General features: G+C 41.1%; 1 protein-coding gene across 1 annotated transcript; it reads left to right on the top strand.

Annotated features, from left to right (window-relative positions):
* The first annotated feature begins 1,707 nt into the window (after positions 1 to 1,707).
* DCHS2 (dachsous cadherin-related 2) lies at positions 1,708 to 81,203 on the top strand. The gene is given in 23 exon segments (XM_072863398.1): positions 1,708 to 1,916; positions 4,205 to 4,235; positions 8,255 to 8,446; positions 10,818 to 10,833; positions 15,400 to 15,419; positions 20,137 to 20,368; positions 35,080 to 35,316; positions 36,722 to 37,810; positions 39,109 to 39,353; positions 39,850 to 39,949; positions 46,666 to 46,823; positions 48,007 to 48,847; positions 49,807 to 50,046; positions 55,174 to 55,308; positions 55,553 to 55,762; positions 57,022 to 57,879; positions 63,829 to 63,939; positions 67,447 to 67,658; positions 69,128 to 69,279; positions 72,164 to 72,294; positions 73,819 to 74,105; positions 76,956 to 77,094; positions 78,574 to 81,203. Coding segments are annotated over 23 exon segments (8,475 nt in total).
* The last annotated feature ends 62,976 nt before the right edge of the window (positions 81,204 to 144,179 follow it).

Raw genomic sequence — 144,179 nt, forward strand, 5'->3', positions numbered from 1 at the left:
GCTGTAATTGAGCCTTTGTATTGTAACTGAGCACACTGTATGGTATTTTGCACCTTCTAGCTGGGGAAGAGGAGTTGAATTTTCACTTGTTTGATTCTCACTCCAGTGGATTGTAGGGAACTCAGCTGAGGAAAAGCGAGTCGTTTAGGGACACGGTGTAGTGGTGGACTTGGTAGTGTTAGGTTTACGGTTGGACTTGCTGATCTTAAAGGTCTTTTCCAACCTTTTCCAACCAACTATACAATTCTGTGATTCTGTTTTCCCGGCATTTATGTTAGAGGGGTGGGGGTTTTTTGTTTGGTTTTTTCTTAATGCCGAAGGTGGTGAGTACAGAAGGAGCAAGCAGGGTGGGAGCAGGGATGAGCGGCTCTTCCTCTCCAAATGGAGTGGCATGGCTACAAGGTTCCTCTTGTTTTCTAGGCATTGTTTTTCCGGGACTAACCTACCCATGTACTTTTAAGTAGCCTGAACACCATCCCTGATTATATGGTTGACATCTCCAGTGTGGGAATTGCAATGAGTCTCTTGACACCCGTGTACATCTGTGTCCAGCCCTCGCTCTGCTTGTGTTTAGATTTCTGTACTTTTAATTTAAAGGTTGTTGAGATTTAATTAATCAATGTTTCTGATGGAACTTGAATGAAGCAGTTACCATGAGCACCTTTGGAAAACTGACGACGGTTCTGGGAATGACCTGGGGGAATCAGCAACTGCTGCAGGAGAGGTTAGCAAGGTCATGTCTGTGTAGCGCTTGCTGTCAGTTGTTCAGCTGTGGTAATCTCTGTGCTATAGGACGTGAAAGGAAAGCAGAAAGATTGACATTAGTCAAGTCCATTGACCCGACTAGCACAGTGAAGATATTTTGCATCAATGAATGAGAACTAAGGATTTTGCTGTTCTTTGTTTTTTGGAGTACGTGGTAACTGTGGTGGTTGGCAAAGTGAGTGTCAATGCCAGTTGAATGTTCAGCTTAAATTCCAGATGTTATTTTGGTTTGTGGTTTTCCAGATAGGGCCCAGTTTGAGGATGAAGAGTGGGACTTTTTCTGTTGTCACTGCAAGTTGCTGTTCAAGGACAGGCTAAGTCCTAAGGCAAACAGTTCCTGTTCTTGAAGTAAAGGCTCATTTAGGACTTAAGCAAGGAGATCTGAAGCTTTATTCCTGTTTCTGTGCATTAAACCTGCAGTACAAGGGAGATGGACAGTGATCAAGCATGTTGAGACAGAGAGATAAATATCCAGAGAAGTAATGTATTAAAACTCTTTTCAGGTTTGGCATCAGCATTATTGTCTGCACTGCCTCAGGCAGCTGTGAGCTGAAAATCATTGGTTTGTATTTTATATACCATTTTCTTGCCAAACAGGTTTACAAGTGAGGGCACCGAATTAAAGACATTGGATGATGTGTGTTCCTGGCAGCTCATGTGCTAATCTCACAGGCACAGTTACACTCAAACAACTCTTGAAGGATATCAACTACTGGTAATTCCCCTACCAGTATTTCTACAACCTCATTTTACTGACAGCATGCCACCAACACAGGCTGCTCCTCTCCTTCCCTGTGGCCAGGGACGTGGCACGAAGGTCTGGTGTAGCAGATATTTCCAAAATATTGGTGGTCAGCCATTCTGGTGGTGTTTGGGTTGCCTGCATGTGGAATTGCAGCACTCATCTGGTAAGGGTCGGCCACTGGGCATTGCCGTACCGCCATGAACAGGCCTGGTGTCCTTCAGTCCTTTCACTGGACGTTGGATTTTGGGTTGGTGATGTCTGCAGGAGAGGGCTATTCTTATACCATTCATCAGCAGTGTAACTCTATCGTTGAACCATTTCCTTTCAGTTTCCTGGTAGTCTCCCTATGTCTGTATCCATCTATTGTGTCCTTACATTTTGATGATGAGGATTTTGGAGTAGTGGAGTATGTTTTTATTTACATTACGTTCTGATTTTCTTTAAAACTGACTGCTGGCAATTAACTTGCTTTTCACAATATCAGTACAACTGAAAGAATTAAACACACTTTTTTATGCACAAAATAAAAATCTGCCTTAAGCTCTGACATTAAGGGTCCCCCAAACAGATTTTATGAGCTGTGAAAGCTGTATCTTGGTTAGCTGAAATCAAATGGAGTAAACTTGACAAAATATGTGCTACAGGAGCAATTCTTAAGCCATAAAAAATTATTTAATATTTTTTAGTCTCATTTAATTGCTATCAGAGGTGACCACTGTCATGAGTTATTTGGCCAAACTGCTTGCTATTTCCCATTGTAGTCTACTTTTATTCTGTCAATCTGAAGGCTATAAAATTAATTCTGGTCACTCACATGTGAAATTCAGCATTGCAAAGCAGTCAGCTTTAAGGCTGCATACTCTCTAAATCCTAGAAATGGTCTTTACATAGAATGCAAAGTGCATGGCCCTGAATTTTTGATCTGCACGGCTAATAAGATTGTATTTTCTGAGGTGGTTTTGTGTGCACAGGTCATTTCTCCCATTTTGCATGTAATTTAAAATATTTGCTCTGCTCTTTGAAATATATTCAGTTGTTATAAACCAGGAAATAATGCCTAGGAAAGAGAGTGAAGAAATCTAAATCAATAGACAGGATCTTTATTTTAATCTGTTGAAACAGTAGGGTGACACAGTTAAATATATGCTTGAGGATTTTGAAGCAGTGGAAACAAACAAAAAATCAAAATGGGGACTTTTCTCTTAAAACGAATCAGTGTTTAAAACAGTCTGGGCTTTAGGAGCTGATATAATTCTCTATAATCTTGTTTGTTATTTATTGATAATATTGTTTCATGCCTGTAAAATATGGGGACAGATTGCCCATGGCTGTGAGTTGTCATAGTTCCACTGAAGTGAATGGAACCAGCTTAGGACCTGCCAAATGTTTGCTTTCTATTAGCTTTAAAGTCTCTCCATACTTTTAGCATAACACTGGACAAGATATTTCTGTTCCCTCCTATTTAAGTGTATTGCCAGCATTTTCTTCTTCATTCAAACCAGCACATGTGTTATAGGATTAAAGTGTACAGAGGTTAATAATCCTTAATTACATAGTGGTTCCCTTTATTTTCTTTTCTCTGAGATTAGCCCCTCTTTCCATATGCAAATAAAGGTCATTTCTGCACTTCCAACACTGTCTTAATCTGTCTCTTTAAATGACTATTTTTCTTTCCTTCTTTATCTTCTTACACCCTTTGGTGTCTACCAGTTTCCACCATTTATTACCCTCATGCATTAATCTGTCTGTTTAAGCATCACATTGATGGATCAGCTTTTTTTTTTTAATTGTTCTCCATAACATTTCTCTAGGTCCCTCTTTTTCCTTCTCCTGAGAGGATGTCTGCATTCTGACCATTTATTACTTTATTGGTAGTGTCAACCGGACAGAAGAAACTTTATTTTTCTCTGATGGATTTGCAGTCTAGACAGTGTACAAACAGACTAAAGGATGTAGGCCACAGAAAGCATGACTGACGGGAGAAGTTCAGCCAGTAGCTGTCCATACCATGACTTTTGGCTTTTAAAAATGTTTCTTGGGGAAATACTTTGTCCTGTCTTTCCTTATTCCCAAGTTTACACTCCTTAATAACATGCATCTTCAACTTAGTGTATTGAAAACATATTTAGTGAAAGAATGAGAGAGGCCCTGTGAGCATAACTCTTCTTTTTCCCCCCTTTTTCTTTTCTCCTAGATCCCAATCTCATATTCAGCCTAACTTTCAGAACAGAGGTGTTACAGCTTGGTACTCTTGCCTCCCGCATCTCCAAGGCATATAAATCCTTTCAGCTCTGTCACCTCTGTGATATTGCCGACATACAACACTCTTGATCAATCCACTGTGAAAATTCTTGCTGCTGCCTTCATTTCCTCCTGTTTGGACTTCTGTAGTTCACAGCTCTCGAGCACTTAACTGCTGTAATACTCCATAGAATTGGTACTAGCGCAGTATGCTATCATAACCCAACGTGTTTTGGACCATGACTACCGTGTGCTTTAATTTCTAAGATCTGCGGTAACTTGCTCCCTTCGTCTGCATCTGAAAACTTGAATTTGTTAGCATGTTTTCACTGGGTTCCCCCTTCTAAATCAGATTGCATCAGTAATAGTTAATTGCTCCCCTGACCTCAGGTGTAGTGCCATTCAGCCTCAGCTGTCTGCTACAGTAAATTTTTCATTCACTTTTAATTCCAGATTCTTCCCTGTTCAGGCCAAAGGTTCCATGGTGAGTGATTAAAAAAAGGACTGTTAAGTGGGTGGAAATTGAAGGGATGTGAAGGACTTGAACAGGGAGAAAGATCATATTTTTATAAATGCAAAAATTGATGCCACTTAGTTCTGCTCCCTGAGAGATGATTAAAGTAACTGAAGTTGATCACAGTTAGACCTTCAAATTTGTATTGCTTTGAACTGAAGCATTTTTATTTAAATTAATCATTCATTATTCCTTTTCATATACTGTTCAAAGTCTGAGGACTGCATAATTTACAAGAAAGAAAACAAGTCGCTGAACATAATGGGCTAAACTTCTAACAATACCCTCGAATTTCACACCTGTAATTAATCACCCACGCTCAATTGCAGACATAAATGTTAGCATTTACACATGTAACTGCATGCAGGCATAGGGAGACAGAACCTTTCAGTATTGTCACCCACATTAGATTTCAGGCACAAGAAATAAATTGAAATACTTTTCTTATAAGGGCCAAGTGAATTACTGTTCCATAGCATCAGGGTGGCAGAGTACCGAGAGCACACGAGGCTTATGTGTTACTATTTTTTATGACAGAAATAATGAAGTACAAGGCTGGTGAAATATGTGTGTTGTAGACTTGATTTATATACAGCTGTAAAGCATTTTTAGGGCCGGATCTTTGTTCTGCTGAAGCTGAGTGTGAGTTTTGCCTTTAGCTTACCCTGAACAAGTGGTTGGACTGGGGTCAGGAGTGGCCGCACATTGCACCCTGTGCTGCAGCCGTGGGATGCAAACTGCAAGGGCGTGAAAGAAGCGTGACGGGCTCTGTGACCACAGGGCTCCCATGGAGGAGCTTTCGATTTGCAGCACCAGAAACTCTGGTATAATGGCCTTCAGTGCTCTGAGAAACCATTTGGAAAAAAAGGGATGCATTGGAGTATGTGGCACAATCACTGTCACAGCGATAATTCTTCTGAAATACAGCAAATCTCAAGCATCCCATGCAGAAGTGGAGAGTCCACAGGGTGCTTAAAAACAAACAAATGAACAAACAAAAAAAACCCAACAAAGAAAAAAACCCCAGCTAATTGAAGTAACACGTGTATCTTTTGGGCTGTCTGTGATTTTAAAATTCTGATGGAAGTAACTGGTCTAGAATAAGTTTTAGCTTTATAATTTGCTTTGGCGTTTTTTACATGGTTTCCCTTTCCCCACTTCTATGCTTTCCAGCCTTCCCAAGCCATGTTTTTGTTCATTTGGTTTTAATTCAGTCCCAGTTCAGTATCTTAATGCCAAAACAATTCCTCTATAGGCAAAGAAGTGAGCGTGTGATGAAGGCACTGACTGGTCTTTAAGGCCATGTTTGTACTAGTAGGAGAAGCAGCCAAGGGCTGTTCTGGGGCTCTAAGGCCAAATGACCTGGCACAGCTTGTGTCCATGCAGCTAAATTCATTTATGTCCCCAAAACAGGATGACCTCATCCAAACTTATTGCTAGCAATAGTCCCTGGCCTGGCCTGCTTGGTCTTTTTTGAAACCATGCCTAAAACCCTGACAGATGTTTATCTGTAGGGGCAGTCATGTGCAGACCCCCGCCTTTGCCCTGCCTGTGGTTGATGGCTGTGGGTCTCGCCTTGCCAGCCTGGGTCAGGTGCAGGTGATGGCTGGCACAGGTCTCCTCTGTGAACACCCGCCAGTTTTAACTCTCAGGCTTTGCAATAATAAGGTTTCCGGAGCTCCATTAAGGTCTTCAGGCATTGTACTTGCACAGGTAGGCTGATGGAAAAAACACAGGATTGATTGTCTTCGAATAATAAGTAGAAAATGAAACCAGCTGAGGAGGAGAAATCCTTTAAGTATCTCCAATAATGACAAAAAGAGAACTAAAAATACTGGCTCTTTTAATGTATACTTATTTTTGTAAATTATTTTCTGCTGAGATCTTTGTAAATTTAAGTGAAAACTTTCACAATGGAACATGCCAGAGAAGAGCCAAACTCAGCGCAAAATATTTTGTTATCAGAGAGCTGTGAAATTGAAGGTGCAATGTAGAAAACTTTTCTGTTTATCAAATACTTATTTAACCAATCCACCCCTTGTCCAAAGAGCAAGAGTTTCACACTCGAGCATCCTGTTGACTTGACTTTTGGTGGCTGGTGAAGCAGCAGAGTTGTGTCGCGGTGCTAACGCAGCCAGGCAGCATTTATTCCTTGGCCCCACTGGGGATGGAGGGGGCGGTGGGAGATCTCTGGTGCAGCCCCGGCTGCTCAGGCTTTGTCCAGTTGGGTCTCAAAACTTGAGGATGGAGACCCCAGCCCCTCTGGGCAGGGAGCCTCTTCTAGTGCTGAATCATCTTCATAGCGAAAATATCGCCTTAGGTCCAGCCAGTACCTCTCCAGCTTCAGCTTGTGACCACTGTTTCCCCATCTCCTGCCCTGCACCTGAGGACAGAGCCTGGTGCTGTCTTTCCAGTAACCTCCTCTTGGGCACTGGGGTGCTCCTGTTAAATCCCCTCAAAACCTTCTCTTCTCTGGGCTAAACAAGCCAGTTCCCTCAGCGTCTCCTCACTCGGGTCATATGCATGTGGTATTGGCAAAACCTATTGCTACAGTAAATATTTATTAAAATATTTTAAGGGGTGTGTTGATTTCTGTCTCTCCCCCATGTGTGTAAAAAGAAAAATTTTAGTGTTAGAAAAAAACTTTCAGCTATGTTCTGTATTAAAATTTAAAATCACCTGATGGTTTAAATTATTGGGGTTTTATGCTTTCTAGACTAGTCGGTGCCTTAATTATACGTTCAGCTAAACAGTATTGTCTCCCTACGGTTTATGTAATGCTTGTGAGTCCTTTAAAGCCTGGCTGAGGGAAGGTGATGCAGCATGTTGAAAGTCACCCCAGGTTTTCACAGGGTTCTGAAAGCATCTTGTGTACATCCAGCATGCTGGTCCAGTCTGATCCATTGGTAACACAAGAAGACTGAGAATAGCTGGAAAGAAGGGGAGGAGCTCATGTGTTTCTGTTTGGAAATAGCCATTTTGTGCCTGGGATCAGGCTTCCCCGCCCCATGGCTACCATTGCCCTGCTACAGCCCCTAACCATCTCCCATTTAGGTTTTCTCTTGCCACCCATTTTCCTTGCCAGCAGGACTTAGTTTATATATATATATATCTTTTCCCACTTGATGCCATGTGGTTGCAGCGGAATCTCCCTCTGAAGGAAGTCTTTCTTTAAAGTAGTTATTTACGACATTTGTTTGGGATTTACAGCAGAATTCACGCTGCCTTTTAGATGTACTTAATATAGCTGAAAAGAAATTATCTTGGGCTTCCTTGTCATTCAGCAGTTACAGCTACATGCAAGACTCCACTGACAAGGTAATTAAGTCTCTCACAGGGACTTACTGCAGTCTGTGCATCTCTTGCTTTGTGCTGCGCGTGCACATGACGGTCACGTTTAGCTGTGTTGGTAGAGCTCTGGCTCCTTGGAGAGAGGACTGGAGATTAAAACCCCCTCTAGTCCTTAACTTGTATGGATCACTGTGCCACCAAGCCATCTTTCAAATGAAATACTAAATTAAGCTCTGGGGAGTCTTTTAGAAAATACATTGGGTAAGAGTGTTCTGCGGCACTTTTCTCATCTATGTGTGACATGGTTTTCATAAGACCTACCTCCACTGGTAAAAATAACATGAAGGGAAAGTAGCTTAAGGTATGGCCTAGTAACATGACTTAATGTGCATGGCTTTTCCAGTCACAGGAAGTCCACTTGATTGAGATAATTATTGACAGATAAACAAGTAATGTTAGACAGGTCTAATCGATCTTATATGTTTGTTGCAATAATTACACTGTCAGTAGCTGACTCATTATTTTACAAATTGCAGACAGGCAGCTTAGGTAGCAGAGTGTGTTTGTATTTATTGTGTGTATACACAATACATTTTTTACAACACAAACAGGTAACTTTAAAAAAGCATCTGTGATTTTTGAATGAATGAGTAATAGTTTCGCTGGCTTCATTTTTTATCTCTGTTGTTTCCCTACAGGTCAAGGCAACAGATGCAGATGCTGACGAGTTTGGTGAAATTGAGTATTTTCTTTACGATGGATTTCATTATTACGAAAAATCCAAAGCCTTCCAGATTGACCCACGTACTGGGCAGATCTGTGTGTCTCAAGACATTGACAGAGAAGGAGATCCAACCACTTATGATCTCTTAGTAAAAGCTACGGATGGGGTAAGTTTCGCCTTTCCATACTGCCAGATTTGTGAATGCATTTGCAAATTTGGATGTGCTGTATACTTTTAAATGAGAATGTCATGAGTATATAAAAATCGCATGAATTTGAATAAAATTTCTTACCCCTACAGAGGGCAGAAAGTGATACTTCATGAACCATCAATTTTGACCCAAATAGATGAAATTGGCTGTGAAATCCCCAATTACTCCTAAACAAGTTGTTCAAAACCGCTTCTAGGATATGTTAGTCCCTGCTGATTTTCCTCCTCATCTTGGAACCAGGACTCCAGGTTACCGCTGCTCCCTGCTTTCAAGATGACTGCAGCAGTAATAAATCAGGAACTTGTGCTAGAGCTGCTGTGGCTATTGTGAGTGTCAGTGATTTTCCTGCATAAATTTTCCTTGTCCCTTCCAGCTAGCTGATGCCATTGCTGCTGCTGTGGCTGGGTACAGCTTCCCTGCAGCAGCATGTCTGAAAGTTTTCCCACTTTACAAGATCTGGTGCTTGGAAGTGGGTATTCATGGTACAGCGTGGGCAGGGTAGTTGTATGTGCCTGAAACAGACCTTTTCAGATCTCTGTTTGGCAAGGAGGGTGAGGAGATGGTCGTTGTGGTGGGAACACATTAGGATGTCTGGGTGTGGAGACTTGGTCTACCTGGTGCCACGTAACAGAAAATTTTGGTAGCGTGACTCCTGAAAAAGACTGTAAGAAAATAATTGCTGGGTGTTATGAAAGTATCCAAAGACGATTTGCAATGAGAGGCTCAGAAAGAGACCAGCCAGTACTTTTCTTAACTTTCTTCAGCTTTAGTAGTGAACTGTGAAGAGGCTGAAGAAAAAGGTTACTGGCTGGCTTCAAATTTTAAAATTAGCATAAGGACACTTTAAAAAATGTTATTCAGGTCACATTTTGCAGCACAATTTGAGCTGAAAAACATTGAGATTAAATTGTTTCAGGCTATACAGTCTTTATTTCATACTATGAATATTAACCTTGCTTTTAAGATATTGTCCTAAGCGTATCTAATACAAATTTTAAAAAATACAGTTGTGCTAGAAATACCATATTTTTCATTGAAATGTCTGTGCTTTTTGTTACAGTACACTAAAGAAACTTGGTGAACTATGATTTCCATATTCATGAGTAGATGAACTTAAATAGCTGCAGTTGATGCTTGGTATTAATTGTTGCATTTTCAGAATGTAGTAGTTGAGGGTATATTTGTATGCTGTTGAATCTGGATATATGTGTAATTTCAGTGTTTATTTCAGAGGCTACAGAAGCATTCTCTTGTATTAATAGTGCCTTTAGCAGTGTGCCTTTTCTTCCCCATAGATTTCTTTTGAGGAGAAACAATCATGTAAGAATATGTTTTGTTTGTTTGTTTGTATATTTTTTTTTCCTGACTCTATCTTATTTGAACGTCTGATAATTTAAGAACGTATGTATTTTAGTTACGATAGTATCTGTAATCTTTCCAGCAGAAGTAAGTCTATGTGCCCATTTTGGAATTTCTCTGATTTGTGATTTCTGTCTTCAAAATTCCTTTCCAGGCAAAATTTTGTAGCCTACACCTGAGTACAGATTTCCAAGCCTTGAAGAATAAAGCAGTCAGTATTACAACATATAACAGCAGAAAATTATGTATTCTGCTGTAGTTTGTAACTTCATTGTTTTTTCTCTTATATACATGGTTGAAGCTGTATAAATGTAAAGAACACATACACGTATCTGGAATATCAAGATTAATCTTATTAATAAAGGCTAAGTGAGAGCTGGACAATAGCAGTGAAATTCTGACAACTTTCTTAGATACCCAGTCTGGTCCAGAAGATTATTTTGAAAATGTGAAAGAAAATGGGTTTACATGAAAAAAAGCTTGATGCATTTTTTGGTTAAATTATTTCTCTAGTGATAAATCTTATGTCAAAAGTTAAAGGAAAACAGCCAATGCATTGAAACTATAGATTATTTCATTTTAAAATCGATCTGTCAGTTATCTTCATTTAGGGACCTTGTGTTTTCAGAAGTTCAGTAATGAGGAGGGGGGTTCAGTTTTTGATTGCCTTGCCTGTGACAGGCAGGACTTGATCTTCTTAGTGGAACTCAGCACTATGTAGATCTCATTGATTTCTCTTCTAAAAATTAGTTTATCTGACACCTAAATACTAAAGCACCTAAATTCAATATTAGCTTTTCAAAATTTTCAGTATACCTGAACTTATGTTGAGCCACTCTCCACCTTTACAGCAGAATTGTAGTAGGATATTTTATCTCCTGGCATTCTGCTGCTGATTTTGATGGATTAAAGATGTTAGGTGTGGGGTCCAAAGTGGAGGCTGTGATCAGGGGACAAATGTGTGCAGAAAAGACAGAGGATGAGTGAAGGGTCACTGTTGACAAAGGGGAGGGAGAGAGATGAAAAGGAAAGAAAATAACAAAGTTAATTAGAAGTGAGGAGGAAAAGAAAGCATTTTCCAGGTGGTGCTCAGTTAGTCTTACAGCAATACTCTCAGTTTCCTCCACCTGTTCATGCCTACTCCATTACATGGTTTTGGAGCTTGTTGGTCATGTCTTTTATGCACTGTGTAGAAAGTGTAACGGGAGAACTGAAATTGCACATGAGAGACAAGTGGAAAACAGATTCTGTTAAACTGTTGTTAAATAAACATCCTGTGAGAGCTTGTGGGAGCACTCTCACTGATTAAGCGGGGACAGGACTGATCATAATGTTAGTATTAGCCTTTTCAGCTGACAGCACTGATTTTGGTCCCAAAGTCACTTACTTCACATACATATTTGGTGGTACTCCTTGAAATGCTTTTATATTGAAAAGAAATCATGTAGCTAGGTTTATAGAAAGGTGTTTGCACTGAATCCCACAGCATCTTCATTTAGCCCTCTCCTTGGGTCTCCATCTAGACTGTGGCATTCCGAGAGCTGCTCCAGTAGTGAAGGTGACCCTCCTGTGATTCACGTGCCAGCTCTGCCTGGGATACCCCGAGTTCAAACCGCACCCTTAGTCACAATAGCTGTATTTCTGCACTTGTGACAGATCAGAGTTTCAGTAGGCATTTGGGGCATCTTTGAATTTACAGTCAGCTGAAAATTTCTTATGATGATGTTAAAATTGTCATTTTTTTTTTCTTTCTGGGAAAAAAAAGAAGACAATCAGATGAAGGTATGTTGGTTGGGGAACCTTCACAAACACTTGAGAGAGATATAGATGAGGCATACTGTGAAATCATCTTGCAAAGAGGAAAATATGGAAAAACAGGAATTCTAATAAAAGTATTTGCATGTTCTCAAAAGCAGTATAGGGCACAAAATTACTACATTTTTGGTTTTGAATATGTGTAAATTGGGTCTGATATGTTTTAATTCTTCTATTTGGATTTTTTTTGTTTGCTTTCACAACGTGACTGAAATGGACACTCCATTGTGTGGGGTTGGGGTTTTTTTTCCCTATTTGCTTGAGGGTCTCCAAACTACTACTTATGTAAATTTATGCTTTACATATGCTTGTTTTGTGTAATTCTGCCTTAAAAAGTCTTAACATTAATTCATTTTCATACAGGAAACCTTTTTTTAACAGCTCGTATTTTTGCTGCTGTACAGTGGCAAATTGTATTGCTATGTATCATGCATAATTCAATCTTTTTGTTCGTTCATTTGCATTTTTTATGATGCCCATCACTTCTCTTTCTCTTTCAACCAAATAAACAGGAATGCCTGCAGCTGTTAAAAAAAAAACCCCAAACCTGTCACAATCCAGAGAAGTTTAATTAGAATAATGCTAATTTAAATTCTGTCTAGTGGCATCTGTACTATCTGCTTACAGACAACAGTTGTCTGGCCTTCAAAGCCAAAATCTGAGTTGCACAATCTTGAGGTTGGTGCATAATGAGGAGTGTTCAGGAGTGTCCAGCCTTGACTCTGGGAGGAGCTGGCCCACACAGTTTTCTTCAAAAGCTGGGGAAGACTGGATGACCTACACTTGTGAGAGCTGCTACCAGGCATAGACCAATTCCAGCAGCAAACATCTCTGTAGGTAACAGAGTGCATGTACCAGCATACCATCTCTCTTCATCAGTGTGGCAAGCAGTTTCAAAAACTGCAGAGCACAGGCAGGGTGTTCTACCACTCCTTGTCCCCCACCACTGTAAAGAGTGCAACGCCACATCTGTATACCCTACTGAGAGTCCAGAGGTTTGGGTTTGTGGGGTTTTTGTCTTTTCCCTTTGTGGAGTGGACTGCCTTGGTTTTGTTTTCTCCAAGTGAGGTTCTTGAGTGCTGTGATAGGACTGCCCTTAATGATGATTTGAAGGCTGCCATTGAATGGTGGTGGGAGGCTTTTGGTGGGTTTGTTTGAAAATCTGTGCCCCAGTGCCTTTTTGTCATTTTGCCTGTTTTTCCCCAGTCTGGCTCTGTTAGGCTCTGGTTTCGGCATATGCTGGGATTCACTAGCATGTAGTGCTTCAGGTAACTTCTAAATGTGTCTGTGCTCCACAGCTTTTTTTTTTTTTCTTTTTTCCTTGGACACATTGTGAGTGAGAAGGGAAGGATGGAGTTTTTTGTTTGAGTTTCCTTTTTATTCTGGTCTACAGTCACAGCTTCGAGATGTTGTCAGGGTTGAAGACACTTCAGGGCATGTGTCTTTCATCCTGACTTGTTGGCCTGAGGAAGCCATGCCCACTGTAGTGGTAGAATAGAATAGACTAGTTCAGTTGGAAGGGACCTACAACAATCATCTAGTCCAACTGCCTGACCAATTCAGGGCTGACCAAGTTAAAGCATGTTAAGGGCATTGTCCAAATGCCTCTTAAACACTGACAGGCTTGGGGCATTGACCACCTCTCTAGGAAGCCTGTTCCAGTATTTGACCACCCTCTTGGTAAAGAAATGCTTCCTAATGTCCAGTCTAAACCTTCCCTGGCACAGCTTTGCACCATTCCCACGCGTCCTATTGCTGGATACCAGGGAGAAGAGTTTAGCACAAAGACTGAGGCAAAAAACGCATTGAATGCCTCTGCTTTTTCTTCGTACCTATTAGTCAGATGACCATCTTCAACAAGTATCGGTCCAATATTTTCTTTAGACCTCCTCTTGCTATTAACATACTTTAAAAAGCCCTTCTTGTTATCTGAAACAACGCTGGCCAGTTTCAACTCTAATTGAGCTTTGGTCTTTTGTGTCTTCTCCCTGCATATATGAACCACAGCTATGTAATCTTCCCGTGAAGCCTGACCTTGCTTCCAGAGATCATACAATTTCTTTTTCCTCTTGAGCTCCACGAGGAGTTACCTGTTAAGCCAAGCTGGTCTTCTGCCCTGCTTGCTTGACTTACGACACAGGATTGCCTGCTCCTGTGCTTCTAAAAGGTGGTTCTTAAAGACTGACCAGCACTTGTGGACTCCTGAGCCTTCAAAAACAGATTCCCAGGGTACTCTGCTAAATAGCTCTCTGAATAGCTTGAAGTTTGCTCTCCTAAAGTCCAGGGTAGCAACTCTGCTGTCCTTTTTTCTCATTACACTGAAAATTTTAAACTCAACTATTTCATGGCCACTGTGGCCAAGAGAGCCACCTACCATCACCTCTGCTGTGGGTCCTTCTCTATTCAAAAATAGCAAGTCTAGGAAGGAATCTTTCCTGGTTGGCTCACTGAGTACCTGTGACAAGAAGTTATGTCCTACAAACTTCAAGAATTTCCAAGACCTGCTTGTCACAGCAGCATGATATTCCCAGTTGATGTCTGGGAAGTTGAAATCTCCCATAAGGAGATTTCAAATCTAGAAATTTCTCCTAATTGCCTCTAGAATAACTGATCCGTGCTTACATCCTGGCTGGGTGATCGGTCGTAGACACCCAGTACAACATCTCCTTTGTTTTCCAACCCCCTAATCCTCACCCAGAGGCTCTCAACCACTTCATCACTAACTGTAAGGGCTGTGCAATCAAACCACTTCCTTACATATAGTGCGACAGCTCCACCTTGCCTGCCCTGCCTATCCCTCCTGAAGGGCTGGCTACAGCCCTCCATCCCAGTGCTCCAGCCATGGGACTCGTTCCACCAGTGCTTCTCTCTTCCCCCCACCCATCTGTTAGCCTTTGCCTGGACTAAGATCTGATGATTTTGGGCCATATTTTCTCCAAGGGAAAGGGTGTCCATGTCATAGGACAAAACCCATGGAAATAATTTCTGCCAGGGAAATGATGGAGAGAAGCAGAAGAGCATGCAGCCTGCCTTGGCTCTGGAGCGTGGGGGTAGAGCCCTGCAGCCCTTTGGCAGACCTGACTGTCTGACCTGGGGATGCAGTGTGGAGGGATACTATCCCATATGTTCATCTGCTAATCTGGGCTGCTCCTTCCCTGTCCTCTTGTTAGAAGCTGCTGTTAGCAACACAGTGGCACAGAGCTACTTTTGCATGTGCAGGCTACAGGGCATGTCCAGTACTCGGGTTCAGAGAGAGTGCTCTGAAGATCTTGTGAGTGCTGCAAGGACTTACAGGGTATCTGTTGTGGCCGAGGTAGCTTTGTGTAGCACAGTATGAAGGTGCTTTTGACAGCAGTGAGGTGGTCTGCAGACCTGCAATGCAATGCCAATGGTGTATTGAATTACTGAACCTTTTGCAATGATTATGTAGCAGCTGAAAAACTGAAGACCTAGCATTCCCTATAAAAGAAATAAGGATGCTTCTTTTCATCGCCAGTTGATTAGTATTAAGATAATAAGACTTTTAATTGCCATATTTTCTAGATTTCTATCTTTGTGAGTCTTAAGTCTTTTTATCCTTTTCTGGATTTTTCTTTTTTAAAAGCTCAGGTTTTTTGTGTGCTGAAAACTACTTCAAAATCAGATGCATCTGTAGAAACTAAAATAAAAAACTAAGAATTTTAAATATGGTGCTTTAAAGTAGATCATAAGTCTCATCTAATTGCATATACAAGTGCATCTGCTAAATATGAAGGTACAGTTATATAGAGGATTATGATCACATCTGTACTGTATTCTCAAGTTTATCACTTACTGAGTTTACTCAGGATTATGTTCTTCCTTACACAGATGGGTGTTACCACTTCTTGTAGAAAGCAGTCTTTCAAAATTCAACTTCAATGCTTTGAGAATGTTTGTATAGGCAATTAAAGTGCACATACATGAAAAATTAAAAAAGGAGAGGAAAGACTGAGCTTTAGCTTTAAGTATTGTGCATAAGCCAACCTCGCTGTCACAGGACACTTGGCTAAAGCTGCCTCATAGCATTGACTCCAATACTACGCCTGGATTCCTTCACAACCACGTATTTTGTATGCAATTGGATGTAATGACTTTCAAGGTCTGTTGCTCAGAGTAGGAGCTTTGACATACTGAGGGACAAGTAGGTAAGCAGTTCACCTGAATAGTAAGAGTATTTTTTCTTTCATGGAGTGTTTCCTTTTAAAAAAAGAACAAAAAAATAAACGGGCATAACTACCAATTTGACATGATGAGATTGTAAGTGGAAGTTTTATATGGAAAGAAGAGACCAGGCTTGGGCTTCAAGGCTGAAGTGCAATGATACATTTTGGGTGGAATTTATAGTGTATTCTGAACTCTTTCAATTTACATCACTTGCAGCAGATTATGGAATTGTCTGTCAATGTAGAGTGTGGCATTACCACCTTTGATGTTACTGCTCATCTTTAAACGGGTACCAGAACAATCATTCATTAAACTTGTAAACTCTGCCAGTTACATAGGTTGGTGTTTATTTAGACTCTGAAGAACTTCTAATAATACTGAAACCTTAGTGACTCTTACTGCCTTTCTGCATAGAAAAATACTTTGTTCTTCATCTCTTGCTTTTTGGTAAACCACATTGCTTGTCCAATTTTCTTTGTCTTTTACACTGAAGCTATTGAAACATAGAGATAAAGGCTGAACACTCACAAGCAAAGCTTCTGAAGAAGTTAAGGCTTTTGAAATAATTGGCGGTGTCTCTCCATTTTGACAGCATTGCAACTTCAAGGTGACATATCTTTTAGGTTTAACACACAAAAAAAGAAAATATGTCTTCATGTCAGAGATGCTGTATATCACAGTTCAGTTTGGAACAAAAATTTGACAGCACAATTTACTGACAAAAATGTTGGAGGCTGTCATGGAAATCTTGATGGATTCTTAAGCATTTTACAGCATCAAGACGAAGAAATACAGCTATTCAAAGTAGCACCATTCCTACTTATTAAGCTAAAGAGTCTCTCCTGCCAAGGGCAGGATAATTATTTTTCTTGAGACATGATAAAGAGGTGTACTAATAGCTTTATATTTTCACACAAATTTGGTCCTCCCAAAGGAAAGAAAATATTACTTGTGGTTATTTTGACTTGGTGGTAGTTTCTTATGTCCCCTTTTTGTTCCATGGGGGACACAACTCTCAGGATTCTGATGAAGAAGCTGTTATAATTGGGACTTTTTGTCGCATCAGACAGCACAACAGTAGTTAAAAATACTTGAACATATGAGAAAAGGGATTTCAAAACAAACAACTGTGGCTTTCTGTTGCTAGTAACATATTTTGACAAGTGTAATTTTCTGTCAGCAACAAACTTGTTTAAATCAACGTTGATATTTTGGAAGATCTACTACGTTGTGCTTGCTTCTGAGTAGATTAAGTATATCCATGTGATTAGAAATAGAAACAGTTTGTTCCTTCTCACCTGGGATCATACATGAAAGTTTTCATAGCCAGAGCAAGAACTGGGCCATAACCATTTAGTATCCTAAATTAATAAGTTAATGTTGTACTTGACTCACGTGTGAGGGTATACACTGCTTCTTCAGGAAAAGAAGGATCTGTCTCCATCATAAAATTTGGTCGGTCTTCTGAGAAATTAGGTAGTTAGTAGGTCTCCAACTTGCTTCCCCCATATACTTAAAATTAATCGGTTTCCGAAGACTTTGCAGTCTTTACGTAACTCCCTAGGATAAATACAAATTGGCTGGAGAGTGGGTTTTTTGGTTTTTCTTTTTTATGTCTGTTTAGCAATAATGAAACTTGGAAGAAGCAGTTTAATACAAGTTCTCCTGAGTTTTTGCAGCTTGGTTTCATGCTGTTCCAAGCTTTGCCTCTTTGTAGATGCTTTTTATTCTTGACCTCGCTTCTTTCTTGGCCCTCTTCCCTTAAAAATATTGTTTCTGATTCCTGTCCTAAAGTACCTGAAAGCTGTGGAGCCACAGAGCATCTTCTGACAGTGGTCTTGAACAGAGCACATAGGGCTCCCTTTTTAGCTCCTGTGCAGGCATTCCCTTCCTGTGGAAATCAAGGTGTTGGGGAAGGGGCTCACCCTGAAGTGGGGTTGGGGTGTTGGCAGTGAGCCCACTAGATCTGCACATCTCCACTTCCCCATACCAGCACAGGGTTTCATGGCTGTCTCAGTAGTTTGAGGCTGGTGCTAGCCCAGTACCCTTCACAGTCCTGGTCCCCAGGCACGTGTCCTGGCTGCTGGCTGCCTCTGCGGCAGCGTGAGCCCTGGAAGCATGCCATGCCTTATTTTCTTTGGAAGAAAACCCAAGCGTGCCAGGAGAATGTGGGCCAGATCTCCTAGTCTGCGGGTGAAAGATAGACACGTGATGCACGAGATCATCTTAATTTGCCACATACTTGAGCTTTCATGGGAACGTCACTGCCACCCAACAGAGGTAATATTACTACATGCAAGAAAAAACAAAAACAGAACAAAGCAAAAATTACTATAGAAACGTGGGGGAGAATACAGATAGTATTTTTGCCCAAAAGTAAGTCAGACCCTGGGGACATGATAAGCAAACCTTCAAAAATAGTTTTGGGGGAGATTGTTATGCTGCAGGGCAAGTCTAAAGGAGTAGCATCCAGCCTGAATCATTGGATAGTTTCATGAAGGTCAGGTTTAAAAATAATTGACATGAACAATTAGGTTGCAGAAATATGCAACCTAGTTATTTTTTTTATATCATAGCTACTGTGACTGCAAAATTAAGTTTGGACTTGCTCAGCATAGGTTGTCATGTGTATGCACCAACATCCGATCTATGTCAGCGGTTTTGGTAAGTGACTAATTGGTACAAGCGCAGTGCTCGCAGCGTGACTTTGAAGAGTGCAGGATTCTTCCTCAGTCTGTATCTTAATGTACTGCATACAGCATGTGCAGGCTATACATACATGTGCTGCTTTGTGCCTCCCTTGTACATGTCGGTGCCCCAGCATTCACTGTTAGCTGTGCCACAAGTGGAGCTGCTTTCTCTTAAAAATGTCTCTAGTTGTTACGGCTGTAAAATAACCTTGGAAATATGAACCCCTCCAAACTGATGGAGGGAGTATGAGGTAGTGCCTCTGAGAAGTAAACTACCATTTTTTTCACTGAGGGCCCTGTGGGGTCTATGCTTCAGCACCCACAAAATTGTCTTTTTTCCAGATTGTCACAAAATTCAGTGCTTTGCCATGGCAAATCGTGATTTTGCTGTAGCATGGTTTGATAAGCCAGCTGGCAGTTGCTCCTTGCTTCTCCGGTTTCACTGCAAAGCAAGGCTAAACGTGGTCCCATGGCTGCCCGCATGGTATTTCAGTGGGCTTTTGGTGGGCACCTGTAGCAGGAGCTTCAGCCGTGTGGAGAGCAGCTCAGCGGCTGGGCTGGGCTTGCAAAGAGGTATGGTTCTGAAGCTGCGACCAAGGCCTGGCTCTTTTCCCAGCTCTTTGTGTAGGGAAAAGAAACAAGAGCAGAGAAGTTGAGCCAAGCCCCCTAGAAAGCATGGTGAGACCTCTTTCCCTGCAAAATCACAAACGCGCTAGAAATAATTTTATGTAATCAGTTGTGAATTTTACATCAATGAATCATTTCAGGTATGTGCTTCAGTCGAATTTGGTATTGTTCTGTCTCTGTGTACACAAAGTGAAGGTGTGGGTATGTAGACAAGAACACGCACATACATATAGAGAGAGATATATACACATACATGCTTATATATGCGCAAATATATATATATATGTATAGACAACACACACACACTGCATGAGCAGAACCGCTTAAACCTGCCAGGGTGGTAAACTGAGGATAGGTCTTGCTGGCAGCAGCCTGACAGGTCAGCTTTTGGCTGTCCTGCACTGGTCTGCTCTCAGTCTGTGTTTGTAATCAATAGTTTAAAAAGCCTCATATTTGCTGTTATGACGGTCATGGTTTTAAATCTGAAAGACTCATAGAGAGAAAGAAGTTATTCCCGCTTTACTGGAGCACCACAGTCACCTGAGGGGCATGTGTTTCTGGGGCAGAAAGCCCTGACTTTTTTCTGTGAAGGAATAAGTGGTGTGTAGGTGATTACAGTAAAGACAAGTGAGGTTAAACTAGCAAGGACATGCTGTGCATGTGTAGTGCTTGTTAGTATTAACAAAAATAACTTTGTGGTCAGGCTTCACCGTCATAAGAAGTTGAACTTCTTTGTGTACTCAGTCAGCCCACTGGAGTTGTTCTGAGCATGTAGCTTGCCTAAATGCAGTATTTTGGGGTATTACAGATACCATAAGTTGTTTTTAACAGACATTTTAATTGGTCAATATTGTTGCAGCATGTTCTGTTTCCTAATGATGGGCTGAAGCCAGATGTGCATCATTCTCTTGTGTACGGTTTTAAAATTGATCTTATTTTTTGTTTTTATCTTTCTGATTTATCCAACAGGGTGGGCTGAGTGCCCAAGCTTTTGTTCACATCGAGATAGAAGATATTAACGATAATCAACCTGTTTTTGAACAAGCCATCTATGTGACAAGCATCAGCAGTCACACACAGCCAGGAACAGAGATCATCAATGTTGTTGCCACAGACAGAGATTCAGGAATATATGGCGTTGTCACATACGAACTGGTCCCGGGAGAATTTTCTTCTTTTTTCACTGTGGATACATCCACAGGTACTGTATGAGTCTATGATTTCAGAAAGGCTATAATTATACAACATGTATCTTTTCCTTGATGATGCTTTTTTTATTTGGAGTCATGTCATACAGTTGAAACTTAAATTCTGCTGGAAAATAATTCTAGAGCAAGATGGAGGATGTAGGTTTAACATGAAGCCTTTGCATTCACTGGAATAAACAGGAGAATGGGAAACACAGTACTTGCCAGTACAATACAGGACAAGCAGTATGCCACTTGTCCGCTATTTTCAGCCGTAAATCCATTCATCATTGTAAGAACTAATCAAAACATTATTTTTTACAATAATATCTGAATTCCTGAAATGTTTAGGTCTTACTCTTGAGGAGCAATAAAAGACCCTTCAAGATGCTTGTCCTTTCATTTCATCTCTCTGTTTCTGTCCTAATCTTTCCCCACACTGTGCTAGAATAAGTCCCCATTCTGCTCACAGTCTTATAATATCCAGCTGCCTCCTGGTCTAACTCAATGTTTAGCTTTGTAAATGTCTTTTTCTGCCTTTTACTTCCTGCTGTGATTCTTCGTCCTTCTGGTTTCTGGAGAGAGGTTCAATGAAGGAGTGACGATGAGAGCAATTATGGCAAAAGCAAATCTGGGTGAATTTTTTTGAAGACAAGTTGAATCTCACAGATTGAATTACTTTTCCCATGGCCACAAAGCAGCCCCTATAGTCTGCTTTCCAACCTTAAAATAGTTATCAACGTCAGCTGGAAAGCACATGAGCAGTGTATCTACAAATGTCCACGGTGTCTTTCAGGGAGTGGTTAACTAAACTGCAGCTACTATTTTACCTGAGAGCCAGCCCTTGCATATGAATATATCCTGATCAATGGTTTTGCTTCGTAATGGTCATGGCACGGGGGGTTATTTTGTGTGTTTTAAGAATTTTTTGGGCTGTTGTACATGTGTATATATTAGCTGTTTGGCATACGAAATGTTGCAAGGCTCTATTCTTTCCAAATGGTGCCTATTTTCACTTTCTTATATGGTCCTCCAAATATTCTGATGAACAGAAGAAACTAATCTTCTTAGGAAGTCGGTCTGCTTGTCTTGGCTATTTCAGAATTTATTTAACTGTGGGCTTTTAACTGCCTGTCAAATCAGATTCTCTGGGGCATAACTGATGCCAAAAATATATAGGTCAATCAATAATTAGGGAGCTGGATCTCCACAGGCATTTAAATGGTCATTTTAAAACTGTCCCAGCAGGCTTGTCAGAGAGAGGCCCTGTGGATCATGCTAGCAGCACTGGCTTTGCAGCGGTCCTCTCTTTTGAAAGGCTTCTTCCTTGGATTGTGACCTTTTGGCCTTTTTTCCCAGTTTTGGCACTTTGTATAGGAAAAATGTCATGCTTAATCATGAAGACCATATGAGTTCATAAGTTACTATTATCTGGCAGATCTATGATGGTCTTTTGTCAAAGGCAGACCAAATTCAGGGTGAAGTTGCTTGAGGTCATTATTGCTGACACTTCATGATGAGAAGAGCATTTAGGTCAGAGACACTATTCCCAACATTATAGTGCTTGGAATCTGATTGCTCTTAATCAGGTCTCCTGGGTAATACACCAGGTCAGGCTCTGTCTAAATTTAACTGATTAATATTAATGGTGTGTGTGGTTTTGGTTTTTTTCTGAAGAATACACTTTTTCCTTTTATATTCTTCCACGTCTACCAACAATAGTGCTTACGCTCAGTCACTGGCAAGCAGAATGATTTTTAAACTCTTGGCAAAAATAAACATTGTAAACAAAACAAACATTAAAATTGCCAATTTGTCACACAGAAGTTTTGCAATCTTTGCGGGTTAAATAGCTGTGAAAGCTGTTCTGTATTCAGAGGGAGATGAAACAAGAGGCTCACTGTTAGGGCACAGAGATTTTGAGCTCTTCCTCCTTACTTCTTGTTAGGACAGTGCATTTTCCCGTTTTCGTCGTGCTAAAGCTATCTTCATATGCTCTGATATATGGCCTAATTTAGATGTGTCCCTTTGAAGGTTATGTAAGGGACTTTAGTTATGTGGGCTGCATTTTGTGAACAGAGGGCAATGGACAAGTATGACAAGAAATAGGAATTATTCAGGAGGTGGATCCCCAAGCCCATAAGCCAAACAAGATCATATAACAGTTTTGGTCTTTGGTTTTCTGATCTTGTGGACATGCAGTCTGTTACTGATGTGTTCTGCAGTTTTTCCAATTTGCAGTATGGCATATTCTGTTTTATCTGCTCTTTTCATTATTAGAGGACCTAAAGGAGGCACAGCAATGGTGTTGGAATCTTCCATGAGTTTGCCTTCCTGATAAGTTTTATTTTTTAAATGATTAATTTTTCTCACTGATAGAGCATTTAGAAATGAGGAATGAAAATTAGTGCATTAGTCTTTTTGACTTATTATATTCATTATAGCCCTTAGCATTATACACAGAAGTGGACAGAGATATTTGCAGTATTACGAGATTTAAATTAATTAGTAGCCAACAGTTTGTCACCTTACATTACGGTACATTAAAACCATCTGCAAGATGAAGTTCTACTCCGTGGCATGTGCAATTTCTATTTTATGGCATCTAGATTGCGAATTTGAAAATTTATCTCACCAGTTTTCTTTGGGGGTGGTTTTTGAGTGCTGCACTTAGAATACTCACTGAAGATTCACTTTTTTCCCCCTCACTCCCTTTTTCATTTTTAAAAGAGAAATGGATAAAATAATAAAATAAAAACTGTAACCCAAATTCTTCTTTGCTATGGCTTGCTTCTGGCTGTTACTTTGTTAAAGCAATTGTATGGATATATCAGGAAAGCTTTTAGCTTGGCATAGTGAGCTGTGTTCACAATACAGGATATCATACCAGCTGGTCAACCACTGACTGTATAGATATCTGTATGGATATACTATAGATGACTGTATAGTTATACTGTATTAATATCTCAATGGTGCTTTTGATACATAGATGTTATGAGGTCAAGCCACATCCAAGCTCGTTGAAGGGGCTCCATCTTTTGTTTCAAGCACTGTGACATGTGGATATAGATAAATTCAATGGGAGTGGGAAGGAAGAGCCTTTCATTGAGCAGATAGGTATTCCATTAAAAAGTTTTTTGAATTCTAAACAAGTATTTATTAGTGGTATTTGTTATTTTAGCTTTTAGATACTGCATTTATTGTTTGTGATATGCTCGTATACGCGTAAATAACATTTATTGCATTTCCCTTTGAGAAAAAATTGAAATGAAGTATTTTTCATTTGATTGATGATAGACTGTCCACAAGAAAAAACACTTTAAGAACTGTGTAACTAGAAAAATGTATGGATAGGGAACTGTAAACCAGTTCCTCTGCTAGTTCGTGACTCTTGCTATCGTTTGTTTCTAGTGTTGGTGTAAACAACATCTTGGCTTCATTATATTTCCTTTTGTAGATATCTGATCCATGCATGATCTGTGAACAGCACTTGTGAATTGATTAGAACAGAACAAGTTGAAGAGCTCTTCTGGCTAAGAAACTGTTTGAGCTATGTTTGTTTATTTTCCCATCGTTACCTAACAAGCTATCTGAAAGACAATGTATTTATAGTTATGGCTGAGCAGGTAATTAAAAATGTAAGTCACAGGATACAATCACAAGTGTGGCAGAAAACCTATGCAGTACTTAACTTTAAGACTTTGGGATTAACAATTGAATTTATAAACTTTCATTATGGTACAAGCATTAATATTTTCCTTCACCCAAGGGCATATAATTGATTTTTCCATTGATCTTAGTGATACCCTTCTTGAGAGCTGGATAAAAAGATGGTTATCATCTTACTGTAGCCCTGGTTATGGAAGCTGTTTCAAATCAACAAAATTAATAATAGTCTTTGAAAATTATTTTGGGCCAGTGTGACTTTGTGTGTCAGTCTTCAGGTAAATGGTCTGTTCATATTCTTAGAACAAGTCCCCTAGCTAGTCACTGTGTGCAGAGAAAACTCTCATGAAGGCTAAGTAAAAGGCAGCAGCCATTGATTTATGTGTATTTGAAGGTATTAGTGATTTAAACCTAGTATGAAAAGGATGTAGAGAAAGTAGCATTAACACAGCATACATGACAGCAGTATAAGCATTTAACTTAGTTTCTCTGTTTCTTTCTTTAGACTATATAAGATGTTTAGGCTTGTGTTTCTGTGAATCCTACCTAAATTAGATGCCTAAAACAGAGGCTATGACTATTCTCCTTTGTATTTTACTGAGAATGTTTTTGTGAGGAATTTGGAGATCTTTCCATTGACTTGAAGATACTTGGATCAACATTTTGTCATAATGCCATCTGTTACTTATTTACACCAAAAAATACATATTGAGTACAATAGACAGGCCTTGTTACAAGAGCTGGTCAGTAGTTTAGCATTAAAAATTTTTTTTCAGCACAAAGTACAGCTTTTGCAAAATGAGCATTCTTTTGAGGAAATTTTGCCTTGGTAAAAATTAATTAATTTCTTTAAGAGGCATTCTGATTTCTTTTTATCTGAAGAGCATAGGGCATCATGCAACTAAAATGTCCTGGAAGAGGTGTAGAAAAGTCTAGGAGCTTAGTCCATTAGAGAAGAATAAAAGAAGGAATACATCTGAAGGACATGCAAATTTAAGAATATAAGAATTATTAACTTAACCAGCCAAAAGGCAGATTTAGGTCCAATATCTTTAACAGTGCCTGATGACAGATGCAAAAGGAAGGGTTAAGAGTAGACCTTGTGCAGAATGGTCCCTCCACTGGTATATTTTTCTTGTCTCGGCAGTGTGCAATTTAGTGCTGTACTACTTCCATTACTGTACTGTGGCACCATATGTAAATGCAATTTAATGTCAAACTGACTTAAAATAAACTTTTTGATTTGGTTCAGAACACCAGAATAGATTCATTCCAGTTAAGGATGTTGACAAGTTTTGTTTTATTGAAAAAAATGGAAATGTTGTTGTTTAACAGTCACATCTTAGGAGATTTTAATTGCATGAAAAAGTTTTGCTTTATTTTTATTACAATACAGGTTGAAAACAAAAGTTGAAATACCAAAATTTCTTTTTTGGGGAAAAAAAAATCCAAACTTTGCTTAACTCCATGTATTATACAATATTTAATATATAGCAGATTGTAATATGCATCAAAGTAAAATGGGGATGCATCCTTTCTAAAGAAAACAAGGCCATTTTTATGATGATTAATGATGTTTTCATATAGCATTGTAGGAAAAAATAGTTTATTTTTAAACTACTTTTGGCATTTTCATACAGTATGTACTACATTTGCTAAACATATGAAGAGGTTCACATAAATAACATTTTAAATTAGGAGTGTTTTATTTTGGAACATTTTGAGGCCACTTTTGTTTTAAACTGCAGTTTCTTCAATTACTGTTTTTCTGATCTTTCATATGAAATTGATGGCATATTCAGAATACCGCAAATCAGAGGAATATGTCTGAGACACTGGTTTAGCTCACTAAGTTTTCACCTTTGAAGAATTTTGTTTAAGTCACAAAGGAAAAATTAGTGGTCTCAGCTGAGTAATTTGTGGATGTTTACCTTCACTGAGATCTCATCTAATAAGAAATCTAACATAAAGAATACAGGAAACAGTACATTCTCCTTGAAGCACACAAAATTTGCTGTAGTAAGTGTGAGAGTGCAGATTTTGGCCCTGAAAGAAAGCTGTGTAGCAGAACAGCATGAAAAAATATCTGTAGTGCCAGCTGTTAATGTAAGTGTCTCTTTTTTCTTTTATGAATAAAATCCAATAGAATCAACCATCTACAAAGAGAAAAATTCCTACAAGCTACGTGTCAAAAACTTAACCATGCAATAGTGGGGTGATATGTACTTGGCAGTCATTGTGCATGATACAATGCAACGTATTTACAAAAATACTCTAGCCCATCCCTGTTTCTTGGAGTTAAGTCAATGTCAGATCTCAGAAACAGAAGAACCCACCCGATGAGACAAAGAACGAAATCCCATGGTGTTGCACAGATGATGTGGGCTGATAACAAGAAAAATGGAGAAAAGGAAAAAATTATGCCCAAACCTCCAATTTTGGAGGGGAGGAATAACGTGAAATTTGTACAGTAAAGTTCAGACAATCAACACTTTTCTTTGACAGAGACTGTATGGGTCTTAAGTACAGATGTACTCAATGTACTTCATGTTCTCAGTTAACCTAAAGAAAAGAAGAAAGCTGTAGGTCGCACAAAGAGAGCAGGTAGTGTTGGCAAAATGCCTTCACGCTGTTGGACTGTTAAAATGAACATAGTAGGGGAAAGTATGTAGTAGAAAATCAGTTTGTTGGGATTAAGATGAGCATCTGGAATGTTTCGTGATGCTTTTAATATACGAACAGCAAATATATCTTACTTGGCTTATATTAGGCTTCATTCTGTATCTGTGCTGGAAATGTGCATCATTTGGTACAGTGCTTTCAAAGAAATATCATCTCTGGTTACCATGGCAGTCAAATTTTGTTACCAGGTTGTGCATTGAGCTATTTTTGGATCTGCAGGCTGGCAGCTTGATTGAAAAGGTCCTTGATTAAAAAGATGGTTTTGGAAAACTTCAATAAACTAAGCAGGCAAAGGTGACCTGGTGGGATGGTGTGGCAGTGCTGGAGCTGTGTAGATTGCGTGGGGAAGGCTCTGCCTTTGTCTTTGAAAATGCAGCAGTTCAGCAGGCCAGAGTCCTGCCCGATTATTGGTGTGTGCTTTGATTTTTGGTGGGGGTTTTTTTAAAACTCGTGTTTTATGTGGAAGTGTTCTCTTTGTATCCAGCCAGACAACAAACATACTCTGAATTACTGTTATGTCAGATTAAAGGAAACAAAACAAGGCAGAACCAAAGGAAATCTCCCTGCAACAGCAAATTATGTCTCTTTGGTTAACTGGTGCTTTACTGACAAATTAGCATGGGTTGTGGGGTTTTTTTCCTGTTAGGGAAGAATTATTTAAACATGTGATAGTACAATATAGAGAAAGCTACATCAAAGTAATACTTGTTTTTTCTGTATTAAGTTTAGTTTCCATGTCCTATGGTGTGTCACAAAACCTTTGTTGTACTAACACTAGCATTGTACTCTGCAAACCAAAAACCCTAGTCCTGTCCTGTGAGATTTATAGTTGGTTGAAATAGTGAGACAGCAATGGATTAACATGACAATCAGTCAGTTCAGTATCTCTGGGTTTCTTTAAATATGTACTGTAGAAAATGAGAGTTTTTAGGCGCTGAATGTTAGATTTGAGAGTATTCTGAAGAATATATTGCAAATATAAATTTGTTGACAATATGAGGGGTTTTTATGTTGAAAATTAAAATGGGAGGAAAAGGATCAAGCAAAATGTTTAATTTGACTTGAACGTTAAAAATAGAGGAAATGAAGCAATAGGTTCATAAAGTAAGCAAGGAACTGAAATCCCTAACAGTTTAGTGATTGCTGTGGTCACTAGAAAGATCCTGTTGAGTTCTTCCTTTGCTTTGAGCAACATTGGATTGATTTGCCTTCTGGTGGGTGTTGTAATCACCTGATTAAAGTTGGAGTTGTAGGATTATTTTTTTTTACCCTATTAATACTTCTTTAATCATTTTGGGCAAAGTGGAGCAGCTTCCCTGCTCAGAATAACCACATGCATTGGGAACTTCACAGCTAAAGCACTGTCGTTTCTTGCTAAATGGGGAGCGTGGGGCCATTCTGCTGCCGGCAGCTTGTTCAGAGTGCTACTGCCTGGCTTGTAGCTGGCAGGGGCACGTTCAGCTTGCTTTGCTCACTTCGTTGAGAGCTTGTTCAATGAAACACTTGTTTTAGAACCAATGTAGGGGTTTGGAAAGCTCTGAATGTGTCTGATCCAGCTTCTGTTTGAGACCTTTCTTTGACGGGCTCTTACTGTTGCATACATTTTCCTTAGGGATTTATCATCCCTCATGAAATCAATAGGCAACCAAACTTTTTAGATACAATAGTATTAATTGGTAGAACCGTTGCTCTAAAAAATTTGCCTTCTTTAAACTCTCAGCTTCTCAAAATCATTGGAAAAAGCATTACGAATTTTGTTTATCTGTCTGCAATTTTTCATGGGATTCATAAGCATTGTTTAAGGGTTGTCCAGCACCTGAGGACACTTACAGAGGATGCTTTATAAATAAGTTTTTCCCTACAAAATAAACAACCATCATGCTAACCTGTTTTGTAGTAAACTTTGAACCTTTGAAACTTTGCATGGAAAGCACTACTGAAATATTAATATTGCCTGTAATTAAAATTGTAAAAAAAAAATTTGAATAGAGAATTTCAAATTTTGGTGGTGTTCAGATAGCAAATAGGCTAAACACTTCATCCGAAAAGCTGGTAATGCAAATATAGGTACCACTTTATATTTTTAAGTCCAGTCCGCTAGCTCACTTCAAGTTGCAGAATTGTGTTTAAGCTTTTCTCGGTTAGATGGCAGATGGGAAGGCTGAAAGAGGCCAGCTTTACATGTTCCTTCACCTGCCCCTGAGCACTAGGAGGCATGTGACCTCCTAAACTAGCAGACTGTAGTCCCTAGAGACAAAAAAATTTGCAACCCAAATAGTGCATTGCAAGACTTTGTCTGAAAGCACTTGTGTAACAGAAAACTGAGCCTAGATGACACAAAAACATTCTAATACTAGACTCATTCCCTCTCTTGCCTGACATTAGAGGCAAGCATTAGAGGCTCAGGTGGATATTCTGCTTGTGAATAATGGAACTGCTTTAATTAGAAATTCATATTTTGGGTGTTGATGAATACTTCTTAGCTCACTAAAATTGATTTGGATGAAGTGCTCTGGAATAGACTTTCATATGCTAAGCAAAGTCTTGTGATTAAACACAGTGTGTTTAAATAGTAGTGGTTGTAGACACTAAGCTATTTTATTTATATTTCCTTTTTTAAGAGGAAAACTATGAGTTTAGCACAAGAATCTCCTAGAGAGAGGCCACTGCTGAAAGCATTCCCAGTGCAGGGCTATGAGGCTTCTGTAAAGTACAGATGTAGATAGGAGATTGATACAAGTTGAATCAGTTATTTACTATGAAAACAGTAAAATACTGAATACTTTCAAAATAGTCCTCTTATTCACTGGAACTCAAAACAGTGTTTGTGCCATCAAGATTAAGCTTTTTAAAGCCTTTTCCTGTAAGCTGAAGCTGTGGGTATTACACTGGGTGGACTGTAAATAACAATGTAATTCCTCATTAATTCTTTCCTTTCCCCTGACAGTTATTAAACCAGCTCTTCAAATAGTGCATTTTGCAGAGTGTTGTTATGGTTACCATCAAGCATTCAGCTTCACTAAAAAAGGTGCATTTTAAATACAGGTAAATTGCTAAAACTGGAACCTAAATGTGATGCTAAGATTAGAGAATGGGCAATCAGTCAGATGAAGTTAAGTAGAAATGTCAAGCAGAAGCACTATCATTCCTCCCTAGAACAATGCTGGTTTTAATGTTAATGCAAAGTCTACACCCCCTAACTGCATCCACCTCTTGGAGGATCACCCTGTCTATGCTCATCCTGAATATTTTTCCGACACATAAAAAGCAAAGCTGTACGTGCATCTCCGCACTGAGAAGCTGGCGTGCTAGGTTGGGCGAGACATGCTCTGAGCAGGTCAGTGGGTCAGCCCTGCCCTACGCAGTATTAAACAGCAGGTCCAGCGGCCAGCTTTGAAGGTGAATTGGGGTGATGAACTATACATACCTTTTTGCCATCTGCTTACTGTCTGAGCTGCGTGTCAGGTCCTGCCAGCTGATCCATCCTAGGATATTTGCTGAAGAAATACTGCTATCATTTAAAGTTGTTAGGGCGTTCAGTTTTGTGATCTTAGGGAACACTATTGATAGTCGTTGATTTTATTCCTCCTGCCATGTTCTAAAGTTGCTTTTTTATTTCATGAACAATGAGAAAATATTGGAAGCTATTTAAATGAGTACACATTTCAATGCAATCCAGACTTTGTTATTGAAGTTAGTGCGTCCTGATTTTTGTCTTTGCCTCTGCAGTGCTTGACTAGTGGAAAATGTTTTGTTTACCTACAAATGGCTATAAATGTAGGGCTGGTTTTTGCTTTGCTTACATGAGGACCCTGTGGAAAAACAGATAGGTTTTCAAAGTGGTCGGCTAGAGGTATATGTGGAAATCCTATTGCGATAACCAGTATTATTTCTGCCATACAAAATGTGCTTTTGGTGAGTGAACCTACTTTGGTGATGTATGCTGTTGTAATGTTAGGACTGAACACAGGATCATGAAGATGATCAGAAATATATTTTAAAAGAATAATTATATGCAGGCCCCTGTCTACTGCCTTTAACTCTAAGAAACAGCACTTAGCAGCTAACCCACCTGTGGAGTAGGGTGCATCTCCACAAAAATAACAACAACAAAATCCCACAAGAAATTTTGTCATTGCCAGAGGATGGCCGGTGCCACAAAGTCCTGTCTTTCACCAATGTGTTTGCGTGTTCTGGGCGAACATTGGCTTCATTTATCTTTCGTTGCTGATAGGCACAAAGTGGAGAGCAAGTGCTTCTTGGACATTAGTGCCCTAGCACGTACAGTGAGTGAGGAAGCATGAAGCAGGTCTAAGAGTTGACAGTCATTATTTTGCCCTTCATTAGTACTAGCTCTCACTGGACATTGAATCCCCGAAACCGTTGTAACAATTTGTGCTAGCCAGTAAGCACAGATTGTTCTGCAACAAAACATCTGTAAATTCCAACGTGGCTGTGCTGAGCTAACCTGCCTTGGAGCAGAGCTGTTCCCAAACTAGAGCCTGCAGCATTGCAGATTCTGTCTAAAATGTGTATGCAAATCATGATAGGCAGTCTTTGGGTCATGTTTTTGATTTATAAAGGTTGGAATCTGCAGACCAGATGCAGATCTAGTCAAGAAAATGAGATTGCCAAGGTGTAAGTGAGGCTGGATGTTAATGCTTCATCTGGTATGTAATTATGTGATTGTTCACCTATGAAGCAGAATTGATTCCAGCTCGCTCTTGTGCAGAATGAGGAATTACGAGAGGTAAAATCTTCAAGGCACTGCAGTAATATAAACAATAAATTTTAAAAATGGGAATTAAATGTTATTAAAGGCAGCAGATATTCCATTTATATGGACTGTCCATTTATATGGGCAGCCAAGCTGTAAGAAAGAAGGTGGCATTTTTCACACAGTGACTTCTTAAAGTAGAACCACAATTGTGACTGCGTGGCTCCCGTTGGGAGCTTTGGTCTCGGTAAAATGTTCCTCAAAGAGGAGCCATCTCGTTATTCCCTTTCCATCGTCAGCGTTTCTAGAAAGTTTTTCATAATGGAAGAATATATTCTGTACCACAGCAACCTAACTTGTCTTTTAAGTTCTCTGAAGCCACAAATTGCAGGCTCCAAATGACTATGGTAATAACAATAATAAGCCACTGTCTTTTCTTAATTACAGAACAGGAAAGAAAGGAAAACTGTGACTCATCTTCAGCTTGTTATTTAGCGAGGCATACCTCTGCTGAGTTTCGCACATGAATGTGTGATTTACATGGCTAGTACCTGCCATGTGCTTCTTGGCAGTTAGCCCCATGTTTCTGCCTTTGCGATGTAGTACTAGGGGATCTCCTGCATCATACTTCAGTAGATCAAATACACCTAGCCAGGCTGCTCTGAGGTATGCTGGCAGCTACTTTTGACCCAAGCGGTCATGACTGTCCGTTTTAGTCACAGTCTGGTGTTTTTACCTAACCATATAGAAAGTAGGATCCCAGATGCTGCTTACTTCTGCAGCTTCTTTCCCATCATATGGTGCCATAATAGATCCTAATGTGGCATGTTCCCCAACATATGGTAGAGCTGTCTCAAATGTCTCTATAGATTATATATCACCAGATGCAAATCTAATGCCCAGTCCTACAAATGCTGAAAGAAACAGAATGTATGTAATTAAACGTCAAACTGGGTTATAAAATTTCCTGCATACTACAGTTTTGAGGCTGGAAGGAACCATGTGGAAGACATAACACTTTTTACTTGGAACCTGCCACTGTTCTTAGGGCGTCCCTGGTCCTGCAAGAGAGGACTGAGCTGGCAAGATGTACTTGCCTATTCCCTTCCCTCCCTAGGACACAGCAAAGAATGAAGAGAGCAAGCAAAATCTTTTATCCATTTTCTTTTCTGTCTGATTTCTGTAGCTGAACTGGCATGAACTGTGCTGTAAGCTGTCTAGGTCAGCAGAGAAGGAATTTTGGTTCCGAAATATTTCTGTTCCACCAGGTCTTCAGAGTTCCTGGAGTGGAGCACTGTTTGCTCCACCCTTTGCTAAGGGATGTTTTGAAGTCATTAGTTATTGCTTTGAGAGTAAGAATTTCAACATGATGCTTTTCTGTAGAAGGTTTCCCAGTCTTCACATACATCTTGAAGTATCCAAAATGGGAATGAGACATTTTTGGCTTTGTCAATAGAAGAATACCCAATTGGTCAAGTTAGTAAAATACAACCCATTTGATTGGTTTCATTTAATTTGACAACGACAGTGTTTGAAATCCATGTTTATATGTTTAACCTTTGGAAAAAAAAAGGTTAAAACCCTTTTTCCTTCAAGCTACAGTTGCTCAGATTACCTCAGGAAATGCCAGAAGTTTATGTCCTTGGAAGACTGCTTTGTTGAGCTGTCTAATCAATTGTAAAACCCAGTCATCGGAATACAAAAAAGAAAAAAAAGGCCAAAATAAGGTCGATTCTTGGAATTGCATCAGTTATTGGCATAGGAGCTGGATCAGCAATGAATTCTGAATCCATCTATATCTCTGTTGATTTTTTACTGTGATTTGTCACACTGGAATAAATGTCCTTTGTTGGTGGTAGAAAGCATTCTTCCTTGATCCTGAAGACCCTTTGAATGTATTTTAAGCATGTCAAGACACAGTTTGTTATTATAATGTCTGGGCAGTATAATTGGAAAGTATACCGCATGCACATTTGAATATTTATAAGGATTTTATGTATTTTCCATTATTCTGCTTAAAAATGCATTGTAGCAAATTAGCGTTGTGGCTTCACGCTAAATTTTGAGAAGATATATTGTAGTTGAATCATGCACTGATTCTCTTAAGGCACTTTGAGTTAAATATAATTTTTACCCTGTGTGACAAATAGGACCACTAAATGTCCGACTTGAATGCCAAGCATTATCCCTACTAAACCTGTCTTGAGAGCTAGGAAATTACAAAGGTAGCTCAAAGTTTAAAGGTTTGGTTTTATTGAGCTGCTAGAGGTTTTGTGTCTTCACCAGCTTCTACAAACAGCATAGGTGCTTTCTTAAAAATACCTGTTGGTACATAGAGGATTGTTCCTATTAGTTGAATCACTTGAGTTTACTGCAACCTTACTACTTAGCTCACTGCAATTTTAGCATTTAGTGTATATTTAGTTAAACTCAGTCATTGCTAAGAAGAATTTTCTTGCAGTTTGTCACCTCTTGTCTTCATTTTCATGTTGAAAACCTTACTTTACAAATAGCTCTCCGTGTGTTGCAAAATCTGTGACCACCAAAGGGTCTTAGAATATCGAGGGATTTCTGTCACCTCAGAATAAGTGAAAGTGTTCTCCCTCCTGCTCAATGATAGAGAAGGTGCTGGAAAGGATAAGACAAAACAGTATTGATGCTCTCTAGGTTTATATTTAAGTTCTTCAGAGAACTTAAATAACTATGTTTCCTTATTCCATCTTTTACCTGGCTGAAAGCACCTAGTCTTTGACTGTGTGCCTCAGGTTATAATTTAGTTATACAATTTATGAACTAACAAACATACTGTGATCTGCTATATTGCTCTATGATTTAGTGTGCTCCCCTAAGTTTTTAAGTATTCATATTCACTTCATCTAGATGAGATATTTCAGAGTGCTCTAAAGGCTAATGATTTATTTGTGGGTTTATATCTTAATTTATAAATCCTTAATTTGCTTGCAAAGGACAGTGAATGACTAACTGTCATGGAACAATTAACAAGTATCAGGTTTGGATAATTGTTGCGGACTGTTATGAACATCCTGTAGAGAGCTGTGGTTTGGATGTAATTCTCATCGCTGAGACTGAAGTCTTCACTAAAACAAAGCTTTCTTTGAAGTTCATACAAGCTTTTACTGTAGAAGAAGATGGGACAGGATTCCTGCCGTGTTCATTCTTTCTATCCATACTACCATCTTAGGTAATAATAGTTAGATGTGGGTGTCTGTAGTAAAATACAGAGTATTTGAAAATTGGGCATAATTATCTGGTATTACTAACAACTTATTTTAGTAGTCAGAAGAGAATGTGTATGGAGACAGCTAGTCCCATTCATCAGAGTTAAAGGATGAAAATGTATTTATCTTGAGGAAGGCACATCCAAAGTGCTGTATTTCTGGACAGAGCATTGCATTTTCTTTTCAAAGAATTACTTATTTCATATAGTTTCTATAAAATGTAATTATTAGCAGCTTGCAAATTCAACAGGCCTTGGAATTTACTATCAAAGGGTATTTTACCAGAAACTTGTGATCAGGCACCAGGTGATTGCTTCCCAGATACTTTCCACAGAGCCCACTGCTCCAAAGATTTGTATTTTGGGGCTTCAACCCTGTTCGTGTGGATGTTTTATCTGGGGGCTTTTCTATATACTTTCAGGAATTATTTACCTGATCTCAGCTCTTGGCCACCTGGCGCGTTCTGCGCTCTTCCTGACTGTTTCTGCGCGGGATGGGGGTGGCCTTCCCTCTGCCACCAATGCAGCCGTCACAGTAAACATCCTTCAGACTGCTTCAGCCCCTGCCATATTTGAGAGATCCCGGTATACTTTTTCTGTTCCTGAAGATGCACCTGAAGACAGCCTGATCGGCAGCGTAAAGGCCAGAGAGCCTCCAAGTAAGTTACATGCTCAGTCAGAGATTACATTGCATTTTTGTTGTGACCATTAACTGGATATAGCTGCAGATAATTTTTTTTTTTAAAAACTTCCATATTGTTATTATTTCAGTCTGACAAGCATTAAATAGTTATTTACTGTTGGTATTTACAGCAACTGGTGTAATTGCTGCTGTATCAGGATACTCTTCAGAACAGATAGAAATTCGTGGTACTCTCCTTGGTAGTCCACGGGGATTGGCAACTGCCTCCATTTTCTTCCAGATGGATTTCTATAATTGTAAATGGGGAGATGGGAAGCATGTTGTGAAAGTGTAAGGAAGGGTCTGTGTGACGGTGTGGCTTGTGTTGAAGCATTAGCCATGCAAGACAAATCTCAGAGCAATACTCATGATCAGAGAGTATTCAGAAGTTTCAGAGAATCTATATGAAGTGCTGCTGCAAAAAAACCCCACAACATCCCCCCCCCCAAAAAAAAAAAAACCCAACCCAAACAAACAAACAAAACCAACCCACCCTCCCCACCCCCCCATTTTCTGGACTTAAGTTGTAAAGTCCAGGTGAATGTTTATGGGACCTTTTGAAAATGTATTTAATCCATTTGGTTTCGTTATCATTTTTAGAGGGAAATGGGTTAGCTCCTGCCAGGCCATAATCATAAGAGACCCTGTCCTGAGAGCCATATATATTTGGTTCCTGTGCAGAGCAGTGGGAGCCGAGTCCACATACCAGCTTAATGATGGATCTGTACATGTAAGGTGGTAGAGGCAGAGGTTTTATATAAGTTTGATTAGTCAGGTCCTCACATTTTTTTCTTCTTGGAAGGACAGTGCATTGACCACTGTCCTCAGGGTGAGGTAGCACCTGCGGAGCAGCCTTGGTAAGAAGCCTGAACCTTTAGATAGTTTTGCTTTAGGAAGCATCTGATGTATAAGGATTATAGCAATGGTCATCCGTGAACAGTAAGTTCAGTAAAATGCAGTTCTTTCAGAGAACTGCCACCTGTTTTATTCCTTGCTATAGTGAATGCCTGTGTGTAGTGAAATTACTCCCATAAGACTAATTTATAGGAGTGTTTTTTCTATGTTTTAGATCAGGGAAAAACTGTTTTTTCTATATTTTAGATCAGGCTATTATACTATTTTCTCTATAGAGTTTTATCATACCAGTGAGATGAAAATCAAATGGTGCACAAGTGGACAAACTATATACAGTCATATTTTACTGAAGGACTCCAGGGACAGGAAGAAGGAAGCATAAAAAGCCCAAGAAAGTCAAACATCTGTGTAGCTTACATTTATTCCGCTGAATTTAACAGCATGCATTCTTCACAGATGTTCTTACAAACCTTCGTGTTATCACTTCCATATTTTTTTACATTTTTTGTTGTTATTTCAATTTCTAGATTCTTTAGAAGTTGTTTCTTACAGAATTTCCTCCGGTGATCCACATGGAAAATTCTCTATTGACCCCCAGTTTGGTATCATCCGCTCCAAAAAACAGCTTGACCATGAAACTCAGTCTGTTGTGGTGCTCACCGTTCAGTCACAGCTGGGTAACTCCTCTGTCTACAGTAGCACCCAGGTCAACATATCTGTGATAGATATTAATGACAACCCTCCGGTATTTCTTACCAAATCTGATAAGGTAACTATTTCACATACCCAGCCTCCTGGCACTGCTGTCTACATTGCTCATGCAGAAGACAAAGACAGTGGCCTAAATGGGGCAATCAAATATAGTATTGCAAGCAAGCAGTCAAATGCATTTAGCATTGATCCAAGCCTTGGAGTAGTAAACCTCACCAGGACAGTGTTTGCGGATAGGCAGCAGGAATATACTCTGCACATAGCAGCTGAAGACTGTGGAAGTCCTCCTCTGACTTCTTTGCTGATGTTGACGGTGATTATTGAAGAGCAGAAGATGGGCCCTACTTTGGTTTTTCAAAACTTGGTGTATCAAGTAGAAATCAGTGAAGCTACCTCTCCAGGTGCCCAAATCCTTCAGGTTCAAGCCCACTCACTTGATCCACCCAGCGTCACTTCGAAGCTGACGTATTCCTTAGAGCCTAACACAGATTCTGTTGCATTTGGAATCAGCTCCGATACTGGCTGGATTTATCTTCGGAAACATTTGGACTACGAATGTGCGCAGATACTAAGTTTTAGAGCCCTGGTCAGCACCTCTGAGGATGAAAACCTGAGGCAAAATACAAGTACATCAGTAATAGTTAATGTCCTGGATGAAAATGATAATTCTCCCATGTTTATGCGTGAGAGCTACTTCTTTGAAGTGGAGGAAAATCCAGTTCCCAGCGGTGTGGCCGGCACCATTACAGCTATTGACAAAGACTCGGGAAGAAATGGACAACTTTCCTATTTCCTCTTGTCTGATGGAAAGTATTTCAAGATGAATTCCAACACAGGTAGCATTTTATGATTTGTAATCTGCCTAATATTGCTTTTGGAAAGCAGCCTTCCCTAAGGGAATGGAAGTAAAGTGTAAAGCTTTCAGGAACTGCTGTGAATCTCTTGGGTTGATATGTGAATGTTGTAACTCAGAGCTTCACAATTTGGGGAATGAAATAAATCTAATACATGTTCATGAAGAATGAGCTAATCCTTAGGATTTGATTCTTTCATGACTTCATTCTGGTCACTTGGTCATAAGTTTCAGTGTTTGACTGTAACAAATTAAAAGAAGGAGTTTTAAGTTATAGCTTCAATAGCTCGTATGAGGAACTTAATTGCCTGTGAACAAGTACAGTTGAAAAGTACAGATCAGCCATAAATAACTGTAAAGGTAACTATGACATTTGACAGTTACAGTGATTTACAATATTTGTGAAAACTTCTGTAAGTTACATCAAAACTGAGTTCATGTTGTACATGGCACCACAGAAATCAGAGTGGCTGAGAGAAATTTTTCATGGCACAGGGTGTACTCTGCAGTGAATCCCAAATGCCTTGAGTAATAGGTACTATGTCCACACAGTATAACACCACAGACCACAGCGTGGAGAGCCCAGAGGAAGGGAATCCTGTAAGGAGCACTGTAAATAATCTGGTTTAGCAAAATGATACGTAGCGAGCAAAGATCTGCTGTTTAAAGTTCCTGTTCGCAGATGTCCTGTCCTCATGGGGAGTGAATAAGCTCTCCTAGAATTTCTGTGTATGAATCTCAAAATAAAATTGTCATTTCAAAGCAGGTTCCTGTTGACTACGTTTATGGACGTTTAAAGGCAAACAGAGTACTAGGGAAACCAAGAAGATCTTAAAATAATATGTGGTTATCCTTGTGAAGGACTTTGGTCAACCACAAATCTACAGCTATAATGAATATGATTGAGCAGATGGAGAGAAGATTGGGTCAGACTTATTCGCTGGGTTTACCAGAGTGTATAGGAGACATAAAGGTTCCTGATTAATGTACAGATGTTATGTTGAGAATTTCCTAACCTAGGGGCATAATAAAGGCCATTTGTCAGCAGTTAAAACCCTGTGCTCATATATTATCTGTCCTGAAGTGTGGTGAAGAAAAGGCTGGATGGATTTCTTTGGAAGGTCATCACGTTGGTTCATACTGTTTTACACCTTTGCTGCGGGGCATCTGCTGTACAGTAAAGGATGTAACATGGTACTAAAGTACAAGTGCAAACTGTGATTGACAGCACGTTTCTGTGGAATGGAGCTTGGAAAGCTGAGGTTTTAATGTCAGCAGTAAGGGGTATGAGAAGACATGTATCATTATTTCACTTTAAATTAAATGTATAATTGCATGCAGTAAGATGAGCGCTAGCATATAGTAAATATCTAACTCCCTTTCTCCTTCGTTTTCTTTGTCCGTCAGGTGAAATCATAAACTGGGTCGCACTAGACCGTGAAAAACAAGCTCACCACCGGCTGACCGTGCTAGTGACCGATCACGGGTCACCGCGGCTGAACGCCACAACCGCTGTGTACATCGCGGTGAGGGACCTCAACGACAACGGGCCCCTCTTCCCCCAGGCGGCCCCCGGGCGGGAGCTGCGCCTCAAGGTGGGTGCTGCCGGCGGGCGCGCTGCCTTGCTCCGAGCACCACCCCGTGGCCGGAGCCCCAGTCCCCCGCTGTGACACAGCGACAGCGCGGCACCAAAGTAGAAGCGTGACCCGTTCTTAATTGAGACTCGGGTATATTCGGGAATTTCAAAATTTAGCAGATGGTTGCACTTCTCCACCTTGTGTACTGTTAGATGTGAAGGATATACGTGTATAGTCTTATTTATGTACGCGGTAGAATCTCTTTTAATTTCTGACTCTTGAGTCCGCTGTACTAAAGATTGTTGAATTGGCAACACATACAGACTGTAACAGAGGATTGCTAGAACTGTATTATTTAACCATTTCCTGAAATGCTCTTTGCACTGACGGTAAATATTACTGAAATGGAAAATAGAGCAACAGCTAAACTCTTGTGTTATGGCAAGGAATTTATTTTAAGATGCGCTGTTATCCATGTATATTTGCAAATTATTTATGAACTGCTTGATGACAGGTTTTGGAAGGGCAGCCGTCAGGGACACTTATTACCACTGTCTTTGCAAAAGACTTTGATTCTGGAAACAACGGTGTTGTATTATATTCAATAGAATCAGGTAAGAATTTAAAGTGTTATTCATAAGAAAAGATAAGAATTTAAAGTGTTATTCATAAGAAAAGATGCATTGAAATAACTAGAGATTTAGAGGTGCCATGTACACATACAGGATTTTATGTCTATTTTGTGTCTGTTAGAATAAAGGTGCCTGTGTAAATAGCAATCAGGGCCATCACATGTCTTATGAAGTACCTAAGGAGGTGGAAGCAGCTACCTTTCCTCCCTTCCCCCTCTGCCCCATCTTCCCAGGGGTTTGGTTGCTTGTGTGGCCAGCCAGAGAGCATTGAAACAGCACTCAGAAAAGATTGGGACCGTGATCTTGTACTGTACAGTTTAGTCTTTCAGTCAGTTGTTTAACATCTTAAAGGAAAGATGATCTCCCTTTTCCCATGACCAATTGAAAATTTTCCTGCTAAAGGAACGCTTCATGACAGTCAGAGACAGGGTTCAGAAGGATCAGCAGATAATCTGGGCAAACAATGAGGCTTGTGGTTTTTAGTTCATGTTTCACCCTTTGTTTAGCAGTGTATTAGCCTGACATAGCGTGGCTGCTTAAAAACACTTCTCTTTAGTTTTCCTGTAATTCCTACATGTAGTAGTTCACTTCTGGGGTAAGCTATAGGATCCAGTTTTGTTTGCAGTGAAGTCAGTAACAGAACAGTCCTAAACACTGCTAAAGAGAGACATAGATGTGATCTCTGTTTTTGCCACATACCACTTGCTCTGCTTCTATGCAAGAGAGAACTCCGTCTGTAACCAGAGAGGAAAATGTGTCTGTTCCTCCTGCTTTGCTTCACTATTGGTTCAAAACAGCAAGAGATGCCAAGAACAGAACTATTTCTTTTATTTTGGTATCTGCTCTATTCTACCAGCTTGATGTAATCAATACTTTTAAAGCTTGGTTTTTGTAGTGTATGGTAATTTGCACATAGAGCATACTGTTTCATCAGAGCAAGAAAACATTTCCAGTATTTCCATCCACTCAGTGCATTTCCTCACGTGTTCCTTTCTGTGTAGGCAGGGCTCAAATGTAGGCTCAGTTGGTTTAAACTCATTACAATTATTTGTCACTGCAGAGTAAGGAACAAAATACTGCAAAGCTACATTACTCCTTACTCTTAAAGAGCAAGGGGATCTGTAGCCTCTTCTTGCCAAGGCTGAAATTACCAAAAGATTCCCGTGGATTATGTTATACCGTGTCTTTATGTACCCTTTTGACTTCTGTGGAGTAATGGAAGGACTTTAAGATCCAAATCCACAAGGGCCAGAGAACTAACTCTGCACTCTTCCACCAAGAGATGCTTAAAAAAATGAGACATTTAACAACTCTGTTGAAAATTTTGCAGTTGAAATATATGTAGATAATAAAAGACTGTCGGGTCAGTTTATGGCCATGCTATTATTCCCTTAATTTGTATACAAGTGACTGCCTCTTCCAGAGGGAATTGAAGAGAATTGTAGACTCCTGCATTGTGAATAATAGTATTTTGCATGAAATGATCCCCCTTAAGAAAAAGGGAATGAGTAGTACCCAGCCCTTTGTTTGAAGGGTGATGGCCAGGCAACACGGGAAGTGTTCTTCAGGGGTCTCTGTCTGTCTGTATATCTAACTATGTCCCTTTCCTTCAAACAGCACATTGGATTTTCTTACTGGCTTCACTTTAGAGCCCCAGAGGGGAGTAAGTAAGAGTTCAAATTATAAAAATGACTAGCAACACAAAATATGACTGGTCTTGCAAATGCTGTCTCTAGAAGGAACAAAAGGATAAAAACAGCAGCAAAAAAAACACTAAAAGAGCCCTCCCAGCCTTGGAACTAGATATTTTCCCGATAAACAAATCCAGAAACAGCTGAGCTTCTCTGATACTAATTTTTGTTTTTGTTGTTAGTTGGCTCACAGCCTTTAACATCTGGTCTTCTGTTTCATGGTGAAGTTCTTGCCTGGTTTATATTTAAAATAGTATTTTCTAGTTCTGGGACATTGTTCCGTACTAAAATATGAAGAAGAAATATAATCTGATTTACAGCCATATTTGTTAAACACAAAGACATCAGGTTAATTGGAGGACTGCATGCAGGCCAGTGCTCTTTTCAACAGCTGAGGGACTGCCACAAGATTACAAACTATGAGTGTCAGTGTCAGCTGTTAAGCTTGTAAGAGTCACTGGGTAATTTTTAATGTTCTTGAGACCTTAAAGAAATGCCAAGATAGCAGCAATAGATTAAGCTATGCAGGAGGGCTAATGACAAATGTCAACAAATTACATAAGGAAAAATCTGTAAAAGAACTATGAGGTTTACACAACAGATGAATTTTAGCCTTCAGAGGAGAAGTGTGTCCTCCAAAATGCCCTCCCTCTTCCCAGAAAATCAAAACAAATCATCCTTAAACACTCATGTGTATGGAAATGCATGATCGTATGGCCATACCTCCACTTTTGTGTTATCACTGAAAGAGTAACCCAATTCAGAGGGAAGTGAATCCCGGCTATGTGTACCGTTCCTTAGTGATGCAATTGCAAAGTGATTGCCTGGCCTTCTTTACGACTGTCAATAGGTTATAGTATAGCATTTATAACAAAAATTAGTCTGTATTTGTAGTGCATCATAAAATATTGCTTTGCGTGTTAAGACTACCACTGGCAAAGTAGAGGCTTTTACAGTTATATTTGGACCAATTCTGTGGATGCATTAGCACTTGACCACCAGAGTGCTAGGAGAAGCCCAATTTACACTGCTAATGCACAGGAATTGGCAAGTGTTGTACGTATGTCTGTGGACAAGTACTTGTTCTTTAGGGTGATTTGCAAGCAGCATGCAGGGAACATTCCTAGACTTGCAGAGGACTGCGTTTCTGTAGCAGCCCCACAGTGTTCAAGCTCTTTAGGAGCCATGGCTTCCTCTTTTCTGTTAAGAGAAACAACTTTTCTTTCATCTCAAAGGAGAATGAGCTGGCCAAGGCACTAAGTATTTTTAAACCTAGGAAACGTATAGTTCTTCAGGAAATTAGGTAAAAATATGTAGCTAACTATCACTGCATACTGAGGTCACGAATATCTGAGAAAACTCTAGTGTTACTTTCTGTCTGCTTCCTGGGCCATTTTGCCTGAATGCCAGTCCCCGGAAGGCTTGAATGTTCTGCCGAAGTTCACAGCCACACATTGCCTGGGGTTTCTCAGGCCACCATTTTTGTCCAGAACTGCAGTTTCTGTGATTATGTTTGAGAGCACAGAGTTGAGAAAGTGCCTGGGCTTTGGAGAACCTCATGTAAATGAAAGCCTGGCTGACAGGTTGGACAATGCAGAGGTGGAAAATTTAAGTGAAAAAGAGTATCCGTTTATCGGCAGGTTAGGGTAGAGTTGCAAGCACAAGAAGAGACTGGGGCCATTAAAGTCTAGTTATAGAGAGATTTAATTTTTTTTCTGTTCCATGCTTCATCTGCTCTTTTCCGTTTCCTTCTTTCTTATCCATTTCTCCTATACTTTCTTCCTTTTCCCTTCATACAAAAGGGGACATCTTTAGGGTGTATGATATAAGCAGCAGTTGCCTAATTCGGGTGACTTACGGAGACGAAAGCTGAGCAAATATTTCTGGAAGTGCAGGGAGCATAAGCTTTTAGAGCAATGACTGACATGCTCTTTGAGTGTAAAATTTAAAACGGCCTTTTCCCTTATTCCTCACTTTGAACTTGCAAAAGAGTGAGGAGGAAGATTTGGAGTGTATTTAGAAAGTGAGCAAGCTACCACTCGCATGCACTCGCCCTTGGTGATCTTGGGCAAAAGTATTCAAAAGTGGTCTTATCTCTTCTCTTAGTACATGTCATCTATTAAATCAATTGAAAAGCAAGATCTGTCTTTAAGTAGGCTTTTGAAATTCTGAAATTAAATAAATCGCTTTAGCTACAAAATGTAGCATAAAAGTTTGATTAGTCTGTCTGTAGATGAAGGGAAATCCATTTCATAAGGGTTTTTTTCTTGAAGTTTTTTCTGATTTGGAATCGAATGGCTACACTTTGAGATTGTCGATGAATAAATTAAAAAGTAGACTGGTAAAAATACCAGAAAAATAGAAATAAGATGTTTCAGTTTTGACTGTCTTTATAGTGCAGTACCAGATAAAAAAGATGAAAATGAGAAACACTTCCAAAATGGAAGTCCCAAGGGGTTCTGGTTTTATACAGTATCTCTTTCCAACATTACCAGACTTTTCTGTACTTTTATCGCCACCAAAATACATGCAAAACTGACTGTTTCATGCAATATTTGGATTTTAGTGGACTTGTAGTCTCTAGTGAATAATGCCATTGGTAATTTCTTTTCTGACCAGCTCCCTTTTATTTTATTCAAAAATGTAGATTCTGACCATTCCTTTCCTTTCTCCTATCAAACAAGCTTCAACCCTTCAGAAGCTCTGTGGCTGACACCTATTTCAGTTGAGCTTAGCTATCTATGTTCTGCTACTTGAAACAGAAAAATAAGTATTGGTCTTTACGCTGTTGGTCTTTATGCTACTTGCTCTTGGTCTTTATGTACTGACTATCCTCATCACTGCTGAAGCAAGGGTGAATCCTCAGAGCCTCATGCTCAGATTGCAATTATGTACTTGAAATGTTTTTGTTCTCTGATTATTTTTTTTTTTAAACTATTTTTTATTTTTGATTCAGTTTGGTAACTGTAGCTCCGTTTTGGTAGAAAAACGAAGGGAATAGTTTTTGTGCGCTTCTGTTTACTGTTTTCTTTTTCTTGTTAGCTCTCCCTATCCATTATTTTAAACATCAGTTTTAGCAAAATGTTAAAAATATATGCATGCAATTCACATTATGTGTTCTGTTTTTCATATCTTCTCTGCCTTTTGCTTAGCTGGGATTTGTGTCATGAAACATTATATGGAACAAAATAGCATATCTGTGAATGTAGACATGCTATTGGGACCTAAACCAGGAAAGTAACCAAAAGCTATTTATGAAAATAGTAATATAGTAGCATTAATATTTTGAAACTATCATGAAAAATGCAGAATGCAGGACTGTCTCATTCAATATAATTGTCTCTACATATTGTTTCCTTTTGTTGGCAATTTCCTCGTTACGTTCCAGACTGCAAGAGTCAACCCAGAAGGGACTCATGGAGTATTAGAAACCTATAGTCAGTCAAAAATAACAGAACAATATTGGAAAAAACTCCTATTTGTTGATTGTGAAAACCCTGTTTTCTAACTAGTCTGCTCAGTGTTTTTTCAAATTCTACAGGTGCAAGTATTTTACAGTTGCAGGTGAGGTGATTGGATACAAAAATGAACGTCTATATGTACAGCTAACTAATTTGCATGTGCAGATTTGGAGAACATAAACAGCTTCATGCTCACTTAGGTGCCTATGGAAATATAGTTCTTGATGGGTGTTTTGTGTACTACATCTGCAATGAATTTATTTTTACTACAGTTGCTTATTAAAATAGCAGCTGTTATGCTGCATGACTTCGTTTAACCCACTAGCCCACCTTATTAGAAATTCACATAGCAAAAAGTTGTTTGCATAGTATTGTGAGAGAGAAGTAGTTATGACAAATTTGATTTTCTCAGTTTCTGGTAAGGTATATCCAGTAATAGATACTTTCCCATTTTACTAAAAATTGGAGAGTAATTTGTATTGCATTCCTTGAAAATGGGGGAGGTGGGTGTTGGTCTCTTTTCCCAAGTAACAAGTAGTAGGACAAGAGGAAATGGCCTCAGGTTGTGCCAAGGGAGGTTTAAACTGGATATTAGGAAAAATTTCTTCACTGAAAGGGTTATCAAGCATTGGAACAGGCTGTCCAGGGAAGTGGTTGAGTCGCCATCCCTGGAGGTATTTAAAAGACGTGTAGATGTGGTGCTCAGGGACATGGTTTAGTGGTGGACTTGGCAGTGCTAGGTTTACGGTTGGACTCTATGATCTTAAGGGTCTTTTCCAACCTAAATGATTCTGTGATTCTAAGTCACAAATTGCTATTTACTCTTCTATGGTAGAATTTTTCTTTGCAACTCTAGAACAAATGTAATATGATGTAGCTGCAAGTAGTAATTTTAATTGGAAGTTGCTTGTTATTAGCATGCGACCAGTCCTTGATGAAGGATGTAAGCATAATTTCCAATATTCACATGTCACTGCAACAATTTACTGTAAGATTTTAGGTATCGCCAGTTAGCTCCTGGTTCAGAGCACAGGCAGGGCAGGCAGCATCACCGCCATTACGGTGTCTTAGGGGTAGATAGGGCTCTTTGCTGACCCATAGTCTGCAAGGCACATGAGCCAGCTGTGTATCCAGCATCACCTACTTGACCCTTCATGCCAGTTCAGAGACTAAGACTTAATTCTTTCTCCGGCCCAGCCTGCCAACTTATGTTGGAAGTAGGAGTACCAGTCCTGGGGTGTCTGCTGCTCTCCTGATGCACACACCATTGGTGTGAATAACATTGGTATGAAATTGAGCAGTTGCTTTAGTACTCCATAGCATTTGTCTCTGTAGCTTTCTAAATCCAGAGCAAGTGGTTTATAATAACTATGTACTCGATGAAGGAAGAAGAGGTGAACCACATGAGCCAGAGAGATCCAAATGAGTGCAGCAGGTTCCCTTTCCTCTGGGTCCTGCTCTTTCTTACTGTTAACTGCAATGTTCAGTACTATGGAGGCAAGCTGAAGAGATCTGCAATAACTCATATCCATTTTTTTCCTTATAGAAGAGGATATAGGATACTTCCAGATTGATGCTGTCAGTGGGGAGTTAAGAACAACTCGGTCTCTGTCACATGCTGAGAGATCAGACTACAGAATGATGGTCACAGCCAGGGACCAGGGGATGCCTTCACTTCAAGGACATGCTGCTGTTTACATCCAGGTACTTGTTTATGTTGTATGGATAGAACAGTTACGTTAGATACTTAGTTTCTTTGAAAAAACAATTTTGGGAGAAGCTAGGGAAATAAGCTGAAGAAAGGAAGAAGATCAAAATTATAAGCACCTTGTCTAATGGTAATTTTCTTTAGCTGTTTTCCTGTTGAGGGAGGCAATGAGAAGGCAGACTCATTTTGATTTGTTAAGAATACATGACAGCATTCTGGGTTGTCTTGCAAATAGATGATGTTTGTGCTTTAGTAGGGAGTCATTATGAACACTAGAAAAGAGAAGGAAAATATCCAGGTAGGCAGAATGAAAAGCAAGTATCAGGAGGGACTGAAAGTGGGGGAGAGAGTAGATATTTTTTTTCTCCACTATATTACTCTCTTTTCTGTCTCTGTAACCCAGTATAAGGATAGCTCATTCCTTTGTGCTGGTTTATACAGGGCTGCTCTGCACGGGAGTGTGAAATCCAGCGTGTGCTCTTTCCACAGCCAGCCACCTGCTGTTCATTGAGCCGCAGTGGGGCTGCTTTGTCCAGGCCGCCTGTGCGCTCCATTATCAGAGGTTGAATGTCACTGAGGCTGCTATTTTCATGTCACCCAAAAGATGGTTAATTTTGGATAGCTTGGAAAAAAAATGCTTCAGTCAAGACAAGGCAAATGCAGCTCCCACAGTTAAAGAGATTCTTTCATTTTAAAGCATTAACTTGAAACACTGCAGCAATCCGTAATGAATGAAACCCTAAAATGACATACACAACCCTCAAAAAAACCCAGCTGTTTGTGTTTGGCAAACTGCATAACGTACCGTGCTTTCTTTGTCACATCTGTCCCTGTGATGCTGTCCTATGTAGAAAGACAGTTGAAGTGTTTCAGAGTAGGGGCAGAGATAGCAGTATTCAAGTCATCTGTCTTTGGACCTGTGTGATTCAGAGAGTGAGAGACAGTCTTGTCCCTTTTTTTAACGTGGGAATGAAAGGTAGAGTTACAGAAGGACTGGCCAAGGACTATTTGAACTCTTACGGAGCATGTTGAGTTTTGTTCTCTGGCTTTGAGGCTTACTTAGGATAAATATAGTCACAAATAATAAATGATTAAACTCTCAATTAAGGAGAACAATTTTCATTACACTATTCATAATAACAATGGGAAAATATTGCAGTCTTCGTGCTTTTTTTGCAGGTAATCCCACTTCCCAACGGGAGATCTGTCTTCTCACAGGATTTCAAGCACTTTGTCGTACCTGAAAATTTTAAACCTGCACAAGTGTTGAATTCTCTGAAATGGCCTGATAATCATCTAGCAACTAACAGGAAACTGCATTTCAGTATTGCTAAAGATGAAGATGATGTTCATTTTGAAATAGATAGCTTGACAGGAGACCTTTTTCTTTCCAAGGAACTTGACTATGAAACAGCTTCGCACTTCCTTTTGCAAGTTATTATAAAGGATTATAATCATAATCCTCCACAGAATAACACTATCTTCCTAAGTATCGATGTAGAAGATCAGAATGATCATTCTCCATATTTTCAAGATGACTTTGTAGTGATTGGCGTAGAGGAAAATGTACCTGTTGGCACTCTGGTTTACACATTCAATGCAAAAGATGGAGATGGCAGTTTTCTGAACAGCAAAATACAGTATTCCCTAGAAATGAGTAACATGGGTGAAAATCCATTTCTTATTCACCCTTCATATGGCACGTTGACCACAGCTTTTCCACTAGACAGGGAGATTACTCGCTCTGTGATCCTTACAGTGTCTGCGGCAGACCAGGCAATAAATCTGACTGATCGCAGGCTTGATTCCCTGGCTGTGAAAATTGTTATTTTAGATATCAATGACAACAGTCCCAGTTTTACGTCTTCGCCTCTTTCCTATGTCTTGGAGGATGTGGAGGTGGGCTTCCTTGTGCACCGCATAATTGCAAAGGATCCTGATGAGGGAAGAAATGGACAAGTTACATATCACATTCTTTCAGGCAATGAAAACAAAGCATTTGTATTGGATAAAATCACAGGTACTGTAACTTCTGTTCTCTGGAGTTTCTTGTATTGTGTTTCTCACAGTAATAGTTGGGAGTGCATACAATGCAATACTGAAATACCACATTACTATGGTGCTCTACCCAGGTGACTTATTGTCCTCGGGGGTGAGTACCCTGGGCAGAGCACCACACGAGCATGGCAGTACTATGTCCAGTAGGCAAGCTCAGCGAGACTCAGCTCAAAAATTTCTGCATGACACTATTACTGTGTTGTGTAGATGTACCGGGGTGCCTTCCAATAGAGCATTAAGGAATGCGGGAAGAAAGTGTGTGCAGTGAAATACTTCATCCTGATTTTGGTATGATGCACACTTAAAGCATGTGCACACACATAAGTTGCTATGCGTACACATGAGGAAAGGCAAAGTTAAGATCAAGGAATGTGCAGTATGCTGTGGGTGGAACATGTTCAGTGGAGGCTCAAAGTGCTGATGAATTTCATTCTTCAGCCCTCTGAAATTCTCTGGTTCCTGAATGGGTGCTGTAACTACTATACCATCTGCACACAAATGCAAATCTCACCCTAATAGTTGCAATATTTTCTGGTTCTTATTCTGATTTTGAATCCATTATGTGATACAGCTGACACTGATTTGTAGAGCTCCTAATTGCATAACTTATGGGCAAAAGGAGACAAATACTTAAGTTAAATGAAGTTAAAAAGTTAAGCCCAAAGTTAAATAAAAAGGAACCTCTGAACTTCACTTGAATATTCCATGAATCACAGTTTCCCTTGATGTCAAAATGAGTATTTCTGGGCCAACTAGCACTCTAAAGGGAATCACAGGTAATGATTGACTCCAAAGTCTGGAAGCCTTGCAGCAGTGGCACAGCATGCACGGTGATGCTACACTGAAGCTGTGAGTGCTGGAACAACTAGGATCCTAACCTGGACCAGCATACTTTTTTAATACCTTCTTTCTTTGTAATAGGACTCTTAACTACAGCCCAGCTTCTGGACCGTGAGATTCAGGAGCGTTACAGTTTGACAATCATGGCTCTTGATGACGGCAGCCCAGCTCTCTCCGCCACGCAGGTTCTAACTGTCATTGTTCTTGATGTGAATGATGAGACCCCGATATTTCTGAAGCAACTTTACAAGACTGCAGTTCGTGAAAACCAAGATCCAGGGGAGTTTGTCGTAAAGGTGGAAGCTGTGGACAGAGATGCAGGTAATTTCTGTCCTTTTGCTATTAATTTCATTGTGGACCATAGTAGGCTGATCAAATCTTGCTGCCTGCTGTGCTTGCGTGTACAGCTGTTGTGCTTTTCCTGAGGTAATGTATGAGTTTTGAGTTTCAAAACATGGCTTTTGGTTCAGACCCTTAACCTTTATTCAGGGCTTGGAGGTATTCTGACTTGCATACTGGGGTAGCTTCAGCTCTGACTGGTGCTTAAATGTAAAATGTGTGCTTGCATGATGCAAAGTAGCTCAGCATACTGTAGCTTTCATGTGAAGATAGCCAGCGTGCCCTAGTTATAAACCAGAAAACAATGTTCAGCTCAGTTAAAGGTAATATTTGAACGTTTTGTTGCTCTCAATCAGAGCGTTTTGAATAGTTTTAAAACAGTTCACTAGAGAAGGGTCCTGGTTTTGTAACAGAAGCGGCAAATATGCACTAATCTTTTCTGACCAGAGAGGGGCACTGTCATCCAAGATTTTCCAGCTAGTTGAGCTGTGAAGGGATGGTGGAAGCCGCTCTGGATTTCAAATAGGGTTTTACATACATAAGAATGTTAATGCATTGCTTTTCAAACATACGCAGAATGGATCAGTAAGAAGGGGTGGTTCATATGCTCTTTGAATCACAGGTGAGGACTAAATGTGAGAGAGTCTTTGCTAAGCAACAAAAAATTCCCTCCAGTTCTTCAACTACCTGCTCTTTTGAAATATCTAAAATGCATATGATGTTACAGGTAGCCTGTGTGCTGGAGAGAATCTTATCTTAAGTAATACCACGCACAGTGCATACAGTTGGTGTAACATGAAGCAGTTACACAGAGTCTGTGGTCTGCAGTAAAGATAAAATCTGGAAAGAGAATTAAATATGATGATACTGCTGCAATTGGCTCAAAGGTTGTCTCAACTCCGTGAGTGACTTTCTTTTTACTGTGGGTTCACCTTCTGCACATCTTTAGAATTGTTTAAGGTTGTGCTATCCAAAAACATAGATAAAACAATAGATCTTGTTAGCAAAATAATTTTCTCTATTCAGTAAGATTTGTCATTTTAATGTAGAGCACGTATTGATTACAAACGGCTGATGTGAGCTCAGTAGTGGTGCTATATAGAAAAGACATTTCCCCACAAGTATGTAAAGTATTTAGAAGTTAGGAATGGGTGGGTAGCCCTGTCCATGAAAATCTTCATGACAGCTGTGCAGCATTACAGTCTACCTCTGTACCTTGCTCTTCCAAGTATTTTCTTTCTTTTGTGAATCCCACTATAAAAAAAAGGCAGTATTGGAAGTAAAAAATTGCAAGATAATAGAGAAAAGAAGTGGGAATTTACTTGAATTCCTCTCCCTCCTTTCTCCATCCCTTATATTTATTTATTGCACATCTTGTGGGAAATACAGCAGAAGGGAAATTTTGGGAGCCGTTAGGAGGAGGGAGCAGGGGTGGCTTGGCAGGGTGGAGAGGAAGGGCATTCCAAGTGTACTGGGTGGCACAGTGTGCGCCTGCCTGCGCAGACGCTTTGGGCTGGAGCACTGTTGTGGCTAATGGTTCCTTCCTGCCCTTTTTTTTTTTTTTTTTAAAGTACATTTTCCAGTAACCACAGTCCTTCTGTTGGGTCTTTTTCTCACATTTGCCTGATTTGGCCCCATGTCATGTGCGTGTAACAGTATCATTCCAAACAAATACTGAAGTGATGCTCATAAGGTAAGAAAATAGGTTTTATATAGGAGTCATATAAATATAATGCCACTCACTTTCCTTATGTTTTTGGAACAGAATTTTTGAATAAGACAACTCCTCTCATCGTCTCCTTTATTTTTTACATCACATTTTTTACTTTATTTTTATTTGCTCTTCAAATTGCAGTTCACATCCCAGTAATATTTGCGTAGGCTCAGTGGAGGACTTTCCTCCCATCACAGATTTTTTTTTTCTTCACTTCATATGTTCCCTGACTGACCACAGGGAGGAATCATTTTTACTGACAATATCAGCCATCATCAACCTTTTGTTTTATTTGTCTTTCTCCTTCATTCCCTGTGAAGGGAAGAGGGAAAGCAAGCAGCTGTCACCTTCTTTGTGTTTGACCTAAGCTTTAAGCTTTTTTTTTTTTTTTGAAATCACTACTAAAATTTTTGCTTGTAATGATTTTGTTTCACGTGGATATGCATGAAACATATTCTTCGGCCAACTCCCTCCTGCACATTACAAGAGCTGTACTTACCACAACTCTATGCCTTACTTTCTCTAAGTCCTCTTACACTGAGGGAGCTCTCCACCCGCCCCAAGGCCGACATCTAACAGTGCAACACAAGTAAATGCAAGTGTAAAGACATGTGTGATACAGGCAAATGCTGGAAACAAATCCATGGGAAAGCAAAGATACCCGCAGCGTATTTAAGATAGGTCAGGGATTTGTCTTGAGAGATGTCTTTGCAGAAGCTCTGAATGAACTGAACTAGCGTTTGTCAAGGTCTGCTTTTAAGCTGGTATGCATCTCTGTGGTTCAGTAGTTATGTCTGGAGCCTTAGGAGAAAAATCTCAGAAGGTTAATAGGGACCGCTGACTTAAGAGTTATGAGACAGGGCTTACTGCCATTCACTAGACATTGTGTCTTGCTCATATTCATGGATTATCACGGTCTTAACAAGACTACTATGATAAAGATGAGACTTGAGCCTAGATTTGGGGCAGGGAGGATATTTGTTCCCATTGCTGCTTCAGCGGTGTTGGCACTAGACATATCCACAGTGTAATGCCACAGCTGCTGCTTCCAAGAAGCTGTGGGAGCACAGGGGCTGCTCGTGCTGTGGTGAGGGAATGGGAAAAGGGGCTGAAGCTTTTCCCTGGCTGCAGCTCAGGCACCATGCATCCACCCTGCCATTTGGCCTGCAGGGAAAGGGGTCCTTGCCCCTGGCAGGTGGCAAGGATGGGGCTTAGCTCCTCTTCCAGTGTGTAATGCGCAGGAAGAAAATAGTTTGTTTCTCATTTCAGTTTGTAATTTCATCCCCCAAAATGTCACTAGCGCTACTGAGTAATTAACCAACAGGTTGGATCAAATGCAAATGTGTCAGCTGCTGTGCCATGGTATGTGAATGTGTAGAGTCATCACGCTCCGCTCTTGGGCAGGGTGTGCAGCTTTCTCCTACTGCTAGGAGTACACTCCTAGCAGCTGGATATGAGAAAGGAGGCAGTAAGTGCTTGGTAAATAAATGTAATTACACTGTCACTTATCTGTGTCCTTTAGGGGTCAAAAGATTTAATTTCAACAGTGTGTGAATAGTCAACTTGGATGGCACCTGTATGTTTTTTCGGCACTGTCTGTATCTAATGTCCATTGTGAAATCTGCCAGTGAAGGCACTGCGTTGAAGCAGTTCAGTTGGAGGAGACCAAAGGCTAATAGTTAATATCAGCCCTGCAGTGTCATGTGTCTTTTTTTCCATCTGTAGCATATTGGTGATTAAGGATAGAAAAATGCAGGCAGAGCTGTGAGTATCTTTTTAAATGTAGTTGAATGGTATCTTAATATGGGCAGATCAGATAGTGTGTGTTGGTAACCTTAAATTTTCAAGACATTCTCCTTGATTGTCCTTACCACTGTGATTTTTCTCCTTTCTTCTGGAAAGCTGGAAGGATTTCTGTAACTCATTTTTCCTTCTGCTGGGTATTGTATGAATACAATACCTCCCTTGACTTAGTTTAGGTACAAGTGCATTTACAGTAATAATTCTCTTAATCAAATTTCAGTAGCATTGTCAACTATTTAGCAAAGCTATTCAAAGGCAAACAAAGGAAGTCCTGGATGTTAAAACCTGTAGGCTGTGTTTCTTCTCTCACACTGGTTTTTCTCTGTTGACTCCAGTGCAGATTGTCCTGTTTTCAACTGCAGCAGATGAGAACAGGCAGGCAGTGTTTGACTCTGAATAGCAGTTTTCGTATGGCTGGGAGTGTGTAGTTTTCCAGGTGCACCAACTGTCCCTACCCTACTAAAAGACTGATTGTTGGTTGGAAAAACACAGAATGATTGAATGAAACTTAGAAAAATTTTTGGGGAAAAAAAAGAACGCACAATAGTACAAGCCCTTCAAGTTTAATGTAGGATTAAACTCATTAAAGTTAACAATGTAAGTGTGATGGAGATGACATTATACTTTCCTCAGAAGGGTGTTGAAACTAGAAGAAATCAGAAAGAAATTATTTTATAACCGTAATAGGTAAGAATGTGGAGTCACGTTTCTTGTTCAACTCAGGCGGAAGAGTTTGGAAGAAAGGTTTTTAAAAGCCTGTACAGTTTTAGCCTATTTCCTAGAGAAAGACAGGAAGGCTAATATCCCTGTACTGTATACAAATGGTAGGTCTGATTAGGAACTGAATGGAATTGGCATTCAGAAGAACTTGGAGGGAAGGAAACTCTTTAACCTTCCCTTCTGGAAATCCTGCATGACTTCATAAAATCAAGCAGTATCATTTCAGAGACTGGCTACAAGTGGCAGCAGTCTAAAAGGCCTGAGATGTGCTGTGGGAATGTCCACCAAATTGGCTTTTCTGTTGAAGACAACTAGGAGATGGCTACCCTGTGATGGGACTTCGGCACCTGCCTGCTCAGTGTTACGAATATTTAGAACTGGTGGGCATGCCAAGAAGTGGATGTTTTCTCTGAATGTTTATACTATTCAGTGTCGTACTGCATAGAGATACTTGCATTGGCTCTGAGTGAAGTTAAGTGGAGAACCACAGCTGCCAGAGCAGCCCAGTACTCTGCCTGACATCCTGTTGAGAAATCAACTAACTGCTTCGGGGAGAGCAGAAGACAGATGCATGGATTCCACAGTCTAAGTTAATGCTCTCTTGCACCATGTTATGTCAGCTTCTTTGGAGACATGCCCTGAATGCCTAGAAATGTTGCTGGGGTCACTTTGAGTGGCTGGAAAACTTGGGCACAAAGGAGCATCTGGACAAGGATTTTGTGCTAATGAAGAAACAGTTACTCACTGCATTAAAAATAATAATTTCATCCATAACCCATTTCCCAGGGAGGGGGAGAAGAAAGATAAAATCTATAGACCTGAATGTGAGGAGAGTGGCTGTGTTTTACTAAGACTTCCATTTTGCTTTTAAGGACTGAATTCATTGCTTCGGTATGAAATCTTACCAGGAACTGGTTATGAGAAATTTAAGATGAACTCGGACAGTGGAGAACTCGTAACAACTGCATCACTGGACAGGGAAGCCCAGGAGGTTTTTAGTATTAAAGGTAACAGTGTGAAATATTTATGAGTGCCTGTAAAATGGGAAGTGAGAATGGGTGTGGTATTACTATCAGCATTACCTTTTTTCATGCCGTCTGAATTAGATGGAAGTGGTAAGATATGCAGGTACAGAAGAGCACATGCTTTTTGCATAGCACAAATAACTTTCCTATTCTGCTGTTATTAAGGAACATCTATTGTTGCACCCACAACCATTGTATAACACTGCTTTCTTTTTGTTAATCTTAGTTTTGGTTCGAGATAGTGGAACCCCGTCACTGTCGAGCACGGTGACAGTTATCTGCGCAGTGCTGGACGAAAACGATCACTCTCCCACGTTTCTTCTTCCCACCTCTGAGATCCGTATTCCGGAGAACGAACAGCCTTCTGTCATTTACATTACCCAGGCTGTAGATATGGATGCTGGCAATAATGGAGCTCTAAGGTATAAAATAATTGGTAAGTTACACTCCATCATTTTTGTTAGTATAAATCGGGAAGTATATAAACAGCAGTATCCAAGTTTTAGACTAGTCTTGATTTTACCAGGCCTCCCATCTTGTCCACATGCTTCTTTCATGTGGGGAAAAAAAAAGATCTTTCACCCCTTTGTCAGCATTAATAAGCACTTTCCAGGCATAATTTCAGTCTGCTTTCTGGATTTGAAATAGTACAGAAAAGAAACACAAAAAACTACCAAATGCTGGAAGAAGGCATTAATCATGAAGGCATAATTTTGTCCTTTTTGTTACAGTTGTGGGAGTTCTGAATGTAAATATACCTTTGCAAATAAGTACAAGAATTAATCTAATTTTATTTATTTACTTTTATTTATTTAATTTTATTTCATGAGAGCTTTATTTCTTTGCTTCTTTCACCCAGCAATTAGTAATGTCATACTTGGTTTTCCTATTGCCAAACTCTCCCTGTGTCCACTATGCCAATGTAAGCTCCACAGCTGTTCAAAGCCTCCTGTAATATCTTTGCGCAAATACAGGTTTGCTGTGCTTGCTTTGGTTTGTGGCTCTCAGCAATAGCTCAAATGTAGGCAGATAGCTACTGTGGTAACAGCCAACACATTTTTCTTTGAAGAAACAGTTATGAATTCCTTTATGTTTTCTTGGTTTTAATTGCACGATCTTTTATGATCTTTAAATTAATTACCTTTGGTCTTTCTATATGTTATAAAGTATGTATGCCATTTGCTGTTACTAAAAACGCTGACTTTTCTGTCAACTGCTTCATATTTACCTCCCCCTCCCCATGCCCCCCAAATCAAGACCTTAGACAACTATTCACTTCCAAAAGACAGGTTTGTAGAAGAGAACAAGGAGCAAGTAATTACAATTGTCAGCAATGCTTTATAGGTTTCTGGAATTTGCAGCTAAGGTTGGGAAGAGGTCACTTTATGCAGCAGCATAGTTGTAGGAGATTTTATAAGGTGTGCTGCTTTGGGGAAAAAAGACATGCATCTGGCAAAATAGCCACTCTGTAAATTGATATGACATTCTGTATTTAGTGTCATTGCCACCCACTGATTTAAATGAAATGCAGGTTTTAATTCGTATGAGAGGAGTAAAATACGTGAAAGGCACATGAGCGCACCAGCTGTACGAGCAATTGGATCATGTTACTGCAATTAACAGAGCGGTATTCACAAGGGGTTCTTTTTTCAAAAGTGATTGTTTGTGATCTTTTTTTTTTAATGTGTTTGAAAGGTGGAAATGTTGGAGAATATTTCACACTGAATAACACTTCAGGAAAACTGCTGGTCACTCGTAGCTTAGACAGAGAAGATGTCAGCAATTTCACTCTTGTAATTGAGTGCCGTGACCTAGGCAGTCCCTCGAGAAGCTCCACTGCACAGCTCCGTCTAACGGTCTTGGATGAAAATGACCACAACCCCTTGTTTGCAAAGACCCAGTATCAAATCTCCGTTAGAGAAGACCTAGAGGAAGGCTCAGCCATCCTGGACCTTTTTGCTTCTGATGAAGATGATGGCCCGAATGGCAAAGTTATGTACTCCCTCATTGACGACACCTTTGGAGCATTTGCTATCGACAGTGCAACGGGGTCTATAGTTACTACAAAGGCACTGGACCGGGAGACCAAATCCCAGTACACGTTTAGGGCTGTGGCAAGTGACTGTAGCACCCATTTGCCAAGAAGCACCACTGTCAGTGTTGTGGTGCATGTTGATGATGTCAATGACAACGATCCCGTTTTTTTGCAGAATCCTATCAGGGCCTTTGTGCTTGCTGAAACCCCTGTGAATGAGACAGTAGCCACTGTGAGAGCGGAGGACGTGGATCTGGGATCAAATGGAGCTGTTGTTTTTAGTTTGATGATAGCGGAAACTGTATTTCAGATCGATGTGAAGACAGGTGACATCATTCTTCAGGAGCCCTTGGCTTCCAAGGACTTCAGTACCCAGCTGCTAGTGATGGCTTCAGATCAAGGTATCTCACCTCGAACAGCCACAGCTATGGTCATTATCTTTACAGAAGAACAGGAGGAGGAGATTTCATTCAGCCATAGCCTGTATGAAGCAAGCGTGCCTGAGAACAGTGCAGCAGGTGGGCATCAAATCCCAGTTTGTGTTCTTGTGGTTGCCAATCTCCCCTCCTTTTGGGATAGTAATTGTAATGAATAGTATAGGGAAACCTTTTTCCTGTGCAGCAGCAGGGAAAAGTTAATTTGGATGTAGCAAATACCTGTCTGCCCTTTCCCAGTGCACCAGCATGAAAAAGAAGCGTGGTCTGTTAGTTGGAGGCAATGTCTGGCTCTTGAGTTTGCTGCCCATGTACAACAGTGATGTGCACATTAAACAGAAAGCTCCCTTGTCAAAGGTGGTGTGTTTCCATCCCTCAGCCTGGAAGCCCTGAGCATCAGTGGGTTCACTCTTTTAGCAAAATGACTTTAATGGTGGGTGGACAGCATTTACTCGTCATTTCACTTGTCAACACACACAAGCTCAGATGAGATGAGTGGTGCATACCAGTTGCAACATGACATTTCTAGTTTTTGCAAAACTCTTCATGAGCTGTAGTAGCTTTCAGAGATACTCTAAAAACTTACTGAAGTTTTGGATTTTCCAGAAGAAGGAGAAAGGAGGTGGGGTGGGGTGAAGGGGAGAGAAGTTCCGAGGCTGTGGTACATTGTCACTTGGACAGACTTCTACAGTGTATCTCTAGGTAGAGCCTGCACTACTGAATGCTACCTATAGACAAACCAGCTTCAATCACAAGGTGCTTATAGATTTATTTACTTTTGTTCCATATTATGATGAGAATTACTGCTCTACTCTTTATCATTCAGAGAATATTAGTAGTTATGCCTCCTGCCAATTAGATATGGTAAGTACCTTTTCCTGCTTCAGGGGATGGGTTCATCCTAACGAGGGGCAGAAAGGAGTGCCTTTCACATTTTTGTGCCCACAAATCCCGCTGTACAATTGACCAGATGTATTTAGAGATCTGACCTGCACTATATTCTTGATTCAAACACTGCCTCATGAGGTTCACCTTGAATAAGTCATTTATCCTCTTTATAGTTCCAATTGCCCTCAGTAAAATGAAAGCAATATTCCTTTATATCCTAAGGGTACTGTGAGACTGGTGAATTCTTAGATCTTGAGTAACAGCCTATATATTTGATTAGGAATCGGTAAAAAAGAAATGTGTTAATAATTTTGGAAAACCAATCAATATTCTTGGTTAATTACAAACAGAATAGAGAATGAAGGGTGAAGATGGCTGTTGCAGTAATTACTGCAGTGGTTACTCAGCCATTCCTTCCTCTGTGCCTGTTTGGGACTACAAGCCAAATTTTCAGCAATGTATTTTAAGATAAAGATAATGCTGTGAGTATTTCTGATGTTTCAATTAAGCGATTGAAAAAAGGCAATAAGGTGAACTTTTTTTTTTTTAATTGACTTTTTTTTTTTAACCATAGATGAAATATTTTGGTTTCAGGCTATTTTTAAAAAGTTGTGATGAGTGATCAAACCACCAAGCTAGAGCATCCTTCTAGCTCTCTCGTTGTCTGTCAAAAAACCTGTGGGATTTTGGAAAAACTGGAAGGCTTCCAACAGGAAAGGGTGGAGCATGCAGTAGCCTGGTGGTTAAAACACTCTCCTGAAATATGAAAGGTGTAGATTCAGGTCTCCTCAGGCAAAGGAGCATTTCCCTTCCACTCCATACTGAGCACTCTAAGTACGGAACCTATGGGATAAGAAGTTCTTTAAATTTTTTTAAACCAGTGCTTCATTTATTGCTTCTATTACAAATGCAAAAAAAAAAATAAATCCCTAAACACATTTGTCCTGACATTTAAAAAATGCTTTTTATTCCATGAATTTGACCAGGGTTTACAAGTAGTTTTGGACACCCTAAAATTGAATTTTTCTGTGAATGTGAGTCACAGATACCCCAAGGCCTCCAAACCCAGTTTTACTAGCATCAGCACTGTACCGTAATTAATCGTGTGTCACTTTGCAAAGGAGAGTCTGCCCTGGGGAAATTGCTGCTTCCAGAAGATACAGTTCGGATGCCACAGCAATGTGTGTTATCTCTTGTTTTCTGTCTTTTAATTGATCTACCCATTGAGAGTCAACTGTGGTGATGTACAGGAGCCCTCGATCCTAGGTGTCCGGAAAGCGGAGAGACTAGGGTGTTTCCAGAGGCGAGCCTTGGGCTCTCAATTTTGTTTCTCCCTTGCTGCAGCAGGCTTGTAGTTTCAGAAAGTGTCATGAGAACCTGTTTGTCAGGTTTCCCAGGGGAGTAAGATCAAGGCCCTTGGGTTTCAGTCTTTTCAGGAGAGATGGGCTTAATCTGGATTAATCCTGCATTTAAGAAAATGTTAAGAATCCTGCAGTTAAGAAAAAACAATAGGAGGGAAGATAGGTTTTGTTAGGAAACAAGTATCGGTTTAAAGAAAAAAAAAATTCATAGCTTTATGGCAATAGATAAGCTAATCTGATGCTAAATTTTCCTAAGTGTAGATACATTCATGGGTCAGGCTAGACAATCCAGCCTGAAATTATGGAAATGCCCCAAGGAACTGAGGTAACAGAATGCCATAGTCAGACTGTTCTCCCATTCAATCTATAGAAAATATAAATAAGATTCCATTTAAGTTGTTTTGATTAAAGGAAATTTAGCAAAGCTTCAGGGGAAACAGGAGGGTTTCATCCCAAAATTTTAGTTTGTATATTTAATAAAAGTCTATCTGCTAACTAGATCAAATTCTTTTAAGAGTATGAAAGATTTTACCAAATAGTAATACTGTTTTGGCTCTGTTTGTAGTATTTTCTTATTTATGTAAGCATAAGTAAATATCAAATATTGTACATTTCAGTGGGAAAAAAGCACAATTGTAATTAAAACTCTCATAGAAGTTAACTTACAGGATATATGTGATCTTGGGACCCCTACAAGTATGAATGGTACCAGTGTATTCAGTCCAGGGGAGATTTACATTACATACTGATTATTTGTAGAACTGGTATTAATAAATGTGGCTTTTCCTCCTAATTTTATTTCTACCTTAACTAATAGAGTGGGAAAACTCTAAGTTTATTTTAAAAAGAAAAAAAAAATTGAATAGTATAAATGATGAAAGCCAAAGCCAAGGGCCCTTAGTTTTAATTTAGTCTAAACTTGTCAATTGGGTGAGTGCCTCAGAAATCGGTCCTTGTGGTCAGATTTTCTTTAAGTGTTTGACCTCCAAGTTTAATGACCTTCAGAAAACCCCATTCTTCTACGTTTTGTTTAATATTAAATATTTAATGTCTTTAAATATTATAAACTGCATTACAGCAGGCACTTAGAAGCCAGTCAATAAATAATCAAGTCACTGTGGTCTCCAGAGGGTAAGAAACCTTTATTATTCACCAGGATTCCACTTGAATGGTTGTTTGCATAGCATTTCACTGGAGACAGATTCACCAGTAAAACTTGTTGACTACTCTTTTTTTTTTCCTAATAGATATAAAATATGTTGCCTCTTATTCTGTAAGTCATCTCTTATTCTTTCTGCTCAGTTAGCTTTTTCTTTCATTAGCAATTAAGAGGTCTCAAGAAATAATGGCAAGGATGAACCAGGGTTAGATGACAAAGGAGGGAAAAAGAGACTACTATAATGAGTACAGAAGAGAGAAGAAGAACAATGATATAGATTATACAGTAGCTCATTTCTGGTGTATGTGTTATGTCCAAACACAGAGTACAACAAAAGTTTTTGAGTCTATTTGCCCAGGTAGGCAAATACTGTCCATGCTGTCATACTTCAGTTTCAAGTCACTAGGCATAATGTAAAGGTTGATATGTCGGCTATTTAAAGTGCTTGAGATACTTCCAAATGCAATCAGGTTGTCTGATTGAACTGAAAAAACCCTAAATATAAACATTTAAAATCACTCTTCACTTCCTTTAATATTCTTGACTAATGCATAAGTTGATTGCATGGCATTTCAAGCCAATCTGACTGCTTTCTGCCATGATCCTGTTCTCCCTCCTTCCCTGCACTAGCCTCAGTGCTGATCTCATCCTCGTTGTGCCATTTCAGGGTGCTCTGCAGCCAGAAAGCTACCTTTCTCTTATTTTCTCCAGTTTAAGTCTTACATGTTATGACCTCTGCTTGAAGCAGTATTTGAATCACGTAAACTTGAAATTGCAAGCTCTGGTGGATGGGTACTGTCTTTTGCTATTTACCTATACAGGGCCTGTTTGTGTCACAACAGACCTCAGAGTTTGGTCATATTTTTTTTAACGATGAACTATAAAAATTCACTGTTTGAAGGAGTCGTTTTCTCTGAAAGGTATCAGAAACAGAAGAAATTTGTTCTCTGCCAAAGAGAAGTTGTAAACAATTTTGAAAACAATTCATGAAAATATTAAAAATATGAAACTTAAAGGATTAGGATTTGAGGACCCAGAGCAACAATTTATTAACCTAACCCCTGAAAAACAGGGGTTCAAGTAGAAATGCTGCTGCTTCCTTTATTTCGGGTAGTTTTTCTTCTTAAACACAGAAGCAAACAAACAAAAAGACTGCTGACACCTTTAGAAGATAAATAGTGACATTCTTCGGACCTTGAATTTTTTTTCTTATCTTTAACTCTGCTCTGAGGATGCTATGGATGATTGCCCTTGCAGGCTTCTGTAGTAAATCAAAGTTGCTCAGCAATGAAAATTCAGCCTGCAACCCCGTTTTAGTTCCTAAAAAAACCCAGTGCAGTGTTCATATCAGTCTTCACCTATTGGATGGTTGGATCTTACTTCCAGAACTTTTCTAGTAAATATCTTATAAATATATTGACTAGTACAGAAAATTATATCTGTCAAAATTGGCATATTTTTGCTTTTGACAGTCAGACTTTAGGAGCAAATGACAAACCACATAAAACAAAATTTTCTGTTTTTAAAAATTAATAAATAACAATGCTAAAATAAAAAAGGTAGCAGATAGTTTTAAGAGCAACGTTTCCTCTCATTTTTGCCTAAAGATAAAGTCCTTTCCTCCGACATCCAGGACACTGAGTGTGAACAGCATGCCCTTTGTAATGCAATAAAATAGCTAGTTGTCTCTAATGCTGTTTGGAAGAGTTCAGGTTGCACAGTACCCTCATTCCATCACAGTTGCATGGAATCAATTACAATTAAATAATTAAAATTCATTAAAATTAATTGCCATATGTACTAAACAATTTCATAACTCACTTGAAAAGAATAATTATTTGGAAATCTCGATAATGCTTTTTAAACTTGCTACATTTTTGTTAAATGTGATGATTCTGAGCAGGATAATGTATTCAGTTCCACATTTTTCCTCTAATCCTATTTCAAACAGGATTTTTATTTCATGTCTCTTGTATTCTATATTAAATCATTGCTCTTCTCATTGAATTTGGATTCTACTTGAATCGTCACATAGCTATGCATGTAGTTTCATCTTTTCATTCTCTCTGTCAGAAGATGGCTAATTAAAATTTTTAAGAATATTTAATTTAAAATATTGTTCAAAAATCCAAATTGAATTAAGATAAATGAAGGAAAAATAAACTCTTTATGGTGATGGTAACATGCATTCCTATGATGCACAAAAAAAGGACTATTTTCCTTAAAAGAATTCATTAAAAGGTGAGATTTAAATGACCAAAGACAGCATAACCTGAATAAAAGGAATACCTACGACTTCAGGTAAGAGGTGATTCCAGTGGTATATGGGAGTTTGCAGTTAGGAAAAGTTAAAACTCATCATTTTATTTAGGCAGGTGATGAGGTTGTGTTCAGATGAGTAATTTACTGGGCAAGGAGAGATAGACAGAGCCTTGCCTATGAAGTTGTAATGCAGTGAAAGTCATGGAGGAGGAGTGTTTATTGTCTACTATTTTAGTTCATGAATAAGCACCTAGCCTAGTACATAGGTGTTTGGCTGTGCATTTGCTATTAATCACAGTAATATAAAATTAGAATAAAGCCTTCTAAAGTGAACATGATGAAAATGTCTCATTACTTCCATAGGTACATCACTTCTAACTGTAGAAGCTTATGAACGCAAATTTACAGGAGAAAACATAGAATACAGTATCTTCAGTGACAAGGAAAGCATATTCTCCATACATCCCATTACAGGTACATTTTCCTAAGTATATATTTATTTCAAGTGTCCGTGTGTAGCTTAAAGAGCATGGTCTCTAAAATATAGCAAGTTCCTGCCACAAGAACAAGGGGTAGGTATCTTAGAGTATTACTCTGCTGTTACCATGAATAAATCATTAGTAAAACCAGGTATGTGGAGAGACCTGCACTATTGTAAACTTGATGTGGAAAGAAATTGAACACCAGTATACCTGTTTAAAATGCTCAGTTCTGATTAACTAATGATCGCCAGGTGTTGGGAGTTGATAAACTACTGCTTTGTGATCCAAGCTGAGACTCCATCTTGTTTCTCATCATAAAGTTGCCCAAAAACTCAATAAACATAATCCTTCAAAACACTCCTAATGTAGGAAGCATTAGACCCTTGTTGAGTTTAACGCTCTTTGTTTCAGGCAAACCTTGACAAGTCTGAGAGTTACGTTTGTTTATTTTTTTGGCAATTGGATTTGCGTTCTGCAGCAGGTCTGCTTTCACCTGCTCTTCAGTCAGGAACTTCTGATGGCAGGAGAGCGGCGCGTTCCCCATGTGCATTTACATGTTCTTGTCTAAGGCGCGTAAGAGAGCATAGCTACTCTGGTTGCCTCTTGGCTCCTAAATGTCTGCAACAAAAGGGTTTGCTTTCTGAATAGCTGGAGTCTTTCTGGGATGGCACAGACAGTGTAAGCCATTTTCCTCAGAAATAGTGTGAATAGGTTATACTCTTAACAAATGGCTTTCTCCCTGAGTTCCTGGAGGCTTTAATCACTGATTATTCTGATGTCTCCAGGCATCAAGTGCTGTACTCCTGTAAAGCTATCATGTTTGATGCTGATGGACAGTTAAAATTATTTTGTTTTGTTTAGGTGAGGGGCACTTAAAGTGCATAGACTTGGTTTTCAAGTCCTTCTTATTCCATTGAAATTAATCTAGAAAGATTTTTCTTAAAGAACATCTTAGAGCCAGACAAGTTTATCCCCAAGAAAGTGAATCTTCTCCGATATCACCTACAAAAAAAAAAAAAATCAAATGGGATTTTCCTTTTTTTTATCAAGCCAGTCTGAAAAACGGTTGCATGACGTTTTTAAGAGTCCCAAAAGCACTGTCTTCACAAACAGTAGTGGAATTTCTATAGCAGTGGATGTCACAAGTCTTCTTTTGAGATACTTGAACCATTGTGGTTTCTTTTGTTTCCTTTCTTCTGAAACCTTTCTTCTGTTTCTTAGGAAACGTTAATCGAAGTGCAGCCTTTCAGGACTTTTAAAAAGCAGTTCTTACCTCAGCATTAATTTTGATATCAGTAACTCTCTACCCATTGTTTCTACAGCAGAAGTATTTTGAGCTATATCGATGCCCTTTCTATCTTAGGTATTCTAAACAGCCAAAGGTCTGCTCTACTTGTCTTTTCAAGCACTGATGTTAATTAACCCCATTTTGCAGAAGACTTTCTCCCATTCTAGGGGGATTTATTATATTGTATAATTATATAAAGTATAGTAGGAAGTGACCCAAAGACATGAACCAGTCTGTCCTCTGACACAGAAAGGGAATCAGCTGTGCCTAAATCTGACAGAAGTTTTTCTGTCATGTTCTTAAAAACCTGCAGTGGTAGCGGTTCTGCAAACCCTCTCAATAGTCTGTACAAGTCTTGAGTGTTGGAAAGTTTTTATTCATATTTATCTGAATGTGTGTTGAAACAATTTAAACTTATTACTTCTTAACCTAGTAACAATAGACATAAGACAAAGGCAAAAAAGCTATTCTTTACATATTTGAAGACATATTTGTATTCTTTGCATATGCTTCTCTAGAATGAGCAACTCTGGTTCTTTCAATTGTTCCTTCTAGGTGGTGTACTTCAAATTGATTATTTGCTCCACTCTACACTAGAGTCTTTCAGTTACTTTCTGTCACCTTGAAGTCTATTCCTTCTGCCACTGTCTATTTTGCTTTTTCTATATACAGAATGTGATAATTTTTAAGTGTTGTGCTGAAGAGAGACCACCTGACAGCTATGAAATCTTTATATTCAAGACGCAATTCTTGAACACTGTACAGATCCATAAGCAATAGCCAGTCATTGCTGCTTATCTTGGAAAATAAAAACTAAAAAGTACTAGCTTGGATAGCCACAGTATATGGGTTCTTATGCTATCACAGGTTTGGGATATAGATATTCATGGCATCATTACTGAAAAAAACCATGCAAAACTGAATTTGAATTCTAATGAAATTAACATACAAATGAACTATGTTTGATGTTTAAATGTAATGAAGAGTTTTGAGTATATTACTGTATTACCTTTTCGTGGTTTAACCCCAGCCAGCAACTAAGCCCCACCCAGCCTCTCGCTCAGTCCCCTCTGGTGGGATGGGGGAGAGAATCGGAACAATAAAAGTGAGAAAACGCATGGGTTGAGATAAAGACAGTTTAATAGGTAAAGCAAAAGCCGCGCACCCAAGCACAGCAAAGCAAGGAATTCATTCACTCCTTCCCATGGGCAGGCAGGTGTTCAGCCATCCCCAGGAAAGCAGGGCTCCATCACGCGTAACGGGTACTTGGGAAGACAAACGCCATCACTCTGAACGTCCCCCTCTTCCTTCTTCTCCCCCCAGCTCTGTATGCTGAGCATGACACCATATGGTGCGGGATATCCCTTTGGTCAGTCGGGGTCAGCTGTCCCAGCCGTGTCCCCTCCCAGCTTCTTGTGCCCCCCCAGCCTCCTCGCTGGTGGGGTGGGGTGAGAAGCAGAAGAGGCCTTGACTCTGTGTCAGCCCTGCTCAGCAGGAACTAAAACATCCCTGAACTATCAACACTGTTTCCAGCACAAATCCAAAACATAGCCCCATACTAGCTACTGTGAAGAAAATTAACTCCATCCCAGCCAAAACCAGTACATACCTAGAACATTGAAACAATGGCCACAGATTTCCAAGGACATTTTAGGTTTAATGTGGAGATGTCTAGTTGTGGTTGTAGTCTCAATAATTTTCACTGATTATTTTTGATAGAATAACAGTTGAGGGCGGGCTCACTGCATCAGAAGGAGTCAGTGTTTTACCTGTATATTAGTCAGATACAGAAATTGATACAGCTATTGCCTGATTTGGATATAGATGGAGGGCTAGATGTAGCCACTGTCAGATGAGGGCCAAGAGTCTCTTCAGGCGCAGCTGGCTCACTCTCATATGTCAAGGAGCACATGTCATGCAGCCGCTTTCTTCCTCTCTATCCCTCTACAAGTAAATCAGCTTTGTTTTAGGAAATTGCCAATGTGGTGGTTGACCGGTGAAAACTTAGCTGTCCAAGATTTGTACAGTAACTAGCATGTGGGGGGTGATAGGTAGAGGAAGGACATGGTGGGGAGCTTGCTGAATTCTGTCATGTTCAATGAAGGAGACCATATATGTTAGGGACTTCATAACTGGCATTTGTGGGTGTTTTTTCCTGAATACATATGTTGCAACTCGATATTTTTTTTAATTTTTATTTTAATAAACCAGGTGCAATCACAGTAAAAGAGCCAAAGTTTCTTGATTATGAAGTTAAGAATAAAATACATCTTTCAGTTTTGGCTGAAAATGGCTTGAATTCAGCACTCTGTGGAGTGACAGTTTTGATACAAGATGTGAATGACAATGTACCTAAATTTGAGCAAAGCTGTTACAAAGCATCCGTATGGGAAGGCCAAAGTCCTAAAACAGACATCATACAGGTAAGTGGAAATATATCTTTCCAAGCCCAGTGCTGTAGTTAAAAAGAAGTTTGGTTGATCTGTTCGTGACTACAATCCTGCTAGGTCTCTTCTGGACCACTGTCTCTTAAAAACTGAGAGTGGGGTTCTTGGTGTTGCTACTACTTTGCTTGAATATCTAAAATATTCAATGACTTTTTTCTAGACTATATTTCAGATCTTTCATTCAGGTTTGTTAAGTTGAAAGAGAATTCTTTATCTTCTTAATAGTTGTGCAGCTGGACTTTAAATTCTTTTTTTTTTTTTTAAAAATTTCTGTTTCTCTCTTCAAGTAGTTGAAAAATACCATTCAAAGCTGTGGTTCTGGTTACAATATAGGCTGGGTCTTGCATTAATGCATCTACTGAAAGGGCTATAGCAATAAAAAGAATACTTTCAACTCATCAGACTAGTAGAGTCAAACCCAAGTGTTCAATTTAAAATCTGATGCCTAAAGAGCAGCTTGTCTCAATTTAAATGTGCAAACACTTCTTCCTCTGAATGGATCCATTCTCCGAAAGTGTTTCCAGCTGGCCACATTAGAGCAAAAGAAGACATTAGTTGGACTAGAAGAACGCATAATTTCCTCAGTACATGTTCTTGCATTGCAAGTCAGGTCACAGTGAGGGTCATGTTAGGTACTAAAGATATTCCTCCTCTAGAGAATAAATAAATGGAAAGCTACAAATGCCTCCAGGGCAAAGTGATTAGAAACTGATGGACATTGTATTTAGAGAAACATATGTCCAGGAACGAAGAAAAATCAAAAGGCAGTCAACCCAGATGTGTAGTCAAAATTTTATGACAGAATACATTCTATTATGTTTCCTTTATTCAATCTGACTGGTTGCCTCTGCTATGGGTTGGATCCCGTACTCATTATAATGCTTGTTCAGCAACCAGAAAAATACAAAGATGACCCTTTGAAGAGTCAGAGGAGTCTTTGAGAAACCTGTTCACTGCTGTTGAATGTTATTTATTCTTGCCTCTGCCCTTTTGACATTTTCTTGTTCGTATTTTAAAAAGTAATTAATGAACTATTCTATGAAAGTTCTGAAAACCTAAGAATTTAATTATTTTATCCTTTGTCTGTTTGTATAGCAGTAAGACTTTAAGGGCCAGTCCTGGACCCCTGAGAAAGTGCATTTTTATGCACTAAACAGAGACAGCATTCTAACAGCAACCTTATAGTAATATAAGCAGTGTAAAATGATTACATTCAGCCCTAGTGCTTTATGTAGCTGAATTTCAGATTACTCAGGGAAAGAATTCATGTGCATCCTATTGCAATTCATGAGCAGATTTTGTGACCTCACATGACACTCCTGTTGGGGACCAATATGATTATTCACTTAAATCTGTGCAGTCGAAAGGAAAGTAACCAGAAATAGGTGACTGTAGTATAAGGTTTTTCTTTCTGAAATCGCATTCTGCCATTTGCTCCCAAACAGATATTTGCAACTGACCTTGACAGTGGGCTGAATGGAGAAACTGAATACTCAATTTTATCTGGTAATGAAAATGCAACATTTCTAATTGATTCAGCACGAGGGATTTTAGCAACTAATACAGTCCTAGATCATGAAAGCACTTCATCTTACAGGTTTGTATGCAAGGTTCTTATAAAAATGTATTCTTTTTCTTGTTCACTTTAACTTGAGATTGCTTATGTTACATATTTTATAGTTTTCTGTTGATATCCATTACCCACAGAGCCTGGGTGCAAGCCAGATAGCATTGAGAACAGCACTAAAGCTGCCCATTTGTACCATGGATTCTTGCGTACTTCTCAAATTTAGGGGAAGAAGTATAGTCTTGTTTAATCAGTGGCACCACTTACTGATATAAGCAAGCATGATGATTCGCTATAGGAATGATGACAGTTCCTAGATTTTAGTTTATTAAGAACTGTACAGCCATTCCCTCTCTGGAACCATTTTTTATAAATACATAAAGACACGGAGAAAGCACTCAAACCAAATCCAAGAAATAGGGACATGTTCTGTTCTTTAATTAGAATATAGTTCAAATTTTCTTCTCCATAATCTGATAAAGATGCTTCTGTAAGCTGTTTCAATCTATAAACTGTCTTGTACTACGTATTAGTTTTTTCCTGTTTTCTAAGAAACTGTGAGTAAATACGGTCACGTGGACATGACAATTTTTCTTTTCAGGTCATGCCATAATTGGAATTAGAAAGCAAATAAATCATGCCTTGAAGAGAAAATAAGACTATGTGGATTCATTAATACATCCTTTTTATGTACTGCAGTCTCTACAAAAAGTAGATTTCTGTGTATGTGTCAGTAGAAATTACCTGGGTTTTTTTCCCATATGGTTGTGGCATCAGTTAAAGTATTTGTAAGTTTTCCTATCCTTTGGGGCTTCAAAGTTTTAAATATCCAATCAGAATTCTTATGAACCAAAATAACTTCTAGAAAACCACATCAAAAAGATCAACAGAATATGATTTTTTTTTAAAATATCAGTGTAATTTGATAATAGTGTCCTAAAGGAAATACTTTGTTTTAACTTAATATACAGAACACTTCATTTGGAGTTTGTTTTTCACTGAATCAAAAACATCAGTTCTGATTTTTAGTCATTTAAATAGCATAATACATTTTATTTGTAACTAGCACTGTAAAAGAATGCCTGGAATAAATCCTTCAAAGGAAGGATGTTTACTGTTGATGAAGCATTGAACATGTAAGCATAATAATTCTCATATCTGTCTTTAACTGGTAGCCTGATTTATTTCAGTATTTATGTTGGAATTTAGCATTTTGAATTGACAGTTTGTTTGAGGAATCTGAAGCTTCATATTCCTTCTCTTTATTAATATGTTATTAATCTGTACATTGTTAGGTGAAAAGCAAATAGCAAAAGAAGCTTTCAAAACTGTTTTCCTGTTTAATTTCAAATTGTTACCATTGGTTCTTTCAAATTTGCAAGGAATTGTTTATTTTATCTAAATTGAACATTTTAAGCCCCAGAAGTTCTAAGTCCTTTATAATAGGAGTTATAATGAAAGTGTTGACAGAACCTTAATTTTAATGCCTTGGCTGAGATGTTTTTATGAGAGTTTTTTCCTGAAACTTTAGAAAGTGATTATTTTTAGTAAAATATTTCCATATGTATACCTTACCAATATTCATTCTAGAAAAAATACACTTTCTATATGGAATTATACATGGTCACCGATTGAATAGTAGCCTGCAATTCAAGTTATGTGTTCTATCGTCATCAGAAACCACAAGAACACCCAGACCAGAGCTGGTGTGGTTCAGGAATGGAAGTGCTGCAATCCACAGCTTGAGTTACAGCCTTGGTATTCCTTATTGTCGTGTGAACATTTAGGAAGTAATATCTATTTGACACTTTAAACAGAAACTGTGACTTAGAAGAAAGAGGGAGAAATAAAGCATTCAGAAGATCTGCAGGGAGACCCAGAAAATATGATGCAACATGCAAACAATTGTTAATACACAAAACATTTAATTGGGATGCCAGGCTCTGACTTTTATATCCTTTCACATAGCTCGATGTTTTCTTTTATTTGTCTGTTCCTTGTTTTAGAGCACCTGTTGAATTAGATTTAATTTTGAATTCCTTTCTCGATAATTTTTAATACTGGGGAGGGGTGAAGTCTTCCAAATAATCTTTGCTTACAATAAACATTTGCTCTTTATTGTTCAGAAGCTAGTTCCCACAGAGAGTAAACATCCTTTTATTCATGTTTGTCAGGTCATTGCTTACCATTTTGTTTGCTACATTGTTTCTGGAAATCAAAAGGTTGTTAACAGAATCTACCACCTATCCTTATGCAGGTGTAAAATGGAAGCATACAGGCAAACTCTCTTAATCTGACAGTGAGATTCAGGTCCCACTAAAATCAGTGGGAGCTTTGCCACTGTCAAATGGTGCATGTATTCAGGTTTTTCACTTTATCACTTACATCTATAATATAATAGGGGGCCTATTCTGTATCTCTGCAGACATTTTGGATGAATATTACTTTGGATGTTTTCATATTACCCAATTTTCACATTCCTGTTGTCCCTTTATAAACAATGAGGAGAGTCAAGTTCCTCCAAAGGATTATTTAGTACTTAAGTTTTGATTCTTGCTCTGAATTACCAGCTGGAGAAGTGTGTCTTATTTGAAAGAGTCTTGCTAGCGTGTTTAACCACCTACATTTGGTATGAAATTGGGTGAAATGAATACAGATGAATACTTCCTTTTCTTTGTATGATTTTGTTACGTTTTTGCCACCTAGAATCTCCTGGACATTGTGTCCTACAAGACACAAAAAACAGAACTCCAGACAGTCAACCTTACAGAAAGAAAGGTGGAATTTAAGAGTTGCAATGAGGAGCAGAAAGGGCTAATCTTTTCATTTGTAATTTTTCCCCTGCTTATAATATTGGTGGATAACTCTGTGATTTCTGACCAATAATGGCAATTACTTCTTCCCTTAATTGTAGGTTGGTTGTACAAGCTGCTGATAAAGGAAATCCCAGGCTTTCTGCTACAAGTATTGTGAGGATACAAGTGTTAGATGTTAATGACAACACTCCAGTTGTCCAACCACTAGGTGAAGTGGAGGTCCCAGAAAGTAAGTGTGATAGTACAACTAAGTTTTATTAAGACTGGGTTCGTCAAACAACAATAGTGCTTTTGTAACCAAAGCCACTCTAGTAAAAAGGATAATGGATCGTATTAATACTGAAATATAAAAGTAAATTGTGATCTACTTTTGTTCTCAGAGGCATTATTCTTAATCTTGAGACATTTAGAGACATTCAGAGACATTTATTCATATTCTTAAGTCTTTAAGAATAATTTGGAGCAAAACCATAGGCAATTCAGAAAGAGGAAAACAAACTCTACAGACAGACATCTGTAATCTGTTCATTTGGACTGCAGTGTCATATTCTTCAGATGTCTTCAATTTCTGCTTTTCTCCAATAAAAATACTTGGTGTTAAAACCAGCATTTCTAGAAATGGGACTTTATTAACTTAATTGTGATGAAAGAAATAATTTCTGTAAATTTGAATGAAGCTTTAAAATGCTCTATAACTTGATCCAGTTCATGATCATGAAGAGGAGGACCCAGGACCTCCTGAGTTCTCATCCCACCACACGTCTGGTATATTGTGTGACATAAGCTCAACATTTGCAGACCTTGAATCTTAAGCCCAGCATTTTCAAATATGGGCATCATATATGTGATGCATTAAGATATACAGCCGAACATTTATAAAAATTTAGGTGCTGAAATTCCAGTACTCCTGTTAACAAAAGATATCAAGGCTGTGTTTCTAGTGATATTTTTTTAGCGTTTCCTAAATTTAGCTCCCACTGGTAATGACAAGTACGGGAGTCATGGATGCACAGCAGTTGTAAACTACTGGCTACTTATTTAGGTTTTTGCATTCTATTTAAGAACATTTGCTTTAGGACATCACATTAAGCTTGAGGCTTAATGCCCCAGGCATGCAAATGGGGAATGGTTTAGTTTGTTAGCTCCAGGCTTTGTTAGATGATCACTGATAGGTTCAGTTTGCAATGCCTGGTACTGTCAATTTGGCACATGACAAAACCTATCTGTATCCAGTTCCTCAATCACATAGTAATATACCTTGAGCTCTTAAGATTTTTGTGCCACGTAGGTCTGGCTGGATGTCTCATGTCTCTGTGTCTCTCTAGTGGCCTTCTCCTCCTCTCAAAAAGCTTCAGAATTGCAGTCACTGGCTCTACAAAGACCAGGGGACTCTGATGCCTCAGTTAAATATTCTTGTGGAAGTTTGACACTGTTCAATAAATTCATGTCACCTAAATGCATGTAGAAAACCATGGAAGTTCCTGTTGCTGGTGAAGAAACAGTTATGGCTACACTGAATCTGGGAAAGTCTAAAGAAAACCCAAATTAAAATTGGAATAAAGCAGATGCATTTGAAGAAATCCATAGCCTTTCTGGACATTGCTCTTATTCTAAAACACAAAGTCAAAATACACCAAAAGCTAAACCAGAAAGATTACATATATCTAAGATTCAATATTACAAAATTGGCAAAATCTTCAGAAATTGTAAATCATCTTTTAGCTATGACTTATTCTGAAAATTATTGTTTCAGATGCCCTGCCTGGTTTTATAGTGACTCAGGTGTCAGCAAGTGATGCGGACTCCAGGCCAGCACTTCAGTTTGATTTTATTTATGATAATAGTCCTGGAATGAAATTTGCCATCGATCAACACACTGGTGTAGTCACCGTGGTGGAACCATTAGATTTTGAAGAAACTGCTGTGTATAAGCTGAGAATCGTAGTTTCAGATTCTGTACATCAAACAGAAGCAGAACTCACCATCCTTGTTTTGGACATCAACGATAACCCACCAGTGTTTACTCAGGATTCGTATCAGGTGGGAACGTGACAAATGGACAACAAACATGTGATGTCTTTCCGTATACGATGATAAATAGTAGGAGTGCTTGTTTATATTTGTCTTAAAAATGCATTTGAGCACTGAGAAGGAAGGTCTTTGCAAACTATTGAGCAGAAACAGAGCAGAGCTCTTCTGGGAAACCCCAGCCCCTTCCTAGGAATTCTGCTAAAAGGACTGAGGGAATTGTTCAGTTTTCATGTTCGTGCAGAAGGAAGGTGGTGTGAATGCTACCTGTACTCTGTACACCATGCATTCATCGCTAGGAGTTACTGGATATAATCCAAACCAGTCTGGGGAGCAGGGTCCAGTGTTCAGAACTTACTTCTTATGAGAGAATGGTAAACAAGTTGGTACATTTATTCTGGGCCCGTTACTATGGCATGAATTTCCTCATTTTCAGTTACACCACTCAACAGAGGTGTAGCAAATGCCCCTGTGGTAGGTTATGCACATATAGTTTGTAATGTGTAACCCTGTCTTATAGCAATGGCACTCATCTAGGGAGTGAGGGATATGAGTTTAGGCCTCCCCAACATCCCCTACTAGACTAAGGAGGGTACAGAGCTCAGCTTTTGGACTTCTGGACAAGCATTTGAACTGCTAGACTATTGTAGAAGTCAAGTTGTCCAACAATGTTTTGAAACAAAGCTGTTTTAGTGACTATGGACAACTATGGGCCACTAAGATGATTAAAGGAGTTGGAGGGAGCTTACCCAACCTCTCAAGGGTAGGCTGCTAAAAGGGTTTTGCCCTGACTTCATCAGCCCTGAGGCTGTGGGGCTTGGGCTAAGGCTCAGCACCTGTAATGGCTTGGAGTTATAGTTAGGGATGGGAGAGAGAGAAAGTCTGGAGCTCCAGGTGAAGTTAGGCTGCAGTAAGGCTGCAATAAGGCTGCCATGGGACAGGTGAGGCTGCCAGAGGAGTTGTTTCCTTAGGACTTGTTTGTGTGGGGCTAGGCTGTGGGGCTTCGGCTGAGGCCCAAGAGAGCCTAGAGCATGGATCATTCAGCCTGGAGAAGAGAAGGCTCAGGGAGGATCTTACCAATGTGTGTAAATACTGGTGGGAGGAGTAAAGAAGACAGAGCCAGACTCTCCTCTGTGGTGTCCAGTGACAGGGCAAGAGGCAGTGGGCACAAACAGAAATACAGGAAATTCTGTTTAAACACCAGGAAAAACTTTTTTTTTAAACTCTAACAGTGACTGAGTACTGGCACAGGTTGCTCAGAGAGGTTGTAGAGTCTCCATCCCTGGAGATATTCAAAACTCAGCTATACACAGTCATGGGCACCCTGCTCTAGGTGACCCTGCTCTGAGCAAGGGTTGGACAAGATGACCTCCAGAGGTGCCTGCCAGCCTCAGCCATTCTGCAGTCCTGTGAGCTGAGCTGTTTGCTTGCCTTGGTGCTTTTTGTGTGTGGTGGATGTGCTCAGAGCCAAAAATACGAGGCATCACAGAAGACTTGGATTTAATAATGCTTCATTTAGAAATCTCAGACAGATTTAGTCAAGAAATAAGTCTAAACATTCGGCTTAGTAAAGAAATTTCAACCTCTAAGCATGTGCAGGCACAACAGCTTAGTCACTTAGATAACCATGGGACAGACTGTAGGCACCTGTGAAACTTTCAGGTGCCTGAGTTGTCAGGATTTGTCTAAATTGCTCACTTAAACACATAAGTTTAAATTCTGAAAAAAAAATATGCACTATTAATGCTCAAGTGAGTTTTAGACCTTGCCTTAAGTTTTCCTCAACACTCATACATGTCTGATTTTGGAGAACAGTTTAGGCAAGTATTTGCTTATGCAAGGGCTAGGAATTTTTTTGTAGATCGGAGCAGACATTACAGGCAGGGTTATTAACTGATGCAAAACAGTGTAGCTCTATTGACTATGCTAACGTAAACAGCTGAGCTTCTTTCTCCACAATCCTGATGTTTTGATGGGTTGCTTGTACAGTAAGATACATTGCTTCTTTCTGTTCAATGATATGTGTAATTCCCTATTCATCATTGTGTAACTTTTACCCTTTTATTGTCCTTTCAAGTGTTTTCATATTTATACTTTTCATACATAGTTTCATATATATATATGGCTATTATATACATATAATCCCTCTGTTAAAATGATTTCAACTAACACTTGAAGTTATGACAAAGCTGCTGTATCATACTGTTCAGTTGAAATTGGATTTATAAGGTGGAAGGAAACTTTGGTCACAAAAATACTGTATCTGGACTTCAAATAATGGAAGCTCTTAAGAAGGGAAAGGACTTTCTTGATTTCCTAGATTATATGAAGAAAAAAGGGAGCATTTTAAAAAACTAAATTCTAGGAATAATCCAGTGATGATTAAGTGCTCTGGTGCTGGCATTTTCAGGGTACATGTGTTGTTTTTTTTAATGGTCAATCATGTACTCCAGACAGGGACTGCAGACTGTATTCCATGTACGAAAATCAAGGTGTTTCTGAAAGCAGGGAGAAAAGCCAATTTTAGTTGCAGTCTGTTGTAGGTATTCCTTCCATTAGTGTACTACTGAAAAAAGAGATTCAGTGATTCACTGAATTCATTGTCATAATGAACTAGAACTAGATGGATTTTACTACTGTTTAAAGTTTAGTACAAATTTGGGCTGTATTGTATGCATCATTTTCAATATCTCAACTCTTTATAATTTTGTCCCAGAAGAAAATGGGTAAGTGAAACTTTTTCCAAAGCTGGGAACTGTGTTTGTGTTTTTCTAATAAGATCAAATGAAGGAAAACATATTTTTAATGTTCAAAATCTTTTATTAAGCTCTATCAAAACTGTAATTTTGCTTTATATGTCAGGTGAGCTTGCCAGAGCTCATTTCTATGGATGCCAGTGTTCTGACAGTCTCTGCTGTGGACAGGGATTCGGAGCATAATGGAATGATTTCCTACAAAATGCTCTCTTCCTCTGAGGGATTTGCCATTGATCATAAGAATGGTGAGTCTGTAAGCATGGTTTATTATTTCAGCTTTTTCAGTGTAAATTGAAGAGTCATATTGCACTTCCTCACCTGTTGCTAGTGATCACTTGAGTTCTGGAAATCTTTGGTGACTAAAGTCCACTGTATGTTTTGGCTAAATCTGCCATTATTGCTGAAGAACTGATAGCATCAAAGACCGGAGTTCTCAGTTTGTCCCTGAACCATGCACGAGGCAGCTAGTCACAACATCCTATAGGTGCTCTTCCTCTGACGTGATTTAATAGAAAAGTTGCTGCATGTTTTGCATTGTTTCATAACATTTCAGCTCATGTATTAAGTTTTATTCAATTTAGGTTCATACTTACTATTTTTCAGTATAAGTTGAACCTATCATAACGGAGCTTCTCTACAGCTTGGGCAGTATGTTTTTAAGATTGCTTCTTTAGAGAGCTTATGTTATCCTATAATCCTAAATGGAATTTAAAGGTTTTCTAAATTGAGAACGTTCTCTCCACAGTACATAATTTTCCTCAATAGTTAAGAGATTTACCTTTTTAAATTTTCTGGCCTAATGTTGTAACACTCTGGGAGGTAGAAAACTGTGTGTGTGTGTCTGTATGCATGTGTACATATGATTTTTGGTAATATCAGCTTCAGAGATTACTAGATACTGCAAAAGTGATATGCAACTATTGTTCAGTGTGCAAGTTCTTATCACGTATTTGCTGTTCCCAGGTGTTTACATGAGGTGAATTTTTGAATGCAGTGTTTGTTGGGTGATGGTAATACAAACACTGAAAATACGAATGTCTCAGCCAGTTAAAGCTGTTTTCTGTTTTACCCATTTGTTACTCTGTATTCACCAACCTGTCTTTATCTTTGTCTAATGGTTGTTTTTAACTGTGGTCAGAAAATTGTCACAGTGTTGTCTCTGTGGTGCTTAGCTATACACCGTGAAAAGTGAAGTAGAAGTAGATGGCTTATGAACATAGAGCCAGAATGGTTTGGGTTGGAAGGGACCTTTAAAGATCATCTAGTCCAACCCTCATGTTTAGATAAGCAATTTGAATGAAACATGTTTATATAACTTACTGGCAAACCTATCTAAATAACAAACATGCCTATAATGGTGTTATTGGATTGCAAGCAAAACAGAACTAACGACCTTCAGTAATGAACTTGCACAGCATAGCCACCTCTAATAAGGAGCCTATATTTCCTTAGCTTTATTTTGTCTCTTATTTTCTGCAGTTGGCATGTTCAGCCTGTTATGAGGAAGATAAATTTTTGCTAGTCTAAATGCAGTATGTGTATTTGATACTGCATCATTGTGGGTAGGCTTTGCAGCATTAGCTGTGATTTCTTAGAGTTGCTTCGGGGTGTGCAGCCATTACATTTGAGTAATTTTCAAATATGACCGATTAGATTCAGCTTTTGGAATCACATTTACTTGCCTTAGTGAGTGGGGGTTTTTATTAATTCTGTTTTATTTTCAGGTTCAGTGTTTGCTACAGGACCAGTGACACAGCTGGAAAAGATTCCCATTATCCAGCTCCTGATAGAAGCCACGGACAGTGGCAGTCCCGCTCTGAGTGCAGTTACCTCTGTAGAGGTGCACATAGAAGATGTAAATACCTACGCCCCTCAGTTCACAAGGGTGCTGTACAATCTCAGCGTGAGCGAGGATGCTTCAGTTGGAGAAAGTATCCTCACGTTTTCAGCCATCGACTATGATTGGACACATGAAAACACATATGTTGAATACTCTATTATTGATGGGAATTCTGACAATTTATTCTCTGTGGAAACAAGTGTCGTGGAGTCAGAAACATCGTACAAGCTTGTTGGCAATCTTGTGTTGAGCAATATTCTCGACAGGGAGACGGCTTCTTCTCACTGTTTGGTCCTCCTTGCCTCTGATCGTGGAACGCCCTCCTTGAATTCAACTGCTACTGTGCTAATAACTGTACTGGATGTTAATGATAATCCTCCAGTATTCAGCAGCCCGGAGTACCATATTCATGTCAAAGAAAGCATCCCTGTAGGTAGTCACATCACTGAAGTTTCAGCAAATGACTGCGATACAGGCACTAACGCAGAGATCACTTATGCTATGATCTCTGGAAATGACAGGGGACATTTTCGCTTGGATGGGAAAACGGGATCAGTGGATTTGATGAAAAAGCTGGATTATGAGGATACCATGAAATTCACTTTGATCATCCAAGCCACAGATGGAGGAGCTGATGTAAAAAATGTGGCTTTTTCTGTTGTTCTTGTTAGCGTCCTAGATGACAATGATTATGCCCCACTGTTTTTGTTTCCCAGCCTGAGCTGCATTGTTGGTGAAAATCTGCCTACCTTTTCTTTTGTGTGCACTGTTAATGCACTGGATTTTGATAAAGGCTCCTATGGCCACCTGACGTACTCCATCCAGTCTTCGTGTTTGGCTCATCGTGAAGCTCCTAGAGACCACGACATGTTCTTCATTGATCCTCTGACAGGAGATATTCATACAAAGCAAATGTTTGACTACGAAAGTCAGAATAGGTACTGTCTCATAATCCAAGCAAAAGACAAAGGTGACTCACTGGCCACCGTTACAGTTCAGGTAGATATTGAGGGGAGAGATGAATTTGACCCAGTGTTTACACAAGATCAGTATTTCTTTAACCTCCCTGAGAAGAACGAAGCAGGCCAGTTGCTTGGCAGAGTGACAGCATCAGACAGCGATGGTGGACTGGACGGAGTTGTTCATTACTCCCTGCTAAAAACTTCTCCATTCTTTTCTGTGAATCAAACCAGTGGTGGTATTTATTTGTCTCAGACTGTTCACAGAAAGAAAAATGGCAGCAAAAGGAATGATGACACCCTGGAATTGTTGGTAAGAGCTCATAGCCCCAAAATTGAATCAAAGTTCACAGTATGCACTGTTTTGGTAAATGTTTCCAATTCTCCTGAGAGTTATCCCACGGTGTCAGCATACAGCCTGACCATTAGCATTTCGGTCTCCTCGATAGTGTTCCTACTGCTTGCGGTCAGTCTTATTGTGCTTATTCTGAGACATAAGCGGAAAGATCTGATGAACTCTTGCGTGAAAAAAGAAGCAGTATTCTCCTCAGCTACTGATGCGAATTCAGCCAGCGAAGATAAGGACTGCCAGAAAGTCCAAAGTACTGAGAGCAGTATGCTTCCCATGGGTGCCATAGCAGAGTGGCTGAGCTTAGCAGGTATCAGAGAAGGGAAGGATGGTGGTGTCCCCTGCAGGCATTCAGACTCCAGTGGCCGCGGTTCTGCCATAGGAGAAACTGCAGAGGACGAGGAAATCAAAAGGATCAATGAACATCCTTGCAGAAAGAGTGCCGGCTCAGCGCTGAGCGAGCGTGGCTCACGGGTGCCAGATTCGGGGATCCCAAGAGAGTCTGATCAGCTCTCCTGCCAGTCTGGAGAAATGGATGTCATGGCTACCATGCAAAGCATGGAGAGCATGCAGGCCCTTAAAGGAGAAAGCGGAGAAGAAGCCTGTGACACAGCCTATGCACATAACAAAATGTTGTCTCAAACACTTAAGAAAATTGGAATAAAAGAGAAAGATGTAATGACAGACCTCACAAGAGAATATGTCTTGATGTCAGATAGGCAGGACGCTGGGTATGATTCGCTTGCAACTCTTGGCACCTCTGATGAGGATCTCAGAGGTGGTTATAACTGGGATTATGTGCTCAGCTGGGAACCCAGGTTTCAACCTCTTGCCTCAGTGTTTAATGATATTGCAAAACTGAAAGATGAAAGCGTACACATTCATAGCTTCCCTAAGGAGAAGAAATCTCTTGTTTTCCCTCCTCCCTTGATAACATCAGTAGCTCAGCCTGGCATAAGGACAGTGCCACCACGAATGCCAAATATAATATCAGGGCAAGCATTTAAAAAATACCCTCGTTCTCCACTTATCCATGACCTTGGGTACCCTCCACCAACCATGACCCCCAGTTTTTCTCCTTCTCTCTCTTTACTTACCTTGCAAACGCCTACTGCTTCTCCAGTAATGTCTGATGGGAGAATGATAGGAACATGTCTTATTGATCCAAGCCATGAACTTGCAACAGAGGAAGAAATTCAGGTCTAGGTTATTAACTGACAGTAGTTTATGGTAAAAAATATGGCTTAAAATGTATTTTATTATTGTTTAACAAGCAAAATATGCCTGTCAGAGCTGTATCACTACTATTCTTTCTGTTTTCATGAGCTGGAAAAGTTGAAATAGCCACAGACCTGGTAACTATCCATTTTGTTCTTCCCAGGATACACTGTAAGGCCATGAGGCTTCTCCTCTTACAGCTCCCGACAACTGTGGTTTCCTATGTAAATCACACAGCCAGGTGCCTGATAACCAACTTGACCGATTTTACTGTTTTTCTCATAAAATATGTCAATAACAAATAAATGGTAGTAATTCTTTACTGTGGAAAAGCTTTATTATAATACTGGTGGGTTCTGACCGCTTCTGTGGCAGTATTAGAAGAGGGTACTAGTGGAATGTGTAAGTATGGCAGGTTTGGGCGTGGGCAAAGAATAAAGCAAGGGTTCCTGTTGAGCTCTTTCTCGAGTGTTTGCCCAGACTTCCCACATCTCAGCCCCTTGGTCCCAACAACCTGTTGGGCCTGGTGCAGTTTCATTATCTGCCATGGCTCCCCGGCAGGCTTTATTAGCTATCTGTGTGCTGTGGAAGCCCACTTAGCAGTTTCTGTGCACCTTTCGTTTGTCTCCTGGTGTAAAGCCAACGAGTCATGATTATCTGAATAATAACGGATCACCCTTGGAAAACAGAATAACCAGTGGTAAGATAAAAGCAACCATCTTCTCTGTTACTAGATCTAAAATAGATACCTATTGTCTTTCTGTCCTATTACAGAAGCTGTCCTGGTCCCCAGGCAGCTGTAGGGATGGACAGTGTTACAGTTCTGAAGGGCTTGTATGCCTCCACCCTCGACTTTGGTCCTTACTGGGCATATCTCTGCAAGACCAGGTAATCTGGCCTTGTTCGTTGTATGTATCATACATATGGCATTTTGTGTATGTATGTATATCCAGACACATACACATGCCTATACTGCTGTGTATGCTTGTATATTGTATCGGATCAATAAAATACACAGAAAATACATCTAGAGTAACTCTGGTTTCTCTTCACTGTATATTTAAAAGTCTTTTGCATCATGTGTATTAAAACTGGGCTATAGGGAAGGGTCTAATTGGTGCTCGGGCATCTGTTACAAGTTGTATGTGTACAGAGGTATATATTGTACAGGTCATAACAGGTAGAGGAAAAGCATACGGTGTGGTTAGATTGAGTGATCTTGTGGGATCAGCATCATGCGTGGAGTGGCTTTTGTCATTTCCTTGGTCACGCATATCAAGATTTGCAGCCTGTGGGCTCATAACCTGTCTTTGAATAAGATCCTGTTTCTAAGGCTACACCTCACTGTGCTATCATGCAAGAGGATCCATGCTGCTATGCAAGAGTGCTTCTTTTAAAGCTGGCATTTGTTCTTTGTACTGCCGTGGAGTATGAAACAAGACGTAGCTTAGGAATTTATCTTTGTACTGCTGTGGAGTATGAAACGAGACATAGCTTAGGAATTCATTGGGATAGACAAATGTTACTAAGAAAGGAGACAGGATGATAAGTTTTATAGTCAGACAAAAACCTGTGCCAGGAAGAGGAAAGCAAAGAGGAGGAGTCATTCCCAGTTCATACCTGAATGTGGAGCATCAGTTTAAGGCCATTATTTCAGAATGAGTATTATTCTCCACCTGTTAACATTATGCTATCTACAGCCTGTTCGGTTTTGACTTACATGTCTTAACTTGTAAAGTAATTTCTAATAGAATGAGAGGTGTTCTTTGTGGTGTTCAGTTCTGTGCAGTTATAGTTTCAGGAGGCACACAGAACTACTTTTTCTATATAGTCAACAATATAGCTAATCCGATTTCAGTTTCAGGTGGTCATGGTCAAGTGGCAGCTACTGCTCTGAGGAGTAATGAGCACATGCTGTCCTGATAGGCGTCATCTTTCCAATGGGTGATCGGTGGAAGAATAAAAGCTTTACACAGCAAAACTGTGATTATCTTTCACATGGATGGATATAAAGTGGTAGCTAGAGCCTCGTTTCATGTATAGAGTCTAGGCTAATGGATAAGTAGCTTTTTCTTCACTGATACTGCTGTTGCAGATGGAATACTATTAGCATTAGAAATCATTAGAAAGCATTCAGTCGTATTTAGCACAAGATTTGGACCTCACCATGCTAATGTGTGCCCCCTTCCTATAGTTCTGCTTGAAAAGTGAGAAAACCCTGTTTCTGTTTGTGCCCTTTTTGCTCCTTCAAATGCAGCTTGGTTTTGATGCCTTTCTGAAAAGATACGACTTGCATCCTATTTATCAAGTGCACGAGATGAGATAACCAATGCATACTTTGTTCTCTTAAGTGTTACAGCAATCTTTTCCTTGTCTTTTATGTATTTGCTCATTCTGTATCAAACGGGAAACAACACTTAGCTGTTATTTCATATATAGTAAGGCTTAAAAATGTGACCATTGAAACAAGTGTCTGCAATAAATCATGTGTAGTTCTTTTAACCTTACTGTTTTTTTCCCTAAGTAAACAGTATAACTTCTATAATTTACCATGAGTTTAATATTAGCTTGCCTCGAAGAGGCTGTGTTACTTTGCAATTCTGCACACCAGTTTTAGCACTCTGGAGAAGGTACAGAACTTGTTAGTGGAAAATCATATTAAGCTCAAAATGCATAAGCTATAAAATAAAAGACAGTTGTCTCTTCTGGAATTTTGGCTGCCTGCCTTCTGGATTTGCTTGTTGGCAGCCTTGAAAACACTGGTGTAAATCACTACCAAATGGATATCAAAATTCCATCTACCAGTAGTAATCATTAAATTGACGTTCAAGCAGATTCCTGTGCAAAGAAGAAAAACCATCATATTTTTAGGGAATCCATCACTTACAGATTATAAATATATATATACCTCTTTTCTAAAATGATACTAAAAACACTAGTTACCTACACAAGTCCATATTTAGTTTGTATTTTATCTTCGGCTGAAGACAGGAATTGTTCCTAAAGCAGTTTTAGATAAAAATAGTTCCAATAAAAATGAACCGTTGTTGCTAAGTCTGTTGCACTGCGGATTCCTACTATCATTTCTATTTGGTTGCCATCAGTTCTCTGTGCTGTATGTCACTTGTTTTCGTCAACTGACATGTAGTGTCCTGAAGAACTATGTTTAGCTCTTTTCTTTAGGAGACCTGTAAGCCAAAAAATGCTGCCCTGACAAAACATGCTACTAAAACATCAGCTAGCACCAGACTGATGATTGTGCCCGTATGGTTTTATACTTCTGCAGCTCATGAAGTCAAAGGCTAATTGGCAATCCAGTTGACCATCGTAGGCATGCAGGGCCATCAAGATTAGACCTCCTCCCAATGCGTGCTGACTACATCTCTCCTTGAAAACCGGCCCCTGGGAGTGAAGGGCAATGGGGAATCCTTGCAGAGAGGAAACTGGCACCAGTTTGCTGAGCATGGAGGGTGGTGTTCCCTAAAATCCTGTAAAAATGCTAATTGGAAAGGAGGCAGTTGCAACTTTGTAATTGAATATACTGTGGTGGGAGGTTTATATTTAGAATTTGGCTTACTTTGCAAGTGAAATGGATTTGCAGCTTCTTGCTTTTAGCATCTGGCACAACAGAACCAGCTCACTATCGCAATATGTGGCTTAGTTCACTGTAGATGATCTGGTTGGAATAACTAAGGTGTTGCAGAATCAAATTGAGTATACTTTTGGGTGTTGCATAGCTGCTAGCTCTGCTCGGTGTTCCCTAGCACGTTTACAAAGTCTAATGTATATTCAATCTGTCTATGGACTTGGATGTTCAGATGTCATTAAAAAGAGCTGCAGTCTGGCATCCAAATCCTCTTGGTGGCTTTGAAAATTCCACCGTAAATACATACAACATTTTTAAAACGTTGGAAAAAATGTGGATGCCTAAGCAAAAGAAAAGGAGACTTACAGAAAGGAAAACTGAGGATCTAAAACTTTCTGGTTTAGACTTGCACTTTACATTGCTGCTAGGGCTATTCCTCATAAAATGTCAGATGCTTTTCTTCTAAAATGTCTAAAACATAATAGAAGAGCATCTGTAAGGAATAGAGAGAGGCATCAGGGTAGGCTAGAATTGTGAAATGGTTCTGTTTCTTGACACGTATGAGTTATTTGAGCAATGTAGAAAATACCAAATTCTTTAGCTGATGATAGTCACAAAAATAAAAATTGGTGCCCCGTTACTGTATAGATGTTTGACTGATCCAAACAAGTCCTGTGCTGGATGAAGCATTAGATGCCAAACCACATGCCTGAAAATGCAGATATCATGGTAAAGGACTGAAGTGATCCATGGTGGTATTCAAAACGTCAGTTAAAAATCTCATTAGAATTAGAAAACTCAAATTTCTTGAATATTACATTCAGAGAAAAGGATTGCCACACTGCAAACTACATTAACTGTCAGCCATGTCCATGTTACATTATCCACTTGAAAATAATCTTACGTTTAACACTTTTTTTTTAAAGCTTAGAGTATTTAACACAATCCTGGTCACCTTCCCTAAAGCTGCATGTTAATTGCCTATGAAAAGCCCTCAGAAAACTCAGAAAATGGAAGTTGAGCTGTTGATTGTGAGAGCTGGTCAGCCAACAGTAGCTGTTACATAAAGGTGACATTTGAGAATGGATGGTGCTAGATGATGCCAACTCGCTATACCAGCCTGGAGGAATACCTTGCTGTTATTTATATATGCCTACAGCATTTTGTTGAAAACTTTCAAATGGGAAATTCAAAAGAGTTTCTAAAATGGTGTTACTGGTGTCCTAACCTAAAGAAATGAGTAGCAAGTCAAGCCTGCTTGCACTGACCTCAGAAATTCCTGTCTCAACCCCCGTCTAGCTGGCTGTAGACTCGTTTCCAGCATCTCCCTTTTAACAAACTGTAGGGTTCATTTAATTTCAAAAGGTTTGAAAATACTGGGTTCTGATCCAACACCCCAAGACTTCTTCCACTGGTTTCAGTGGGGCTTGAATAAAAAAAATGCACCTGGAAGAAATGGACAACATGTGTGCCTCCCTGGTACTGTAACAAGAGTCACTGGCAGCAGAGAACTGGCTCCCCGGTGCGCGGGGCTGTAAACCAGCAGGAAGGAGCATTAAAAGAAGGGAAATCAAGAGCCTGGAAAAGAGAGTAGAACCAGCATGGGGCAGGGGGGGGCAGGATTTGGAGGGGAGGTTCCTCTATGCTTCACGGTGATTGTTGCAAGCCTTGCTTTATATGCTTATTTTGGCGTGACTTTTAGAGAAGTCTGAGAAGGTCTGTAAGGGAAAGGTCACTTACTGTTTCCTCGTTCTACTTTTATGTAAACTACAGTCTGCTGCCTGATTTGCTACTGCTTTTACTGAATGCACAGAATAATCATGCCTTCAGATAGGGATTTCTCTACTTGTATTTGTCTTGTAAGCACTTCACCTGAGGTCAGGTGCTGGGTAGAATTAGTCTTCAAATGATCCTTATAACTGTTAACATTAAGGTAGCCAGGAAGGGTTTGGGGTTTGTTGAGTGGGTTGTTGAGTGGTTGTTGGGTTTTTAGGGTTTGTTTGGGCTTGGGGGGGTTTTGTGGGTTTTTTTGAGAGGTGCATGCCTTTTTTCAATTTTAAGCTGAACTCTGCGGCTTTTGCACTTTGAATTTTGGCTTCTGTCACACTAATGGAGCATCTTGTGCCATTAGCTGATCACACATTCACTGGGTAGAGATTTATAAGTTTCAGCAGCCTACTCTGTTCTCTGGCAGCAGAATTGCAGAAAACTACATATAATTGATCAATGATACGTTTGAACTCACCCACTGTTCCTCCAGATTTTTTCCATATCTAGCTAAAATGTTCCTGTGTCCACCATTTTCATTCTTCATATGTTTCTTGTAACTTAGTTTTAATAACTGAAAATTGGGGATTCTGATCCCTAATCAGTTAAGGTGTGAAGCCAAGATGTGAATGTTTCCTATTAAAAGAATGTGGTATGTTCCATCATCATAATTAGATATAAATGAGGGTTTAGTAACACAAGCTTCCTCTTACCAACAGTTTCTGGATGGGGTTTAATGAGGTATTTTGTGACTTAAATTGAGTTAAGTAGTGATGTTTATACCATAGAAACAAAAAGCAACAAGGAAATTTGATTACTGCAAGTAGTGTAAAGATGAAATGAGGAAGCAAGGAGGACATCTTGATAATTGAATTTTAGAACATGAAACTGAGTAAAAGGCACGTCCAGTTCGTCCGCGTGCTTGAGACATTAACTGCTTAGGAAGATCTTGTGATAGTCAAGACTGCTAGCTACTGCCTTGGGGAGCATAGAGCTGCTAGTCCTTTGTTAACAGCTCTTTTGTTTTGTAGCAATGATAACGCTCACATGTACAAACAAAAGTGCCTGGTATTGTATCCGATGGCAGAACCAGCGATGCTTTGTGACAATAGTGGGGACTGGTAGAACACCATCAAACCCATCACACGCTGAGCTGCTTAATTTACCAAGAGACTGCCTCAAATAAATAATAAAGAGGACAGATTTTGGGGTATTCTTCCGAAGAGAGAAATTCATTATAAATAATCTGAGCAAAACCCTTCCAGTGACTGCTGATTACATACTTCTGAAATGTGTCTACATTTCTCTGCTGCGTCTATCTCCTAGGCAGAGATGTTGTAAGTCTCAGCAATGAACAAAGAGGGTGGTATGTGGAAGTCCATGACAGAGAAGAGAAGATGGGTTAAACTGCCGTTGAAAGGAAGAGCAAAGATACATAGACATGGAGCAGATCTCTGTTAGTGAGGACTCCCCATTAAGAAGAACTGAGTGCCTGCCAGCTCAGCTGGTCCACAAGACAGCGTCGTGCTGCCTGCCAGAGACAGAATTACATGTTAAAGACCTGGCACTGAGAAATAACCTCTGAGGAACAAAAAAGCTGTCTTTGCTCACCTGCGGTCTCACAACAAAATAAACTGTCTGCTGGAGTCCATGAAGGATAGTGATGAGAGGGTGAGGCTTCAAGGCCTTGCAGCCTAGATGACCTTCAGCGGAGTTCTGCTGGCCTGTCAAGAAGGAGAAAAGGGTAAGGAAAGACAGTGTGGAGAAGGTCAGGGAGGACACACATAATTTCTCAAGACTGGTTGTATTAAATGGAAGAGAAAAGTCAGGTGAGTGGGGAGGGGATAAGGAAGAAAGGAGTCACAGAGGCAAGGGGAATGTACAAGAGATTTGGAGGTTTGCAAAACTGAACCGGGCCCTGATCAAATTAATGTAACTTTGAAGCTCGCACTGCTTTGAACAGGAGGTTGAATTATAGACTTCAAGAGGTCCTTTCTGACCTAAATTATTCTGTAACTCTGTTATGGTAAGAAAGAAGTGTTACCACCAAGAATAGTGATCAGGTAGATGATGCAGTGGGTGATGAAAGGTCAGGTATGGTATTGAATGAGGTTAGACAGGCACAACTGAGGTTCCTGTATGTTTCTCAAAAAGATACTTTGCAGCATGGTGAAGCTTCAACTGCTCATGCAGGATGTGAAATCAAGTATAATAATTACAACTGGAACATGAGTATCAAAAAAATGTGTGCTGTCCAGGGAGAGCAGAACTAAAGGCAAAAGGTGACATGGTAGCACCGTTGTCATGGTTTAACCCCAGCCGGCAGCTCAGCCCCACCCAGCCGCTCGCTCACTCCCCCCCCCGGTGGGGTGGGGGAGAGAATCAGAAGAGCAAAAGTAAGAAAACTTGTGGGTTGAGATAAAGACAGTTTAATAGGGAAAGCAAAAGCCGCGCACCCAAGCAAAGCAAAACAAGGAATTCATTCACTCCTTCCCATGGGCAGGCAGGTGTTCAGCCATCTCCAGGAAAGCAGGGCTCCATCACGCGTAACGGTTACTTGGGAAGGCAAACGCCATCACTCCAAATGTCCCCCCTTCCTTCTTCTTCCCCAGCTTTATATACTGAGCATGACGTCATGTGGTATGGCATAGCCCTTTGGCCAGTTGGGGTCAGCTGTCCTGGCTGTGTCCCCTCCCAGCTTCTTCTGCACCTGGCAGAGCATGGGAAGCTGAAAAGTCCTTGAGTAGTGCAGCAACAACTAAAACATCTCTGTGTTATCAACACTGTTTTCAGCACAAATCCAAAACATAGCCCCATACCAGCCACTATAAAGAAAATTATCTCAGCTGAAACCAGGACAACCGTGCATTACTAATGTGGTAGGCTGTAAAGAAATGGGAAGGGACAGCAAAAATAAAGCTGTTCTGGATTACTGTCACTTTGGGAGAAGTAGCCAAAGAGCTCCTTTTGGTTGGTTACAGAGCCTCCTGGAGTCTCTAAGGTTGGCTTAGACACAGGTGTATATGTACACACAGGATTTTCTGTAATTGTACTGCTGGGATGTTTCTCTGTAACAATATATGCATGGCTGGTGAACAGATATTACTAATCATGCTAGGACCATATAGAGCTAACACATTTATTCACACAGTTAATGACAAAAGGTGATCTATATTAATTTTTATTTTGGTAAGTAATTAACATGCTATGGAATACTTGCCTGTAGAAAAGAAGCTTGTATGTGTAATCAAAAGTTAGTTTTGTTTAAATAAAAAACCTATCTGTTCAGATAAAAGGAAGAAATAGGTCTGTAACTAAGAATTATGTCTCCACAACAGTATCTAGCCAGCAAAGAGAACCAAATTAGTTCTGAATGGGCTGATTTGAATATCTGAAGCTGTACTGCCACATGCTTTGCTCCGGCTAACAGATTCAAAGTATATTAGCTCACGTGGAACATCACACTGACATAGCTACACTACCCGAAAAAATAGCTTTGATCATATTCCCTACTGTGTCATGTAAGCTAAATTCTAGGATTACTGACTTCAAAGAGCAAACTTTCATAGATATAGAGGTGAAGACATTGGGACCCAGCAGTCTGAATGCTGAGGAAGTTTAGAATTGTATCGAGCCAAAGATGTGAACAGTAGCTGGAACTGTCTGGATAGCAAAGATTATCCAGGGTAAAGAAAACAGGGCATGGACTGTCCAGTAAGAAGTGTTTATGTTTTAAAGGGGACAAAGTGTAAGGATTGCAAAAAGTCAATGAATAGACTTAAGAAAATTACAACAAACTGCAAAAGGTTCTTTGCTCATAAAAAGGAAGAAAAGAAGTGGGACTCCTGAAAAATGAGGTAGAGTTTAAAAATAATCTCTCCTGGCTCAAGTGAAAGCATTTTTAACCTTAGTTTGCAGTAAAGCTAGTTGACCATGGGATGAATGACAGGACAGAGCTAATAGTCAGGGCAGGGAAGGAAAAGAGACCACACGAAAGGTGAAAACATACCTTAAAGATATTAATGTGCTCCAATAGAGGGGAAAGAATAGTCCTTGTCGTAAGATTGTGAAAGAGTATGTGTGTGTGGAGTTAACATGCCCAATAGCATGGTATGGCATGACATTTAAATAATTTCATCAAGGAAGGGATGAGAGCAGGCCACTAGAAAATCATGATGGAGTCCTCCTAGCAAAGAAGGGGAAAATAAAGTGATTCACACAACCCTCGAATGGTTACCTCCATTGGATTAGAATCAGCTTTAGCGAAAAATCATGGCATGCAGATGCAGTAGTATTGTGCATGGGTTTCAGGGTAGGTCATGTGCCCAAACCCTGCGATCTTTGAGGAGATAACTCAATACATAAATTCAATGGAATTCATGTATTTCAGTTTCAGAAAAGCATTTGACACAGTGCCAAGTAAGAGTTAATTCTAGAATTAAAACATTATACATTTATTGAGGAGTATATTGTCAGTTAGATGAATAGTGTGGTGGGGAGAGCACTGCTAGAGAGGGAGCAAAGGGTGACCTTTAAAAAGGGAAGAACAGAGTTGGAGCGAGGTCATTGGTAGAGACAGATAGATTTTTCTAGATTATTTTTCACATATAGGTTTTTCTGGATTGTTTAAAATTTTCCAGTAGAGCCAGTAACAGAAACAAGCCTGACTGGAACAGAGCTTGGTCAGTTTATAAGAGGGAATTTGGATTAATTTCATATACGAATTTGTCAAACTTCATCTTCCAGCTATTGGTTCTTATAATACCTTGTTCTGCTCTAGATTAAGGAGCACCTGAATTTCTGATATGATTGCTCACTGTAACCAGATCTATTATAATCTCTTTTTTTACCTACTAAAAATATTGACCAATGACTGTCACACCTTGAGTAATTTTCTCTAGTCCTTGAGTAATTTTTGTGGCTCTCATCAGAATCTACTTTTTGAGCATCTTGAAATAAATCGAATTCAGTTGTTATTCCAATATTCTTATAATATCAAAAATTATTGCCACTTAACATTTGTAGACCTGAAGCACTTGCAGCCAGTTCTTACTTGATTCTTGAATGCAATATACCCCAGCTGTTAATTCAGCCGTATTCATCCTTGTATGTGTTCTCTGACCTCGGTAACATTACCATTCCCTTCACTTACTAATGAACTGGGTAATGCTTATTGTCCCTAAATAATGTTGGAGGTTCTTCATGTTTCTTCAGTAGTACAAACCAGAAAGAGGTATTGAACACTTTTGAATTAGTAGTGCTTCACACAGTTGTATTTGAAGAAAGAATTTACCTTGATTTGCACAAAGAAAATACTATTGCTTGAAAAAGTTGCATAAAACTTGAATGCAAATAGATAAGAGAATGTACTGAGATGGTGGTGTCCAGAATCATGAGTATTGGCACAGACTTCAGTACTCTTAAAGGCACCATAACTCACAGAGCTCTGTTTAATCCATTAGGCTATCTAGAACTGCCATTTCTTGATGTGAATTTTGGATCAATAGAGTTGTTTCTAAATTTGCCCAGGGATTCAAATATTTAAAAATATTTTGTTTGAATATTCATCAAGGTATTTTGAAATGTAATAGAGATGATCACATTTAATAAATAATGCATGAAAATTCAAAGGCAGGCACATTTTATTTAAGCTTCCAATTTCACGAGTCTACCTCTTTTTCCTCTTCTGTTTCCCTGCCTCTGTTACCGCCTCCCCCCAATATCTCTTCCTGCCAAAAACTGGTTTGGGAATTGAACTTAAATTGGGGAGCTGTAGTCAGATGACTGAAAGCACATTTTTCTATTAAATGTTGCATTATTGAATCATCTCACTCCATTTTAGAGATGTGAAAGTAAGAAAGATATGTATATGCGCTATTTATAAAGATTGTAATATTTTCGGAATGTGGTCTGAAAAAGTTTCGCAGCCTGTATTTGGAAAGATGCACTGTTTCTGAGTGAAGATGCTGTGAGTTTTGTAGGTCACCTCCAAGAAGCAACAGTAAGGCCTTGAGAGTATTTCACACCACAGTGTGCTCTGTAGATGCCTGATATTTTACAGCAGCTTATTCGTAAAATATTTTAGTAAGTTTTAAAGTTTTATTGTTTCTATTTCTGTCTCTGCCTGTATAGCCAAGCTCCATTAATGCTACAATTCCAACTATAAAGAATTCTGGGAGAGGAAAGGAACTTATAAATAATGCATTTAGAAACCTCTAAAAATGATTTGCAGAACTTTTGACACACTTCTTAAAGGGGAATATCTCATGATCAGCCACAGACAGATTTTTTTTAACCATAGACAGTTAGGTAGGAAGAGCTTCCTGGCTTTTTAATGGAATTAAATCTCTTGTTTGCAGCCTAGGAGGGTCAGTAAGCTTATCGGTAGCTTTTATGCAGAGCAGGCTAATTCCAAGGGGGAGATTCATAGTTTATTTTGGGGGAGAGGGGTTGACTTGGGGAAAGTGGCACTCTGCTCACAGGGATTGGGGTCTGAGTCCTCTGTGCAAATGAAGGTACCACAGCTGGATCCCAAGTTGCTGGCTGCTGAAAGTCTGCAAAGTGTCATTGGTGGCTCAAGGGCTGAACCAGTCACCGGATGTTATGTAGTAGAGCCTAGAATCCAGATGGTTTTCTGTGGAAATTTTGGAGGAGACGCCCCAAATACAACAGTGGTATCTCCTCCCCAGGAACTTTCCTAACAGGCTTTGTTGTTGTTTTAAATGGATTGTTGGTGGTTTAATTAACTGTTTTTTCCTATGGATGTTCCTCCTGGTCAGAGTGCTGCAATACAAACACAATACAAACAGTTCCCTTCCCCAAATGGCTTTCAAGCCAGGGGCCCATTTCTGTGATGGGACGCAGGAGAGAGAAGTCCCACTCTTTTTCTTCTCTCTAACATCTTTTCTGCCTCTTGGCATCATCCACAAGGTTTCCCTCTTTTCAATATCTGTAAGTATAAAACTGTAACTTAGCCATCTGGGAATAATTCAGTTGAATCCAATTCTCCCCCAGGGCTTCAGTGGGAATTCTCACACAGGGCAGTTCTCTTAGATACATGGAAGAGTCCTCACAACATGAAAATTACATCATTTTATGCTTCCCTCCGCAACAAATCTATCACTTTATGATTTTCACAAAACTCACTACTCAGAAACCAAAGTTGCCAGTTAGAAACAACTTAATGAAGACACTGGAGAAGATGCAGAGGAATGAGAAGAAAAGAGGTAGCCTTCCTGTGGGAGCAGAAATTGCCAATGGTCGAAATGCCTTTGGAAGCATGTGCTTAAATCCTGTGCAGTTTCACATTTAGATCTACAAGATGTAGCTCAATGTAGCTTGAAGAATTTCAAGAATTCCCTGCTGGCTTTCACCAAAGGAAAAATAAATCTTTGACTTCTTTTATTTCCTTCTCTTTCTTTTATTGTAGACATTTTGAATGCTTTTCTGACTTTTTCATCTTCCGATTCCTCAGTTTTGAAGTATTTCAACACTGTAAAAGCATCCTGAGTATTTAACCTGCCCAAAGGAACAGAGGGCCAGATTCTTTTCTCTGTTACATTCCTGTAAATGTTAGATGGTTCCTGTCACTTGCACAAGGTATAGGCAAAACAGAATACGATTCAAGGAATAACTCTTTCTTTGACAGTGGCTGCTGAAGAACAAACCTGGTGATCTTGAAGGGGAAAGCTGGAGGCTGGACAAACAGATAAAAAAGGAACTGAGCTGAATGCTCTCCCAAATTCTGTGGTTGTCAGAAGGCTTGGCACAAGTGTCAGGTTTCTTTTTTTGGTGAAGTCCCTGAATTGCAGCTCAGAGTTTTAAGCCAGGTCCTACAATTTCTGTCTTTGGAATGTGCTTTGTTCTCTGGTCGGTTCCTGAGGTGATCCACCCACTGCTAGGATGGACTTTAAAGTTGTAATCCGGTCTTTGTGGGATCAAAGGCAACCCATCAAAACGAGAGAGACTCTTGAGGATAAATTCCTTATTCTGTATCTTGCTACTTGCAGTCCTACCCACTTACTGTAAAACCATTTAGCACATGATCAAAGTCTTTCTATGGCAAGTGACAAAAATTAAGAACTCAACTAGTGGGATTGGGAGCCCATAAAAGAAAAGGTAATTTAGGGTTTCTAACAGAAACAACTATATTATGTTGCCAAAGGATTTCAAAGCTGACTCTTTTCTTGGATCTGACTTGGTTCTTGCTTGCCTATGCTGAGATGTTTCAGAGTATTCTAGTCCTTTCTACACCGGTAATTAGAGGTTGATTAACCAAATGTTAAATTATTTTTTGGATGTTTGGGAAAGAAAGCGTAAGTTGCTTATTTTGTACCAGATGCTTATTATACTTCAATCTGCAATACTGCTAAAATTAATATTGAAAGTAATTCTGCATTTTGAAAGAAATAGGAATTGTCATGGATTGTTTATCTTTGGATTTATGTTAACAGGTTTTATTCAGTTATAGCTGCATCTTTGCAAAAGGGTTGAAACTCATAAAGCAATCAAAACCTAAGAATTTACAGAATTTAAGACATTTTCTATTCTTCATACCTAACCCTGCCCCAGGTCATCCATTATGGTGTTTTTAACATTAAAAGTGATTCTAGCATCATGTTCTTGCATAATCTTCTATGTAATATTACCTGGCCAACCTTTTTTGTGCACTTCATTCTCTCAAAGGGCTCAGAACACGGCATTGTGTGCTTTGATGAATGACAAAATAGATAAATATATTAAACTAGAAGAACAGATGAGTTCTTGAGAAAAAACAAAGTACAATAAGTGTAAATCATATAAATAACTTCTAGAGTTCTGTGTTTCAGTATTACCTGCTGGATAACAGCGTTTCCTGGTGGTGCATAAATTCAAGGTAGTAATCTGTCATGCATCGTCCAAATGCTATAAAGACTTTAAAAATAGGAAAAAAGCACAACAGCAATTTTCAGATGAGTCAGAATGGTGTTATCTTTCTTTATCCTCGCATTTATAAATTCTGTCAAAAAAGGGTTGCTCTTGTAATTAGTTGTCCAAGGAAATGATTCCCAGAAGAGGAATCTTATTTTAAAGAGCTATAAATTGACATGCTGGAAATTGCTTCATAAGAATTTCTTTGAAGATTAATGCCAGAAGTGAAACCTTTCAGACGTTGTGGGAACTACTTATTCATGTAAAGTAAAGATGTGCAAATGAGTGGTACCTAGGCATAATGAGAGCTTTCAGGAGAACTCTCAGAAAATGTCATTGGGTGAAGCTGGGGCTGTTTTTTTGTTTATTGCTTTGCTGGACATTGTCTTACACGCTTTCTTATATTGTTTCAAGCACAACCAAGCTTTAAAAAGAATCCCACCATTAAAGGAAATATTCACTCCCAAAATCAGAGGGAGAGTTCAAGTAGCCTAACTTGGTCACTGGCCTATCAATTTTCTAAGCATTTGCCCCCTACCGAGGTTCTTGCCTAGTCTGAATTATTTACTCAGTCAGTGAATTCCTTACAGAGGCAACAGATGCCTCTGGATCTGTGCAGATAAGCAATCAGCTGTTTAACTTTGTTGATTCCCTAAAGAAACTGGTCACACTCCGAAGATGACCACTGTCAGTGTCCCACAGAGTGCACAGAGAACAGCAGGAAACCCCAGTTGCCTCTGTTTACCCAGGACTCATCCTGTTCCCTGTCTGCAAAGGAGTTAACGCGCTCATCCAAAAAATAAGAGTTATGAGGTAATACCTATCTTAAGGGGTCCTAATCACCACCATTTGTATCCCAGGGCAGTCCCTGACCACCAAGGGACCACTAGGTTTTCTGAGGGAGGACTCTCCCTTCCCTCTCAAAACTGAGCTGCTGCAAGGATTTCCTTCCCAGAAGGAAAGAGTGAGAAACCATTTTTTTTCAGACTCGGTAGTAAGATTGTTGGTTTATTGATTCCTTCCCTTTTACCTCTGCTACCCTATTCCCACAGTCTGAGTGTGCACTGGGACCTCTCACACCTGATGGATGTTGGAGGAGGTTCAAGGGCTGGGGAACTTGCTTGTGAAAGCAAACCCTGGATGATATTTCTTTAACATTATACCCATAAAAGAGAATTATTCTATGTGTTGACTTCAGAGAATGGCAGATTCTGCAGGAACATAGGGATCTCTTTGAAATCAGTGCATGCGCTCATTGACCCCTGTAGTATGTCTACCTGTAGACAACATCTTAGCCATGAGTATACAGCACACTGTTTTTGAAAAGCCACAACTTTGCTAAATTAAAGCCAATTCCTTTCAAAGCATGCAAGAGCACTAATTTTCATTGATTACTCAGTCATGGCCAAGTTTCAAACTTCATCTGTTTTTACTGTAGTTCTTCTGGAAAAAGTTTGGTTAGAATCACTCTCCCATAACCTAAAAATGGTTGCAGGGATTTTGCTTTGACTTTAAGGGGATAAGAAAAAAACCTCTCTTAGGCATGGAAAACTTCATCCTGAACAATGAATGATTCAGAAGACTGTGGTTGTGAGAAAAATGGGGTTTTAATTGGATTCATTTTGCTTATGTAACCATTTGGCCCCTATCAAGCAGCTGCTCTAATAATAAGTTTGCTTATCAATGATACTCGGTCGCCTCTAAACTAATGTATCTATAGCAACAAAAATGCACCATACATATATATGCCTGTGTTTGTATGTAAGGTTTAAACGGTCCTTGCAAAAGTTTATGGAAGAAAAGTCTGCCCAGGGGTCTTAATAGAAAGACCTTGCTTCTGGCTCAAGAAATCCTTCAGCCACAACTGGCTGGAGCTCGGGAATGTATTCTGGAAAAACTAGATTTGCTGGTTTAGATGAACCTTTGGTCCAGTACACTCAAACTTGGGTGAACAAAACAACAGCAGTGGGAAGAGAAACTTCCTGTGAGCAGACTGAACGTTGACTGCTTTGTCCTGAGTTTCATGGAAGAAGCACAGGCTTAGCCCTCCTGCTGTGGCTGCTGTCACTGCAAATATCCTGAGTGCTTTTAGCATCCTGCTCCAGAGTTAGATGGACATGCTGAGTTTGTTCTCGGTGAGCTCCTGCACAGGATAGATGGTGAAGGGTCTTGCCTTCTTGTGGCTGTGTGAAGATGAGGAGCTGGGGGTTGGTTCTTGGGTTTGTGGCTGACTTCGCTCTTGAATGACTCAAACTGTTAATCCCGCTGGGTCAGCCACACTGGATGAAGCTAAGCAGAAAGACTTAGTGCTGAAGTTCATGTCAGGCAAATACTGGAACTGACAGATAGAAGAGGCAAGCAGGGATGCTTTTATGCCGGGTGATGGTGAAATACCTTCCACTAACACAGTAGTCAAGTAGGTTAAGCCACAGGTCTCAATAATTAGATCGTAAGAGTTTTGAAAGAACTACCTGAGAAGGGGCTGGTCTTTAAATGTTGTGGTCCCCCACACCCTGGGGGACTCATATAAATGTAAATACTAAGTCAATGTTTAAATGGCGACAACTGGAGTCATCACTGTGGACTTGGCGGCTTGGCTGAACAAAGCACTGGAAAGGCTGAGGTGTGACTCAAGAGGGAATTAAACAGCAGTAAAATACATAATGCCAGTTCACAAAGGCTGAAACAGAGACTCAAGGTGAGGGAAAAGAGAATTTACCAATTTAATTTGATAGAGCTTTGACGAGGCTGTGAATTTACTTGCTAATGATTGCTGTACTGATGTGAGGTTCCTGGTATTTTACTTGTTTTTCCCTGCTGTATTTTAGTTTCAGCACAAGAAGAGTGCAAAATCTGTATGACCTAGTCAAAGAAGTGACCAGGATCAGATCTTTGACCAATGCAATTTCCTACTTTTTATCAATGGCCTGAAAATGTAAGTTGCAGTTAACCCAGAGACTGGTGAATGAAAAGCAGTCAAGGGAAGTGTTATGGCAAAAGGGGCTCAGTCAGATACTTTCTGCTCTGGTATGGCACTCTGTCTTGGCACAATGTTGACTGCATTTGTCGTAGTACTCAGTGATGCAAGGAAAAAGCTGGGAATCATGGTGGCTAATGACTCAGGCTCCCTGTACAATCCTCTGGCTAAAACAGATGAGCTGAGCCTTCAGCCTTGCATCTATACTCAAGGAGACGTTCCATGGTGTGTGGACTTTTTCATGTTTGTATTGGGCACAGTGACTGCTGTGCAAATTCTGTCCTTCTCTGGCTCTCGTTATTCAATAATATGTTGAATATCAGTTGGGTTTAGAGGTGAGCCACGAGAGTAATAACAGCATTGTTAAGTGACACTCATTTCCCTCTGCTGAAGTTGTACCACTGAGCACCAAATAAATTCAGATTTGTTCAGATGAGAAGGCCTTATGAGAGTGAGCCTGACCCTCTAAGCTACTGATTAGGGCCGTTACCTCCAAGGTAGCTGCTGAATTTAAAACACTGAAGCACCGGTAGGAGGCAATAGCATGACCCCATTTCACAACTGAGAGGTTGCCTCTGCTGGCATGAGAAGTAGGGCCAAGAGGGCATTAAGAAGTTCCTGTGTGAGCTATTTAATGAAATAAAATAAGCTCTAGACACACAAATGGTCTCATGTAGGTAAAGCCAGACCCAACTCTAAGAAAACCTATGAAACTGTGCACCGAGGTTTGGAGCATAGTGCCCGCACAGTGATGATGATAAGTTCCCTGAACATTGTTTTGAGCACTGCCACTTCGCCTCTCCTCTTGTGGATCAGCTGGATTAGGGAGTGTTAATGCTTTGCAGCAAGTCTCACTAGGAAGGCATTTCTAAATTGCAGTAAGCAGGAGAAATAATTATCCCTGCCTGCCTGAATGGCAGAGATGCTAAGACAATAAGCTTTTGGTTTTTGGTAGACAACCTCCAAAACTGGAGGAAGGGGTGAAGAAGGTTCAATGAATTGAGTCATTGTAAAATCATCACCACCACCAAAAATTGATTTAATTGAGAGCTGAATAAAAGCATTTTTATTTTTTAAAAGTCTGTAGTAAAACAGGAAACAAACCAGTTCAAGTTAATGACAAATCAAAACATTTAAACTTCTGAAAAGTTTGAAAGTTTAATTATTTGGCAAAAAAATATCAGCCAAATCACAAAGAATTTTGGTTGGCTTAAATAAACATTTTTCAGAGGAAAAGCATTTCTTCCAAAAAAATGTCACCCTTCTCTAGTCAACAGAACATTACAAACAAGCCAAGTAAAATCATTAATCTGTTACGCAAAACTACGTAAAGACCCCACCAGAGAATGATATTTCCTCTTGAATATATCTGCTCCATCTGATAAAAAAAATGTGAGCAAGAGCTTAGATATGATAATAAACTAAAGAGTTTAAGACTAAAGTTCTCTCCCTGCCCCACCAAAATGATTAAGCTAGGCAGTTTAATCCAAGTGGTCTAGTTTTCAAAAGCTCAGAGCACATCGACTGATCTGCAAGATTTCTACATTTTCATTCTGGTTTTGTTTGTTGCCATGGAGTCTAATAGGATATTTAAATATGTGACTGTTGAACAGGATGGTTAGGATTACAGTATGCGGCTGCTTGCCTTCTCCATGTGGCGAGCACGTTGGACCTGCGTTCAAGTCCTTCAGCTGGCTCTTAGCTTTAGATTATGGGTTAGGGCTTAGGCCCCAGTCTTCCACCATGTTGGTCAGTCAAATCCCAGCTATTTATCGAACACATAGACACTATGTATGTTCCTTTTCCAGGTTAAGTAAAGGTTGCCCGCCCACCTAGGTAAAGACCGGTGAATCATGTCTTTAGGCAGGGCTGGTGACGCATCATGACCCCAAGTCCCAGATTTCCCTACGTACTATTGCCACCCTATCACCAGCTTTTGTCGCCCTCGATAGCATGATGGCAGCGGCAGAGGTGTTAATGGCACCTCTTGAGGGGGTCAGGCTCCCGCCTCAGATACATCAGTTTATTAACAAGTCATAATAGTACAATTACACGTGGACCCGTTACAATTAATGCTCAATCGATAGGCACCGTGCGAAGAAGAGAGTCCAAGTTCGGTTTTCCCCTCTCTGGCCTACTGGAACAGGATCTCTCTCTTCAGTGTCGATGGCAATGGTGAAGACGTGGTCTTGGCCCCTTGAGATGAGACATCCTCCTCTCAACGCTCTTGGCACCTCGTGGGCTGCAATGGTTTTAACAACCACGTTCTTAGACAAGTCCATGTGAGGGTGAGTAAGGCCAGGCAGCACCACCCTTGAATGCTGTTGAGCAGGCCCAACTAATACCCGTGGGCGCAGGTTTTGGGCACTGATACGAACTCGATGCCATAAATTTGTATCACCTTAAATACTATCAATTGATCAGTGAAGCCAATCGATAGGGAGGAAGTAACCAAAACTCCCACTGGGGCAGAGGTCAACTTAGTTATCCTGAAGGGTATCCAGCAGGACCACAAGGAGGTGTGAGCTCTGCCCAGTTAGTAACTATGATCCCATCTTAAGAGAGTCATAGTTATTCCCACCCATTAAAAGGGTGAGTTTCAGTCTGTGAGCCACTAGCATAGGTGCGACATTGCAGACCGGCACACCCAACTGCATTGTGTGATGGCTCAGTCCCAAGGGCCTGGAAGAGATCAAGCGAGCGTAGAGAGTGGCTCTCTTGAGGAAACACAGCAAAACCTCCATCTTTCCTGCCTTCAGAATTGCCGTTCACAAAACTTGTCTCCAAACCTCCCATCAACCACTGCGTCCTTCCAGTTGCTCCCTCCCTCCAGCTCTTCTCAACCAGGTTTTCCTCGAAAAAGAAACAAGTCAGAGATTGTAGAAAGGTCCTGGTGGATTTTAGTAATATTTAAATAATGTGTGCTCAGATTTTTTTTTTTTTTAAATGATGGGGCAGCATTGGAAAACTCAAAGTTAGTTTGGGTAGACTGTGAAGAGTTTGGGAAAACAGAGGAAATTAAAACAGTATTTTAAAAAGCAACAGGTTATTTCACAATAAAAATGTCATCTTTGGAAATACATTTCCTATTTTATTATACATAGAGAGATAAAGGAGATGGTAGAGTCCAGTATTTGGCATTTCGGGCTGAAGGTATTTAGATTAAGGAGGAAGAGCAAAAAGAAATATTGCATCTCCAGCCTGCTGTTTCTTCAGATGTGGCTGCAGTTTGAGCACAGAGGCATCTCTTAAGGAACTGCCAGATACATCAATGTCTCTGTAAAAATGAACAAAATGGAACTGTCAATTATTTAAAAGTGTAGATGCAGCAAGTAGTGAGCAGTTTGCTGTGTCTGGCATTCCTCATGAAGTGGGGTGCCAGAAATTTACTGGCAAAACACTTCAGCTAAGTGATCTCAGATGAAAAAATGACAGCTTCTGCTAATGAACAGTCAGTGCTGTGAGCATAAACATTCATCAATAGTCCCAGAGTGGAGGGACCGTGGTAGTATCTGGCTTTGCAAAGACTCTCCTTTTCTTTGCACCCATGTGCACATCTAGCCCAATCTTACTCTGTGATGGTACTGGAGCTGGAACGCATACCACCAGAAGAAAGAGCAAAGGGCATCTGCTCCCAAGGACGCAGCTTAAACGCCTTGATGGTCTCTTCCCAGAGTATCATAACTTTGCTCCAGAGGCAACTGCAGGAAGGCTTGCTGTACCCACAGCTCCCAAGGAAGGCAGCAAAGATCATAGGAACCGTCCCATGACCTGTCCCACCCGTGGCCAACAGTGTATGTCGGGGAGAAGAGTACCAAAACCAGCACAGTATGGTCCATCGGGGGTCTGGCATCTGCTGTGACACATGGTAAGCTGCAAGCTGTACGGGGAAAATTGTTCAGAGCCACTGCACTAACCTGTTTTCTGTTAACTACCCTAATCTCTTTTTGAATCCCCTTAAACTTCTGGTTTCCATAAGGTAATGGCAGTGCATTTTACCATTTAATTATGTGCTGTGTGGGAAAAGGCCTTCCTTTCTCTTCGTGGCGTTCAGAATGAATTGTTTTGGGTGATGTGTATGTTTGGGAATATTTCTGTGCAACCGCAAATGAATTACTAAGACTGATATAAGTGTCAACTTGATTTAAAACCTAAAGCATTAGATCAGCAGTTTATGCACTGCAGACACTAACAAACACTTAAAAGTGTTTTACAGTCAAAAACTTTAAAGAAAGGAGGCAGCTGTGGCTATGGTGCTAAAGGTTTAGTGTCTTTATTTGTGGGAAGCCCGTGTTAACCAGCACAAATAACATCCTGACATTGCCAAAAGGGGCCTTTGCAATGCCTTCCCCTCACCTCCAGATGACAAACACACAGATGTGTACAGCATTTGCAAATTGAATGCAAGCCTGGAAGGAATTTGGTATTTGCAGAATGATCTTCTACAGCATTTGAGGAAAAGAACTAGGAATTTTACACATCAACTTGATGTAAGAAACCTGGCAAAAATGTCTGGCCTCTGAGGAAGTACAGTCTGTGGTGGCCGGTCATGGCACGGGGTTGAGAAGCTTTAGAAAGTTGCTGAGGCTGTTAGCAAGGCTAACCGGGACTGCACCTCCCACCTGCCCCATGCAGGACTTCCTTAGGATGCCCGATGGGTGATTCCTTGGGCATGGAGGAAAGCATATTCAAAATCATACCTTTGGGTCAATTGAAAAGTGTGAAATCAAGGAAAGACATTTCATTCTTTCCTTAAAAGAACAGATGAAACCAATAAAGCTGATCACACATGCCAAGAATATGTACCCAGGCAAATGAAAGGGTTAATGTCGGTGGCCAAGAAAAATCCCTGCCCCCTCAGAGGGGGCAGAGGTGAATGAAGTTCCTCTCTGTTAGTTTACATTTACTGCAAAAACTATGTTCTCATTTTAAACAGGTATTGTCGGTCCCCTGTGATAGTCCCCTAGGATGGTCCCCCTGCCAGAGGGCACTACAGCTGAACAGAAAGAGGATGCATCTGATTTAGTCGGACATGACTCGACAACTCATCTTTTATCATTAAATATTATGCACTTCATATTTAGCCTTTGGGGTTTTATTGTAGTCATAAAATGCTTTACATGTCATTTTTCAGGCAGGAGGCGTGATTTTAGCCAGTTTGCCACAAAGTGCAGTTTTGGATAGGTAACTATTAACCTCTGCTGTGCTCAATCCACTGCACAGGGGAAAATGTTAGTAAATAATGTAATGGCTCCTGAATAAAACTGTACAGCCATCTGTCTATCTGTACACACCTAATCCATATAGAAATGTCAGGACAGCAATAATAAAATCTTGCTTCTCATGTATATTTTTTAAACAAAAAACTGAGAGCTAGAATTCCTGTAGCTTTGGCAGCTGAGGCCAGAGAAACTGGAGCAAGGCAACAGTATGAGCTGATAAAGGTTAAACCCAACAACAACAAACCACTGTTATTTGTTATCTCAGGACACAACAGATTCATAAGGGGTTTCTGCAGTGATCTCAAGCAAGAGGGGTACCACAGAAAGACGCCCATAACAACGTAACACCCAAATAGCACAAGATAACCACAGCATGTAAAACACAACCAAGCACAATTGCCAACAGCAGTAGACTGACTGTTTTTTGACAGCTGCTCTAGTATTTCAAGGGGAACGGTAGATCCAAGCAACAACAAAAAGCACTGCAGGGGTTGGTCATGCCATCACTAGTAAGTTTAATTAGTTAGTAAGAGGTAATAAATAGCCTTTGTAGGATCCAATGCAGTCAGTAAACATAATTCGTGGGCTAGCTCTCTCGGTCGGACTCACCAGTTGTAATTTCTCATTCACCCCTGCCTTCAAACTGGCCCCAGGGTCAGCCACACCAAATAAACTGATTCAGCCTCACCCTCTGCCCATGGCCTAACACAGAGCTTGTACTGCAGGGTAAGTGTCTGTCTCAATGCCCCTGTATGGAGGCACCAGGATGTATCATCCTTCCATGTGTCTCACTTTTGTTGCTTCAGTAAAAATAACACATTTTTGCAGTTTCATAAATAACAGCTATTAGATGAGGTAGTTACTAGCACATCTTCTCTCTTGTAGAGATATTTGGCACACCAAGGATGGACTGTTTCCTCTGGTTTTATCCAGACCAAGAATATTTTCCAATTTCAGAGAGCTCAAGCTTTTCCCAAACGTTTGTTTTCTCCAGGCAATTCAGTCCTCTAACTTGAATGTCCCATGTGTGACATCCACAGTCATCCTCCCTGAAGAACTGGGAAAACACCCTTTTTTTACAGAGGCTTGGGAGAGAGTCCCCTGGTCCTAGCTGCAAATTGAATGGTCTTTGGCAGTTCCTTTCCCTGGAGCATTTGGGTGGCTTTTGAGCAAAATCACAGCCTGTGGATGCAGGCAAAAATCCACATTCAAACAACTACAAAGCACCTCCCTCCAGACGCAGCAGTGCACTTGAAGAGTGAGTTTTCTCTGCAGGAACTGGGATAATACACATGCCAATGAGGTGGGCACCATAAAATGTACAGGCTGTGAGTTAATAAATAATATTTTACCAGTCTTATGGGCTTTTTCCTCTCCTGATGTTTATATAAAAATGTTTTATAATCCTTGCTAGGTTTCTGGCTTTATTTACTCACCCATCGTCTGTTCTTTGTCTTTTTTCTCTTTTTCCAGGGTTTGCTTCCCATCCTGCTTGTTTACCTTTCGGGGCAGCCCTTCCTTGCTGCTCCCGTGCTTTTCCCAGTGCGCTTTTCTCCCCTTGCTTTACTGAGCTGTGGTTTTCTTTCCCATGCACATTGTACATCTGTGGGGGTACTTACGCTGCATCCTTTTCTTTCTTATTCTAAGAATGCGGTTTTTACTTTGTGGGCTTGGGCTGATTTGGCTCATCTCGGTGCATTTTGCATCTTTTTTTGCGCTCTCTTGCAATCTGCTGGTGTAACTGCTTTAGTGCTGGGAACAGAGGGGCCAAGTGAGGCTCCTTGGGCTGGTGCAAGGCAGTCATCAAGAAAGGAGCATGGTGGTGCTCCTTGCTCTATCCTGCAGGAGAGGCAAGGACAGGGAGACAAGGAGAAGTGGCTTGAAGTCACTCAGCGGTCAGATGTGACAGCAGGAATAGAAGTGGGGCTTCCACCTACTTCTTTCTTACCTCTGAAAATACCATGAACTGTCACTCTCATTGCAGTGTCCTTTAAGCACCTTCAGATATGGGCTGGGACAGGTACATAGGAGAAACACACCTAAGGAAGCCACCGAACGTTGAAATTAGTCTGTTAGGTGTTAAATATAGACATTTCTAGCCAATATGGCAGAAAAGAGACTGTAGCCAATTTTCCTCCTCGCAAATCACTTGCAAAGTTGTGTTTTCAAAACAAATGTTAAACACAAAAAGATTGATCTGAGCTGTCTGAGGTGATCCATTGCATCTTTTCTGTAGCTATCAATTAATAGCAAGAAAGTTATTATTTGCTGTCTCACAGCCAACTAAGTAACAAAATTAATTGGTCATATTTAAGACAGCTAATCCCTACTTGTGAAAATTATGGGAAATTCACTAGGAGGAAGAAAAATGGGGTTTGAGTGTTATTGAAAATAAATCTAGTTTTTAGACAATGAAAACATTTATTCGCTAAGTTAAAACAGAATGTATATAGCCTGTTTCTAATTCACATTGTCCGTGAAATTGAAGCAATGTATTCATTTTGACTTTCATGCTTGTTGTCGCTAGTAAAAAATGCTCTACATCAATGGCTCATTATTTGCTGAGATTGTTTACTGTTAACTTTGTGTATGATTGCAAATTAAACAAGCGCATTGAATCTCCATCATCTAACACATGGCCGCTATTCATATCTGGCAAGGCCTGGTTTTCTCATTAAGCACTGAGAAACCACCTCAGATACAGTATTTTCCTTGATATTGAAAAAGTGCTGTGTTTCAAATCTTCTGCTGGACAGAAAGTACAGGAGATAAGCAGGGCTTCTGAATATAAAAACAAGCTATTTTAAACCTAAAGTAATAATTAAACCTGTTTTATGCAAGCTATTGAATATTAACATTAGCTTAATAAGAGGTAGGAAAGTAATGATCTCGTCAATGACTATATGTACAAATATCCAGCAGAATTTGATTGATTAATTATTGCTACGTCAAAATTATAGTTGAATGATTCCCAGGTTACAGAAACATTTAAAAAAATAAATTATTATTTCAGGGGTCAAATTTCTTGGATGCCTATACAGAATAGCTTTAGAAAGGATTCATTTTCAGAAGGTTACTGCTTGATGCTTTCTGAAGCCCTGACACTGTCAGAGCCTCTCATGTTGAACAGCTAAGGTGTGATATATTCAGTGCTATTATTTTTTAAATTTGCCCACTTTCGTTTATAAAAATAATGAAAAAAAATTGTTAGAAAATCAGCAGATCTATCAAAGGGGAAAAAAAATCTTTTCTTCACCACTGCTTTTCCTTGCTGATGGATGACTGCTTTCTAAGCTTCCAGCCATGCAAGTAGATGAAAACCAGTGCGATCTCTTCAAGGCTGTATTTTCAGAAGCTTGTGAGTCGGCCAGGAGACGCTTGTGAGCTTGCCCTCACTACAGGGGTGGCGGAGGGCAGGGTGAGACCCGCTCCTGGCACCGTGCTTGGCTGGTGGTGAACATAGGCTCTGCTGGCCATGGGTGCTTCACGCACCTGGAAACACCTCCGGAAGGGGAACTACAGCTGCTTCGCATTGACAATTGCTGCGTGCTGTAGGAGAGCTTGCTGGCTGTTTTTCTTTCCTTCACCTCCAACTGCTACAACCCATCTATAATGGTAAACGCTCTCCCTCACTTAAAGACCTTCATCTGGTCTCTCCTTTTCGGAGCCTGATCTTACAGGACTCTGGGAAGCTGCAGTCTTCAGACATCTGTGACAGATAATGCAGTAAAAATGAAGGATGAGGCACTGCCACCCTGGAGCAAAGCCCTCCGCCTGTCACACTGTTCTCTCCAATGTCTTTGTATTTCCTTTCCCCTGCTGCCGCTCTTGGAAAGGTGACGCCCTGCGGTGTTGGAGCCCAGCTGGTACGAGGGCATGAAGTTTTCACATTGTTACTGGCTAAGGACATGAGAAGCTGCAGCCTCAAGTTTGAAAATTACAGGACAGCATCGCAACATCAGTGCTGCTGCTCACCGTAAGCGCTGGATCTTCCTATTCCCAGTGGCCCGCCAGTGGGCTTTGCACAGGGCAATTGTCAGCTGCATCAGCAGGGTGAATGGCGTTGAGTCTTCCCCATGACCTACAGCTGTGAGCATGTGAAATCACGGCAGACGGGCGTCCACCGCTGGGTAGATGAAAGGCCGTGTAATCTGTGAATGGCATGTGACAAGCTGCTGGGGGAGAAAGGGCTGACAGCAAAACGGGGAGAGTAGCGAGTTTTATCTTCCACGTGGCAGCACTCGGTGATAAAATAGCATTGGGATTTATGTCCCAGGATCTGACTTGTCACTGGCCAAGGAGAAACACTTCGTGGGACAAACAGCATTCTCAACAAAGCATGCATGTGCAACTTGCTTACATTTCTGAGTGACCCAAGAATGCCAGCACAAGGTAACGGCTGACATCAGACCATGACTTCTTGAGGCCTCCATTGGTTTATCTTGACCTCATACCCTACACAATTTAGCCCTTGTGTCTCCATCTGTAAATTCATCTTTTGTAAGACAATGTAACTGCACCAAAGGCATCGGGAGAATGAGGTGACCCAGCTGACTTACGTGGAAATTGAGGTTGCCAAATAGCCCTGGAGGTGAGGCTGTGAGTGATATATAATTGCTCATAAATTATACAGAATTTTGCAATGTCACATTTGATACAGGGGTGAGGTTTCTTAAATTCTGCTATTAAGGAAGAAAATGATGCATTTTTCACTCCATAAGGAGAAGTTGTATTTGGCAGCAGAGCCAGATTTGCAGGAGCATGTAGGTGTCTAAAGCTGGTGGCAGGCTCCCTGTGAAACTGGAGGATAAATGGAGGGAGCAGCTGTCCTGGTTTTCCAGTGGGAGCCCTGGCACTGCCGGCTCTTCCCCAGGGGCTCCAGCTGCAGCAAGGAGGCACCAGCCTGCAGGTGGGTCGGCAACACTTGGGCACAGTCCGGCACATTAAATTAAATCACCAGTGGAGGCAAGAGGGAAACTTTTCAATTCATCCTAAAGAGGACCTGCCCTCCATTAATTTAAAATGCAAATTACAGATTATTTTAGTCATCAGCTTATTTCCTACTATGGTGTGTTGGGGAGGAGGTGGATATTGTGTGCTACCATGTCAGGGATGAATATGAAATCTCACTTCTGAGAAAGCTCAAGAGGTATTTCTTGTTATCCTGATGCACTCAGTCCTACGAAAAAAAAAATTGTTTGCTACTTTCTACAAAAAAATGATCGCTTGCTATGGTTTTTTTCACTGGCACAGAGCAAAATGTGTTTTAATGCTTCACCTCCATTCCCCAGCTCGGGGTAAGGCTGTGGTTTGGGATGGGAAGGAGAAAGGCTCCAGGCACAGGAACGAGACAAAATGTTCTTGTGGTCATTTGTGTGGCTTGTCACCAGCTCCAGGGGAGGCAGGCACGGCTCTTGTGAAGGCTCTGACGACACTGAAACCAGCTGGGCTTGCAGAAAAAAAGCACAGGAGGAAAAGTCCCGGCATGAAGAACCTGTTTCTCATAAGGAGAAAGCCTTCACAGAGCGTAAAGCCGAGCCAGCGGTGCAGGGGCAGGTAGGAGGCCTCCTGTTTGCTCGGAGAAGTGCACAGGCAGTGAAAAGAGCAGTGCTTCCCATCACGGGTGGTGGGCAGAGCCGCCCGCTGCCCCACGGCTATCCACCTGCCCCGAAGCATGTGCCCCGCAGCCAAGAGAGGCTTTGTCCTCCGGAGTACGCGCTCCGCAGACGACGCTTTTCCTGATGCAAAAGCAAATTATCCACGCTTCAGCTCCATGGGGGGACTTTCCCAAAAGGAGGGAGCGCCAGCGGGAAAAAATGAAAATGACATCCTTCCCCTTCCAAAGAAAACAGTCCTCCTTCTGAACCCCTAATTAAAATGCGAAGGTTTAATATACAAACCAGCAGAAGGCTTAATCATCATGACTCAGCTCACGGGAAAGACATCCAGCGTTTCAGCTGAACAGCAGCACATCATTGGCTTCCTGCAAGGACAGACGACCGTTCATCGTTCCCTGGAAAGCGCCTGATGTTTTGATTGTAGGGGATGTAAGCAATGGCCTGTCGTCTCTCACTTGCAAGGGAGGCAAGCTCCGGTGAAAGAAAGAGGTGAGGCCAGCCAGGAGAGCAAGCCTGGAGTCCCAGGCTTGCAGAGCTGGGGGTGGAGTGTGGGCTCATGGGCCACGCAGATGCTCTTCCCTGCCGTCCTGCAACATCAGCCATACCCAAACCGTTTCCAGCAGGCACTTCTCGGGTCTGATCTTGAGTATGTCCATCCTCCCCAGGCAGGCTTGGACAGCGTTTAGCTAGCTATGTTGCAAGAACTGTTTTCTTGGTACCTAACCTAAGCATCCCTAGGTACAGGTCAGTCCCGTTCACCTAGTGCCATGTGGGCACCAAGAGCCTTGATTCTCCTTGCAGCCTCACCCTTTTCCTGACGGAACTGCCCTCTACTTGCCTTTACTGAGATCCAATTTCATGTCAGTCAGCTTAGGCATTATATATTTTCAAGTAAACTATGGATGTTGGGTACCTAATAGCATACATATATGTGTGTTTACATATATATATGAAGTTAGCACCAATCTTCTATTTTTATATCAGCTTTATGTTATAATATGAAGTTAATGACCTGTTTTAGATAAAAAATGAAGCTTCAAGGCAAGTAAATTTGCTTGTAAATTCATATAAAATTTGATGAATGCTTCTAGTCAGAAAAAAAAAGAAAAACAAACAAAAAGAACACATTTTTCAACATTTGCTAAGCAAATTTTTTAAAAAATAGGTTGTTAATAGTTTTTCACCTGGAAATTAGTGTATTCTAAAAGTTTTGAATCATGCAGAACACTTTAGTCAACAGGAAATAACACTGAGAAGGGAAGTATTCTGCTGACGAAACAAACAAATGCAATTTGGAGTTGGGATCAGTCTGAAACCATTTCCCCTCCATCTCCGTCAGTTTGGCTGGTGAATTGAGGAGAATTAATTGCACAGCGTCCACTGCCCTTCAACCCAGGGGTGCAGGAACCCTTGTACCCTGGATTTGTGACCACAGGAGCCTGTGAATCGCAAAAGAACATTTAAGCACAGGACTCTGACTACAAATGAAAATACATCTTTGTGGAAATCTAATGAGAAAATAATTCACAGGCATGTTTATTAGCAGGAAGCCGTTGCATAAAATGTATGGGTAAGGCAAAACATTGATTAAAATACCACCCAGGTAAATCAGTTTCCCAGGCAATATATGGAGAGCACTGCCTTTTAACCGCTGTGAGGCAGCCAGCAAAAATGCTAGAGCAGCCTGCCAAATAGCTAGATGTTGCTGATGGAAAAAATTAGCCTCAGTACATTGGCATCTGGAGTCTGTGACTACCATCCAAAAAGAAAAGGGGCTGGTGCTGTGGAATTGGGTAATTGCACTCCAGCAGCCTACCACAAGTCTGCTGTGGCTTTGTCATTTAAGAAAAAAAATATTAAGTGTTTTTAATTAAAAAATAAGGCTTTGAAAGTACGGAAAGTAAGATGTTAGGGAAAGACATACAATTAACTGGATAAAAGGAATCACAGTTTCTGTGTGTGTCTGACTAAAACACAGACACAGACATATGCGTATGTGTGCATGTGCCGTTTTGTGTTTCCGAGTGTTTCTGTGTTAACTCTATGTCCATTTCACAAAGAATTATACACTCCATTTGCTTGAGATTCCAATGTATATTACTTGGGGGAAAAAAAGCGATTTCTGAGTACAGCCCATGTTTTAGCAATTATATTCCTTTCTCTCCCCCCCCCCCCCTTTTCTGTTTTTGGTTTGGGTTTTTTTAATTATTATTTTGGGGGGAGCTGTCAGATGCAGGCGATCACCCCCTGTTGTGATCCCCAGGGTGGGGGTGTGTAGCTGAAGCAACAACATTGGAGCAGCCAGTAGAGATAAATTACCAGTCCTTAATCTGAAAACATGCTTATTCCTAGGATAAATTTACAGGAGTCATGATACATTAATGCAAACCTTTCAGTTACCTGAATGTTCACAGTTTGCTTTACTGCTGATGCCCAGGGAAATGACACTGAAACCACTCTGCTTATGTTTCTGCATGGCTCTTTCTTCTGAAGACTTTAGTTGCAGGTGCTTAGAAGTCCGTCCTTCCAAAAGAGCAATGACACATACTTCTCATATGTGAAACTTTAAGGAAAATCCACTTAGGCATTTTCCCATTATATTAAAAATCGCTGTATTTCTTGTACAAGACTGACTGAAGGATCGTGTAGGTTTAAAACCTCAGGCCTAGCAAGCATCTAGTTCTCAGAGAGGAATATGGTCATTGCCAAGTTACCTGTTTCTAAGAATTCAAGACTTCATCAATGACAGAAAACTGCACAACATGTGGGTGTAAGATACTGCTTTACCTATTATTCCAAATATACATGGATGTGGTAAAATCTGATCTCTCCTCTCCCCTATCCACCGCAGAGGCAGCGAGAGGAAGCACATTATTTGTCATGACATTGATGGGACTAATCATATGCTTAAAGTTAGGGGAATGCTTAAGTGCTTTGCTGGATGATGGCCTAAAGGCCCATGTGTGCTGCACCAGGTACTCATGAGAAGGATCAGTGAGGGATGCAATGCAATTGCATTGTAGCTGAGACTTTTTTGGATTTTGATTTTGGCCCTCAGTGCTATTTGTGTGTGTGTGACAGTAAATCAACCTCACTTTCCATAAACAGAGCAACAAATAGGAGGTGGTTCATATGCCGTGGTGGAATACCCACAGAACAAGACAGGTACTTCTGCCTGCTACAGCCTTTCCACACTACAAGCCAATGTGCAGGAAGAGGTGGGGAAAAAAATTAACTAGAGGTCACTATTTGGTGAAAATATCTAGTGTCAAGAGAGATGTTCAGAGGTGGTGTGTTGGAAGACACATGCTTTTCATGTGGGATGATAGACATACTGAAGTCAGTGTTAATTTTTAGAGACAGTTCTTGTATGCTTTATTAATGGCAGATAAACATTAGTGATAACTCTTTGAAAATGTTTTTAGCCATTTCTGGAAAATTATTTTTCTTAAAAATCAAATGAAGCAGAATCAGAATGCATTGACTAAGAACAAGGCAAGACAAAGGTTATTACAGGGAAAAAACCTCATTGACTTAAGCACAACCTATGCAGCAAAGCACTTAAGCAGGTACATAAGGTAGGGCATATACCTAACTGCTTTCCTGAGTCATAGCCATGATTACAGGACGTTTCATTTGCTCTTTGTAGTGTCCTCAGGTCCAGAGATCTTTTTGCTTTCACAAAGAAATCATTGTAATCAATCAAAAGGCATTAGCATTCTCACCGCTGGGATTATGAATTGCATTTCTGTAATAAATGTGAATGCCATTTCCCTCATCTCCTGTTCTTTCAAGAGCCCTAAAAGTTTTATTTCAGCTTTCAAACTTGCACTGAGGGCTTTGGCTAGGAGTTAGTGCTTCTGGCTCGCTTGAGCTAATTTGGCAAGTAATTTTAAAACAACTTCTATTGTACGTAGACTTGCAGGGTTTGAAATATTGCTCAGTCAGCTCTTATTTCATGAACGGTTTGTTTGATTAGGCGCCCAGGTGAAACACAATCAGGGGAACCTGGTGAGCTGTAACCCCTCCACGGGGAGGAGGAAATGAAGTGGATTTGCTTGCTCCTTGGCAGAGCATTACAGCCGCTCGGCTGTCGTGTAAAGGGGTATCGCCTCCCCGTCCACCTTCCAAGAGCATTGTTGCTGTATTTTGTGAAAAGTCCTATTCTGACAACACCTATTAGGCATGCCCTTGGGTATCTACTGGATTGACCCTCTAAGGGGGTCTCGTTAGTGGGCCTTGACTCAGCTTAAGCTTGATGAGCTGCCAAGGCTTGGGGCAGCTCCCAGTGTGGGCAGGAGGACCATGCTCAGCCCTTATCGATGGGGCGTCCAGGTCCTGATGCTCCCAGGTAGGTCAGCTGCTTTCTGAGCATGAGCTGTCAGGATTAGTGTTTTGGATTTAACCTTCTAAACTTGATCCAAGCCCCACTTTAGGTCTCTCAGGACTTTTTTTGGACTTCCATTGCTTCCTAAAAGCTGCTTTTGTTGGGGTGGACTTCACAGCATCCATATAGTGGTAAAGCTGAGCTGGCAGAAAGGGCCCTGGTGGGATCAGGCTGTTCAGGGTCTCACCCATTTCTTGCTGGCCACAGTGGGCCCATGACGGAGACACAAGCCCCCAGGCTTCAGGTAGGTTTTAGGACATGCAGAAGTGTGGCCACTGCGGGGAGCCTGGCTCGCCAGGTCTGCAAGGTTGAGGAGTCCCAAAACCACTGACAGAAATCCCAACAATAAAGAAATTGTCTTCAGCAAGGAATTAATAGAAAGTATAAGCATGAGCTGTAGAGAGGAAGAAAAGCAAACCAAACCAAAAAATCCCAGAACATTTGTTTCCAAACTCTTAGCGAAGCAAGACATGCTATATCCTGAGGACAGAACAAGAAACCAGACTGAGTTTATATAAAGCTACACGTGGAAACCTCCCTGGTAACAAAATGAGCAATAAAAATCAAATATCAATGAGAATCCAAACATTCATCTTTAAAATCACTGAGCAGTAAATTACATATCACAGACCTCTTCAGTCTTTTGGCAAAAGCTGCACAAATGGAAACTCCTGAACGCAAATAAAAAACAATGTGTTTGTTTAATTCTGCAGCTAGAGCAAGACGCCGTACAAGCCACATTTTCTAAATAAGGCCTTTTTTGTCACCTAGGTTGAAGAATGCCTTTTTCCAGCAAGACCTACAAAGCATTTAATCAATCCTGATGGTAAACTTAAGATGGCAAATTCCTTCCTCCCTTCCCCACAGTGAAGAGACGGGCACGTTTCCTAGGACAATTTGAAAGGATTTGTCAGACATTCTTTACCGAAACCCACAATCTTAAAATAAATCCAAAGGAACTGAGTGGGTTTGGGGTTCGCTCTCTGTCGGGAGCTTTTATTTGTTTTTACCCGGGGCTGGATCACGTCATGGCCATGCGAGCGGGAGCCTGCTCAGCATTGCGGAGAGCAAGCTTCAGCTGTCATCTCCTAAAGCTGGAGCAGGAGAAAGAGGGGGCTCCGGCTGTCCCAGGAGGAGGAGGGAAGAAACGCACGTGGCATTTGGAGGATAGCTTGAGCCCATCTTTTGCCTGTGAGCCAAAGCCGTGCCAGTTTATGTCTAATCCTTCAGACTGGCATTTTGCCTTAAAACCTCACTCTGAAGAATGATATCCTTTATAGGTAAGGGACATTTCAAACGAGCCAATACTCAATTCCCCATTTTTCTCGCATCGCAAGGCAACAGCAAGCCCAAGTGAATGCAGGTGTTGGAGCAATTTCTGCTCAACGCGAGAGGCTGCAGAGTCAGGCCCTTAAGAAGCAGCCAGACTGATGTGATACGGGTCTTTTGAGCCACCTTTATCCCCGTCATGATGTGGCAGGCCCATGGTCCTGTGCTCCACAGGTGCTCTGGTTTTCTCAATGCTTTATATGTTGGTGATGGCAAAGTCTCCACCGACTGAACTAGGCACAGACAAAAGACCAGTGCCTTTCTGAACTAGTCATAAGATATCAGAAAGACCTTTGCATAACTCGTTACTATTTTTATTGATTGGCAATAAAGCGGTATGCCATCTGATATTTTATGAAGTAATGCACAGACACTCTTAATACGAGGAGCAGCAGAATGAGGTTGCAAGCCTTTAAAAGCTGTTTTAGCAGCTCTTGTCCCCAAACTGTTTTAAGGTGACTAGCACAAAAAACTATATTGATGATTATTTGGATCTTCCCCCTTCCCCCTCCGGTAAGCTGTGGTGAAACCATGTGAAATGCCCATTTTTGGTAGCATTTAATTGTGGATGTCTGCACAAGACATTTTAAAGCTTCAGTGATAGATTATGAACCCTTTCTTTTAAACATGTCATTACAATTTCCCATTATATTGTTGCAGTGGACTGAACATAGCAGCAAACCAAATCCTAAATCCATAAAAGCAGTAAATTAAATGTGGCTCCAGTGGTTTTGGAGCTTGACCAACAAGTTATCTTTATTAATGCATTCAGGGAAAAGGTCTCATTTTATTACATTATTTTCTTAATGATAAAGGCAGTAATGGAATCTCAGCAGAACACACCAAAGGAATCTTAGTTTGCTGGCAGTTGGGTCAAATTTTTGTCTGTGTGTGCTTGGTACAGGGTTAAGACTTGGCAGTGTCCGACTCACTGACTTCTGTCTTGAAAAGCACAGTCTTTTGCTGCTTCTCTGTACTTGCTAGTTGACATTTTCTTGGCTTTAAATGAAATTTTGACACATAAATCCCACATGTCAAATGATATTGTAAAACAAGCATCCAAGTGTCAGCACATAGCCCAATAGTCTAGGGAGTAGAGAATAGAATAAGGAACACCTTTATGCAGTCTTTCATCTATATCCAACCATCTGCAAGTAATTTGAAACCAGTTTCAAATGAAGCTAGGTTGTTTGGCCTGTTAACACAAAGCCAAAGCAGAAGTTTGGAGTCTTCATGGCTTTTATTGACTTGCTAATAAGTAGATAAAGCCTTTATTTTCCAAAACTGTTCTTTTCTCACATAGCCCATTCCAAAGAAAGCCTAATTGAAATTACAGAAGTCTCTTGCAGAGTGCCACAAATTCAATTTTTAAATAGCCTGCTGATATTGAAAGACTGCATGATGAGCCTTTCACTTGCAAAGCAGGACTGGTGGGTTCCCCACTGATGAGCTGTTTTGTTGGACTTGGGGAGACACTAATGGTACCAGGTTCCTACAAAACAACGCCAACAAAGGAGTGTGGATTTACATGATGATGGGCTGGCCCCAAGATTCACCACTAAAATACTACTACTAAAAAAAGCAAGCCTCATGTAGCTGCCGGCTGCAGTGGGTACTTTGCCATACATGCTTCTTTTCTGTGTGGTACCATTGGAAAAACAGAACTGCAGGTAAGCCATGATTTAGCAGGACTTTCAAGGGCCTTCAGCTGTGGCAAGCTTGGATTCAGTAGAAATAAACTGCACATTCAAATGGTATTTTAGATATGAAGCCAGTTATGAATTTCAGATGACAATGAAACATGGACCTTGGAAAAAAACCCAACAGGATTTACCTGTGCTCCCAAGGTGAAAGGTCCTGTGAACCTCAATGTGTAGGCACTGTCAGTGAGACCAGAGAAATGTGAAAACAAGCACCATGACATGCAGAATCTCAGCTGAGGTTTGTGAATATACCCAGGACATCATCAGTGTGAAGCAGGTGCAGATGAGAAGAGCCAGGGAGTACCACCTTAATTAAATGCAACTATTTATAGCTGTCAGTCTAACTGACAAATATGAAATATATGTGTGTGTATATATATATGTGGCTGTTCATATATATATCTAAGTATAAAATTCCTAGGAAAAAAAATCAGTCTGATTTTAGGAAAGGGCCTGTTAGGTCTGACTGAAAAAAGGACACCGAGGAGGCTTAACCCTGAAGTACTTTCAAAGGGGAGTAAAAAACCAGCATTAAGTTCCGATGTGATTTTACTGGACTTTATGTGATGTGACTGGTTTTACTTCACTTGCAGCATCACACTGGGGACAGCGCACTGCGGTTTGGCAGAGGTTGACCGCGCAGCTGTGATGCTCAGGCTGAGCGAGCCCCGAGCACAGGTCCAGGTGGCTTCTGACTGTCCCCACCCCGGGGCTCACCGGAGGTCCCTCCGGCCAGCAGCCTCCATCAAAGCTTGAGGAGATCCAGCTACTGCCCTGCGACAAGGGGGCGAAAGGGGATTGCGTGCAGCCAGCTGCGTCCAGTCTGAGGGCAGTAATTTTGTAAATTTTGTTGGTGTAGGAAGAGCTGAGCTTGGCTTCCTTCGCTGGATGTTGCTAACTGTGTATCTAGTTGTGTAACTGGGCTCTGGGATTTTAACGTTTTGCCTAGCACACTGACTGGCCCCTGGACTGTAAAAAACCCAGAAACCCAATGGACTTTACTGAAAACCGCGTGTCTGGAGCAAACAGCCCACACCCATGTCATTAAGCGCATCCCGTCTATTAGTTAAGTTCTTAGCTGGATAAACAGATGGTCTTTACAGTTGTGATTAAACCTGAAAAGAAACCAGTGGAGGCCAGCAAGACAAATCTGTATGGACAGGAATTTGGTAGTGGTTTTGGTTGTTTTTCAGCCCAGTGGGGCCTTTCATCTGCGTTTGATGTTTCTGTGCTTGGGAAGGTGCCAGAACTGAACAGCACAGTTCAGCGGGGGGGGGCAGAGGTAGCTACCCTCTGCCATGTGCTTTAAATGGTTGTTTGGACTTCAACAAGTGCCTGAGATGCCTTGCTGATTTGTGCTGATTGTTTTTAAGGGCAAAAAAAGGCCACTCACAGCCAATGTATAGGTGGAGCAAAACAAAAGATGCTGATTTTGACAAGCAAACACTGATGGTACGAGGCTGGAGTTGAAAGAAACTCTTCCGTGACTACTTGTATGGCTAAGGCTTTTAGAGATCTCAATCCTGTTTGGTCTGATTCTTGGCTCTGTTTATTGTGCTGTCTTTTGACTTCTTGGAGTGCCTGGTGATTCAGCATGTGTGCGAGCAAGCCGGGAACCAGATGTGGCAATCAGAGGTGGTTTCATCCTGGCGCTGTGGCCCTTAGCCCTGCAGTGATGGTGGCCCAGCGCTCAGCAGCTACGCCTCCCGTCGGTGTCCTCCGACTCCCTGGCAGAGGGTGGCACCAGCCCAGCCCCTGCCTGGGAGCTCTGAAAGGAGGGAATGCAGTCCCGGGGCCTTGTACAGCTGCTTGACTTGTCCCAGAAACTTGGGGCAATACATTAGGCACTGTCTGCTCACCATAGGAGTGGCTGAAGTGTTTCTATTTGCTTGTGGCTCCTTGGGCAGCGCTGCTGGATGCTTCTGGGGAAGTGGACACAGCCTCAGCGGGTAACGCTCCTACAGCATTAAAACATGCAGCTTTTATTCCTCAGCACCTGCAAAACCTGTTGAAGGAAGCTGCCACGCACGGTGGGACGAGTGGGGGGGAGTGCTGGATGTACGGATGAAAGCCAGCTCTTTGCCCTCTGTTTCAGAGCATTTCACATTTCCAAGTGCGGGGCCAGTCCTGCAACTGTCCGGGAGATGAGACTGCAGCGAACATGGGAGGAACCCCTAAGAAGATCTTCTTCTCCAGATCTCAGGCTCTTTTCCATCAAGCTATTTGCTGCAGTGACAGAGAGAGTCATTATGGGAGCGGTTAAAGCAAGAGGTACACATCTGTTGGAAGATGCATACTGGTAAATATGGGCCCACCAAGGGCAACGTGGAGATAGCAATCCCTCTCCACCATGCCCAGGAGCTGGTTTTGAGAACAGGTAGGGACCGCTACAACAGTATTTTTCCTGGCACTGTTTAATTTACTACCTTAGATGTAGCCTGCGGGAGCCTTGTCTTGTTATCCCTGTAGAAATTTTGCCATTATTGTTGGATTACAGAATCACACAGAATCACAGAATTGTATAGGTTGGAAAAGACCTTTAAGATCATCAAGTCCAACTGTAAACTTAACACTACCAAGATCACCACTATACCATGTCCCTAAGCACCTCATCCAAACGTCTTTTAAATACCTCCAGGGATGGCGACTCAACCACTTCCCTGGGCAGCCTGTTCCAGTGCTTGATAACCCTTTCAGTGAAGTAAAATTTCCTAATATCCAGTCTAAACCTCCCCTGGTGCCACTTGAGGCCATTTCCTCTCGTCCTATCATTTGTTACCTGGGAGAAGAGACCGACCCCCACCTCTCTACAACCTCCTTTCAGGTAGCTGTAGAGAGCCATAAGGTCTCCCCTCAGCCTCCTTTTCTCCAGGCTAAACAACCCCAGTTCCCTCAGCCGCTCCTCATCAGCCTTGTGCTCCAGACCCTTCACCAGCTTCGTTGCCCTTCTCTGGACACGCTCCAGCACCTCAATGTCTCTCTTGTAGTGAGGGGCCCAAAGCTGAACACAGTATTCGAGGTGTGGCCTCACCAGTGCCGAGTACAGGGGCACGATCACTTCCCTAGTCCTGCTGGCCACACTATTGCTGATGCAAGCCAGGATGCCATTGGCTTTCTTGGCCACCTGGGCACACTGCTGGCTCATATTCAAGCTGCTGTCAACCAACACCCCCAGGTCCTTTTCCACCGGGCAGCTTTCCAGCCACTCTTCCCTAAGCCTGTAGCGTTGCATGGGGTTGCTGTGGCCCAAGTGCAGGACAAGCACTTAGATTCCAAGCATCACTTTTTATCAGGTGCCTGGCTTTCTCAGGATTTGTCCTGCTATCTTATTTCAGAAACATCAAAACGTATTTAGCTGACTCAAAAATAATAGCGGCTTTGCCGTCCCCATGCCTAGTACAGCCAATGTCTTGCCTTGCTAATATGTAATACAGTACACTACATGGCATGCCTCTTTGCTCAACTGTGCAGCATAGAAATACAACATAACAGACATTTCTATGAGAACTAATGTAGAAGTATTTAATGAGTTACTTTCCTTAGTATCTAGTGAATGTTAGTATCAAATAACTGGCCAGAAGCATTCTTGGTGTAACTCCCTTAAAATCCATGTAGTTACTGTTAGGGAATATTTTTATTCACACATATTTATTTCACATTCCTGCAATGTTTTATTTTCATGAATTATGAATTTAAGACTCACAGTTTTAGCATACTTGAAGCTGAGTTCACTGATGGACACTGCTGTTACAAAATCATGCAGAAAAATCACAGGACCAAGTGTAAGATCTGGAATTTAAGACACGCAGAGTTCAACCCATTTTTGAGGATGACATAATTGCACCAAAAACGAATGTGATCCATTTTATGTGCTGATCTCATTCAACACTAGCAAATTTCTAAGTGTGCTTTGAGAGATAAATTCCCCACCTTTCCAGTGAGCAGATATGGAGTTCTTCCAATACACTCAGTTTCTACAGTTCACAAGGCTACACCAGAAACTGGGTTCATTTCATACCTATGTGCAGCCAGCAAAGCATACCGACGCACTTAAACAGTTTATTGATCTTGGCCGTTAACAATGGCACCACAACACCAGTGATGCAAATTGCGTTTTGTGGAGTTTCAAAATTCTGTTCTTCCATGTTTTTGGAGCAATATTCCTAAGAGAAAGGGGGAAAAGCTAGCAAAAAGGCATGTTTCTGCAACAACTGTAATTGTGTTAGGCCAACACAATCGACAGTTTTATGGATTTTAACTAGCTTCACTCATTTTGTAATTAAAAGTTTCATCAACACAGCAGAGAGAATGTGGCTTTTGTGGCCTCTTAAGACTTTGGTTTGTTTTCATTGCAATGTTGATGCAGTCCAGACAAATACTAGACTAATGCTATCTCAAGGCATAAGCTTCTGTAACAAATTTTATGCTCAGTGCTTTTCTCCGCTCAGGGGTCAGCTGTGTACCCCAGATATTGGCAGGATGCAGATAAAAAGAATATACGGAGTGATTTTTTTTACAAAATTTGGTCTTCTTTCATAGTACTGAAATGTATAACAAGCAGCCTGGTATGCTTTCAAGAAATTATTCATCATCACAGACTTTCCTTATTCAGAAAAAAATGTCCCTATGTCCTGTACAGTCATAACAAAGAAGGTTTCTCATGCTGCCATCTTGACAATCACTGAGTTCATCCACGTTTTGCTTGTATACATCTACACATAGATGTACATAATAGACTCTGGAGAAACTTCCTACCATTTCTTTTTCTTACACATATCAGTAGCATTGTATAATGAATTATCTGAAGTGTATGAGCAGATCAGCTGCATGCAACATATTGGATTAATAGCTAGATTAATCTACCTCTAGGGCATTCAGGGCAGTTTCAAACAGATAACATTTTAAAAAACTTGTGGTTACAGCAGTGTTTCTTTTCTCCCCTAGTTTTTTCACTCACCATCAAATGTACTTTAAAATGCAGATTAAAATTTAACCCTCAGCCAGAGACGCATTTGAGACATTTGAGCCAACCATGGGGTTCTGTGTGCAGGTTGAAATTCAGAGCTGAAGTATACATTTTTCTTCCAGACTTATACCCAAACAGATGAGAGTGTAAATTGGTGTGAGTTACATATCGGGATCTAGAAGATGAGTTAGGAAGATCTGATTTAAAAGAGGCTTGAGTATTTGGCTCTTTGTATTGCTTGACCGTAGGTTTTTTTCCTGGCTTGCTGGTCTGTGTCTTTCATAATTTCTTTCTATTATCCCTTTGCATGCATGCAAAATGCAAAATGCTGGATTTGTATGTCTTGTGAGGAAATGCTTTTACTGATCTGCTGCATCTATATAAAACATGTACACTATTCTCAGGAGATGCATGAAATAATAAAGGAACTTTCTTTAATATCCCCGAAGGCACTGTGCTGAAGAGGTATTTTTACTGTTAACACCATGACTAAATAAACAAATAAAATACAAAAAGATAATAGCTGAATTGAAAACATTTGCATATTAGCATGATTTCTATTAAGTGCACTGATGCTAGTGACAGAGATTTGGAAACATTTGAAACTTAGTCTTGCATTCAGTCTGCTATCTTTTCTTAAAAATTTCCTTGCCCTCCCCTTCCTCCCACAACTAGTCGTTGACCATGGGAATTCTCAATTTTACACAAACAAAGAGTCCTTATTGTCTACTCTAACATGGCAAACTTTCTGTCTGCCTGTCTGTGGAGTCTAAAATGACCCCTGAGTTTTTCTAGCCAGATTTAGCTTATAAGGTTGAGAATGTGTACAGGAATAACGCATAAAAATACAACTGGGCCCTAAAATGTTAGGAGACAGTGAATACGCTTAGACATTGGCCTGGTCTTCATTAACATTATTCATGAGACTGTGGTAGGGAGGACTAAACTGTAGCTCCAAAGTGGGAGAACAAATGTTTAAGAGGCTACAGTAGAATTTGGGCATAATTTCTGCCTAAATTTAAACCTGTAATTCTGGACATCCACTTTCTCTTGCTCCATAAATTCATCCATAGCTTCTCTCCTATTCTCCAGACACCCAAGTTGTGCCTCTGTGAGGACAGATGTGTTTCCTCCTGGGAAGGCTGCGCCAGGGATGCTTGAGTTTGCTCCCAGGAGACCAAGACTTACACAGCTGGAAAAGAATTTCAAGATCCACCCCTGTGCACTGGAACACGGTCAGTTATACCTCCCTCATTCTTGAGAAAAGCCTTACTTGGTCCTGGCCATAGAGACCCCTCACGCAACTCAACGCAGTGCTGTGCTATCTGTCCTATTGGAAGGTCTCCAAAATGTCCAGTCTGAGCCTTTTTCATGGTAAACTGAGCCCTCTACACCTTGTCCTATTCCCAGGGACACAGAGAACAACGTATTGCTTCTCCTTGCAGCATGACGGGATAGTTACTTTCCTCTTTCTTGGTCTTTGCATCTCCAGGGCATCCTGAGCAGCCTCAGTTTGTTTGGCTTTTCCTCAGAGGTCACATTTTTGAGATCATTCTTGCTGGTCTGTCCTCTGCAGTCTCTCCAGTGTTCGTGTATTTTATCCGGTGGCTATTAAATATAAATGTGGCCATGCAAAAAGCTGCTTTTGGCGCCTGCAGATGCTCCAAGTTGTGGAGACCTCCACACGAGCCAGGATTTCTCCACAGCTGCCTGGGCCCTTCTGTCCTCTGTGGAATGCCTGTGGCAAGAAATTCGTACACAAACTGGGCTTGCAGCAGCTGATGTGGGGAAAGGGAACATATGCAAATGTCCTCTGACAGTTAAACAAGACAGACAGTGAAAGGATGCTTTACAGGGAGAATACTTATGGTAACATGCTGAGAAAAAATAAACATATTTAATTCTCCTGTCAGCCAATCAACCTTGCAAAAATGTGTTCTCCTCCACTCAGGGAAGGCCTCGGGCAAGGTCAGCAGTACCCAGAAAGCAAAAAAATGTTGAGTTTGGGAAAGTGATCACGCTGTAAAAAGCGGCTGTGTTTGCGGAGATGCTCGCCTCTCCAGCAGATGCGAGCTCCAGCAGCGGCCGGGAGTTTCCCCGGTGCGCAGGCGGTGGGGAGGTGGGAGCAGAGGGGATGCACAGCCCTGAGGGGATGCACAGCCCTGAGGGGCTGCTGGCTGAGAGGTGCCTCGGGGTATGTCTCTGCACCCGGCTGTGCTCCCCGGGTGGACCCAGCGTGCATGGGTGGGGAGCGCAGCCAGCAAGGCTGGACCCCTGCTCTTGTAGCCCCGCAAGCTCCTGCCGCTCTTTGGTGGAGGAGGAAGCTCACGCTCCTTCCGCTTCCCACATCCCCCCAGGGTATGCTGCCATGTCCCACGCCCCGCAGTGGAGGGGGGGCAAGGATCCCTGGCCACCGTGGCCCCTAAGGGCGATAAAGCCGTGGGTGCCCATGGATGTGTGGGAGCAACCAAAATGTGCAGCGCCCCGACGCAAGCAGTCAGCGGAGAGGATGCCAGCAGATGGTGCTCCAGCCCACGCTGCCTCGCTTCTAGGTTTGTGAAGGTTATTATTGAAAGTTATCGTCTGGTTTTGAGGAGCACCTTGCTTCCTCTGCTCTCTGGTTTGGAGTGTGGTGTTCTTTACAACACATCCTCACAAAGGATGGTGAGGACAGGCTGAATTTTGGGTACCAGCTATCAAATATGGGCGGTCAATGGTTAATGACCGGTCTGTAGAATAGAAGCAGACCTATAAGGACTGTGACAAATGTGATGGACAAAACAACGGTTTGAGGAAAACACAATGTTCTTGTGGCAATACTGAGGACAGACAAGGAATGAAATTAATTCTTAAAAAATAGACATACTCTGATTTATTTTCCTAACTCAAAGGAGACCTCAGGAAGTCCTGCTCAGAAACAATTTCTACATCTCTTCTTTCTCTCTGCTGTTGCTTGTATTTTACTCTGCTCTATACCTTTTACTCTATCTGGACTGGGTTAATGGTGTTTAATCTGTTCACTTAAAACCAAAGAGGCAAATGAGGAAAACCCGCTTTTTACTCAGAGTATTTCAGCCATTGGGTTTTGGGATGCAGTGGCAGCTCCACACTTTGCATCCCCTCCGTATCACACACAGAGAGAGGATTTAAGTAAGATGTGATACTTGGTGCTGTGGTAGCCCAAAGTGGAAATGGAGCTGTACACCTTATGATGCTATGCCCACCCTGTTGGGATCAAGGTGGGATCAAGCTGCCAGATCTTGTTCCTTAAACCACTGCAGGGTCAGGGCTTTTGGAGACAGGCTTTTACCTTGGCCTCTAAGAAGGTTAAACATAGCAGTAAGACCAGCGCCTTCCAGGGATGGAGTGAGTTGAGGTTTCCTCCCTTGCCCTTCCATGTGAAATGGGCACTGTGGGCGGCAGAGGGGCTCCGTGGGCTCCATCTTTCAGCAAGAGAGCATTAGTTTGTCATCCTCAGCCTTTCTCTTTCCTGCTGTTTAATCCATCCCCTGCACAGCCAGAGCTGGGACTGAAATGAAAAGAGATTCCTATGTCATGCCTTCCTCTCTCTAGCTATCTCACTGCTCTTGCTTATTTATAAAGAGATCAATGCAGGTGATACCTAGAAATTGCTTACACTCCTTAATCTCTAAAGTGTGTTTCAAATGGTGCTGCCCTGCTGCTGTAGCTCTGCGATGCTTACTTAACATTCCCCCCCTTGCCTCTCACACACTTCATTTACAAATGCTGTTATGTCGTTACATACCGAACAGACTCTTAAGGCAGGCAATAAAATCTTGTGGGACTATCCCTCTGGATGGAGGGGCAGTAATTCAGTGTAATACAACAAAGCATCAGTATATGCAACTTGAACCTGTACAACTTCTGTCAATAACTTTGATCCTCCGCATAGGGATGTGCAAAGGGCTGCTCAGCTGAGGAAGGGAATGGACGTCACAGTCCGTACACACGTGTTTTGGGCTGCGTAAAACATCACGTAATACGGCAAAGACGTTTTATTTGCTCTTCTGATCATTTCTACTTTTATTCTTTAAATCAAATAACATTTATCAAAGTAATGTTGTTGCAAAACAAAACCATCCAAAGGTTTCATTCTGAAATTGTCAAAAGAAAATGATCTGAATGTACATAATTCCCCTCCTTGTAATTTCTCTTCTTTCGACCCAAATGATTCAGGAAATTTGAGCCAAATTTGGTATTGGTTCTGTCACCTAAAAAACTTTTGCTGTACTCAAACAATTTCTCAGCTAAACCCATGCAGCTTTGTGTTCAGCATCAATGCATTTTCCAAAACTGCTCCTGCAATTTTTATTGTTATTTATTATTTGCATTAGCACCTGTGGGTTTAGGGTCCTTGTCTGGCTATGTAATAAAAACACTCTTTGTCTCTGAAATCTCATCATTTTCAACATCTCTGAGGGATTTTGGTGCTTGAAATAATTCAGTTCTGCTCCTCTGTTTGAATTAACTACTTAGTTAATTCTTTGAGTGATGTGCATTAAATGTTGGACACTGTGAAAGAGACAGCAGGCAGGACTCCTGACGAACCACCCCATAATATTTACCAGATTTAGATCTCCTCATTTTCATTCTGTCTCCAGTCTAGAGTAGTCACATGAAAGACCAAATGAATGAGCTATAAGAAATTCACACCACGCAAGATTACTATAAGTAATAAATCTCCTGCAGTAAAGGAATTTGTATAGAAATAATAAAAGGATCGGATGCTAAGAAGAAGTAAAACCAGCTGTGTAATATAAAAGAAAATCTTTATCCTCATCTCACTGGTGAAAACTAATTCAAACAAAATCCATTACATAAATCATACACTTTGAAATTATTTACGTAAAAACAGATGGAGAGAGTTCCTACTGCGATAATGATGTTTTAGCAAAGTATGTCTTCCACAGAATAACCATCTTTCTGCAAACAATGGGGTTTGTTCTGCTGTCATCAGGGGTGTAAATCTCCACTAGCTCCCCTGACCTCCCTGGGGGCTCAGGTACAAGGCAGGGCAGAGCCTGTTCTCGTTGCCGGAGCATCCTGCAAGTTTCGCGGTTACAGCCTGCAGAAATATTAGGGTCTACAGGAAGGCAGTTTTTTGCATGCTCCCTGCTTTCTGGGGCCGGTGCAGCACATGTTGGCGGTTCTCACAGCCCATGACACAGCCCAAAGGAGCACGTACTCTGCTGAGCATTACCCAGCTTTGCTATTAATTAGCCCAACGTGCTTTTATGTGTTTGCCCATTTATTAATTTATTTCCCCCCATGCTGATAAGATGTCACCCCAAAGGCTTTTTTGTGGGCAGACAGGTGGGACCATGTCCCTCTTGGATGCTATTTTCTGTACCAGAGCGCTTCACAGATTTTTGGCTGTGCTTTCGCCAGTGGGTGCGAGATGTGCCCCTGCCTCCTTCCCTGCCTGCTGCCATCAAGCGCTCGGCTCTGCTCCCACCAGCCCATGGGCCACATCCCGCAGTGGCTTGGGAAACCACGTCCTCCCTCTTTAAGCCTCTTCTGCTCCTCCCAATTATCCTTATTTTTAAAAACAAAAAATAAAATCACTGTTATATCTACCATGGTTCATGGTGCTTCTCCCACCAAACAGAGTCCCTCACAGCAGCTAATGCCACAGCTCCCATGCTGCCGTCAAAAATTGCTGCATGTTAGAAACATTATTCCTGTCAAAATAGCAGCCTTCATTTCTTCCACATGATGGAAATATATGCTGTCCCTTTAAAAATGTATCATGAAAATGACTGTTTGTAAAATATGAGTCAAGTTTCCATATACCTTAATCAAATTCTAGAGGATCTCTGGGGGACGGCACTTACACTGCAGCTGTGCAATGTGAAGTTTGTTCCAGTACTGATTGAAAATATTTTTGTGCTTCCTTCATTTTCGCCAGTGAAAACCCCAAGGCACTTTCTGCAGGCTGAAGGTGCTGTTATTCGGGGTGACAGTGATGGGTCACAGAGATGGTGTGGAGAACTAACTAGCGGATTGGAAACTAGCAGAGTCCCCAGACCGATTGTCAGTCTTGAAACCTTCAGAATAAAATGTGTCTGTCTTTCTCATTCCCTATTTTTATTCCACAGGGAAACAGACAGGACCAGGTTTGCATGAGCTATAGAGGTTGCCTGTAAAAGCAATAATGTGATTGGGTGTCATGGTTTTTAACATGCTTTCTTTTAAATGAACAGTAGGGTTTCTGGACTTGCTCGATGTGTTTTTTCCCCTTCCTCCATTGCTTCCCCCAGCAGTAACCATCACCCGTGCTATCAGGTTGGTGTAGGACAGCCATGGCACTATCCATGGTTTGTCCAGACTGTTTGCTTTCTTCCCAGTCTGATCATCTCCACCCAAACCCAAATTTTCCATCGCGAAGCACATTACCTTTGTGGTCTTTGCTCTTTCCTGGTGTTGCCAGGTAGCTCATCTCTTTGCTTGCCAGGAAACTTCCTCCCTCTGGTGACATGGAACCCTCCAAGGTTCAGGGCAGTGGTAGCAGGCCATTTTCAATGGAGGGTTCTCCAGTCTGGAAGCTCCAGCTAGCCCTAAGTTTTAATTACCAATTCAGGAACAGTGTCTTCATTGGGTGCATTAGGTGAGCAGTTGTACAAGTCATTCAGCTCCAGATAGACTTAAAAAACCTAAAGCCAAATCAAAGCTCAGCCAAAACCCCTGGAATTCCAAAGAAGCAAAAGCCATCTCAATCCTCTAAAGGCGCTGACCATAAGGCTCCGAACTTCGTGCTGTCGTGCCACATATGCGGTACCCACCTGGGTGAGGTGGAGGCAACCAGTGCGTGTTAAGGCTGATGAACGCTGCACGCTGCCTGTTAGCCAAGGTCCCGGGTGCAGGGGCTGGTCTTGGCTCCACAGTGACTCCCGTGATCGCAGCAAGTCCACGTGTACCGAATGCGGCTCGCGTGCCTTCCCAGTAGCTTTCAGATGCAACTGGTCTGGCATTTTGAAGCCTTGGCACCCAAACTGCAGCAATCCATCACTCCCAAAATGACACTGGTTGTGGCTTTTCGAAGAATTACAGATATCTGAGATCTGCCAGTGGAAGGTAGTTCTTCATTCACAGCGTATTTTCCAGTGTTTTCTCCAGTCCATTTTTAAATGATTCAAGCAATTGGGCTTCCCTCTATCATTTCCCTGGGGTGGATATGCCACAGACTAATAGGCTTCACCATTAGGATATTTTTCCTAATATTCCGCCTAAAATTTCCTTTATTATTTTGCTGTCTCAGGAAAAGTTTTTGGTTGTATGTCACTGTCAAATGAAAGAGAAAGTCAGCATTTTTATCATCTGGAACAGCCGCCTCCCTAGTACTTGAGCTGATGTTCATTTTGCTGTTGAGAAGATTTGTCAGGCTGCTTCACTGTTCCTCTCCAGGCATGACTTTATTTTTATGAGCTACCAAACCCATCCGTTTATTATTACTGGCAAGAAGTAAGTTCCATCCATTCTTGAGGACGTAAGAAATGATCCTGCTCTGGACATCACCTGAGCAAAGGCACTTTATAAATGAGTGGAAACCACGGTTAGGATCCCCACATTTCTCTTCAGCCTGCCAGATAATTGCAAAATGAGGAATTTTATGAAAAATAAACCTCATGACAATGTCAGATTCTTACTATTACATTTCAAGGTTGGTGATGATACCCCTTTTTCTTGGTCAAATTTCCAGCCACAGCTGCTTTAAGCTTTGACCCAGAAAACCTCTGCCTGCAAGCCCACATTTGCTCGCTCCCTTCCTTGCTGGAACATCCTTACTAGACTTGTGCATTCAGATCTGTGAATTTTACACCCAGAAGCAGTTTTCAGGCATGGCAGAGGGTGGCTGAAAACGCAGCTTATAGTCTCTGTATTAATTGATGTGCACCCTCCAAGTATAGCTCGTGTCCAGAGTGAATACTGAATCAAAAGAAATAGCACGAGAAACTATTTCATGCATTTTTTTAAAGGGAAGAGTGGCAGTTGTCTTTTTAATAGCTTGATTTTATGCTCACTAAGGACGGTGATTCTCCCCCTCTCAAAGCATCCTTTTGCTTGAAATGAGGAAGGAAATGGGAATATTGATCTCTGATTTTTGCCAGAAAAGTGTATAGAACCTGCTTGTGAGATTTGTATTTGTTTATAGACTATGAACGAAGCTTACAAAGATGCTGAAAGCGTGTGAACCATGTATATTCTTCCCATAAAAGTAATTATATCCAGATGCAGAATAAAAACGGCTACTACAAAATGTTGCTGCACAGACCCTTTCCACCTCTAACTATTGAACAGTGAGCATAAAGTCCAATTTTTCCAAGTTTTGAAATGTCTGCTGTGAAAATACTCCAGGTAGAAGAACATGAAGAAAAAGAAGAGAGGGAAAAAAGGTGCATACCTGTGACTGAAATTTGGATTTCCCCCTGAAGTTTTTCCCTTAGAGTTCTGTTGGCAGCAAGGGATGCCAGGACTGGAGATGGTTTGTAAGACTCAAAGGCAAAGATTTAAAGGGGTGCTGAAGGGGAGCAGGAGCTGGGCCTTTTGTAGGCATTGCTGAAGGGTTTAACATGGTTTGCATGGTTTGTTTTGTGTTCGTCAGTGTGTAAGAGCCCCCAAATGCTTTTTAATTTCCTATGCACCTACAGCATGAAATTTCACAGCAATTTGCAAATGGGCCAGGGAAGCTTTGGCCCAAATCTTGCAGTCCTCACTCAAGCAAAATTTCCACTCACTCAGAAGGCATCTTGCTTAATGCCATTTACTGATCAGGGTCAAGCCCGGAGAGGAGCTGGACCTTCCCACTTGGCAAAGGCAGAGATACCTGCTCTGATGCAGAGGGCAGGATCAGCTGCCTTGCCACCTCAGCGCCCTGTCTGACACAGCTGTTTTCTTTAAAAACTAAGTACGGTTGTCTAGAGACAGTATTTTACAATTTTCTTTGTATATCACCATAGCTTTCAGTGTTGGGGTTTTTTTTAATGCCCTCCTCTGTCAGCCTGATTGGTGACAGTAGGACTTGTTTTTGAGGTTTTAGCTGGTTGGGGTTTTTTTTAGATATTATTACCTTGGTGGACCGAGAATAAGAGATGCATGCTAAACAAAGTTGTAATTAAAGTTCTTATGAAAGCCAGCATGTTGGGTGGGAAGGAGGGCTGTTTCTTTGGTTTTGTGTTAGCAGCACTGGTCTCCCAGGAATGGTGAATAGAGTCAGGACGAGTTTGCGTGTGCTCCTTCTCACCAAGGTAATGTCTCTGGGAGTTGTGGGGAGCGGCTGGGACTTCTGGAGGACAAGAAGGTTGGGTTTCTCTCTGCTGGGTGGATGTCCAAGAAAGGATTGCAGCGATGCGCTGCGACCCGTTCTTGAGGAGGCAGCCATAGCGCTCTGTGAGATATTACCAGGCATCTGTAAGCAAGTTAACCATCGCTGCTATATGTTTGAACAGGGTAATGATTGCTGGTAGACTTTCTGATTGCTATTGTGGATGGCAAAAAAAAAGCCTTGGTATGCTTATATGCTGCTTGTCAGATTTATGTATGTGCCCGCAGACCTAATGGGCTGAGCTGATCTCTCCCAGCAAGGCTGGAATTAATGAAAGGGCATCACTGAATTCAGTGGAGGTAAGCCCATGTCAAATCAATGTAAATACGTATGAAATCAGGTTTCAAGTAGCTTTTTTAGACAATAGAAATGTTTCAAAACTGCTCTGATTCTGTAAATCCTGTGCAGGTAAAACTCTGGGATAAGGGTCTCTTTACTCATCACACAATTACTTACAATTTTGTATGTCTGAGACACAAAGAACAGGGTCTGGCTTTACATGACATAGCCAAAGTAATAGATACAAAAATAATAACGGGTTATTTTTGAACCCATCCAGCAGTAAGTTCATTTAACTGATAAAGACAATTGATACCTTTTAACTTGAGCATCTGCTGTCAACAGACATCTGAGCCTTAGAATAAAAAAAAAAAAAAAGCTTTGCTGATACTTCAGATGGGTTTCATTTCACGTTGCAAAGTTGCCAAGGCCAAGGGGAGTGGTTGTAGGATTTAGCATCTTTACACACTTGGAGCAGCGTTTGAGGAAAGCAAAGAGTGAGGGGCATAAGCTGGGGACTGGGCTACAGCTGTCTGCTGGAGCTCACAAAGTGTGTGTGCGCGCATCATCTGTGAGCTATTAAGCTCTCATTGCTTTTGCCATCTAATATCCTTGTTCAGGAATGTACATACTTCAAAATAAATTAGGCAGGGATACGGTATCTTGTATCTGTCTTAACTCATCTGTCTCTGCAGAAGGAAATTCCCTCCTGGGGTCCAGATCTTCCTGGTTGCCCAGAAGCAGCGACAACGATATTCGAAGCCACTGTCAACTGCATTCAGAGGGAGATGACAAGTGGCGAGCACGAGTGGCTCATGAAGTGGTACGGGTGCATCAGGGTCAGGCAATGACTCAGCTGGACGTAGGGTTCTCAAGACCTAAACCGATCTGGCCTATTTGCTTAGAAGTGCCACTGACTTTCAGATATTTACTTATTAGTCCAGTGGTGTAAAAAAAAAAAGAAAAAAGACAAGGCAGCGAAGACTACATTTTTGAGAGCAGCAGGGGCGAGGGGCAGCCACCTGGCCGGGGCGCCCCGGGGCTGCCCAAAAGGAGGGCTGAGCCCTGCCTGAGGGAAGCCAGCAAAGCCCTGCACCCCCCGGCCAGGGGCACCTCAGGTGCTGCTGTAACCCTCTCCCAATTAACACTGATGAGGGATTTCTCAGGCATCTATTGGGCTGAAATTATGTTGCTCAGACCTAACAGATGAATTACATCAAATTAGTCCACGCTCCCTGGTGACTTGAGTGCTGTTAAAAGGCAGCTATGGTAATTATTAGAGCATTGCCTTTAGCTACTGCTTTGTGGATTCAGTGTTCCTTGCATGTAAAAAATCTGATCAGAGGTGGATTGCTCTGTGGCAAACAGGTGCTTATTACTGAGCCAAAGGGATGGGTATCACGCTCCACCATGGACCAACAACCATGTCTCCCGGGGCCCCCAGCGAGCTTTTCTGGAGGGGCACTGTGAGCATGAGCACTGTTGGGGCTTTCCCCCGGGCACAGTAAAAACCTGCGTGGCTGAAGGAGGCTGTGATGCAGAGGGACCACTGACAGCTTCATTAATACAAGCGGGAATAAGACTTATTTGGCCCTGCCCAAGTGGTTTTTGTAAGTCAGTGCTCTTCCCCTTGGAGACTTCCTCCCTGCGGGAGAGGCAGCAGTGAAGGATGAGCTCAGGGAAAAACACTGTTTCGGGGCAGCGTTCACCATGGTTTCCTATTGCATATCCTTTGAGGGCTGCAAACATCTGCTGGGGACCGGAGCTGCACTGCTGAGCACGCAGAAACTTGAAGTTTCCACAGGCTACATAGGACAAGCCGGGAGCAAAATGCCACGAGTTTTGAGTCCAGCTGTCATCTGCTTTTCCAAAAGACCATTTCTTGTAAAGTCAGGCTCACCCTGGGTTGCTGGAAAATGCAGGGGTGCTTTGGCTGCTGGAGTCACTTTTCTCCCCTGGGAGCCTTTTACCTTGAGCTCCTTGCTCTGTAACAACGAGGTCAGTCCTAAGCAACTGCTAACATTTAACCATTCCGGTGAAATGGCAGCGTGTCTCATGTCACATATTAAGATTATTACTGCAAAATGGGCTGGGTTTGTTATTTATTAATTTTTAAGGTGATGATACAGGTAATTGTGTTTTTTTCTCTTGTAATTTCAACTAAAGAAAAAAAAAACATCCTAAAGTGACCATCTACAGAGATTTCCTGAAGAGAGACCTACAAAGGTAGGTTAATGGAACATTTCACTCCATCTATTAACCCAAAACCCAGAAGTCATGTGTTTTCACTTATAGACGTTTTATTGAAAATGCGTTATGTGAAACATTTTACAGTCAAGCAACGTAGCTGAGCATTTGCCTTCTCATGGCTTGGTGAACCTCAGATGCTTATCATTTCAGTTTTCAATATATATAAATACAGTTGTTGTCAGTGATAGAAGTTTAGAGCATCACTGAACTGAGATGGACAGATTAAAATAGTTCTCCTGAAGAGCCGTATAATGTAGTAATTACAAGTGGAAATGGGACTCTGGTCATAGAAGAGCTCTGAAAGTCTGGAAAAGCCCCATTTGGGCCCTGCACAGGGCTCCTGGGGTAAGCAGGACACAGAAGGCTTCACTCCTGGCAGCTGGGGTTCTGCTTTGTATTGTGGTTAATTAGAAAAACCATGCAGCCCTGGCCTGGCTCACTGACAGCCCTCCAGGTGGGTGAACCTCAAATCTACCTTGAGCTTCATCCTGATACCTCATCCCTTCACTGCTGCATCCTCATGTGCTCCCCAGGCCCCCCATGAGTTCAGGTGTCCTCCCCAAAGCTCCGCTTCCCAGTTCTGCTGCTGAACCACTGGAGCCCCACGTTCATCCCGAGAAAGTGCCCTGCAGCATGGAGGAGGGCTTATGGGGAATGAATGGCTCCAGGGCTGCATTTCGGCTGAGGACTGTGCGGTCCTATTTCTAGGCTAACGGTTAATTTAATTTGGGTGGATGTTTGTCCTCAGAACAGCTCATTTCTCCTCAAAATAAGCTCTCCATTCTCTCCTATCCAAAGGAGCACCGCTCGGATGCCCGGGCCGGGGAGCTCACACAGGAGCATTGTTCGACAGATAACATTGGGCTGATCCCAAATTCCCAAAGGAGACAAATGGTGAAACAGTGCTGAGACAAGGTCAGATTCCAGTTTCCTCTGGTGTTTGTATAAAGAGCAGATCGGATTTCTTTCCGTCAGCCAAGATTTGGCTATGAGCACAGCACTGGAATAATTCATAAAATGACAGTGTTTTCCCAAGTCTTCACTTGAACTGATCCTTTGGTGGTTTTTTTTTCCCATTTTGTTCCTCACATCATTTTATTTCCTATTAAACAAAGTCACGGTGTGACATAAGCATAATAAACCTTATACCTTAAAACCTAAAACATCAGTGCTATTCCAGCCGATAGAGTATGAGCCATGGCATGTGCAAGTGAGATTTTTTTCACTGCATACTTTAAGAGGTTTCCTTTGTGAACAGTTTGGGAGCTTTAAGTTGGAAGACTGTCTTACAGCCAAACTGTGAAATATATGCTACATATATATGCATATGCATTCACTTAATAAGTATTCAGCTATATAATGGTGACAGAAGGACGGGCATTTCTGTTCCTGTGCAAGAAGGGTGGCAGGCCCAGATGCAATGGGATTACATACGGCACCATGAGTCCACCGGGAGGAGGGCTGGGAAGGGCATCTGGAGGCGCTTTCCCTATCCCAGCCAGAATCACCTATACCTAATGTGTTCATGGTTCATCTAACTTTTCTCTAAATCCCCTGGTACTGAGGGCTGAAAAAATTTCTTGAGCAATTTATTGCATGACTCACTACCCTTTCTGGCAAAATGCTTTTCTTAGTAAATAACCTAAGTCACCCTTGCTGATGTGAGAGCCCGCCCTTCTATGTCTGATCTGCAATGGACACAGAGAAGGGTTTATCCCATTCCTTTTGGCAAGAAGCTTTTACAGGTAGTCATGTCTCCCCTACATCTTCTCTGTTTGGGACTTTATAACTCTCTGACCTTACCGGTCCCATGGTGCAGTCTCCTTGCTCTTATCCCAACTGTCTCTAAATAAGCCATAAAGTGATGCACAAGATTCAACCCATGCTGGACTGAAGGGAGGAACAGCATCTAAAACAGTGTTCATAAGCCATGGGTGGCTGCTCCCACGTGCACAGAAGATCACACATGCCCAGGATGGGTCCAGGGGGCTGGTTGTACCACTTGGAAGTTTTGTCCCTGACAGGTTTCACATTTTCTTTGTCAGTATTTAGGGCTGCAGCCCCCAAACACTCAAACCAGGAAAGCTGTGCTGCAAAGCAAATCCATGCTTGCCAGGGCTAATCCTCTACCTTTGCTCTGGGAGGAGTGGAGATGCCTGTTGCAGATGTGAGGCTGATGTATGCCATCTCCTAACACTACATGCAGAGCCAAAGAGCCCTTGGCATGCTGATACCTAAAAAAGGTTTGCAGGGTTCTGGCTGGGTTGCAAATGCCCCGTGCAACCACAGGCCAGGGCTATGTGTGCCCCGGGCTGCCCAGGTCACACCGCCCCAGCAGGGAGGAATGGCCACTTCTGAGCACCTGTGCCTGGTGTTGTCTCCTGAGCCACCTCTGCTGATCAGAACTTGCTCCTTCCAAAATGCAGTGGGAGGCTGGGACAATGCTGAAGTGGCAGGAGCATCAGTGCAGACGGGACCATTTCTCTTTTAAGTCTGGCTCTTGGTGGCGGAGGGGGAGTGCAGTGCTTCAGCTGCCCCCTGTGCCTGCCTTATCCTCAGTTTTGGGGTCTAAGGTGAGATCTGCAAACTTTCAGGACCAAATGAGTCTTCATTTCCAGACAAGTTTCATGGCAATTGCAGCACGATCTTTGTGGATAGTTTCCTTGGACTGGGCTCCTAAACTCTGCCTCTGTCACACTGCAACTATTAAAAGAAGCCTCATTGGGCCTTACCCTGCTTTTTCTACCAGGCTGCTCACTTATTCATTTCACTGAAAAGTATTTTAAAAGTAGTCTTACTTTTTCTCCGTATTTTGTAAGTAGTGGAGTCCTAGTTGTCTTCCACTCCTAGATTAGACCCATTTTCCAGTTTCTTGTGGAAATCAGGTAAGAATCAGTGACGAGAGGTTAGAAGGAAAAATACCTCTAATACTCCCCCAAGAAGCGGTGCACTACGGGAAGAAACTGGCAAATAGCGTGAATACGCAGTGGGATAGTTCATCCCTGGACAAATCCGTTTCTACGGCAAGAGGCAGGGCACGGGCGCGGCCAGCTCGCCGTCCTGCGGGGCTTGCGGGGCCAGGGAGCAGTGGCAGAGGGCTGCGGTGCGGTGGGTGCACGCTCTGCGGCTGCTTCCCCAGCAGCGGTTTGCTGCCCCGGCCGAAACCCCAGGGCGGTTTGCTGCAGGCAGCTGCCTGCCAGCCGGGGTCACGGAGCCGTGAGTCACCACGGCAAGGTCAGTGTCTGGAGGGAGAAAAAAACGAAAAAAGGTTTGCGGCTCTTAAATAGTTGGGGGATGAAAAAGCCGCTGCTGACGGCTGCTGAAACCCAGTCTTTTAAACACCGTGATGATCTTGACTCCCTAGAATTTTAAACTAATTAAAATGAAACTGGGTGGAATTAATATAAACAGCCTCAAACCAGGCAAAGGAAAAACAAAACCCCGTGCAAGCTGATCTGATGAAGATTATGGAATGTAAGTGCCATTCGATTTTCTGGAATACCACATTATTTTTTATTCTGATGTTAAAAGGAAAATATTTTACAGACTCTCTCAATAGGTTATGTTGGACTTGATTCCAGTGTCTCCTTTTGCAATAATGCTAATGGCAAAAGAAATGCACATCAATGTTGTTTTAGCTGCAGTAGAAATGCCAGGGAACTCAGACCTACACTGTGCACTATCACCTCGTCAACTGGTAAATTACTAAATCGGAATTTTATGAAATTACTCAATCAATATTTGTGCAGATGGCTTCCAGGAAAAAGCACTTGTGTGTCTGTTTAACTCCAGTGTGTAACAGATGGCTAGAGACAAGGCATTTCTTTTCAGCCAGGCTCATATTGACATTTTAAGATACCTTCCTTTAGATGCTTATTAGTTCTTGTAAGCCAGCCATTAAATCTTGCCTTATGTATTACAGTTAAAATAAAATTCAGACATATACAAGGCTTTAAGAAATGTTATAGCATGTTACTTACAAAGAAATTAAGTGCAAACCATCCCTTCAAATTCGTATTTAGTTTTAGCTTGTAGCATTTAGATGTTAGAAGTCAGTTACTTGTCTAGACTTTTACTGCTATTCTTTAACAAATTGTGGATCAGAGCAGTTCAGCCCTTATTTCTAATTGACGGATGTGACTTTTTCTTATCCTTCTCTTCTTCTTGCTACTCTAAACACCAATCAGGCTGTTGGCAGCCTAACAGGTCTCAAGGTGGACCGGCAAAGAGGACGCAACACCTAACTCTGCAGATTGCAACGTTAATCGCCGTCTCAGGTGGCAGCGAGGGATGCCTCGCGGGGGAGGCTGCCAGAGAGCCTTGTCCCCCCCGGGCTCACCAGCAGTGCCGCAGCCCCTGTGCCTGCCCCAGCCACGACGGCGCGTCAGCAAACCTCACCTCTCTACCTACGGCTCTGCCGCTGCGCCCTCAGCTTCAGCACCCTGTGCCAAAGCTGTCCAGGTTTAAACCTCCACGTGGCAATGAAGAAAAAGGTGGGAGACTCTTTCACAAGCCTCCAAACCACCCCGATCACTACGTACAGCTCGGTGATTTATAGTCCTGCTGCACAGACAGAAGTGAGGTAGGTGCTGGGATCTAAAAAGCATGTTCTCCGTTTGACCCAAACCGTTTCCACCGGCCTAAGGCTCTGTCGCCTTCTAATGCACAGAAATGTATTTCTCTGTAAGTGTTTCTCTTCCATCCATTCCAGCCTCCCACCCATGATTCGCCATGACTACTTACACAGGAGTTTTAGTTTTTAAGTGGCAAAACCTAATTGTCTGCTGTTTCACACTTGTTTCTGAGATGTTGTGACCACAAAGGAAAAAAGAGGACAACACATTTCAGAAATTAATGGCAGTCAGTGAATGTAAATGCAATTTCCCAGCATATCCCCAATCACTGAGTATCTGACTTCAGTGACTTTTAGATGAGTCCTTAATCTGAATGCATCTTTGTTGGGCTTTGTACATTAACCGCACACTTCACTGAGTTTTACTGTGCAAGAATAACATTACCAGATGTATATTCTACTTTCTGATATCATCCTGAAAATGATTATGTAGTGACTTAAACATTCACTTAAAAGTCTTAGCTTTGTGATAATGAGTTGCTTGTCAGAAAATGTTTATGGTAGGACTCAGTACAATTCACCATCCATTGAAGAACTACTATTAAACCCCCAAACAGCTGGCATTTTTCACTACCATTGCACCCACCGCAGCTGAGACGTTAATGTGCAATGAACAACTTCTCTGCAAGATCCATGCTGTCACTTCTGTGTTTTGCTTTCCTGAGGGAGAAGTGCACCAAAGTGCTTTTAAAGTATTATTACAACCTCACAGTAGGGATGAAGAGCAGTTTTGCTGTACTTCTTAGAATGGTTTTGCCATCCGTAGCTGTGCACCACAGCCTCACATTAGGATGCTCAGTCCTTTGGGGAACTCCAAGGCTTGTCTCGCACCCCGGACAGGTTCTGCCCACCAGAGGTGCAAAAAAAAAAAAAGAAAGCCCAGTCCAAAGACTTTGTTTTGTTTGCTCTGTCGAAGCTATTGAGAAAGAGAAGCTCTCTTGAGCAGCACGTAGTTTCACAAGCATTTCTCATCAGCCACAGTGGAAAATGATAACAGTGGAATTCTCAAAATAAGATCAGTTTTGGTGATATTTCACACCAGGAAAATTCTTGCAGAATCCTCTGATTATTTCAACATCACCCTGTTAAACAAATCAAATCCTCACGGAGGTTCATAAAGCAAGTTTCTCCACCAGAGTCCACACAAGGCACCTCTGTCCCTTGAGAAAGAGGCTGACTGCAGACAACAGAAAGGAAGACCCTCCAGTGACGCCCACTTCCAAACCTGCTCAGCTCTCGGTGGCTCTCCTCATTCTTCATTCCCCTTCGTCTCTCCTCCCCCCCTGCCCCTGTCTGGATAAGAACCACGGGACATGATAAAGACTGGAGTGCTAAGGTTTTATAGTCACTACTCTGAAATGGAGAATGATTTCCACATGGGGGTGTGAAGTTATCTTACAAAATCTTCTACTCGGATACTTTATCAGTATGTGTAACACTTTTCAGCTAAACGCCCTAGGGTTACTTTGGCCGTGATGACCTACACATACATTTGCAAGGATGCATTTCTCTAAAAATTAGTTTCTTCTCTCCCCACAAAAACTGCTGCCTCTGTGGAAATGTTATTGCTCTCTGCTGAGCAGAGTTCTCCCCATCTCCCTCTGACCCAGGCAGAAGGCAAGATTCATTAAGCAAATGGGCCTGGCTTTAATGGATCTGATGAAGAGGAACCTTCTGTTAGGGATATGGCAATAACAGCACAATATATACAGTAAGCACATCACCGTTTTCCTTGGCCTAGGGAAGGTGGGTTCTGATTTTTTGTCATTTATTGTTTTTTTCCATTAAATTTTTTTTTAAAGAGCACATTTATGTCACTAGTCTCTCTCTTCTCTTTAATAGCCTGTCTTAGAAGGAGTCTCTGTACACAAAAAACCCCAAAGCATTCAACATAATGGGGGCTTGCAAACTACATGAACTGCAGATTTATTTTCAAATACCCACTGAAAAAATACCCCTTTTATAGTACCCTTTACATAGCTCCACATAAATATTTATATATGGCCTATATTTTAAAAAGCCTTATCCTTCTGCTCCAGAATCTTTCAAAGCCAGCTGAAGCGAATACCTCCGGAGAGGTGACCTGTCCCAGCCACATGCCTGCTCCATCACTTAGGGCACAATGGGACTTTGTGGGCCGGTCCCCAGGAGGGCCAGCTCTGCCCCGGAGGGGCTGCCCACTACAAAGCTTCCCGGATTTCTGCATCCCGCGCACAGCGTAATTTGCAACTGGACCCTTTTCCATGCAAGACACTTATTTTCCCTCTGAGGCTCCTTTGGCGACGTACGCGGGGAGCGTGCGGAGCCAGTGCTCGGCCGTCTCACTGCTCCCCCTGTTTCAGGGCTTGTAGGTGAGTGAGAAGGCAATTGCTGAATTTCAGCCGGCTCCGTCAGCGGGCCACAGAAAGGAGGAGTGAGCCCCCGCGCTGCCTCCCCGCTGGCAACCTGCCCCAGCCCAGGGCAGGGAGAAGCTGCTCTAAAACTGTTTTAATGAGTATCGTTGCCAATTTATGGCCATTCCTTCGTGTCCTTCTCTTTATTTTTAATCAACGCTTTGAAAAGGCAGCTGTGAGGCGATTGTCCCATAGAACATTATTAAAGTCTACTGGAAGTATTCATTTAGTACCGGCAAGCTGGATATTTCATATAACTGTTACTTTTTCATTATATAGCATGTTATTAAAAGTGTTTTAAAAACCAATTGTGGATCCCATTTTACCAGTTGTATAACAGATACTTGCCTGTCCAAGCAAAGCAGCCCAATGCATCAGTCTATTGAGGAGACATTTATGTGGGCAGGGTGCCCGCTGGGCTGAAATCTGCATTCAGACATCAGTTTCCTCCAAGTCCGGGGAATTTCTCAGTCGTCCTTTTTAGAGAAGTTTTTATGGCCGTTTGCGCTACCAGAGAAGCATTAAGGGGCCACTCAGGGCTGAGGGAGGAGAAAAGCAAAAGGATGGAAGTGACCACTTCCAGCTGGTCGTGCCCTCATCCCGGGTGAGCTGGAGGAATAAAGGCTGTCTGTCCTAGCAGCGCTGCTCCAGGCTGTGTGCTCCGTGCCGAGGTGGCTGTGGATGTTATCCCCAGAGCCCGCCGCACAACCAGCATGACTAAACCTGGGTCCTTTATCTCCCACCGCAGACCCCCGCATTTTAGGGGCAGGCGGTCTGAATCCTTTTCCAGCTAAACCACTGCCAGTTAAACAACGAAGCTCTCTGTGTTCGCACCAACAGCATCCCCGCTGTTGGGCGACCGCTGTGGCTTGCCGTCCCTCTTGTCCCAGGGGCTCCTTCCAGCGCCTGGCTCACGTGGAATCGGCAGGCAGGAGCTCACTGCCCTCGCTGTGGGGGAGCCGGAGACAGTATCGCGCTCTGTGCGCTGCAACCCGCTACGTCATCGGGACTGCGATTCTCAAAACCCCTCGCGCCAGTAAGAACAAGAGCATATTTTATTGCCTTGATGAGCAAAGGCAGCCCTTTGGGTTCAGAAACTCGCAGGTGGCTCCACAAGAACAAGACCTTGCATCTTAGCATCGAGCCCTCTACAGCTGGGACCCCATAAACTCCTTCCCCTGAGCAAGGATTAATAGTGATTCATGCCTGTATGTATACCGTTAATGTGTGTGAGTAGGTTTTACTGAAGCTTAAAGGAAGTATGTGCCAAAGTAAACACAACAATTTACTGATGGCCACTTTGTAAAAGTTTATAATGAGATAAATGAGAAAAAACACGTTTTCTTTAATTCACATGCAGAAACTCTTTAAGCTGAGAAATTATCAGGTACTTTGAATGTGTGAAAAATGCACACTGATAAAGGAAAGGCTCGTCTTGGCACCAGGAAGATATTTGCACACCCTGAAGCCCCAGCCTTAGCCCCTGTTTCTAGGCAGATGCATTTTTCCAAGGCTAAGCAGACAGCAGAATACGCTACTGCACCGCCCTCTGCTAAATGGGCTGTTACTCATCCGGCTAGAAAGGATGTGCTGTGCACTTCTCAGAAGGGCACCCGAAGCATTCGCACTGATCTCTCAGCCTATTAAATTCAAAATGACATACTAACCCCACTCAATCACTACAGATTCCCCGTCCTTTTCCAGGAAATCTGGGGGTGGGGAGCAGGGGGAAATACTCCAGCTTACTCTATCTTTGCAAACCAGTATCATAATGATGAGCTACCCTCATCACGGTCCCAGAGCCCAGCTACCCTACCTTGGAAAACAGGTCCTGAGGAAAGCTCGACTGTTCCTCTTTAAGCACCACGTAGTGCTGCATATTGCCTAGAGCCTCTTGAACATTGAGACTTGCTGTCCCAGTGCAACATTTGGTTTTATCTGCAACTGGAACGAGCTTTCCAAATGTCCATTTCCCACAGAGGGGAAAAATTTAAGAGAAACATGATTTTTAAAAGTCAGAATAACCTATGACACTGCCGCAGAGTGGTCCGCAAAAGCAAGCGGCTCTGATATGGCTTTAAGTGTAGCTTTAGATACAGGAATAAATGAAAGTCCGGTGGCACGAGACCAGGAGGTGTATCCTCACATATCCTCAGTCACAGGCAGTTTCACCACAGTGGCGGTTTAGCTTCAGCACGCACAGCCGCTGCCTCCCCTGTATGGCCAGGACGTCAGGATCCACAGTAACCAGGTGGATTTGGCAGCCGACAGCATTTACAGCAACACGGCAGTTTTGGGGCAAGTGCCGAAGGGCACGATGTCTGAGGTTCTTCTGGTATGCTCCTGCATTTTTCCCTTTTTTAGCCACAAAGTAAGTGATGACTTTAATGTTTGTCTTTATAAAGTGAGTAGGAGTTATATTGGCTATACTGTTACTTGGCAGTCTTAATGGCACTACGCTCACGATTAATAAGGAATAACTATCTTGCAATTCAGCCATAGAATGAAATGGGAAATTTCGGTAGCAGCAACCAAAGAAAATGTTGGCAGTGGGTGCTGTCTTTGGGCTATTTTTGCCTAACCAGACTAATGTGAATAGATTTTTTAAATGGTTCAAGCATATAAATATTCAAAGCGATGGCAATATATTTTATTAAAACCAGCGCGTTGCTTGGTAGGGCAGAAGGAAATAATGGCTCAAGGGTCTGGGAATGGGAGATGGAACCGTTTACGTCTAAGTCACTCTTTCACATCCAGCCAAGGTCAGCAGTAAACAAGAATCATATCATTACCAGCTGGTGGCCCACAGAATGAGAAATAAATTGATAGTGTGAGTCCGGTTTCCATTAACGAAGGCAAATATCACAAAAACAGAACCAGAAGTGGAACTAATTGACACTGCTGCTGGCTCTACCTGGGACGTTAAAGACAGACCCATGGTGGAAACCTGACCACCTTCTCAGCGTGGCAGGTGGTCCCACCAGAGCCAAGGTGGAGCCCATCGGGCAACGCGCGGTGCTCTTCTTGCTGTCACGATACCACGGCGCTGCACCTTCCTCCTCTGGGGCAACGCACCCAGCGTCCTGCACGAGCCCCACAGAGATGCTAAACCCAGAGACCTCCTCCCAGCAGGGCAAGGAGGGACCCCCTCGCACCCCTGCCTTCCCTGGGAACCGTATGCTCCCAGGACAAACGTCTATGACCGATGGATTTTCATTGGCATTTGCATCAGTAACGGCGTCTTCTCCACCTTCCTGCAATTATACATCCGCTTGAAATAATGAAGTTTTAAAGTATGATACGTGAGCTTGGACTGAGGTGGCAGCTGATGTTTATTATTATTTTTATTGTTTGTTTCTTCTGGATTTTCTGGTGTAATTAATTTATCTAGCCATAATATTTTAAAAACAGAATCAAATGTCATTTTAATTTGAAGCCAAAAAATACAGGCTCATGATGTATGAACGCTTAAAAAATGATGACTCTTTTTTAAAATACCACAAAGAGAACGTCAATTTAGCATAATTGCATTAAAGAACAATCCCCTGAGAGAGAGAAAGAAAAAAGAGAGTAAAGACCAGCCAAAAATAAAAAGACTGCA

Source organism: Ciconia boyciana, chromosome 5 (genome assembly GCF_034638445.1).
Source record: "Ciconia boyciana chromosome 5, ASM3463844v1, whole genome shotgun sequence".
In the NCBI taxonomy this organism is placed as follows: domain Eukaryota; kingdom Metazoa; phylum Chordata; class Aves; order Ciconiiformes; family Ciconiidae; genus Ciconia; species Ciconia boyciana.